General features: G+C 32.4%; 5 protein-coding genes across 9 annotated transcripts; 3 read left to right on the top strand and 2 right to left on the bottom strand.

Annotated features, from left to right (window-relative positions):
* Positions 1–13483: 13483 nt before the first annotated feature.
* Positions 13484–18797, bottom strand: LOC134708138 (uncharacterized). The gene is made up of 3 exons (XM_063568449.1): positions 18406–18797; positions 16817–17004; positions 13484–15651 (listed from the first exon to the last, which is right to left on the bottom strand). The coding sequence occupies exons 1-3, from the start codon at positions 18687–18689 to the stop codon at positions 14495–14497; spliced, it is 1629 nt and encodes a 542-aa protein (XP_063424519.1). The 5' UTR covers positions 18690–18797; the 3' UTR covers positions 13484–14494.
* Positions 18798–19280: 483 nt separating this feature from the next.
* Positions 19281–62530, top strand: LOC134708137 (rab-like protein 6). 4 transcript variants are annotated; one of them, XM_063568448.1, is made up of 16 exons: positions 19281–19412; positions 20869–21023; positions 21560–21666; positions 21883–22008; positions 27287–27381; positions 27921–28061; positions 29210–29315; positions 31132–31235; positions 33584–33702; positions 51410–51556; positions 51590–51685; positions 52718–52856; positions 54433–54991; positions 55622–55664; positions 57083–57147; positions 60326–62530. In XM_063568448.1, exons 2-16 carry the CDS (start codon positions 20900–20902, stop codon positions 60476–60478), a joined length of 2124 nt encoding a protein of 707 aa, XP_063424518.1. In that variant the 5' UTR covers positions 19281–19412; positions 20869–20899; the 3' UTR covers positions 60479–62530. The 4 variants fall into 4 exon arrangements, with proteins under 4 accessions (XP_063424518.1, XP_063424516.1, XP_063424517.1 ...); XM_063568446.1 differs by adding an exon at positions 29155–29178 and having other exon boundaries at positions 29234–29315; positions 51410–51685; XM_063568447.1 differs by adding an exon at positions 29100–29123 and having other exon boundaries at positions 29234–29315; positions 51410–51685.
* Positions 62531–72957: 10427 nt separating this feature from the next.
* LOC134708136 (uncharacterized) lies at positions 72958–76448 on the top strand. The gene has a single exon (XM_063568444.1). It carries the CDS (start codon positions 73099–73101, stop codon positions 75475–75477), a length of 2379 nt encoding a protein of 792 aa, XP_063424514.1. The 5' UTR covers positions 72958–73098; the 3' UTR covers positions 75478–76448.
* Positions 76449–82029: 5581 nt separating this feature from the next.
* Positions 82030–118122, bottom strand: LOC134708134 (E3 ubiquitin-protein ligase CCNB1IP1-like). The gene is made up of 12 exons (XM_063568443.1): positions 117661–118122; positions 100254–100327; positions 98930–98945; positions 98404–98463; positions 97706–97776; positions 97050–97124; positions 94645–94759; positions 87785–87805; positions 86827–86918; positions 85972–86083; positions 83313–83369; positions 82030–82324 (listed from the first exon to the last, which is right to left on the bottom strand). Exons 2-12 carry the CDS (start codon positions 100314–100316, stop codon positions 82239–82241), a joined length of 768 nt encoding a protein of 255 aa, XP_063424513.1. The 5' UTR covers positions 100317–100327; positions 117661–118122; the 3' UTR covers positions 82030–82238.
* Positions 90117–109969, top strand: LOC134708133 (uncharacterized). 2 transcript variants are annotated; one of them, XM_063568441.1, is made up of 7 exons: positions 90117–90250; positions 93585–94198; positions 97295–97381; positions 104871–105141; positions 105814–105915; positions 106445–106585; positions 108115–109969. In XM_063568441.1, the coding sequence occupies exons 2-7, from the start codon at positions 93592–93594 to the stop codon at positions 108857–108859; spliced, it is 1953 nt and encodes a 650-aa protein (XP_063424511.1). In that variant the 5' UTR covers positions 90117–90250; positions 93585–93591; the 3' UTR covers positions 108860–109969. The 2 variants fall into 2 exon arrangements, with proteins under 2 accessions (XP_063424511.1, XP_063424512.1); XM_063568442.1 differs by lacking the exon at positions 90117–90250 and adding an exon at positions 90341–90474.
* Positions 118123–118770: the final 648 nt, after the last annotated feature.

Here is a 118770-nt window from a genome sequence, read left to right as displayed (position 1 = left end):
GTCAATATCCTGTTAATTTAATCCCTATTACTGTAAATTCAGAAATTATTGCATGCATTTTTTATTGCAAATTTGTTATTTTAGACTTAAATGCAATTTTAAAAATAACTTTCAACAACAACAAAATATGATATGCATGTTTACACTTAATAGATAAGTACATAAGCAAAAATGAAAGACAAGATTGACAGCTCATGATGATATTTTCACATCTGTGGTCTGGTGATATTGTGATTAACTTGAGGGCTAGAGGTGGTTGGAATTTCCTGTCAGGTCAAACTAGGCTGGAAAATTTGAACTTTCTTTGATATGCATGCAGCTGTGTTTAGTTACAAAAAGTATACCATTAAAAGTAAAATAATAGAAAGATGAGAGATCTTGTTGTGCAAAGGAAAATTTAAATTCATAGGGCAAAACCAAACTGAAAATGTCACTGCTAATATAGACATGCAAACAACAGTACACTAAGCACAACATAGAAAGACTGAGGGTCAGGAACCCCACCAAACACTAGGGACACTAAACACAACATAGAAAGAGTGAGCGTCAGGAACCCCACCAAACAATAGTACAAACAATAGTACACTAAACACAACATAGAAAGACTGAGCGTCAGGAACCCCAGAAAAATGGCCGTGACTAGTACACTAAACACAACATAGAAAGACTGAGCGTCAGGAACCCCACCAAACACTAGGGAGCTATTGAATGGTAGGTAGATCCTGCTTCACAAAATGCCACCTGTTTTGTTGATCATGTTAGTTCAGACCTGGCAATAAGACTTCATTTGATAGGTTACATAATATAATGGTCAACCGCTTTGTGATGGCATCCGTAAAATTTACTAGCGTCAGGAACCCCACCAAACACTAGGGAGCTATTGAATGGTAGGTAGATCCTGCTTCACAAAATGCCACCTGTTTTGTTGATCATGTTAGTTCAGACCTGGCAATAAGACTTCATTTGATAGGTTACATAATATAATGGTCAACCGCTTTGTGATGGCATCCGTAAAATTTAAGCAGAGATGATTTCAACTTCACCACTTGGAACTAGTTTCCAAACAAAACAAATGCAACATATTTATTAAAAAAGCTAATGATATATCCCATTTTCAAATAGGGGGGATGGTGCTTCTTTAAAATGTATGGTCAGATGCCTTCTGGTTGTTTTGTGGCTGAAAAGATAGTCCACATTCTTTTCTAAGGCTTTTGTCTCCCTTACAAGAATGTAGGCATGTACAGTATGTAAAAGTTATGCTAAGAAAAAGACCGCTATAGTACTTAACCAAATATACCCACACAGTAGCCTTTTTCCCGCATCGTATACTAATGAATTCAGATAAGACTCACGGTGATATATGTGCCGCTGGACATGATAAAGCTTAACCTTTAATATATTTGAATAACAAGAAGAATAGATGAACTTTAAAGCAGAACTGCATGTTTTCAAATTTAATTAGCTATTTTAGCTGAAATCTTACGGTATTGAGAAGATATTTAAGATTTTTAAGGATAGGGCAACATAGAAGGGGCCTGTATTAAAGATTGGTGTGTCCATCATATTGCAAATATGTGGCAACCTCTTGTTTATGTCTTAAAACATATTAAACTTTTTTTTTATCTTGTATATATTTATTCAACTTCATCTCATCATCTCATTTTTACAATATTTACATATATAATAGAAAACATCAAGTCCCTATACTCTTTGGCTTCCTCATTCTTACTCTATCATTCATTTTTAATTCTTTTTTTTTAATTTAACTTTTTTTTTTATCATCTCACACACGGTTAAAATATTATCTCAAAGTATTGTCAGACAATTAAATAGTTATTAAACATGTTAAATCTAATATCTAAAGTCAATATTTTCCATAATAGTAAAAGTGTTATTTATCAAAAGTCAAAGATTCACATAACGCATATACGGCTGGTTGAATCCATTCCAGTAACGCAAAACAATGAACTCGATGTTATTTTGTAAATATGACACAATCTGTGGAGTCTATCAAAAATCAATTAAATCAATTGGAACATAACAATAAAAAACACTTTCATACAAGGTTCACTCATCTCTATCTCACACTAGACTTATCATATCATATAAAAATATTACATTATAAATTATGTTTTTTCACATAGTTTATCATTTTTTCAATTCCATAATTGGCCGTATCGTTCCAAAAAATTGTTTCAGTCACATCCTCAAATTCTTTTACAACCAACTGTTCGTAATGTTCATAGTTATAATCATCATCATTCAATGTTCTAATCTGCATTCTATCTGTTTCATATACAACCAACAATTCCCTGTTTTGTACCTTTCCAATCAATAAAACATATTAAACTGTTTAAAGTTATTTAAGTTCCATTAAAAACTTAACGTCGACACCTTATAATGTAGAATATCTATTTTAAATAGAAAAGGGTGTTTTCTATGTCAAAAGATTGCAAAATTTCTGAGAATGAATAGAGCAGTCCCTACTCGTATGCAGCATTCTCTAACTTAGTAGACATGTCTTTGACAAGCACTTAAACGATGTCACGCATGCGCACAAATGGCAAAAATTCAAAACAGAGTATTGTCCCTGCTAAACTGAACAGTGTAGATTTCAGCTCGAGAGATCACAGTGAAGACATATTTTTTTCAGTTAAAAAATTTGCGATATACAATCTACAAAATGAAACAAGAGTTGAAAATCTGATGCTCGTCTTGGTGTATACTCAATCCTCAAATTAAGCTCTCCCGAATCTAATCAAAATTAAAACCTTGCTTTCTAACAGATCTATTCATGTACCGGACCGGCAACTTTCTTTATTTGATAAGAAGATCTACAGTGACGTTATATGCATGTTGTCCGCCCGAATAAAGAAATAAACGTCTTAGCTTATTTTGGGTGTAATAGCTAAGACGTTTATTTCTTTACCACAGATAGGGAGAGGCATATGTTTATTGTCCTCACTGTTTGTCCAGTTACATTCGCACCTTCAATAAACGGATTTTTTTGCCACTTTTGAAAATCCTCACTTTTTATGAGTAATAGGATCCGATAGATATATTTCATTTTGGTTAATAGGATCCTTGAAAGGTCTACACGTCTGTAACACACGGTCACTACCTCCACCGCATTTCGGAAATCAGTGATAAAGGTTGAAGTATGAATAGGATAACTATATTTGGTGTGACGGTTCCTTGTAAGATCTTGTAACGTCTCAGATATGTCTCTAAGACAGGACCTCATGTCATGAATCAGTGATCAAGGTTGAAGTTATGTAATTATGTCCGTTTCACAAATAATTTATATATGATATATAGTTATAAATATCTGGTGTTTTTTTTCGTTTTGTGTGTTATACTGCCTTCCTAGCACATGCACTTGTCTCAGAATTTTGTGTCCCTATACACCTTAATGTTACATTAAGGTATATAGGAGAGAGAAAATCTAAGAAAAATGCCTATGTTTCTTAGTTCGTCTTTGGTTGAGTCGCCGTGATATTACAATCGACAATAATTTTATTGTCACTGACTGAGACTACTATAACATATATAGTAGCCTCAGTCAGTGACAATAGAATTATTGTTTTGTAATGTATAAGAAGTAAACAACTTCATTTTCACTGAACTAGTATATATTTGTTTAGGGGCCAGCTGAAGGGCCCCTCCGGGTGTGGGAATTTCTCGTTACATTGAAGACCTGTTGGTGACCTTCTGCTGTTGGTTTTTTTCTCTGGTCGGGTTGTTGTCTCTTTGACACATTCCCCATTTCCATTCTCAATTTAACTTGCTATTTCTTGTGTGTAGTATGATTTTAAGATGCACTTGTCAGACTAGCAGATTTAATTTTCATGATTCATTGCCGGTTAAAAAGGTTTTTTTTGTGGTTTTGCATGTTTCTCACATACCAAAGGCAACATCGCAACTAAATTTTTGTTAGTACCAGTTCGTATTAACGGTTCGTTTTACAGGCGCTTGGGTGAAAGCACCTCCCTCCCCTAGTTCTATATGTTTTTTGTGTATTAATTTATGGCATATTCAGTTTTCTCTAACGTTAAATTATTTTCACTTATTTAATATTTTCTTGATTTTATTCATACGACATTACAATAGCAAACGTGTACTCAAGATGGTTAACGACACACTGCTCAGTTGACTCTCTGAATACAAGCGGATCCCCGTTTAAGGTGTACCCCCCCCCCCCCCCCCCCCCCCCCGTTTTTTTCACCGGCCCTCAACGTTTCTGTTCTAATGATGACGATCCGTGAAGTAGGGATATTTTTGGGCCATATACATACACGAGGGTCTGGAGAGGGGTAATCAATATTTATCTATTCTTTTGATTTTAAGAGTGGTTTTTTTTTTATCTTTAACAATAAATCTTCAGTATCATCTCGGTTAAATAAGTCGAAGAGAATGTCATATTGATTTTTCTGAGTTTAATTTCTATATTTTGTACATGGGTCATATCTGTATTTCGTATTGTACCACCAATTTTATTTTCCATAAAGCTAAGTTTTGATATCCTTGCATGAATCATTCCCTACTGTTTAATTTTTTGTTCATTTTCTAAATTATTTCTCTCAGCTGATTTGTTATTTTCAATGTTTATGCCATGCATTCAGTATTCTATTTCCGTTTCTTGTAAACCCTTGTACAATGTATATATATATATATAAATATACACCTTATCGCTATTTGTCCGCCATTACTGAATATCACACAGGTTCCCGTAAAAGTATGACGTCATAAAACAAAAAAGCTGACGCCACAATGAAAAAGTGATACGCAAGTTCCGAGATAGTAACTCTCCTGTGATGAAGACGCAGAACGTCGCGTAACTAACCGGAAGGTGGGACACGTATCCACAACAAACAACAAAGTTAACGATGGCGGCGGAATTAAACAGAATGCTAAAACCAGCTTTACGCACATTTTTAATGGAAAGAGGAATGACTGTATCAGATTATAGTGTTCAACAGCTGAGAGAACTTGCCTTTAAAGCTGTTGAACTGGATTTACCGGTAATTTCAACACCAGATGACACAGACTCGTTTCTTCAATTTAGGAGTACTGTTGTATTAAATGGAGAAAAAGTAACTTTTCCGACTGTCTTTCAGTGTGAGCAGAAGGGGTGGACAGATGATTTAAAGAGTGTCCCAGTATTTTCTATGGCAGACGTTTTTGCCTATCTTGTTTCGTTTGCTAAATGGACACCATCACGATTGAAAACCTACAAGAATGAGAGAGGCTTCCGACTTTCAAAGTCAAATCATATTTCTTCTGCTGAAATCTTCAAGTTACCACATGAACACTTTTACATAAAAGCGAGTTGCATCAGAGAAACATCACAGAAAGCTGATCCCTACATGACTTGGTGTTTGGTTAATTCTGAAGGTGTGTGCATATCAGCAGGATGTCATTGCACAGCGTAAGTAGTAAAGAAGCAATCATGATCAATCATGGCACAGTGGCGGATCCACAACTTTTTATATAATTCCATTAATGGGGCCCACTGACTGACATAACAGGGGTCTCCTTCATTCATGCTTCAGTGATTCCCTTTTTAAAAATCAATAAAAATTTTCTCATGAATTAAATAGTGATTTTAAATATCTGGGAGGGGGAGTATTTTATCTCCGATGCATGAAATATATTCTGTCACAGCCCCAAAAAATATATTTTATTTTCTACAAAATTATGAAGAAAAAAACCCTGATTTCTTAAGGTCCCTTTAGGTGTCCAAAATTATATATGTTTTTTTAATTTAAGAGGGAAAAGCATACTTGTTTTAATATTTTTCTGTATATGAGACATGTTCATGCAGTTGGGTTCATATATATGTTAAAATGCAAAAAAACTACTATAGTTGGATGTTATATATTAACAAATTCATAGTTAATTCAGAGTCCTTGTTAAATCTCTTATCTTCAGTTCAGTTAAATAAGAAATTAATTGAGAGTTTACTAATCTCAGTAATTTAATCAATAACTTATTCAAATATTGCTTTTCCTCATTTGATACTGAAACATTTTTGTAGGTCAATAAACAGTTCATACTTTAATTAGTAGATGTACAAATGTATAATGTAATACCTTAAATAATAAACTAATTATTTAAATGAAATTCTTTTTTGTCCTCAAATTCACAATGTGTTACATATTCTTTTTATTTAAATCAAAAAGGTCTTTAAAGTTATAATTATTTATTTATTAAAAGTCTGATGTCCATATGCATTCTTCTATTTAGACAAAACTAATGTAAGCATACTTCTTTGATATTCTATCCTTAAATTTTCTTGACAAGTGTGTAAAAAAAGGTTTTTCCATCTATAATTTTCTAGTACACTTATTTATATCTTCTACGTTTACCAGTCATTCCAATTTGTGTAATAATCATATTTACTAATAAAGAAAACAATTTATTTAACAATGCCTATGCAATTTTGTGGTATAAGATGTAGGATATCCAGGTTTTTTTCATTTTGTATGAACTTACAGACTCATTATTTGTTAAAACATTATATGTACAATGTATATAATTTTATGTACATTGTATTTATTAATGGTATATGGATAAAAGGTATACATCAGTGAAACAGCAACTGAACAACAAAAAAAATGAAAAATGAAAATGGATTTATATTGGTTGTAATAACTTGTTCACAACCATGTATATATGAGTCACTTAAGCTTTGAACTTTGAACTTTGAAAAAATGAGAAGGTATCCATATTTTGAGAATTACATGATATTTAAGGAGGATAATAAATTCAAGAGCCAATTTACAGTATACTTTCAATAAATCTTAGTTGTACATTTTTTTTTGTGAAACCTACTCCAGTGATAAAGTGAAGTAAAAATAAGAACTTATCTTAAATTGTCATCTGGCCATAATAATCTAAACATATAATTGTTCTTTACATACATGTATATGTGGGCATAGTAATCTTAACATATATAAACTGTTCTTTACATTCATGTACAAATGTATATATATCTTTTATACACCTGAATTTTTTTCTCTATTTTTTCAGGGATGATGGAGGATGTAAGCATGTTGTGGCACTGCTATTTTGCCTAGCAAACTGGTCTGACAGACACATTGATAGAAACACAGAGACATGTACAGATACCAAATGTGGTTGGGATATTCCAAGAAAGGTATCTGTTCCTATGAAACTAGATAGTATAGAACATTCAGTAAATCCCAGGGTACAGCCATTTGAACATGTGTATGACCCAATAAACCATGATGACAACATGGCTGATGTAGAATTTGAAGCAGGTCTCCACAACTTAATTCAAGGTCATGACACCCAGATTATTGAAGTGCTTGATAAATCTGAAGACAGTTTAACCATGCCTAAATCTATCATTGAATCAGCAGAAGACTTCTTGGAAAATTCTTCTTTTTTGGAATACCTCAAATCAAAAGTGAACCAGGATGACTGTGATCAAATTTATTCTTTGACAGAAGGTCAGTCTGATAATCAGAATTGGTATGAGTACAGGCTAGGTAGGATTACTTCATCAATCATTCCTCTTGTGTATCACTATCAGGGTAATGATAAAAACAATTACATTGTCAGACAGATATTGGACAAAAACAACAATTTTTCAACTCCTGCAATGATTTATGGGAAAGAAAGGGAGCATCTTGCAAGAGACTTATACAGCAAGGAATATACTTCTCAACATGAAAAGGCTGTAGTTGAACTATCAGGACTGATAATAAACAAAGATATTCCACATCTAGGAGCTTCTCCAGATGCTATTGTTAACTGTAAATGTTGTGGGAAAGGCATTGTAGAAATTAAGTGTCCATACACATTCAAAAATCTAACATTAGATGAAATCAGTGAAAAAAAATATCATCTTACCAAAACGTCTGATGGTGTCATTGAATTAAAGAAAACTTCAAATTGGTATATACAGATTCAATCTCAAATGGCAATTTCTAATTTACAATGGTGTGACTTTGTACTTTATCTTGAAGGAAGTATTAAAACAGAAAAGCACAAATTACATGTTGAGAGAATAACATTTGATCCCCAGTTGTGGACTAGTGTATTGGACAAAGTTAACTTGTTTTACAGTAAATATGTTGTCCCTAAATTAATCCAGGATTAATAATTACAGATCTTAGCATGCTGAGCATATAATATACTGATAATAAATTATTTTATTAATGTTCAGTGAACTGTGTTATTAGTTCAATTACAGAAACAGTCAATGTGCATGTAAAATTTGTAATGGGGACTACTCTAATAATATTTGGGTCTTTTAAAATTAATATTTTTATATTACTGTTTTATTGATGTTGAAAATCATAAAAAAAAGTGATATTAAATTGCAGTTAACGAGTACTGTTTTCAAATTCATATCGTTTGTTTTAACATATATTTAAATTAGATGTATAAATACATGAACATGTACTGCTACAGGTATCTTATACTGGAGTACATGTATGTTTCTTTCGAAGGAAGATTAAGTTCATGTATTATTGCTGTTGAAACAGCTATCCAGCAGAGATCAAAGGACAATAAAACAACAACTTTTTGTCACCTCATGACCTTATACTAGATGATAGATAGGAATACACTAACATTTGACCACATCCCCTCAAAAACAATGCAAAAGGAAATCAAAATCAATCAAATTGAAAGATAAATTTCTAAGTCTACTGTGTCATATTTATTTTCACTAGGAAAGCTTTAAACTGAGGACTGACCAAAAGTTTTACTACAAGTTCTTATATATTTACAAATGTAAAACACCCTTTTTTATACTTCTGGTTCTGTTTTGCAACATTTTTTTTATGGCGGCAGAGTCTAACACTTATTATTTGCTGGTTCTTAAATAAGGATGTGTTGTATAAAGAAGTATCTGGAGTCAGAATAATTTGTCCTGGTAGGGTGACACATCATCATTATATGCTTTTTCCTTGTAAACCATGTTAGAAATCTAGCTGTTGGTGTCGTTCAAGTACATGTATAAATAAGAATCAATCTTTCAATTATTCCTATCTCAATAACATTTTCTCCACCTGAATATGGATTTTTATTATCCTTGTTTAGATTTAGTTTAACTTTTGATAGGCATCATGCACTGAAGAGACATACATTGTAAAAATGCACATCTGGTGTAATAATTTGGTACAATTTGAATTATAAACTTGCCACTGGACATAGAGAAACCATGAATAAATCATTTGAATAAATGACTGTTTCAATATCGTGAAAGTAACACATTATGAATAACAGATGTGGGATATACAATGATGGAGGCAACAACCCAACAACAAAAAATTGATATCTTAAGAACAAATATAGGCCCGTCACAAGAAATGCTTTCTGAAAAAATCATTATCTGACAAAGACAAATGAGGGGTTACTGATTTAGGAAAGGCACATCATGATTTTCAATGCTGAGAAAAACCGCACACATGCTACATGTATATAAATGTACCAATGGATAATATGCCAAAAAATGACTCAAGGGTGTACAATGATTGTGGTCTTTTTACTTGTTTACTGGCGGTTGGAATTCTGTAATGTTGAAAATTCACAGGTTTCTCTCTTAATTCATTAACTTTAGTCTGACTGTTTTAATTTATATGTAATTACTCTAAATAACAGCATAACAATGTCAGATCTGCATTTTTCCTCCCTCACAAGGATTTTAATTCATGCTACTGTGATATCATGATAACACTGCCAACACTGTAACTAGCAGCATAGACCATTCGACCACCTACATTGTACATGTAAACTGATTGTCTAATGTAAAGTTTGAAATAATGGTAAAACATATAAAGCTACACCATAATCTCTGTCATTACTTCCTAATTTTGATTGCAGGATAACCAGGTTACTGCATAATCATATAAATAAGATATTAGTGACAATGACACAACTAGTTCTCTCCATCCAAGTTGCAATGTATTTAAAGTTAAGAATTATAGGTCAAAGAACAGCCTAGAACACAGAGGAAGCATATTTTACTTAAATGGTCATATTTTTTATGTCCCACTTTAAGGCTTTTTTACGCATGTACGTTCTATGGACATGATGGACACATTCTTGTTTTCTTCACATTTCGATTTACACTGTTCTGATGAAGGTTACTACTAGGCATGAACAAAACACATTGAAATTGTTCTATAAAAAAGAAGATGTGGTATGATTGCCAATGAGACAACTATCCACAACAGACCAATATGACACAAACCTAAAAAACTATAGGTCTTCAACAATGAGCAAAGCCCATACCACATAGTCAGCTATAAAAGGCCCCGATAAGACACTGTAAAACAATTCAAACGAGGAAAACTAACGGCCTTATTTATGTAAAAAAATGAACAAAAAACAAATATGAAAAACAAATGACAACCACTGAATTAAAGGCTCCTGAATTGGGACAGGCACATACATAAATAATATGGCGGGTTGAACATGTTAGTGGGATCCCAACCCTCCACCTAACCTGGGACAGTGGTATACATTGTAACATACATACTTTAAAAATTACTTTAAATGGCAATATGAAGTCATTCATTTCTGTCAGCTTATTTATTGGAAAACAATTCATAAAATGTTCTACAGTGGTAACAATATAAATATTCAACAATATAAATATTCAATAATATAAATATTCAACAATGATCAACAATATAAATATTCAACAATGATCAACAATATAAATATTCAACAATGATCAACAATATAAATATTCAACAATGATCAACAATATAAATATTCAACAATGATCAACAATATCCCTTACAGAAAAATAAGGCTTCTTGCAAATATTTGCGGCAATGTTGCTGCAAATAGTTGCGGCAATATTGCTGCAAATATTCATTTTTCGTATGCAAATTAGTTTTCTTGCAAACAGTTGCTGCAACATTGCCGCAACAAATTGCGGCAATATTGCGGCAAATGTTTGCGGGAAAATCAGTAGCTGTGATTGTTGCAGCAATATTGCCGCAAGTTCATTAGCTGCAATGTTGCAGCAATATTGCAGGAAAATTAATTTCTTGCAATATTGCGGCAACATTGCAGCAAATCTTTCAACAATTCAGGTGTAAAATTTGGAATTAAAAACTAAACATTTAATAATTTATGATTTAATAATAAAAAAAAAAATGTCTCTGTCCTCTATAGGTTGAGAATGGTCTCTGTCCTCTAAAGGTTGTCGTGTTACATCTGTGTAGCTTTCAGTTCTGTTCTCTGTAAGTCTCACTGTCCTTAAAGTTGAATTTTCTGATTTCAAAAATACTGCAAAATAAAAGTTGAAAATTTTTAATTAGTAGACATAAAAAAAATAACTAAAATTATAAAGATACACAGATATAAGTTACTACTATATGGTTTAATTTTGGAATTAACGTGTCTTCTGATTGGCTGACGTTATTTTGTTATCAGCCCATATACTTAATTTAGTCTTGTGACCATGATGTCATCAACGTTTTTTCATAGCTTTTTACGATTTAAAATGGAATTTAATATTAAATTATAAGAAATGACTGTAATATTTTTTCTGTCTATTCAAAATAACATAACAAATTTGGTGCTCACTGTTAAATGACTTGCAATGAATGAATTTGTTTCACTTAAAGGGTCAATGTCTAAAAGTGATTAAGTCCTTCTAGAAATTGCATATAACTATAGAATACATTTAACCTCATGCCAGTACTAGGTTGTTATTGTTTTTTTTGAATATTTGTTTTTCATTGAACTATAACATAATTGGTCTTGTCTATTCTTTAAAATGTTAATTTTTGTGATAAGTTGTGTATATATGAAAGCTATACATTGTTGCCATTTGTTGACAAACCTCTTATTGGCACAGTTAAATCACAGATCTCTAATTTAATACCAAATTAAACTGCTTTTATTAGAAGATTTCTTGTTTCAATATAAGTAATGTTATTTCTAAAACATACAGTAATTAAAAGATTTTAAAAAATATCTCCTGTCTTACACAATTTTGATAATATTCATGTGCATAAATCTATTGTCTAATACTTTTGCCAACTCTATTAAATTAAGAAGACTCTTTATTTATCACTATTTGAACTGTTAAAGAGCATGCACTTATTCAAAATGGTGGACATTCAACTCCATTTTACTTACCAAAAGATGTTGTCCAAATTGTGTGTAAACACCAATCTTCCTGAATCCAAGAGTCATGTCAACTGAAGGCTATCATCTGCATTACCCAGTGTCAATAGAATCAATTGGATCTTTTGGATCTAACATGTCTAAATCCATTGTAAAATTCATATTACTTTGTTCCTGATAGAAGACATCTTTGTTTGTTGTATGCATGTTCCTGTCCAGTTCAAATTTTGAATATATGTTGATCAAGGTTGCTTAGGGTATTGTTTCAATGTGATCCCTTTGAAATTTGCCCATAATTATAAATATCCATTGCCTAAATCTTGAATATTTGTTATTTATTATAATAAATAAATAATTATAAATACATTTTTTTTATCTTTGGTGTTATAAGTTATAATGGAAATATATATAAACAAGAAATGCTCTGCCCTTAATTTGGCCTCAAACTCTGTGTACATTAATTTATGGTACTTCCTGTCTTTACCACTCCACAGATAAAGAAAACCAGATGTGCATGGCACATTACATTTCTATCACCAGCTCATATTACTAATTGAGATGAGAAAGATAATTTGTGTATAAATAATTTTAAAATAATGATACTAGAAATTAAACTGCAGGTGAGGCTAAATTCATTTGATGGAAAATATTAGAATTAAAAATATTGTTTATAGAAAAATGTCACAAAAAAGTGACAAAAAGGCATAGTAATACATATAGAACAAAAAGTATTATGACTCAATTATTTAGATTAAATTTGTTGAAATGAATATCAAAGTATTCTTTCCTTACAAAATATCTAAAATTGTGATAAACGTGCAGTTTAGGAATTCTTTATAAGCATTAATTGTTATTTGAAGATTATTTCAAATAAATTATTCAAATATCCAGATTTATCTGAGTAAAATAAAGTATGACCATAACAAATTTAGATAATTTGAAGTAATTCCACAACCGAATGTTCAGAGAAACCATACGTTGTGTATTATTTGAACCTTAAATCTTTAAAAATGTAATATTTTAAAATGCTTCAAATATTGGTGCATTACTACATGTCTGATATTATTAAAGAAACTTTTCTTGCAAAGTTGTTGCAAATAGTCATTCCTTAAATAATAAAAGAAAAGGTTCCTGCAACTTTCTGGCAAACAAATTCTTTCTTGCAACATTGCAGCAAACTTGCTGCAATTTTCTTGCAAACAAATTTTGTTGCAGTAACATTGCGGGAATATTGCAGGTAGCTGCAACAACCTGCAACTTTCTTGCAAACACTTCTTGCAAACAAATTTGTTTGCCGCAATATTGCCGCTATATTGTTGCAATATTGCAGCAAACTTTTCATTTCTGTAAGGGATAAATATTCTACAGTCATGACAGTGCTAAACAATTGCACTTATCATCCCAGGCATTGACATGAAGTTACTGCATAAAAAACAATATATATTAAAACAGAATAACATATATAATTTCATTTAAGTGATCTGTAATTTGTTACAAATTAGCCCTAGCTTCCCCATGTTTTCTCCAGTTCCCCACCAAAATGCAAATAAGACTAAAATTTAAAATATGTTTGTTTCCGCTATCCCCCATGTAATCATGCTGTGACCTCCAGTTAAAAATAAATTAACCTGCCCTCCTGGTGTGTTCACAAAGGATAGTCTCAGGGAGGGGAAACAGATATTCTTCTAGGTGCTGCCTAAATCCACAATTTCATATTAATCTACATGTACATGTATGTCTTTTAATATCTACTGATCGTCTAGCAGTGCAATTAAGGTAGGGGACCCTCATCTGGAGTTTTTTTAAACAATCCTTTTGTATTGCTAAGATGCTAAAATTTATCATGACCCCATCTTACAATCTATTCTAAGAAGAAAATTAGATACCCCCCCCCCCCCCCTTTGAAATCAGCAGTAAATACAATAGCCTGATATCATTACCTATAATTGTAATGATCATACATGTATATTGAAAAGATATCATATATATTTTTTGTAACAAAATCAGAGGTTATAAAGGTCAAAGATTCAGTATTTCCGCAATAAACACAAAATTGATACATTGAGTAAACACCAAAAGCAAGACATTACGTTGGTGCAAATTTTAAAAGTTTAATTTTTCAGTTAAACATACTGTTTTCAACCTATTGAAAAAGTTATGTGGTATGATTGTCAAATGAGACAACTCTTTGTCCAAGACTAAAATTCATTGATAAAAATGTATACAAGACAATTTAAGAATTCAACAGTAAACAGGCCTGCATTCATGGCATTTTTTTTTAAAGTACAAGTTTTAAAACTAGATTAATGTGTATATTTACTTTTTAAGGTAATATCTGTAACTGTGCCACTTCTATATCTCTATGGACATTTTACCGCCTAACTAATTTTGGCATTAAATTGCATAAAAATGCTGAAACTTTGACCATTTGATTAGTCAATGGTTTCAGAGACCATGCTATAGTATTTCCTATAAGTTTAAATAGCTTTAGTCTTTGAATGGCTCTTTCAACATGAATTCTCAACTTAGCTATAGAGCGAGTTTGTTTAATTTCATTCACATTAAGTCTTTTCTTTTTTCCCCAAACACACTTGCGAGTAAATGGTGGCATATTTAATGTTGCTTTTTTTTCTGTTAACAAATCTCTTATGGTGAAGCCTCTATCTGCCATTATGTCATCTCCCTCTTCAATATAATCCATGAAACCAGACTTTTCAGTAATAAAACGATCTGATACATTGCCGCCATAAACGTCTGAAACAAAAGTGAAGGTTCCAGAAGGTGAGATCCCTAAAAGACATTTCCCAGTATTTTTTGATTTATAAGTGCTATATGTTGAGGCCTGTGCTGTAGGAGATCTTGGATGTTGAAAAAAAAATTCTGTGCAGTCAATTATAGATCTTGTTTTTGGGTATAACATTTTGAATGAATGCGGCATATGTTTTCTGACTTGTTGCTTTGATGGCCATTTTATTAGTTTTCCAAATAAACCTGACATAAATGTTATCCATGTTGTAAATATCTGTGAAACACGGGTCTTTGAGATTCCAAAAATATCAGCTAAGTGATAATCTATTAGACCAAGACGAAGACGTACTAATGTGAGTATAAATTCCTGAAAATCTGTCAATTTCCTTTGTGGTCCAGGCTTTAATCTATTTCCAGTTTGGTAGTTTTTGTCATTAACACTTCCCTTGCCAGACCAGTACTTTAACTTGGAACATTTGGTCATAAGAAGCTGGAAAATACCCATTAAAATAGCGAAATTTTGAACACCAGTGTAAAACTTTACATGTTTGTCATCTTTGGTAACATGTTTAACAAAAATTTCTCTGGACAAGCTGTCTTTATCTTCCAGGGTATGCTTGAGTCTGTTATTTTCCTGTTCCAGTAGCCTGATATCATTAGCTGTAACTTCTGTTTGAGTAGACGAATCTACAATCACTTTATCATCTCTGTGATAACTATAGTCATGCTCTTTAGTTGGCTTACATGTGGGATGGTTTAATTTTGATACATATCTTTGACCTAAAAATAAAATTAAGAGTAAATAAACAGCAGCACCAAGTGTTTTGAGCATTTTTAAATTTAATAAAAATTTATAACTTAAATTTGAGTTATTGTATGACATTTGAGATAAATTGTGAATGTACATGTGTCCATGTGACATGTATGCCCCAGTTTGTATAACATGATATGTAGATGCATGCATGTGTTGTGAAAATAAGCATGGAAAAAAATTCTTCAAACAATTTATATTTAAATTTCAACCTTTTCTCTCAGAAAAAATTGATTATATTTAATTACCATCCCCATTCATAGAAGCCAAGAATTTTTTAATGAAAGATTAATACACATTGAGTTCTTTAGAATGATAAAAGAGACAAGCAGTTACTAGACCTGCTTTCACCATTGGTGACACTGGTAAAAAAAAGTCATGGTATTATAAACCAAACAATAAATGAATATACACCTTAAAATCATCCAATACACTGAATATAGTTGCCTAACAATAACCACTGAACCATAAACATGAGATCAAGGTCAGATGAACCATACCAGGCAGACATGAACAGCTTACAATATAATCCATACAACAAATATTGTTGTCCTATATTGCTTATAGTTTAAGAAACCAAAAACAGACCAGAACACAAAAACTTAACACTGAGTAATGAACCGTAAAAATGAGGTCAAGTTCAAACCTGTGAGAATGACATGTACATCATAAATATTTCCATATGACAAAAACAGTTGAATTTTTGCATACAGTACAAAACAATGTATACATGTATGAAAAAAAGATCAATACTAAAAAAAATAACTAAAACCACTGAACCATGACAATGAGGTCAAGGTCAGATGACACCTGCCAGTTGGACATGCACACCTTACAATACACCATATATACTGGACCCATTGCTTATAGTATCTGAGATATGGACTTGACCAACAAAACTTAACCTTCTTTATGATACATGTTAGATAAGATAAGATAATTTATTTTAAGTGGGTAGAGCTTTTTGCCGGCATTGATCCATGAAATGAGATAGCAGTTGACTGAAAAACAGTCTGACAGGCATGGGGACCTTGCAAGGTACAAATGTACACAAATACCAAATATATTTATCCTTTTACTCATAATAAGACAGAAATTAACATTACAAAGCTTTTTAACCTTTTTTGTTCTTACCTGGCAAATAATCAGTTGTAACAAACTTTTCTGTGCTAATGACCTCGACTTCTCCACAAACATAAGGTATAGCTGAAAAGATAACTTGGCTCTCAGGGATGGATCCATGATGATGATCAGAATTACATGCATGCATTGGAGATTCAAGGTTATTGTCTGTTCCAACTTGTGTTGAATTGCTGGTTTTTCTGTAATATTAAAGTAAATATATCATTACATAATAAAAAGAAAAACATACATTTTGTAAATACAAATGATATACAAAGTATTTATTGTATCGACAGTTAACACCTTACTTAAATGCTCATGATAAAACAAGGATACATGTCGATGATGTGCATGCACTGTACATATTAAAAATATATAAATAAAACATTTGTTCTCAATTAAAAACAATCATTAATATACTTTCAGGTGATTTTGATAATGACTGGCAAACTGCTATTTAAATTTGTGGTCATATGCATATGCCTTAGTGTTATACATGTAGCTGAATGAAATTTAATAAAATTGAAATAAAAATTAGGTATAATATTTTGTATATATAAGTATCCCTCAATGATGTAAAGCATGGATAGATTGAGAAGAAATGGTATTCATCCTCAATTTCTTGTCTATTACTGTATTTAATACAGGATAAGTTAATGTTTTGATTGTATAATGCTAGGGAATGGGCACTGAGATTAAATTTTCTAAAGACTGATATAAATAAAAATAATCAGTAACAACACCAAAATCTCTCATATAATGCTTTAATACATAATGACTTAGTCATACATTGTATTAAAGTATATGGGGAAAACTACTTCTTACTACTCTCAAATCCAAGCTTTAATTTTTAAACATGTAGCTGTTTACCAGTCTTTCATCTTAAAAGGTAATAGATTATTTTACAAAATTAAATGCCATTTTTTGCATTCTGACATATCTTGGAGTTTTTGCATAATAATGATAAACAACATATATTTATAAATAGGATTTTTTATGCAAAATCAAAGTATGATTTTAAAAAGGCACCCTCTCACCAAAAAATAATGCTGAAAATGGCCAAGTCCAGACTTGCAAACAATTTGGACAGCACTTCTCCTAGTAAATATACTTGTTACACACCATCCCCTATTCCCCAGACAATACAGAAGGAAATCAAGAAAGATACATTGCATCAAGAGGTGCTGGGCAGGTTTATTTATATGACATCAAACCATACACCATCTCAAGTTTAACTATAGTATAGAAATTAAAGAAAATCTACAAACCTTGCAACATTGCTAGTCAGCAATCTTTGAAAAAAATCATTTTTTGTGGTTACTCAACACTGTAGTTTATTTTTTTAAGAATGTTTTTGCATTACCCCTTTTCTTTCCTGTTCAACTGTTGTAACTTGTAAGGCTAAGCAGAGGCACATGCTTCGATTATAATAGAGAGTCGACCTTCCCATTGATAGAAACCTGTTCCTTTGATTCATCATCATACTCATATAGACCTGTAGGCTGTACAAGTAAGATCGAAACTTTGCTTTTGGGGGGGGGGGGGGGGGGGGTGAAAATGACACAAGAACCGTGAAATCTGTTTCTCAATCCGTTAATTACCTTTCACTCAACGGCTTCTTGAAATTGTTGTAAGGAAACAATGTTGGTAGAGTGTTGTTGTTGTTTTCATCAAAGTGCAGTGAACAAATACGTGTGTATTTCGTTGGAGTCCAATCATTCGGCCGCCTAATCAATCTCAACCAGTCTCGCCTTTCCTTTGCGTTCCTTATCTTATTTGGCAGAGAAATAAATGTCACACCTTGCATCCAAGGATACTTATGCAGTTTGTTAAACTTTCTAGTTGATGCGGTGCAGTTTGGAACACAACAATGATAAACCACCATTTTCCCGCAGGCGTCCTTAGTAGTCCCACCTTCCGGTACAGAAATACACGGAACGCAACCTCAGACCGGAGATTTCATCCAGTAACGATAACTCCGACAGGAACCCGAAACTTGCGTGTTGTATGCGTCAAAAGTTCAAGCGGCAGGGTCAGCCGGGAATAGCGACAAGGTGTAATTGTTAAAACTTGTGACACAGAAGAAGCTAGGCCATTTGTTGAGCCGAAATATTTGTCAACACGATTTAATAACAACATTTTCGTTAAATAACACCTTATATCAGTACCGTTGTGCAAATCTTTAGACTGGTATATTTTTTTCCTTATCTGCATAGTATCGCCTATTCTAGACGATCCGGTACATAGTAAATTTGCTGGTTGGTCTTTTTTATAGACTTTTATATATATAAATATATTATATATGTCTCTTCGATGACATAACATCATGGTTACTTTATTATGTGCTGGTGTTTATTAGATACACGAGTTTTACTTTATTTTAGTTTGATTATTTGGTGTTTGATTGTGCTTTGCTAAATCGGAAAAAGTACGAAACTTTGCCCGGTTTAGTGTTACATATTATCTATCAAATAGAACTTCCGGGGATGATTTTCTGGTCCAATTTTAATTAATTTTGTTATCATTGCCTTATTAATGTATTGTCCCTTAGTTCAATTTAAGAGACTAAACATATGAGTCCAGGCTTATGTAAAGACTGTGAATTTCTGTAAGAAATATATTTATTGTTTGCAATTTTGAAACGTCAAACGCAAGGCCAAGAGTTGTGAAATCAATGACTTTTCAGTTTGAAAACAAATAATGAACATATGTGGAGAGAGGAAAAAGTCAGTTAGAAACCACATTTTCACTGCATTGAAGAAAGGAAAATTAAATGGAAATGTTGGGGACAACACCCTGAAAGTCATTAAAAAACTACATTTTCCTTAATTCTAAAGATTTATATAAATTTATTTGTAAAATAAAAGCTATAAATGAAACTCAAACAAAAGCCTGTTGCAGGTGGGGATCAATGATATTGAAATAGGGATCCTCATATAAAGCCACAGTTTAGTGATACTTACATAAAGTGGGTCTCATTGGAGTCTAAGCATGATGCGAGATTGCTGATTTTTTGTAAGCGTGAAATCATGCACTGTCACTCCGACATGTGAACATGGTGAAAGTCAAATTATTGTGTTATGAAAATGGGAAATGAGGTCTTGCTGGACCCGGGAAATGACAAAATATGAGAATTGCTTGAGCACATAGTGTAAGGAATCTAACAAAACAGTAAGGGGGATGCGGGATCGGAACCCCCCAATGAGACCCCCTATAAAGTGCATATATCACATATGAAACTCTGTAAGGGGGACTGTCCCCCTAATCTGCCACTGTGATGGGGCCTTTGTTTGAGATATTATACACATTTAAATTCATTTCGGTTTAAAGATTATCTTGTACATTTCATGGAAATTCATGCTTACATGTATATATAGAAAAATCAAGCTTTCAGTGGCCAGGTGTTACCTTTCCTCATCAGTTTTAATCTAGTGTCGTAACACAGTACGTGAATGTAAAAATGTATATAAGGCATACATTTATGTATGCCTTCATTATCCATGTTATCACTGTCAGAACTACTATTTATTTGGTTTTAGGGCCAACTGAAGGACGCCTCCAGGTGGGGGATTTCTTGCTGCATTAAAGACCTGTTGGTGACCTTCTGCTGTTGTCTGTTCTATGGCCGGGTGGTTGTCTCTTTGACACATTCCCCATTTCAATTCTCAATTTTAAATGGGAAATAAGAATTTTTGGAAAATTTACGTTCCTGCGTTTTATTTATAACATCACAAATAGTACTTATTTTAATTTTTCACACTAAAGTCAATGAAAAAGGGTAAATTTCCATCGATTTTATGCATATATACAATGCACACTTAGCACCATGGATCAATATAAGGGTTTAACTTTGGAGAAACAGTGTGCTATCTAAAACCTTTTTAAAATAGAATATATACAACATGAATGTAGTCCTATGATTTTGGAAAACGGTTACATTTTAAATCCCATGGTTTTCTTTGAAAATATTTGTGAAAACACTGGATCAGATCTACAAATTAAAGGAAGGCCAGTTCATTTTTGTTTATTCACTGCTATGATCTATCTGACTGTGCATTTTGCAGGGTATGACTACAATGAAATGACTGGTGGAGTATGTCCTTGTTTAGAAAGTTACTTGGGAATCAGGATGGGGGTGGACAGAAGGCACCCCCATCTGGTTTACAGACGATGGGAGTACAGCTACAGAGGAGGTTTGCTAGAGGAGTTCAGTATAACAGTAGGTTGCAGGAATTTCTTGAAGTATTTTAACATGAGTGCAAGGACTCAGCATTTTTAAATATAAGACTTCAGCTCTTTGTGTCTTTTTTTATCATTCAAATATTTTTGTTGTGAATATAAAGTACTGTTCCTCAAAATATCAATTGAAATATGAAAATAAAGAAGTAATGACACGATTGCCAATGAGACAACTCACCAAAAGAGACCAAATGACGTAGAAATTAATAACTCTAGGTCACCATATATACTGCCCTCTACAATGAGCAAAGTCCATACCGAGGAGTCAGCTTCAAAAGGCCCTGAAATGGCAAATGTCAATCAATTCAAACAAGAAAACCAAAGGCCTAATTTATGTAAATAAAATTAACTTGTATAAATGCAGAGTTTGCTCAACCACAAAAATTAAATAAATATTACGAAATGCTTTTTCTCAATCAGCTAAAACTGATTATCATGAAAGTAAATGAATAATTGCATCTCTATTTCATAGTGAAAGCATATGTATGTTCTAATAAAAGTTTCTTACTCTTTTAGTGAAAATAGTGATTCGTGGAGACAGAAATGTTGGGAAATCATGTTTATTTCATAGGTTACAAGGTCACAAGTTTAAAGAAGAATACATTCCAACAGAAGAAATTCAGGTAATTATAAAAAATGAGTTTAATTTAAATGAAATTAGTCTTTACAATATATACAATCTGAATTATTCTTAAAGGTCAATTTATTAGCAAACTGAAATTTAGATAACCTTCTTGACAGATCGACTTTTTTTTGTTTGATTATACAAAAACTTAAATTTAGATGTATTTATCTAAGCATATTTCAGACTTATTTTCTTTGTCAATCTCTTTAATTAGGTTTGCAATATACAATGGAACTATAAAACCACAGATGATGTTGTGAAGGTCGAAATTTGGGACGTGGTAGATAAAGGCAAAAAGAAAAAGAAACCTGAAGGACTTAAAATGGACAACTCAGTAAAGGTGAAAAACATATTCTACTGTTTAACTTTAATTTTAAACAACTACATTTATTCATATTGTAAGATAGTGTGCATCTTTGATATTAAATCTTATTGTCAAAGAAATTCAGTAGATCAAGTTGAACGTTACTCAACATCCAACAATCTCTGCAAAGTTGTTTTTGTGAAAAATGTGGTGCACTAGAAAGAAACAGGAACTAAAATTTATAATGTACCTTAAATGATTTAATTTGCAGTAAGTTATAATTATTACAAATGTTGGTAATCAAGTCATTTTCAAACTGTTTTTTTTGCATTTTTTTATGAAAAAAAATCATCAGTATATTATTATAATTAACACTGACAAGCTGTTGTTTATAAATCTAATGGCTTGTGAAATCTTTTAATCATAAATACAATTCCTTTGACAATTTTTAATAGTTGTTTGTTTTTCATTAAAAATTTCCAGGAAGAATGGGAAATAAAGTGGATCAAAAGGTCACTAAACCCATTTAAATATTATTCTAGGCAAGGGCAATCCTTCACAAAAGTTGTCCAAGTGACAGCATGAAATTCTCAACTTATCAGCTCCATAATAAAATATATACCAATCCAATTAAGGAGGCTCAAGATATAAGATTTTCAGAAAAAAAATAAACATTTATTTTTCAATACAAATTTAATTTACGTTAACTTCTCCTCTGAAACTACTGGGCCAAATGAAACCGAACTTGGCCACAATCATCATTGATGTATCTTGTTTAAAAAATGTGTCCGTTGAACTGGCCAACCAACCAAGATGGCAGCCATGGCTAAAAATAGAATAGAGTCTCTTTCAATAAATCAAACTTTCATGCCAAATAATTAGCAAATTTAAGGTGTTTTTTTTTCAGTAATGTTTAAACAGCATTAAACAAACAATCCTGTAAAAGACTCAACTGGTTAAATAATGCATAAAAATATCCAATATCTCATGTATTAGTCCAAATAATAATGACGTCTGACAAGGCTATTTTATTTTTTTCTGGGACGCCTTCCTAAGACGTTCGTAGGAAGGCTTCCTAAGAAGGCGTCCCAGAAAAAAATTAACATAGCCTTGTGGTCATAGGAAGGTGTCCCAGAATAAAATTTAAAAAGCCTTGCCAGACGTAATAATTATTTGGACTACTCATATATATCATTAAAAATACACCAAAAAATTCATGTAGTTGAGAAAAATAAATACATACAAAATGTACATGAACATCCAAAAAAGTGAAAGTTAGTATTAACTCTTTTTGCTTTAAAAATTTACAACTGCATTTAAGTATTGAATGCTTTTTTTTTGTAAATTCATTGAGGTGTAAAAGCGTTGACCGAAGTACTTTTTGTATGAAGCGCGTAAGCGTAAGCGCTTCATTCTAAAAATGTGCACACGGTCAACGCTTTTGCAACCCTATGAGGTTACAAAAAGAAACATTAAATACTTATAATTACTTTTTTTAGCTAGGATCAAGAAAACACGAATTTTATAACTTTTTTATTCAATTCATCTGTGCACTTTATTGTGGGACCACGTGTATTCATGAATGAAAAGTTTTATTGAGTGATGCAATTGCTTGAGGAATAACATGTGATGTGCAGTTAGCCAATCAGAAAAAGTATTATAATGAAACATATATCAAATGTAATTATAACAAAATACATTACGATGTAAGAGTTATCTCCCCAAACACTGTTTTTCTTGTGGCCACCTCTCCTTCGTAACCGTAAAAGATTTTATTTTACCAAATTGCTAGTTACATATTTAGGATAAGAATATTCGTTTGAACCATAGCCATATGAGAGTTATTCCCCCTTTTTCATTTGATTCAAGCGATATGCATTTTCAACTGGTAAACCATAACTGATAGAGACCTAGGGTCTTCATGAGGTCATTGGTACTAAAAATGAAAATGTGGTCAATGTCAAAGGTCAAGGTCATATTATAAATTTTGATTTTGGCTTATTTTCACTTCTTTTCAAATACTGTATGACATTTTGACAAATAATTTTTCATAAATTATTAGTTGCGACATGTTGGTTGAAAGGCTGCGCATACAATAAAAGGGAGTTTTTGTCCATCTTACATTTAAAATTACGCGTCAAGTGGTAGTACTCATTAACCAAACATATTAAAGACCTAGGATATTTTGATTCAAGGTCCATGGTTTGTGACCTTGAAATTGAGGTCAAGGTCATAGGTTAATAGGACGTCATAAAGCCATAGGAACTAACATTTTAAACTGATTTTTCATATTTCAATATAAAAATAGATCTTTTCTAGTGGAAAGACTTCAATTGTTCTCTGAACAATTTGTTTTTAATTTACTTCATATTTTGTGGGAGAAGGGGGTTCAGACTATGTGGTATCAGGTCTGTTTGCGCCCAATACACTTTCGCACCTCACACGTTCGCACCCAAGGTCCGTTCGCACTCTACTCATTCGCGCCCAATTTTAATTCAAATTCAAGTTGAATAATTGGAAAATCATGATTGTTGTTTTAAATTGCTTTGGTGTAAATACTGAATGTATTTATAGCTTGTTGGTATGAGTAAAACATTGAAGATTTTAAAGGAAAAACACAAAAGATAATTGTTTTTAAGCCCTTTGATCTGAAACAACGAAACAATAAAATATAGGAACCAAAATATAGCAATCCACTATTATAACCAAAACATGATAAAATTTATTCGACACACAGAAAAAAAATTAGTCAGAATCTCACTTCATTATGAAAGAGGTCAATGAAACAAAGTATAGCAATACACTAACCAAAACATGATTAAGAGTTATTCAACGCTAAATAAAACGTTGACAAAATACCACTTTATTTAGAAAGGATTATTATTATCTTTAACAATACGCTATCCAAAACATGATTAAGATTTATTCAACACAAAAAAAAAAATGCTGTCTCACTTTATTTTGAGACAATGACAACAATTATACTTATAAGAAAACACTTGCTAACAGAGTTACATGTATTAAACACAAAACCAATTAAGATTAATTGCGAACATGTAGGGTGTGAAAGTGAAAGGGGGCGAACATGAGTTGGCACAAACGTGAATGGGCGCGAACGGACCCGGATTCAGCCTATGTACCAGTGAGAAATATAGAAGCCTTTCTACAGTATTTATTTGTACAATTCAGGTAGTCTTGACCTATTCATTTGTCTTAAAAAAAAAACAGCCAGTTGGCACCTTCACTTCACACACACACATATAAGAATATCAATTATATGCTTACGAGACATGTTGCATTGTTAAACTAATTACGGTATGTGCTTGCATAAAAACTATCCCAATATTAGAAACAGTGGCGTCATTTTTCTTCAGAGCTTTCAGCTCTTTGATTGGTGTATGCAGTTCAAAAAATGTGTGGCGTGACCCCGCCACTCAACCAAGATGGCCGCCATGGCTAAAAATAGAACATAGGGGTAAAATGCAGTTTTTGGCTTATAACTCAAAAACCAAAGCGTTTAGAGACATGGGGTTAATTGTAAATCAGGTTAAAATCTATCTGCCCGGAAATTTTCAGAAAAATCAGACAATCCGTTGCTGGGTTGCCATTGTTTCACAAAGAATCGTACGACAATCTTAGTTCATACGTTGGTCGTAAGTCAAATCGTAAGTTTTTGACCGTTTCATAAACAATCGTAAGTATAATTTTATCGCAAGTTTGATCGTAAACTTACGAGTATTAACAGGCAGTCGTAAGTCAACCCGAAGTGATTTAACCTGTCGACAATTTGTTAAAATCACCCACATTACATTGTCTTAAAGAAAAATAAGTTTCATTGGACGATTAGAATACAAGAAGTTATGTTATTTTGTCCCAATCATTAGCAACTGAAACTTTAAATTCCTAAAATAATCGTGTTTCTAACATTTGACTTTATTTTCCTGTATATATATACATGTAACTTCAGCATCTTGCTTCCAAAAGTCCAAATATGTAACCATAAAAACATAGAAGTGATTGAGCTAACACATCACTATATAGATCTATATAGGGAGGACTCTGTGAGGGAGGGGGGGGGGTCAGTACGTCGTTAGAAGATAAACTGAAAACAGCAATAATGTTCAGCAAAGTAAGATCTACAAATAAGTCAACATGACGAAAATGGTCAGTTGACCCCTTTAGTAGTTATTGCCCTGTATAGTAAATTTTTAACCATTTTTCATAAATCTTAGTAATCTGTTACAAAAATCTTCTCCTCTGAAACAACTGGGCCAAATTAATCCAAACTTTGCAACAATCATCTTTGGGGTATCTAGTTTAAAAAATGTGTCCGGTGACCCTGCCAACCTACCAAGATGGCTGCCATGGCTAAAAATAGAATATAGGGGTAAAATGCAGTTTTTGGCTTATAACTCAAAAACTAAAGCATTTAGAGAGAATCTGACTGGGTAAAATTGTTTATCAGGTCACAATCTATCTGCTCTACAATTTTCAGTTAAATCAGATAACCCGTTGCTGGGTTGCTGCCCCTGAATTGGTAATTTTAAGGAAATTTTGCTGTTTTTGGTTATTATCTTGAATATTATTATAGATAGAGATAAATTGTTAACAGCAATAATGTTCAGCAAAGTAAGATTTACAAATAAGTCAACATGACCGAAATGGTCAATTGACCCCCTAAGGAGTTATTGTCCTTTATAGTCAATTTTTAACAATTTTCATAAAATTTGTAAATTTTTACTAACATTTTCCACTGAAACTACTGAGCCAAGTTCATTATAGATAGAGATAATTGTGAATTGCAAGAATGTTCAGTGAAGGAAGATGTACAAACACATCACCATCATCAAAACACATTTTTATCATGAATTTAATCCATTTGCTTCCTTTCTTAAATACTCACATATACTTAGGTGAGCGACACCGGCTCTTTAGAGCCTCTAGTTAAGTTCATTTATAGAAAAATGTAGCGAAATCCTATATAACTGTAAATTCAGAAATAATTGCGTGCATTTATTATTGCGATTTTATCATTTTACACCTGAATGCGATTTTAATTTTTACGATTTTGAAAAAAGACATGCTTAATTCAGTTAAAATATTACAAAATGCGAGTTTTAATTATTGCGTTTACAACTCAGTCGCATTATTCGCTTTATAAAAACCTCGCAATAATTTCTGAAATTACAGTAAATAAAAAAAAAATGATTTATACCTGCGAGCCCCCTTAAGTGTTTATAGTTCACTTCTTTATAAAAAGCCTCAATTATTTTTTGTTCGAAGCAGTTGATTAAAATATTTCCTATTATTTTAGGATGCTCCTGATGAGCCTTGTTTGGATGCAGAGTTTATGGATGTGTATAAAGGAAGTCATGGTGTTATATTGATGTATGACATAACAAAACAATGGTAAGTACACAACTGTTTAGTCTATTTTACAATTAGTATATTTCCGAATAAAGTTTATAGACTAAAATGGAGTTATTCCACACAGTCTGATGTGAGAAGTTTTGGATCATAAGAAATAAGTTTTTTAAGCATTTTTGGTAAACAAAAAAATTGCACAAGTCCAAAATAATGTATTGTCTATAAAATGCAATATTTGACTACAAACTCTTGATTTAAGTTTTTTCAATGTGTTTTTGTCCTTCTTAAAAAATTGTTTAATTACTTAATGTTAGCTTTAAGAAGATTTTTTATGCCCTGTATGCAATAGTAGAAGAGCAATAAGTTATTAATTATGTGCTTCTGTTGCCTGTACGTCCTTCCAATTGGTATCAGGTTAATGATTTGTTTAGAGTGGTCATATCAACTTGAAAGTTAGTATACATGATCATTTTACTGTGAACTGTTTGATTTATAAGCCAAACTTATGTTTTTTTTTTCTTATATCACATCTAAGAAATTATCATATTGTTGTCAAGAATGCTTTATTTATTTGTTTACAGGACGTTTACTTATGTAGAGAGAGAGATGGAGAAGGTACCAGCACATATCCCAGTATTAGTTCTAGGTAACCATAGAGACATGGGACATCATCGTACAGTCACGGAAGATAAAGCACGCTATTACTGCCAGCATTATGACAGGTTAATATTCTTAAACTAGTTATCAAGATTATACCACAAATATTTTACAAACTTGTGTCTTGTTCAGTTTGTGTGGGGATAATTTTCACACAGGAGTCTTTGATTTGTCCATTATTTCTGTAGAGTACATATCATTTGTGTACGGTTAATAAACACTGTAACTATGTAGAAGAATTTTCCAATTGAATGCATAAACGTTTTTGTTGTAAAGTTATAATGAATAAATGCATTTTTACAACAGTTAATATATATATAGCCCTAATGTTTCTGTGTATTTTATACATCCCTTGCTTTCAAATGTTAGTTTGGGAGCATTGCAGATGAAGGTAAATGAAAAAAAGAGTTTTGGACACACAAAATTTACTGCAGTGTCATTTTCATTTCACATCCAAGAATCTACTTGATATTTAAATGTAGGTGATAATTGAATTTGTCACTTAAAACCAAGAAAACTAGATTTCAACTTAATGTATTTGTGACAAGAAACAACATTACCATAATGTAGCATACCATGTAAACATGTATATGTTCCAGACCATATGAGTATTTGGACCGTACGTGTACAGTCCGGACTGTATGCATATACTTGTACAGTCAGACCATATGGATATGAGTATACGTTTATGGTCCAGTATGAGCTGACCATACATGCTATTGGATCATATAGGTTGATTATAAACAAAAATTTATCACAATCTTTATTTTTAGTTTTACAAATTGTTCCTACATGTATTACAATTAAATGGATACAATAAACAAAAGAAAAATTGAAATTAAATATTTGTTTATTTGTATATCTGAAACCTATTCTGGTACTCTCGCCCAAGGTGACACTTGCTACCACAAGAAACATATTATTTTTTACATTTACATTTTTTCAGATAACTGTTATAAGTTCTCTTTTAATATTTAATGATGTTTGTTTTCAGACCAGAAGGGTCGGGTGAGGTGAGGTATATACTACTTAATGATGTTTGTTTTCAGACCAGAGGGTTCGGGTGAAGTGAGGTATTTACTATTTCTGATGTTTGTTTTCAGACCAGAGGGTTCAGGTGAAGTGAGGTATTTACTATTTCCTGATGTTTGTTTTCAGACCAGAGGGTTCGGGTGAAGTGAGGTATTTACTATTTAATGATGTTTATTTTCAGACCAGAGGGTTCTGGTGAAGTGAGGTATGCTGAATCATCTATGTGTAATGGCTTTGGTTTGAGATATATGCACAAGTTCTTCAACCTGCCTTACTTACAGCTCCAGGTACAGTTTTCCTTTGAAGACTTTCAGAAATTCTCTTACTGAATGGTCAAGCTTATAAACTTTCTTAAATCCATGTCATGTGGACTATGTTGGGCTAGTTGTCTGATTGGCAATTACACCACATCTCCTTATTTTATAAATTGATGAATTGTCCTTGTTTATATAGTTCAAATCTGTAAAAAATTTAAAAGAGTTAACAATTGAAATACCCCCATAGTAATTTCTAGAGTCTTAAGTCCAAACCATTGTCAATGACTGGGGAAAAAATAGAAAAACAATAGCTTTAAACTGATGGGTTTAAATGGCAATTACTGTCATACCGTATAGCGATTATTTTCGCGGGTGTAAAATTTCGTGATTTTCATTGAACAAGGTATACGAAATATTTTGGCTGTTATTATTTTGGCGGATTAAAAACTGTTATTAATACCTTTGTATGTACACTTTTAATTTGGCGGAATTTATTTTGGCGATTAAGTTCTGTCCGCGAAAATAAGCGAAAATTTGCACCCCGCGAAAATAACCCGCTATACGGTATTTCATGGGTATTTTGTTTTAATGTAAAAGGCTGTTGACCTAACCAATCACTGTGGCACCAAACCTTCAACTTGTATCACAGTCTTTAAAGTTTAAAATGGTTCAACAAAGCAGCATTCATTCAGTAACATAGATCTTACTTTTTCAGAAAGTATGAATATATTAAATGGAACAACATGCCAATTTTTGGTCATATATTGGTATTACGAAGACAGATGGTTTCCGGATAATAACTTTAGTATTAGTTAATAGAAATCAAAAAAATAACACAATGTTTATAACCACAAAAAAAAGGTTGGCATTGATTTTGGGGGTTATGGTCCCAACGGTTTAGGAATAAGGGGCCCAAATAAGCATTTTTGTAGTGTCCACTCAATAACTTGTGTGTAGTGTATAAATCTCTCTGAAATTACATGTATATCACAAGTTTCCATACTACAAAGGGATGATTATGGGGGGTTATGGCTGAAATCATTTAGCAATTAGGGGCAAAAAGGGCGGAAACATTGGTTTTCTGGTTAAAGGACAATTTAGACAATTTAAAAGCAGTGTAAGGGAGGTGATCCAATTCAAATTTAAAGAATATTGTTATATATATGTTTGATTACCTCCCTTAACTTTACACTGCTTGAAAATAATGTATTAAGAAATGATGATTGTCTAGAGATGATTCGCTGTAAATTTTTTTTTTTTAGAAGTTGCTATTATTAATATTAATTATTTATCAAGCTTGAATGTTGTGTCAATACTTACCCCAACTGCTCAGGTTTTCGACCTCTGCAGTCGTATAAAGCTGCTCCTGCAGGGCATCTGATAAATATGTTTGTTCACATGGTAATAATCAGCCTACACATTATTCTGACCTTGTGTTGATGAGTGTTTGTACTTACTCCTAAATAAAGCATACTTGACAACTGTACAGTATATACCAATTTAAGGGGTTGCAGAACACCTAAAGAGTTAACTCTTTAAAATCAGCTGAACGTTTTAATTGCATTCTATAAGTAAAGAGAAATCAAGCTTTTCAACGATCAAAATTAGTGTTTGTCAGACTGCGGTATATCCAACCAGAGTATTCCTGTAAATTGTGTGGTACAAATTTTCACATTTTTGTATACAGGTCAAAGTAAACATTTTGTAAAAACTTTATGAAAATTAAATGAGCCAAATCATATTGGTCAAAGTTTTGGGTACCCCCTTAGTGAGCATGCTCCTTAAAGATGTTAAAGATAGATTATTTACGTAATATTATATCATAAGAAAAAATATTATATTGTAGAGAGAATCCTTATTGAAACAGCTAGAGGTTAATTCAGAAGACTTTAGGTCAACTGTTGAAGAATTGGATATTCATGAAGAATCTGAAGAACAAAATTATGATGTGTAAGTTGCGAGTGCTGCCTTGTAGCGGCATTAGCCTACTCTTAATAATTATTTATAATGTGTGGTGCAACATATGGATACAGAGATACTGGGCTATGTATTTTTAAGCAGTTAAGCTGCTTTATGCGAGCACCCTAGATTTATGTCCTACCCAATAAATGCTGAAATATGTGCCACTTTTATTATGTGGCTGGCTATCATGTTATTTATAACTAATTGGAGACTATTTTCATACTTTTTATTCTAGAATATAAAAAATATTACCATAAAAACGTTAACTGGTCGTCGATTTTCCCAAAAGTTTTGAAGTTGCACATAGGAAGTAGTGCTCGATAGAAATCCTTCTATAGTTTATTATCACCTGTGCTGTTGGCTAAGATGTCAAAGATCAATTGTATGAAATATTTGATCGCCGAAAATCTATAAAGATGAAACGTTTACATTTCATATATGGCAAAAGTCGTAGGAATATTGTTGGTCATCGATACGTATTACATATGTCAGTAGTCTGTTAATCAGCTGATATAAGTTGGCGGCAATTTCAAACTACATAGAAGACGAAATTTACATACCTTTTAAATTAAAATTGGGAGAATTCTGATGATACATACATACATGTGAACATCCCGACAGGAGTACAAAACTCCCGTTTACAGGGGTCCCCTCCCGTCCTCCCGTCAAAGAGGAAAAACTCCTGTGCAGAAAAATTTCATGAATGAAAATTTTCAGTCGCCATTTTTACTATTTTGTTTACAATATTTTTCTTTGAGATCGTAAAAACCAGAGGTTTATCGAACGTATCCGGTGTAACCTGATTACGCAACATGTGGAGATTTTAATCCTTGCTTAAGGCTAAGTTAGAAGTGATAATAGTTTGATTGAACAATCAAAATGTGTTGGATTATCAATTACTCTATGTGGCTTCTGTTTATGGCACACACCAAGGATTATTAAATACCGATAAATACCGGCATTGATAGAAAATGGAATGTTGTTGTCTAAACATTTATCAGCTGTTTATCGGAAGTGTTTTGATGCCGAGAAAAACATTTATTGTAAATGAAAATACTGGAAAAAAGAATGGTTTCAGCTCAATGTGAGCTGTTTGCTACACAAGCTGAATGAAAAATTATATAAACAAAATGATTATTTTGTACACCAGTATGTGTTCAAAATGCCAAAACGACAAATATCTCCGTCTTTAAAGACACCAGGTTCAAAACATAAGAATTATTTGACAAAGTTCAACAATGCCTGGAAAGCTGACTTCAAATGGTGCCTGCCCAGTTCCAAGGGCAAAGACCAGGCATACTGCACCACTTGCAAAGTAGACTGCATACCCATTGTTATTGATTGCCGAAATGTGTCATAGAGACAATAACCAGATCTTAGAGCAGACAACAGTCGAAGGTTACCAATATATATATCTTTAATGCAGGGAAAAAATCCTACACCCAAAGGATTGCTTTTGCTGGCCCTTTAACATAATAACAAAAATGTAAACTATTTCAACTAGTCACTTGTTCCAGTGGAACTTTTAAACCAGAGGAAGAACAAAGTAACTACAATGTAGTTAATAAGTACTGGAGAACTTTTTCGGCTAGTTAGTTCTTTCCGCCTGGAACTTTCCAATGTTGCAACAAAACAGCATTTACAATAACTCAAACATCATACTTAAATCAAAAGTATACCGGTACACAAGAAATTAATCAAATTTAAAAAAATGTACAAAACAATTATGAAAAACTTATATGATATACAGCTACAATCACCACATTAGTGGGTCCTCACTATGGACAGGTACATACATAATGTGGCGGCTTAAACATCTTAACTGGCACAAAACTCTCCCCTAAAATAGGACAGTGTGTGTGTATAATCTCAGACATTGAATCTTTATAAATATAAATTGGAAATAACTTTTGAAAGTTGAAGGATTGCATAACATGAACATTACTGTACAAACATTATTTGGTACTTTAGAAATAGCTGTGAACAATGCCCGAGATAAATATTTTGATTAATTCTCTACACTATTCATCTGAACGCGGCCAAGTTTGCCTTTGGTTTACTTTGATTTACTGCCTATAGCACCCTTTGGTGCTTTGATTTAAAGTTTTCATGCTTATTGTAAACCATAATTACCCTGTAAGTTGTTATGAAATATGTATACCCTCTAGCGGTGAATCATTATGCTTTTATGAACAGAAACATCTATTGACTTTAAATTATAAATAAAACTTGAAGGATATAAAGAGTATGGTCATCTGTACATCAATAAATGCACTACTATTAGATTTAGCTTATCAAACAAATAAATGTTATATTACATGTACATTTTTATTCAGGTTCATTGATAATTTAAGCAATAAAAGAAGACAGCAACAAGACAAATTTTCAGGGTCAGCTACATCAGAGTCAGATCTCAAACAAGAGGTTGTCATAGAGAACGCTTCAGCCACTGGAGGTAAGAAAGTTGTACTGGGTGAGCTATTTACACAGTTTGCCCTAAAACAAGAAGAGGATGATAGAGAACTCTTCAGTCAGTGGAGATATGAAAATTGAACAAGCATGGATTTGATGCTATGTAGATGTTATAGTGTAATACCATCTAATCTACCTGTGCAATTTTCTGTCAAGTATTGTGTGATTTAACTAAACCAATTTTTCTAGATTTGGCGAATTTTCATATTGAATATGATCTGTCTTGTCTTCATGAGAATGAAAGTATTATTTTCTGTAAGGTAGCCATAGTTGCAAATTTCATATTATCTTTGTATGTATAAAAGGAGATGTAGGGTATACAGCAATGAGTTAGAACACAGGAAGACATTACAATAGAGTCTTAAACTATCAGCAAGTGATTCATAAATATGTTTACTTTTAAATCTTCCCCAGTTCTAAAAGTGCATATTTTTCAGTAAATAATCAAACATATTTGACACAATATGTTTTCAAAATAATAGATTTTGAAAAAAAAATTCTCGAGAATTGAATGTAATTTACAATATTTAAGAAGAATGATGATCATGATTATTAAGTAGCTGTCTGCCTAAGAATCATGCAAAATCAAAAATTAGTGGCAGACCCATTATTACATATTTCACTGAAATTGGCTGTAATATCAAGAAAAAGATGTAATAATATCATTAAACTTGATAATTCCTACTGATATGGGTCGATTTGGTTTTTATCAGATCATTCAGTTCATGGATTTTGAAGAAATGCACTGTTGTTTCCTTTATAAATTTTGCATTTTTAAATTGAAATAAAATCTTTTATCGGTTACATTCATTAAAAATCTTTATAAAATCTGAAAGATAATTGTTTTACTATCCAATTTTGAAAAGAAAATGATTTGGAAATAAATAAATTAATTTGCTAAAATTTAAAGAAATTTGTATTGTAAACAGTGTATTCGTTGCTAATGGAAGCTTCAAATTATCTCCCCTTTCGTGACTCTCCAGTGTAGAAATACAATTACCCTACAGTTGTATAGTAACAATATGGCTGAGGAAGTAGACATCTCATTCTCAGAGCAGACTACACATTTATGCAGCCTTTTTCACTTTTCTAAGACTCCATGTTCACATGTTTCAACCTCAGAAAATGCTTCAAAGTTAATTTATTTGAAAGAATGTAAGAAGTCAGTATCAATTCACTTACGTTCATTAAACATTTCATACGATGAGAACATTTTGACAGAGGGTCTTCTTATATGCTTACGTGTTGGTATATTTCGTTTAATGCCACATTTCACTGTTTGCCCTTATTATCGGTCATCTTTGGGGTTGAATTGGAAGAGGAAAACATCATGTGTATTTCCTGGCCATACTGGAAAGAGTAAAGGGGATAGACCGATATCATACAGGACCAGCTACGCTCTGATTTCCCAGGGAGGAACATTCTTACCAATAGGATCAGGTAGGTTATTTCAGAGTTTTGAAATAATTATATTCTCATAAATGGTTGTATCTTTTTAGCTCACCTGGCCCGAAGGGCCAAGTGAGCTTTTCCCATCACTTTGCGTCCGGCGTCCGTCGTCGTCCGTCGTCTGTCGTCCGTCGTCCGTCGTCGTTGTTAACTTTTACAAAAATCTTCTCCTCTGAAACTACTGGGCCAAATTGAACCAAACTTCACCACAATCATCATTGGGGTATCTAGTTTAAAAAATGTGTGGCATGACCTGGTCAACCAACCAAGATGGCCGCCACGGCTAAAAATAGAACATAGGGGTAAAATGCAGTTTTTGGCTTATAACTCAAAAACCAAAGCATTAAGAGGAAATCTGACACGGGGTAAAATTGTTGATCAGGTCAAGATCTATCTGCCCTGAAATTTTCAGATAAATCAGTCAACCCGTTGTTGGTTTGCTGCCCCTGAATTGGTAATTTTGTGGAAATTTTGCTGTTTTTGGTTTTTATCTTGAATATTATTATAGATAGAGATAAACTGTAAACAGCAATAATGTTAAGCAAAGTAGGATTTACAAATAAGTCAACATGACCGAAATGGTCAGTTGACCCCTTTAGGAGTTATTGCCCTTTTTAGTCAATTTTTAACCATTTTTCGTAAATCTTAGTTATCTTTTACAAAAATCTTCTCCTCTGAAACTACTAAGCCAAATTGAACCAAACTTGGCCACAATCATCATTGGGGTATCTAGTTTAAAAAATGTGTGGCCTGACCCGTTCAACCAACCAAGATGGCCGCCACGGCTAAAAATAGAACATAGGGGTAAAATGCAGTTTTTGGCTTATAACTCAAAAACCAAAGCATTTAGAGGAAATCTGACAAGGGGTAAAAATGTTTATCAGGTCAAGATCTATCTGCCCTGAAATTTTCAGATGAATCAATCAACCCGTTGTTGGGTTGCTGCCCCTGAATTGATAATTTTGTGGAAATTTTGCTGTTTTTGGTTATTATCTTGAATATTATTATAGATAGAGATAAACTGTAAACAGCAATAATGTTAAGCAAAATAGGATTTACAAATAAGTCAACATGACCGAAATGGTCAGTTGACCCCTTTAGGAGTTATTGCCCTTTATAGTCAATTTTTAACCATTTTTCGTAAATCTTAGTTATCTTTTACAAAAATCTTCTCCTCTGAAACTACTAAGCCAAATTAATCTAAACTTGACAACAATCATCTTTGGGGTATCTTGTTTTAAAAATGTGTCCGGTGACCCGACCATCAAATCAAGATGGCCCCCACAGCTAAAATAGAACATAGGAGTAAAAGGCAGTTTTTGGCTTATACCTCAAAAACCAAAGCATTTAGAGCAAATCTGACAGGTAGTAAAACTGTTTATCAGATCAAGATCTATCTGCCCTTTTAATTTTAGATGAATCTGACAACCCATTGTTGGATTGCTGCCCCTGAATTGGTAATTTTAGGGAAATTTTGCTGTTTTTGGTTATTATCTTGAATATTATTATAGATACAGATAAACTGTTAACAGCAATTATGTTCAGCAAAGTAAGATTTACAAATAAGTCAACATGACCGAAATGGTCAATTGACCCCCTAAGGAGTTATTGTCCTTTATAGTCAATTTTTTACAATTTTCATAAAATTTGTAAATTTTTATTAACATTTTCCACTGAAACTACTGGACCAAGTTCATTATAGATAGAGATAAATGTAAGCAGCAAGACTGTTTAGTAAAGTAAGATTTACAAACACATCACAATCACCAAAACACAATTTTGTCATGAATCCATCTGCTTCCTTTGATATTCACATAGACCAAGGTGAGCGACACAGGCTCTTTGGAGCCTCTAGTTTGTCATTGATGCCCAAATAATGGAGTTACCATTTGATTTGTAAAAAAAGGGGGGGGGGGGGTAGGATGAAATTAAAAATAAGCAGGACTAGAGTTTTGGTAAAGAAAACAGGATTAGCAACTGGGTCACAAAAACCAGGATATGAAGAATATCACACTTGGAGAAAATAAAGAAAATTAATTCCTGCAAAAAAAAAATCAGTTTGTAAGCCAATTTTATTGACAGTGTATCCCAAGATCTTATAATTTCCACAATTATGTTCTAATTGCTGGAAATTCAATTGCCATATTCAAAGTAAATGGAAGAAAAGATATAACACAATATAGAAACCATATATAGTACTTTGTGCATTTACATGTAAACTCAGAACATTTACATTAAAAAATGTCCTACTATTTACTTGCTCACTTGTTGGTACATGTATAGTCTATGAATGGGTAGCTTACTCAAAATGATCTACATTTTGTAGCTACAATGTTTAGCAGGTTATTCAACCGTTATATCTAATCTAGTTTGATCTTTTAACAAAAAAATATGCCATGAATGTTATGAATGTTATTAGCTTTTCAGCATGTTTAGTATACATAATACATAATACAAAGGTAGTAAAAGTGAACCGAAAAACTATCGGCCAATAACATTACTATCAAGTTTAGGTAAAATATTTACTTCCATTTTAAGCAGTAGACTTTGTAATTATTTAGATGAATTTTTAATTTTAGAAGAAAACCAAGCAGGGTTTAGACCAGGATACAACACAAACGATCATATTTTTGCTATTTATGCCTTTTTCGAACTATTGAAATTAAAGAAGAAAAAGTTATTTTGTGCATTCATTGATTTTCAGAGAGCTTTTGATTCTATTCAAAGAAATCTCCTTTTATTTAAACTGTTGAATAATAATATTAACGGAAAATTTTTCCGAGTTATCCAAAATATGTATAACGATATAAAATCCCGTGTTGTTTTCAATAATGAGAAATCTGACTTCTTCCCTTGCGAAATTGGTGTACGACAAGGGGAAAATTTATCGCCTGCTCTGTTTTCTGTGTATCTGAACGATCTACAAGCATTTTTAGAAGAGTTAGATACAAAAGGTTTACAGTCAATAAGTGCAGACCTAGAAAATGAACTAGATGTGTATCTTAAGATTTTCTTACTGTTATATGCTGATGACACTGTTTTATTAGCGGATAGTAACACTGAATTACAAAATATGTTAAACAATTTTGCCATATATTGTAACAAATGGCAACTTAAGGTAAATGTTGATAAAACAAAAATTCTTGTTTTTACGAATGGCAGACTTCCACAAAATTTGAATTTTTATATCAATGACAATGAAATTGAGATTGTTAAAAATTATAAATATTTAGGAATATTTTTTTCTAAAAGTGGTTCTTTTTTACAAACTAGAAAATACTTACGAGATCAAGGAATAAAGGCTATGTATTCTATCTTGAAGAAGAGTAGAATTAATAACTTATCTATTGAATGTCAACTTGATCTCTTTGATAAGGCTGTTGTACCTATTTTGTTGTATGGGTCAGAAATTTGGGGATTTGAAAACTTTGACTTATTAGAGCGGGTGCACCTAAAATTTTGTAAACTCATTTTACATTTGAAGCAATCAACCCCAGACTGTATAGTTTATGCAGAACTACGCAGATTCCCATTATTTCTTTATGCAAAAGTTCGTATGATAAATTTCTGGGGCAGAATTATAAACGGTAAAGAGTGTAAAATTTCTCATGTTCTTTATAAATTATTACTTGTAAATTTGAATAACTATGGTTTTGAAAGTAAATGGTTGATCTATATTAAAAATATTTTTAATAATTGTGGAATGATTAATATTTGGAATATGCATTTTGCTGACAAATGGGTATCAAAAAGTGTGGAGCAAAAGCTTAAAGATCAGTTCACACAATTATGTTTGTCACAGATAGAAACCTTACCTAAATGCCTATGTTACAGAATTTTTAAAAATAATTTGAAATTTGAGAATTATCTCAACAAATTGTCTAATAGTTTATTATTTGTATACTGCAAATTTAGATGTGTTAGTCATCGTTTACCAATTGAGACCGGCAGATGGCGAGGCTTGTCACGAAACGACAGACTTTGTCATCTATGCAACGCAAACGAAATTGGTGACGAATATCATTATATAATGACTTGTAAATCTTTAGATTTAGAGAGAAAGAAATTTTTACCTGAATATTGCTGTAAAAATCCAAGTTCATACAAATTTAATAGTTTATTTAATTCAGACAATACTATTATTTTAGAAAAAATATGTAAGTTTATAAAAACAATACAGGTGAAAGTCAGTCCTCCAAGTTAAGTTACGTTATTTATTCACACATGTGCATGCTTATATATACATATATGTAATTGTAAATATATATTTTCTCTGTAACTATGACATGTAGTTTTGTGAGAATAAAGTTCATTCATTCATTCATTTGAAAATAAGAAGATGTGGAATGATTGCCAAATAACTAATGATGGGACAATTAACTCTCAATAAAAAAAATTAATGTTTGCAAGTATAGGTAATTAACTTATATGGCATTCAACAAAGAACATTTGCTTACTTCACATGGAAAGCTTTAATTGTTTAAAGGGTCAATGCAAGATTTGTGTAAAACAATCCAAACAAAAACAAAACATGCTGATTTTGTCATTCTTTTACTGTAGCAAAAATCAGGACCCTGTAATTCAGCTGGTGTCTTTGGTTGCTGTTGATTTTCATTTTTTTAATGGCCATTCATTTAGTTGTCTCTTTTCCTATAGTTTCTTACTCATTTTGGTTAAAAAGGTTGGACAAACTATTCATTGATATGCTTGTGGGTGTTTCATACAATGTATATTCCTAAAAGTTAATAAGGATTCAATTGAAAATAAATGTGTTATATTTTTATTTATATTGTTATATTTTATTTCAGCTATCTGTAAAGTCTGCAAAACAAAAACATGTAACATCCTAGAATCATTTCCTGATATGGTAAGAATAAACTTACTTCAAGTAATTTTTTATCACATGTCACTCAACTGTATACAAAATAACATGTATGATTAAAGGCTTCCTTTATAATAAATGTAATACAGGATAGTTTTAACATTATTTATATATAGGCAAAAAGTCAGTGTCTCCTTACAAACTTATGGAATGTGGATACTGACAATGTATGACTTAGGAGGAACATAAAAAAAAAGTCAATATTTATAATATGTATAATTATGCATTAAGCATACCAATCCAAACCTCACAGATAAATATTTCATGCTACATTCATTTCCTAAATTGATAATTCAGAACTATCTATTTTTTGTTGTTGTAATATAGTTTTTTTTTCAATTGTTAGATATATGCATAATGATAATCCTTACATGTTTTATATAAACAAAAACAGATGTGGTATAATTGTCAATGAGACAACTCTCCATACAAGACCTAAATTAGTAAATATAAGCAATTATAGGTTACAGTACAGCCTTCAATATGGAGCCTTGATTCACATCACAGGTATATTTTTAAAAGTAAACACACTACCAGTTTGTTATTTATTATTTTCCTAAATGATTTTTGAGTACAACATGTACATGTATATATTTATCTTTATTTTAGATGGACATTATTCCTGGTGATGAGAATTCAGAAGAAATAAAAATAAATGATCAGGTATGGATATTTATTTAGTTTATAAAAAAGTATTTCTATTGCAATTATTGTACATGTGTATCAATGATTTTGATTGGATGACAGGTTAACTCAATTTGTGTCAGTAAAACTACAGATTGACGTCCGCAAAGTTTCAAATATAATACAGTTATCTCTTAAATGTGGTATGGGTGCCAATAAGACATGGCTCTATCCAAGACGCAATGTATATTAAGAAAGAAAAAATAATATAGCATTTTTTAAAGCATAATTTAACCTTTCTCAGTAAACAGCAACAATTTAACATGATCTATGCAAAAGAAATTGACCACCAAGACAGCACATTTTTTGGAGATGTCTAGTCACACTGAAATACAAATTACACAACTGAAAAATGGTGTGAACAAAATTTCACTGGAGACTCAATCATCTTCTTTTTGTAAAACATCCCCCAATTTATATTTTGAGAGGTAAAAATCCCATTTTGGTGGTCAAGCAATCACTTTTAAAACTACTTGTATTCTGTATACCAAACTAAACTTTAGTTTCAATTTTAGGATACATATATATATTTTATTCATTTATCTTTTAGATGGACATTTATCATTGTGACATGGATTCTGATGGTCATTATTTAGAGCATAAGGTATGGATTTTTGTGTGATGTTTTTGCTATATATTTGTAATGTGCCATTACTATTATTGATGATTTAACAGGAAAACACCTCTTAAAAAATATCATAATCACTTCCATTCAATTATAAATAAAATGTGTTATGATTGCCATTGAGACAGCTCTCAAGCTCAGACATAAATTTACATTACTACAGAGTCTTCAACATGGAATAAAAGCACAAATCCCATAGCCAGTGAACAAAGATCTTCACAGGACGACTGTCAGTTAAAAGATTTACATAGTTTTTTACATACAGAATTCATACCAATTATGATTTAAATTTAAAAAATGGGTATAAACATGGTTTTTATAATAGGATGTACTGGATGAAAAAAAAAATACACAAATGTATTTGCAAAAAGATAAATAATATGATGAAATGGTGATCCAATTCATATTATCTTTTCTATTCATCATCTCAGTAATTCTGTTTTTAATTACTCTGCATTTTACTGTTCAAACTTCTTTGTTTTTATTAGTTTTCAGTAGTTGATCAAAACCAGACAAGATATAAGTGCATGCAGTCAGAAGATACGACAGCTAAGGAAGAAAATGACATGGTATGAACATTAACACATAAATAAGAAAAAAATAACTGCTTTTTAAAAATAAATCAACTATAAAAGTTCAATGTCATAGAATTTAACTACCGGTTATATTGCTTTTATAATACCACTCCATTTATACTGGTTAAATTCTTATAAATAATAAAACATAAATAAATTTGTGTCAATAAATGAAATTGTGATTTTATACGTCCATCAATTTTGACAGGAGGAATTATGGTATTCAAGTGTCAGCCGTCCGTCCTTCCGTCTGTCCATTGTAAACATTTCGCACTGTAACTAGAGAACAATTTACCCAAATTTCTTCAAATTGAGCATAGTTGAGTTTTATGATAGTCAAACGATCTGTATACCTGAAAATGAGACCGTCAGTCTGTCCCATGAAATTTTGTCACATTTTTTTCAGATCCTGTTTTTTTCAAATTTGGAATCCATGTTCATATATATATTAGAGCTATCTATACCAGGTGCTATGTTTTCAGATTCATCACTAAACAAATTCCTGTTTACCCTGTTCCTTTTTTGGAATGAGGATGAGCAAGATATAATTAAAACATATCTTGTATTCTTCTTGCATGTATTGCACACATGTATGTTTGTAATTAGAACCTGAAATAAATTCCTCTTTTCAGATAAGTGAAGATGAAGCATCTATATGGATTTCACAGTCTGATTCAGAAAATTATACGGTATTTTTTTTAAAGAATTACACAATAGAAAAAAAGGATATATATATAGATTCATTATACAAAATCAGTGCATACACAGAAAAAAAAATTAAAACAGCCACATATAAGTTATAACATATATTGATATATCCTCATAAACATTTCCTTGTATGAAGTATTTTAAGCCTTTTTATACCTTGATAGTTCAGCTTTACTAACTCAATTTCAGTAAGTTGTTTAGACCCCCCATCTTTAAAAAAAAAGAAGGAAAATATATATGCCCTACCAAGAATCTAGATAAAAAAATGTAGTAGACACACAGTCAATATGGACCCACAATCAAAGTTTTGGGGGTATATAGGAATCACCCTGTCAGTCTATATAAAAAAGAAGATGTGGTATGATTGCCAATGAGACAACTCTCCATAAGAGACCAACATGACACAGAAATTAACAACTATAGGTCACCCTAGGGACTTCAACAATGAGCTAAGCCCATACCGCATAGTCAGCTATAACAGACTCCTAAATGACAATTTAAAACAATTCAAACGAGGACACTAACGTCCTTATTTATATAAAAAAAATAACAAATTAATAACAAATATTTAACACATAAACAAACGACAACCACTGAATTACAGGCTTCTGACTTGGGACAGGCTCATACATATATCTTGTAAGTGCAACTCCTCCCAAACAAATTGACAGATACTAATGAATTTTTACACAGTTGCAGTACACAACCTGAGGATATACATGAAGAAGAAAAAAACCTGGTTCAAAATATTTAAAGGGAGATAATTGAACTTACTTAGTTTGATATTGCAATATGTGGTAACAGGTTTTGTAAGCGCAACTTCTTCTTAAAGCCTTGATGGATATTGATGAAACTTGACACACTTGCAGTACATAATCTGAGAATGTGCATGAAAGACAAAAATCCTGGTCCAAAATATTTTAAGGGAGATAATTTAACTAATTTAGTTTATTGAAGTTTATTGGAAGTGGGGGTATCCTTTAGTGAGTTAACTCACAGTTCTATGTAACTCTTGGAATGTCAGATACAATCCACTCTCGTTTCATTTTATTTATATCCCTCAAACAGAAAATGAGTTATGACGACCCCAACAATCTATAATTTCACATTAAAATTTTAACCACCCCAACAGAAAAAAAATCTTTGGCGTTCCATGCCATTGCCAATGATTCAAGACAGATGATTTAAAAAAAAGCAATCTGAGTTAAATGTATTTAAAAAAATGAAATATATTGCAATTCCTAATTTTTAAAGGTTTCTCTGCCATCATCTCAGATATCATCATGGAGTGCAGAAAATGACATACAAAGAAACACATTAGAGGAAATAAACAGTGCACTGAACATTATTGGTGGGGGAAAAATCAGTCCAATTACATACCAAATAAGGAAGGATGTTAACGAACTCAAACCAAGAACAGTGCGCAGCCTGAAGAGAAAAGCATCTGCTACTGTTCATGAAGCTCTTGACTGTCTTGCACCATTTCAAGCAAAAAAAGTTTGGCAACTCATAGATATGGACATGGTAAATATACTGCCCTTGAAACAAACTATTTTTGAGATTAATGTAATATATTTTATACTTGGCCTATGTAAAAAGTATTTGCAATTTGAGTAAACAGTCACAAGTCATAGAATATAGAATCTAACCCCCTAACATTATTTGTCAATGATGAAATAAATTAGTCTTAGCAAACAATTTTGATTTAAATGTCTTCCCAAAGGTCATTATGAAACAACTGCTCTGAAACCATTTGAAACTTCTGGCAATTATTTGCTAGCACATGTGTTTGATTTGACAACTGTTTTAGGAGTTACAGAATTTTCACATTTCTACTGGGTATTTCAAAATGCTGCATGCTTGGCAGAGAAGCAGCAAATACCAATTTCAAGTATTTGGTTTTACCAGGCTGAGAGTCGAACTCACAACCTACCGCACTCAAGCCGATTACGCTAACCATTACATCACTGAGGCAGATACCCTTATTTGAGATTATAATTTAAAAATATAACTTAAATGTTAATTTTTTAAATGTTATTTCAGTGTTCAACACCATCACCTAAAGTAGATGAGCTGGTTGTTCAACTCTTCAAAGAATCAACTGACAAGTGTACCAAAAAGCAGTTTCTGTCAATGATCTCATTAAATTACACAAAGCAGCAGCTGAGAGACATATTTCCTGGCATTAGCATATATGAGATTGACCAAGCCAGAATACATGCAAAGACTTGTGGAAAAGGTATTACACTCTTCATAATCAGTTCTGTATGTATCTATTAGGATATTACACCCACTCTTTGAAATACCAAAGTTACAAAAATGACAAATTGAGGATTTTTTTGTAAATACTGAAACCATTTATTTATAATATTTTAAAAGTACATGTATCAATGTCATTTGCAGTGATTATGAAAGGACACTGTAAGTCTTTGCATCAAAACTAGAGGCTCTAAAGAGCCTGTGTCGCTCACCTTGGTCTATGTGAATATTAAACAAAGGAAGCAGATTGAAAATTGACTACAAAGGTCAATAACTCCTACAGGGGTCAATTGACCATTTCGTTCATGTTGACTTATTTGTAGATCTTACTTTGCTGAACATTATTGCTATTTACAGTTTACCTATATCTATGATAATATTCAATATAAAACAGCAAAATTTCCTTAAAATTACCAATTCAGGGGCCGCAACCCAAAAACAGGTTGTCCAATTCATCTGAAAATTTCAGGGCAGATAGATCTTGACCTGATTAACAATTTTACTTCATGTCAGAGTTATAAGCCAAAAACTGCATTTTACCGTGATGTTCTATTTTTAGCCGTGGCGGCCATCTTGGTTTGATGGCCAGGTCACCGGACACATTTTTTAAACAAAAAACCCCAAAGATGATTGTGGCCAAGTTTGGATCAATTTGGCACATCAGTTTCAGAGAAGAAGATTTTAGTAAAAGATAAATAAAATTTACGAAAAATGGTTAAAAATTGACTTTAAAGGGCAATAACTCCTAAAGAGGTCAACTGACCATTTTGGTCATGTTGACTTATTTGTAAATCTGACCTTGCTGAACATTATTGCTGTTTACAGTTTACCTATATCTATAATAATATTCAATATAATAACCAAAAACAGCAAAATTTCCTTAAAATTACCAATTCAGGGGCCGCAACCCAAAAACAGGTTGTCCAATTCATCTGAAAATTTCAGGGCAGATAGATCTTGACCTGATTAACAATTTTACCCAATGTCAGATTTGCTCTAAATGCTTTGGTTTTTGAGTTATAAGCCAAAAACTGCATTTTACCCCTATGTTCTATTTATAGCCATGGCGGTCATCTTGGTTAGTTGGCGGGTCACCGGACACAATTTTTAAACTAGATACCCCAATGATGATTGTGGCCAAGTTTCAAATAATTTGGCCCAGCAGTTTCAGAGGAGAAGATTTTTCTAAAAGATTACTAAACACAAAAAAAAAATTTTTTTTTTAAATAAATGAAATAAAAGTAAATAAAAACTACTGTGATCAGAGCTCACACAATTATACCCCTGATCCTTGCAAATTTCATGTTTTGGTATTGGGAACCCCAAAAATCAATTTGATCAAGTACAAAATAGGAGGTGCACACTGGCATAATATGATTGAGATTCTCAAAAAGTTTCATTACAAAGAAGGGGTAATGCAAATTGTACACAATTTGGTTTAAGATATGTATCTATAAAATAGGTCAAACACTGTACTCAATGCTTCTGTCAAAAGATATCTGGATGCAAAAGATAAAAAAAATCATAGGTCAATGAGATATTTACCAAAGATATTTGGCAGGAAAAACGTTATTTCTCGATTTTTTTACCAGTTTCATTTCTAAATAACTATTGAAAAGATTTTGTAAGGTTATAAAAATGGCTTATAATTGAACAAGTAAAAGATTTATGATAAATTAGGGGTAAGCATTCAAAAATATTTATGACAGTCAAATGGATAAAACCTGAGGATTCCTAGAGTCTGACAAAAATTACAAAACATGACTATAGCAAACATCTTTTAAAAATGTCTTTTCTATTTCAGCACAGAACTTTTGCACATTGTGTAGAAGCAACCAAACAGGACTGGTATACTGTGTCTGCACTTTTGGAGCATACTTTGCAGACCATCAAGAGCCAGTTGCCAAATATCAAAACTGTCTTCTTACGCAGTGACAATGCTGGCTGTTACCATTGTGATAACCTTTGGTTCTCCATTCCTTTTTTTAGTGAAAGGACAGGTATGTTGTATGTAGGTTAAGAATTTACCATTGATAAGTATGTATCAAATGTTACCTGATTTTCTTATCTAAAAATACTTTATTGCACACAAACAATTTATGGATGGATAGGAGTAGAACATGATAATAAAAACTAAATATTAAGGACTAGAGCATGATGATCAGATTGGAACATTGACCGTTACTTCGTACTGGTCTGACATACAGAGCTTGATTTTTATATGCATAAGGTAACCGTCTGATAGCAGATTGTTAAGAAACAATTGAAGTAATCTTTTGATGTATAGTTTTCAAAACAGTTTTTTTTTGTAGGAGTTTATATAAAAAGATATGACTTCAGCGAAGCCCAAAGCGGAAAGTCATACTGTGATGCCAAAATTGCACACATGCGAGGGAAAATCAGACAGTGCGTTTCAAATGGAAAAAATGTAGTTTGTGCTTCAGATATGAAGTCTGCAATAGATGACTATGGGGGAGTTTCTGGATGCCAAGCAGCTCATGTGGAAATCACAAATACTTTGGATGATCATAGAGCAACTGGTCTTATTAAAGGAATCTCCAAAATATCCAATATAGAGTTTCAGGAAAATATGCAAATAACTATGTGGAAAGCATATGGTATTGGCCAAGGGAGAAATATATCTGTTCAGGGACAAATGAATAGTCAAGATGAAAGGTTGGTACAATTTACTAAACATAATAACATTTTGCATGGTATATGTTGTTTCAGCTGCCTAGCAAATATGCCTATCCTGACATTGATTTGGATAATAGATTATTTGTCTATGGTGTTTTATAGCATGAAAACAATGGGTCCCCATTTTAAGTGAATTAGTAATTCAAAAGAATGGATTTGGGTATTAAAATTCATGACACAAAATCAATTCATGAATCACTATCCACAATCTACCAAATGATGATAATGGTGTTGATGTAAGCAGTTACATGTCAGAGTACAACCTTAAACTATTGACAAAAATCATTCTGTTTAGATAGTTTGACATTATATATATGTGAAGTTTCATATAATAACAACTGTTAAAACAAAAATCAATATGATAAATAGCAATTAATGACTTGAGACCATATTGGTCATGTTTCTGTTCACACAATCATGTTTTATTAATATACATACATGTATAATCATGATTTATTTTTGTAAAAAGATGAATTTGAATTTTATAAACTTTTTTCAGGTCATTGAAAGTGATAGCTGATTTTCAACCTCCAATGAAGGTGGAAGGATCCATAAAGCAGAGTTCTGCAGGTGATGGTTTCAGTTGTCAAGAAGGTTGTGTTCAGACCTTTACCTCATTTATGGATATGCATATGCATTGTTTGATTGGTGATCACAACTATGATCTACAACAAATGTCAACTTATGACAAGATTAAGCTCAGATGGTATGATGCTTGTATAAACTTGTCTGAAATATTGAATTTTAATCGAACTGATGCTTCTCAACCAAATATCTCACAAGATATAGCCAAAGAACAACAAGGTTGGGCCTTAAAAAAAGAAAGGAAGCATGTGAGATTTTCAGACAAAGTTAAATTATATCTAAAGTCAATATTTGAAGATGGTGAAAAGAGTGGGAACAAGATGAATGCTGGCACTGTAGCAAGAAATATGAGAGTTGCACTAGAGAATGGTACCAAAAAGTTTTGCAACAGTGAATACTTAAATGCTAGTCAAATCACATCTTACTTTTCACGGTTAACTGCAGAGAAAAAAATGCCATCAAAGTCTTCAGAGGATATTGACAGTGCGGTAGCTCTTATCGAAAGGTTTGAAGCCATAGAAGAAATAACAGCTTTAATCTAACAATGATTTTTTTAATAGTACTGTGTAATTTGTGTTAGTTGTGTCATTTATACTGAACACACTTCTTTCTTTAAGTTAACCATTGTTTTTAACACATTGTTTTTATAAGAACATAATTATAAAATGATATAGCTAAATTCATTTTTGAATACAATAAGTTGACAACAAATTTTGTCATTGTAAAACATATATTTATTTATACTGCAAGCCTTTTATTTGAGCAGTCAAAATGCATTGGCAGTATATTTTTGTGTGATATACTGTCACTGAAGGTATATCACCTTCTTTGTGACGCTGACAATGTGTTTCCATAGAGTTTTATTGATGAAGTCATTAAGTAATACAGGTTCACAGAATCTTGACCTCATCCGCTTCAAATTCAAAATATTGGTTTTTACCCAAAATATTTCTTTTGTAAGAAATTTAAGAGTTGCAGTATATAGAGAATAACCATACATTGTCTTACGATATAAATTGTATTTTTACTCAGCTCGAAACAGGATAGAAATGCTCAGGAAAGCCTTGATTTCTTCCTGTTTCTAATCCTTGTACCAATAAATTTTATATTTTTAGACAAGGTATGGTTATTCTATATATATATATATATATATATAGGGTTAGTAATATTATTCTCATTTACAATCCTTTATTATGCACATGCAGAAAAACCGGAAAACTAATATTAAATTAATTTAGACATATAAGGATAAAATGTGCAAAATTACAGTAAAGATAGTGACAACAAGTGTGGTCAGAGCTAGTAATTACTTTTTACAGTCTATACAATGTCCTTGTAAATTCAGTTCTTGTTTATAGAGAATTAAAGTTATTGTGACTGCATGTTACTTGTATGTATAAGTAAATAAAGTGCTGAAAATATTTTTGTCATTGATATTTTTATGTACAGATGGCAAAATTTGCAAAGTTAAAACTGAAATTTGTTTTGGCTCCAAGTAAATAAAAAAAAATGACTTCAAATAGATTTAATTATACATATAATTAGTATGCATTTTTCTAGGCTTTGTAGAAAGTTACTACTGCCCATGATTTGATTCTAACTTTAAGAGACTACAAGTATATTATGAAAGAATATCAAAATCTAAACAAATCAAAATTATTGGCAAAATAACCCCCCTTTTTTTAAAGAGAATTCTTGCTAATATTGCCTTATAAATGAAAAGTCAATGTCTTTGTCATATAACTATTGAGTTTCAGTCTGGACACTTTTTATATTCTATTTTAAAAAAAATGAATAAAGAATAGGGGTTTCAGAGAGGAAAAGTTAAACACAAAAAATTAAAATGTTGATAAATTGTGGAAATTGTTCCAAATTAATAGGGGTCATCTGATATTGCAAACAATGTTTAATACAATGCAGATGAAAAACAGATTGTTAAAAGACTTGATAAGTAAAATCATGTGCCAAAAAATATTAAAATTGTTGTTTTTGGGGCTAGAAAAATGATGAAAAAAAATCCCATTTTTTTGTTATGTTGCTATGGAAAATTTGGTTACTATGGTGACTGAGGAAATTTTAAATAGTTCATTTCCTCTTTAAACATTACATAGTGAATATGGAAATGTGAATTGATAAGATATTAAGACATATTTTAAATTTAAGTATGTAATAAATGTATGTTTTGTACGGTTCTGTTTCCAATAACTTGAAAAATGGACCATTTTATTGTTGCCTAGCAACGGCAACCCTGTATGTTTCCGACTCATTTGAATTTTGTTTTATGAAGTCAAAGTACCAATAGTTGTTGACATATGCATGATATTAAATGATCTTTCAGATAACTTGAGAAAAACACCAATGAATATGTTGTAAAATTTCAAAATTGTCAATAAATTCTAAGAGTCAAAACTATGTAATGCTTGGCTAGCAGTCAAATTTTTTTTTGAGAATATCTGTCTATGATATATGCCTAATGTATTATGCTTATATGTATCTTTCATGTAATAAATGACATTTTTACCTAAAGCATGAATTTTTTTTTCTAATCTAACTTAAAAATTGGTGATTTTTCTGATTTTGCCCAAAATTTCAAACCAAGTTGCTATGGAAACTAAATGGCTTCATTTTGCCTAGCAACGAAAGACTGACGAAAGTTTTATTTTGAATGCTAACTTAGACCATCAATATGAAGTGTTATGCAAATTTTTATCAAAATCTGAGATCATCAGTATGCCACTGTTTGCATGATTCTTAGGCAGACAGCTACTTAAATAATTTTACAGATAACTTTAAAAAAAAAAAGAAGAGAATCCAAATTAATGATCAATTAAAGAACATTTTGACATTTTATATTGTTATTTTGTCACATAGAATGGAATCATGTTTTTACCATTAAAATGTTTAATCCCGCTGCAATTGTTTGCATCTGTGAGGAGTCAAGAATCTGATGTTCAGATGTCGTTGTTTGATTTTGTTGTTCTTAAGTGTTTCTCTTTTCTCGTTTTTTTATATAGATTAGACCGTTGTTTGAATGGTTTTACACTAGTAATTTTGGGGCCCTTTATAGCTTGCTGATCAGTGTAACCCTAGGCTCTGTGTTGCAGACCTATAATGGTTTATTTTATAAATTGTGACTTGGATGGAGAGTTGTCTAATTGGCACTCATACCACATCTTCCTATATCATTTTACATTTTATATTATCATATAACTAATGTTTATTTCAGTGCCAAAATCATTATCTATGCCTGCTTTACAACAGACAACTATTTCTAATAAATCTGAATCAAAAACACCAACAAACCAGGAACCAGTTCCTCCTATTAGTTCTCCAGATGAAAAACCGGCAAAACAAGTCAAATCACCAGATCAACCTCCAGCAAAACAAGTCAAATCACCAGATCAACCTCCAGCTAAACCAGCAGAACCAGAGCAAAAAACTGGTTTCTTCTCTAGACTGTTTAAAAGTAAAGAAACTCATGTGGAGAAAAAAGATGTAAAAGGTAATGCCAAACTGTACAAATATTGTCAAATGTTATACAGCTTGAATACTCCTTACCAACTAGCATGATTTAATATTAGAATACAAGTCAAATTACCTTACTGTGAAGAAAATGTGATATCATTTATTTCAGAGTTAATGGTTCTCAATGCTCTTCAACTTCATACTTTATTTGACTTTTCAAAATATATTTAATTCCATCATCACTGATGAGTGTTTTATAGACTAAAAGCACATCTAGTGTACACAATTTTAATACTGATATCTACGTAAGAGTTTAAATACGTATTATGTTATTATGATTGCTGTCAGAGTGTACCTTTTCTTTGGAAAAACAACCCCAAGGGTGACTGGGGTATAGAAATATGGTCACTTGGTCTTCTCCCGACCGGCAGTAAAACGCTTGCCGAAGTGGGGCGTCCGTTTGGCTGAGCGGGATGTATCAAGTTCGCAGTCACGTCCTGTCAGAAGGGGGACGTCAAATCCGATGCCTCGTGTAAAGAGAATGCCACGCTCTTTGCACGTTAAGAACCCTTGCAACAACTCTTTGAGGGGTCCGTAGGTGGCCTGTTGCAAGGCAAAATTTCTGTCCCTATCCAATATACCCTCTTTTTCCGGTGGCAGTCCAAATTTCTCCGACCATCATCCCAGATGGCCTCTATTGTATCAACCTACCTATTGTATTTATTGTAAACTTGTTCTCGTCCTGAATATGCATGAAATATTTGCCACTGGACGTTAAGCAACCAACAATCAATCAATCAATCAATCTTTGGAATAACTAAATAGTTTAAAGTTTTTTTTATTGTTATGAGGCTGTTATATATACTAATTCCAGATACTAAAACTGTCCGCAAAAATATCCCATCTAAGAAAATCTACCAAGTATGTGTATAGTATTTAGTTTACATTTGTTGTTTCATTTAGGTAATTTCCGTTTATCCAGTGATGAACTTACAGAGATACAGTCCAATGAATTGTTTAACAGCAATGGAAATATTTTTAAATGAAAAAAATACATTTGTTGTTTCAGAAACAATAAAGGAAGATGATCCAGTTACAGATGTGGATGAGTTCATTCCAGATGGAGGGGCTATTGATGCAAGCTTCTTGGATGATTCCAAAGACACTAAGGAGAGTGGAAAGAGTAAGAATGTGGAAGAGAGTGATAGGTATGGTGTTAAAATTTATTATGTTTTTCAGTTACTTCCATCAATTTTCTTTTATTCAAAATGTTTTAGAAAATTTAGTGATAAGATTCTTTTTCTCTTGTTTGATTGAATTTTTATTAAACTGCTTGCATCATTTCAAGTATGCATATAGTTGTTATCTCTTTGACACATTCCCCATTTCCATTCTCAATTTTTAACACTCACTGCTTTGTCTTTCTATCCCTCTGAAATGATTTTTTTGCAGATTTTAGAATTCCCTTTTGAGTGTGAACATTAATCGTTTACCTAGCATGAAATTCAGGTCAAATTTGATAATCACTGATGCAAAAATAGCCTTTTTGACAGTGAAAACACTTAAATTGACCTCAACTGGTTTCTGCATGATAACATAAGTTAGTTAAGAGCTAAGATCTGAACTTTTGTAATATTACAACAATCAAATGCATTTTAATATGTCTTTTACTGTAACTACATGTAGTTCTAGAGTTATGTCTCTTGAAGTAAAGTGATGGGTTGTCTTTTACTGTAACTACATGTAGTGCTAGAGTTATGTCTCTTGAAATAAAGTGATGGGTTGTCCCTCGTAAGGACTTACTGGAACTGTCATACATCATTTCCTGTTTTCCCACACTCAGAATTTCTAATATGTTGAATAAAATGATATTTATCTTCCCACTTATCTCAAGTACTGCTGATCAGGATGACCTCATATTGATCAGCTGATTGACAAATATAGACAGATACCTACTTATTGTTAACTGATATTTTCAATTTTCCAAGAAATAGAATTTTTGTCATACTTTCTTAAAGTACGACAACATTTTTAATTTATTAAGAAATTTAATTTTCGTCCAACTTTCTGTAAAAGGGCACTAGCTGTCAAATCCATGTTCATAGATTTGACTCAAATTCTTATATTTGATTTATAACAATGTAAAACATTTATCCAAATTATAAAAAGTCTAAAATAATAAATTTACAGGGCATATGCACAATAATATGATTTTATCTAATTAACCATCAAGGTGACCTCTGATTACCTTCAATGGCCATATAAGCAATTTAAACATAAATATAGATATAAATAGAAAGTAGAAAATAGATTTTTCTAGGTCTGTTTAATTTGTATATTAGATTCAAAATATATGTTAATCATCATATTTAACTGTATAAGTATGATTTTTTGTGGATCGAATCAGTCAATTAAATGATTTACGTTTGTTTCACTTTCAATGTTGACATTCTTTTCCATTAAATAACTCATCATGCATGATGCATGCCTTATCCATCTCTAGCTAGGGGGTTAAATTGAAGCTCACATGAATACTAAATCAATGAGGACAAATTATTCACTTGCAAGTGAATAATTCATCATCAATGTTTCTTAGCTTATTTTGACAAAATTGAACAATAATGGCTGCTAAAAGTGAATGTTTTTTTTCACTAATATTACACTTTCATTAATCATTGAACAAAAAAATAAATATTTTATATTGTTTATATATCTTGTAGCTAGTGCCCCTTTAAGTAGTACAACAGTTGTAGCCCTTATTTGATAATGTTTTTCTTTCCATAGTGAGGATGAAGGTAATCCAATGGTTGCAGGATTCCAAGATGATTTAGACTCTGATGATGATTTTATTCCTACACAACTTGCAAGTGATGATAGTGACTCTGACCATGATAATACGCAGACTCATTCAAAATCAAACATTCGAAGGAAACAAAGCAATGAGTCAGATGTAAATCATTTTGATAACACTGAATCAAACGCCAAAGTGATTGAGAGTGATGACTCTGATCATAACATTCCTGTAACTAAGGATGAATCAGACATTGATGATAATACCATCACTCAGGTAACAGTCGCTGCAGACGATTCAGACATAGAAGAAAATGTAAACAGTCATGTGTTAGTTACTGATGATGTGTCGGACATTGAAGATAATGTGGATAGTCATGTGACTGTTGCCATTGATCAGGATATTAGTGACGATGACACTGTAACTAAAGACAAGGAAATTAATAATGGGACCGAAAATTTAAATACTACAGCTGACCAACGACTTAGAAGTGATTCTGACCTTGGACAGCAACCTGACTTTGGTGATTGGCTAGATACTTTAGAAAGTAAAGTAAGTATGAGAAGTAGAGGAAACACATTTTTGCTCAGACAAAAGAAACTACTAAATCCTGAAAATATAAATTGGTGACTTTTCAACATAGTTAGTTTTCAGCTGCATAACTTGATTGACACTGACTGTGCAGAATCTCTGTACATCTTTTTATCAATATATTATTATGTGTCAATGACAATATACACAGTACATGCTCCAAAACATGCAAGAGAATTGGCAGGCAGAGTCTTTGAAAAATGAGAAAGTACCCTGATAAGCAGACTAAACTTGGATAAAAATCTGAAGTGTAGAACATACATATATCCAACTCATTGCTTCTACTGTATCAAGTGTAGAATAATTCCCATGAAGTATACATGTATAGAAAAAGTTTTAACAGACAGACACAATGACTCCTAACTAGTTTTAAAAAAACTGTTTGCAAGGCGTACTTTGAACTAAAAATGCTGATACACATGTGTAAAATTGATTTTGATACCAAATTTCAATAAAAAAAAGGTTAAATTTAAAGTATTTATCAAAAACAAACATGCACCATTACTTACTAGAGCTGCAGAATTAATGATAAATAGTTGAGGATGGAAAGATTACTTTATTTAAAATAGAAACATATTTTTTTCATTACAGAATAAAAAGGATGCAAAAACAACTCATGTTTCAAAAGACAAAAGTAAGTATGATAAAATTAACTGGTGTAAAAAACACTATGTGGACATAAAAAATAATATTATGATTTTAAAATATTTGACATATTCCAAGCTCCAATTACAGCATGTATTACGTTATCTGTGTTGATTATGTAGTTGTCCCTCGCATGACATGTTGCAGAGGACGTAGAAATATCTGTAAAGTTTATATGTTTATATCAGCTATGTCTAGGATGAGTTTGAAAAATATCAGTCCAAAACAATTATTTTTAAAAGAGTTAAGGATGTATTCTTCTGACTTTTCAGTCTCATTCAGTCTCGTTGAAATCTCGTTCTTGAATTATTTCCAAAACATGCGATACAAGTGGAAAATATCAATGAATTTTAAAAAAATTATAATCAAACATAACTCTGTGAAAAAATTGTGTATTTACAATGAACGGTTTTTGAGTAATCCAGTTTTCAAATTTTACGACCAAATAAGTCAGTACATTTAGCAAAATTTTTAAGAAAATGGGTGTGGGATACAAAAAATGATTTTACAAGAATCATGTACGTCCCATATCATTTTGGTCTTTTCAAAGTTCTTAGATATGTATTTTTTCAATCATTTATAACAAAAAAGTTGAAATAACATGCATTTTGTTCTTAAAACTGAGAAAAATCACAAAAATACAAATTTGACAGCATGGTATATTTTACACCAAAAAACGTCAAAATATGATAAAACTTTCTTATATTAACACCTACCTATGATTTTTTTAAGTAAAATTTATTCAGATTGGTCCCCTTCATCTTTCTAGAAAGTATGAAAAAAAGTTTAATTGTGGAACTAATATTTTTTTCACAATAATAGCCCAAAAATAGGTGAAAATCGATGAAAAATGGGAAAATCATCAAAATTGGGCATTTTCAAAGGGCCGTAGCAAAAAAAGAAGTGCACCACCATATGATTTTTTCTTCACCAATTATTTCGTTACAGTCTTTTAAACCAAAAAACCAGGTTAAGAACAAAAGTTTAATTCTAGAAATTTTTGGCTCCTCAGAGGTGTACATCCTTAAGCCTCCTTTAAAAAATTCAATGTATGGAAAATAGCATTGGAAGCTCTCTCACATGTACAATTTTGGCCTGATTTTTATCAATTTAATATCAAAGATTTATATAGATAATGTCTTAAGACGCTTTGGAAATCAGTGCCAACAAAAGAGATCTGAACAAGTTAGCCTTTTGAAATATTAATTATATTAGAAATTGCATTGTATTTTCCCTCAAACTTTCATTTCTCTCAGATATTTATAATAAGTTGATTTAAGTTTAAAAGAACAAAAAAAAACGTTTCTTAGTAATTGCCCTTGGATAAATAACATATGTGCAATGCAGGGTACATTGGAATAAGTGATCTTTTTATTTCAAATTTAATCCATCAATGATTTGTTTTAGTTGATGTACCTGCTCCTGATGCAATAAAGAAAAAGAAAAAAAAGAAAAGAGACAAAGAAGAAACGGTAAAGTAAAAATTATTGTTTTTGTGTTTATAAACCCTTTCCTTGCTGGTCCTGTCTTTCTAAAATTGTTGTTGTTGTCGCCATCATCGTCTTTATTTGGTTCAAGTAATGACATTTTATAGGCTACTGTAGCAAGTGCTGTATACTTTCAGTGACTTATCTCTGCCAAGGACTTAAAAGAACACCTTTAATCATTTGCTCAGAGGTCAATAGATATAGAAGTTTGATGGACATATGACAACAAACCGCTTGACCATAAACTCAAATTAATATTTTGTTCCATCTAATTGGTCAAAGTCCCATAACTTTTCTCATGACAACTCATGATGACAAACAATCCTACCAACTGTAAAAGGTTTCAAACAAGATGTCTAAGAGGAATATTGGTGGGACTAAAGATTCAAACAAGATGTCTAAGAGGAATATTGGTGGGACTAAAGATTCAAACAAGATGTCTTAGAGGAATATTGGTGGGACAAAAGATTCAAACAAGATGTCTGAGAGGAATATTGGTGGGACTAAAGATTCAAACCAGATGTCTAAGAGGAATATTGGTGGGACAAAAGATTCAAACAAGATGTCTAAGAGGAATATTGGTGGGACAAAAGATTCAAACAAGATGTCTAAGAGGAATATTGGTGGGACAAAAGATTCAAACCAGATGTCTAAGAGGAATATTGGTGGGACAAAAGATTCAAACAAGATGTCTAAGAGGAATATTGGTGGGACAAAAGATTCAAACAAGATGTCTAAGAGGAATATTGGTGGGACAAAAGATTCAAACCAGATGTCTAAGAGGAATATTGGTGGGACAAAAGATTCAAACCAGATGTCTAAGAGGAATATTGGTGGGACAAAAGATTCAAACAAGATGTCTAAGAGGAATATTGGTGGGACAAAAGATTCAAACAAGATGTCTAAGAGGAATATTGGTGGGACAAAAGATTCAAACAAGATGTCTAAGAGGAATATTGGTGGGACAAAAGATTCAAACAAGATGTCTAAGAGGAATATTGGTGGGACAAAAGATTCAAACCAGATGTCTAAGAGGAATATTGGTGGGACAAAAGATTCAAACAAGATGTCTAAGAGGAATATTGGTGGGACAAAAGATTCAAACCAGATGTCTGAGAGGAATATTGGTGGGACAAAAGATTCAAACCAGATGTCTAAGAGGAATATTGGTGGGACAAAAGATTCAAACCAGATGTCTAAGAGGAATATTGGTGGGACAAAAGATTCAAACAAGATGTCTTAGAGGAATATTGGTGGGACAAAAGATTCAAACCAGATGTCTGAGAGGAATATTGGTGGGACAAAAGATTCAAACAAGATGTCTAAGAGGAATATTGGTGGGACAAAAGATTCAAACAAGATGTCTAAGAGGAATATTGGTGGGACAAAAGATTCAAACAAGATGTCTAAGAGGAATATTGGTGGGAGAAGACAAACAATCCTACCAACTGGAAAAGTTTTCAATTCAAACAAGATGTCTAAGAGGAATATTGGTGGGACAAAAGATTCAAACAAGATGTCTTAGAGGAATATTGGTGGGACAAGACAAACAATCCTACCAACTGTAAAAGATATAAATTCAGGGCTGTAACTAGCCTCTTGAAATAGTGAGGCAAAAACATTTTGGCGAGGGGTCTGGGGGCCGCTCAAGGCCCCCAGAAGCTCTGAGAAAAATAACGCAAAATCGTGCATTCTGAGCGTTTACCGGACTCTTTCTGATATTTTTAATTTTTAGCTATTTTTTCGACAATATTCTGGTCTCAAAGCAAAACCATAGACTCATTGTAATTTAAGACTTAAAGCAAAAATCGTAATTCTCATAATCATTAATGCCGGATCTGTATGCCTGTTCTTGTCTTGTGTTGTGCTTAGACATTGTTGATTCGTTTATGACTAGATTTAAATATAGTGACAGCGCAGTATTATCCTTTAAGTACTAGTACTGCTAAAGTCGACACTAGGGATCATCTTGATCCTGTTTTACGGTATTGATGATTCTTTTATTGTTGAAGACCCTCCAGCAACTTTGACCATTGATCATTAGTATTTTTCTATGCATTGACTTTGTGTGCGATTAGGTTTCATGCACATTTACTCCCTATTTCTTTATTTTCTGTTATTAAATGTTGTTTGCATGACTTAATGCAAGGTTGACCCTTCAATGGAAAAGGTCATATGGCAATACATTATTGTTTTTTTCTACAAAGTATTTGATACCAGGAAATTGGTGACCTTACTTTAATTTAATCTATGTTAGATATCTAGTTTTATCTACCAAAAAAAATCAGTTTTTTATTCTTTGATATTTAGTTCAATTCTCCAGAAATGACAATTTTTTTCTGTGTCTTGTAGCATCGTATATTCTTAAAATATTTTCTCGCACAATATCTGAGCATCGGTGGGCATGCAAAACTGCAAAACCACACGTTTACAAATGAAAATCAACACTTAGGCTATAGTCACAAAGTACATGTAGGACAATAAATGAACAAAAGACAAACCCGGGACACAGAAATACAAACACTAGACCATCAACGCTGAAAAAGAAAGTAAATTAGAAACATGGATCACGAAAAACATGCAGGGGCGACATCAGAGAGTGAAGAGAACTTGCTTCTTGCTAGACACTTCCGTGAAACCAATTTGGTATTTTAAGACAATCTTTTTGTTTCAATTTTTTTTTTTTTTGGAAATTTCTGACATGAGGCATTTGCCTCATTTGCCTCAATGTAGTTACGGCCCTGAAATTCAAACAATATGTCTAAGAGGAATATTGGTGGGACAAAAGAAGGCAATTATGTCCTCTGCTATTTTCAAATATTATCATTAAAAATGGATATAACCTTGAAATGTACTGTGGATTCCTTTAATTTTGAGTACCAATTTTCAGGGATTAAGGAGACCTTACATGTTTGTGGATATTTAATTTTGAGTACCAACTTTCAGGGATTAAGGAGACCCTACATGTTTGTGGATATTTAATGTCATGGTTTTGCCTAAGCTTATAGAAAATTTGTTAATCCTTGTTAAACAGTTAATTTCATGGTTCACCTGTACCCACGAAATCCACGAAAAATTGGTATCTAACAAAAAATAATGAATCCACAGAAATATGATAAAATCCATGCAAACCTATGTTTATCAAGTTTTCTCTCATTTTCAGGTTGATGATGACAAGAAAAAAAGTAAAAAGAAAGACAAAAGTAAAACAAAAAAAGAAAAGAAGAAGAAAAAGAAAGATTCAGATGAAGAAGATTTAGAAAGTTTTTTAAATGATGTTCCTTCACAACCAAGTGGTGATTATGACGAATTGTGATGAATGGTTAAATGGATTTTAAAATTTAGGGACATAAGAAATAGTTAGATTAATTATGTAAATTAAATGAATGACGCTGTTATATATATGCTCAAAAGAGAGAATGCTACTACTGAATTTGAAATATTTTGTAGATTATGCTATACTATTAATAATTAATCAATATGGCGGCTACATAAAATTAAACATCACATCTCAAATTAGATCTCAATTTTTGAATTCCTTCATTTAAACTACTGTTAATTCAAAAATAATTGCAAGGATTTTATTTATGCAATTAATGCGACTGATAGAGTTTTGCAGTATTAAGAACCTTTGTTCTGATATTTGATACATGTATCCTCATGCAGATTTTCCTGAAATCTCAATCGTTAAATGGCATTTGTCATAAATGGTGTAAAATTATACATCAAATGAGATCTCATATACTTTGAATTCTTCATTTCAACTTTTAGATTCTTAGGTAACCACATACTTGCCTATGCTTATGGCTTGTCTTATGATAAATCATGCTTGCCTACTTATTTTAAGATTATTTTTTTTTTTTCCTGAGTCTGGTTGTTGTTTGAAAATGTTATAATAAGACTGCCATTATATATATTATATTTGTACTAGTTAAAATAGTAATAAAAATTGCAATTATAATTGGCTGGGTTAAACCACTACACTGCAATGGCTATTTTTTAACTATTTTATTATTTTGCTTCTGAATGTTTACAAGAGTGTTTGAGTTATTTGAAAAACAGAAAACATGAATGTTTGTTTTATCATAGGTCAATCTGTAACTTTATCATTGTCAGTAGACTGGATCAAGACTTATACCCTTACCATGTTGTTGTTATACTATATTTAATTATATTACAGTGGGTGGGTTTCATCTGTTTTTGTCAATATACATGTAAATATTTATCATAAAATTAATATGTGTATATTTCTAAAACAGTATCTTTTTCCCCATACAATATTAAATAAAAAAATATGTTGTACTTTTGTTAGTAGGAAAACATCCAAGTGATGGAAACCGTTCCAATTTAAAATTACCATATTTACAAGAAAAATTGAATTAAAGTGCTTTTTATGAAGTCAACCATTAGGTAATTTTCTTAACACATTTAACTTCATCTGAACAAAATTATAATTTAAATATAATCTTTCCTGACCATGTGACTTCTGTACAGTTTAAATATATACTTTTCTGACCATGTGACTTCTGTACAGTTTAAATATATACTTTTCTGACCATGTGACTTATGCAGTTTAAATATATACTTTCCTGACCATGTGACTTATGCACAGTTTAAATATATACTTTCCTGACCATGTGACTTATGCACAGTTTAAATATATACTTTCCTGACCATGTGACTTATGCACAGTTTAAATATATACTTTCCTGACCATGTGACTTATGCACAGTTTAAATATATACTTTCCTGACCATGTGACTTATGCACAGTTTAAATATATACTTTCCTGACCATGTGACTTATGCAAAGTTTAAATATATATTTTCCTGACCATGTGACTTATGCACAGTTTAAATATATACTTTCCTGACCATGTGACTTATGCATCAAAATGGTTGTTAGGTGTTTGACTGACTAATCAACATCATATTGGTTTACTTAATTCCTATGCACTTAGTGATATTTAGTATGGAATAATTTGGAATGTTATATTACATGATTATGAAGTCTTATTCTGCGTACAGAAATGTACATAATGTAAAATCTTACAATCATGAATCAAATTAACATTTCAGTTCAGATGAGTGTGTAGCCACATGTGCACCAGAATTGTTTGTCATTACGGGGTACTGTTAACAAACTTACCATTTAGATTGTAATGGCATTTTTTTGGGCCCAATATGGTCAAATCCAAACTGTGACCTTGGAATGCTTGGCAAAATCTTGCTACCTGATATCTCATTTAAAGTGACTCTTGAATATGCTTAAAATTTACCTGGTGACCTGAGCTAATTTTGAATGAGACCTTGTGAACTATGAGAGGTACCCTACTGGAGCACCATATTTGTAAATGCATTAAGTAGTATTACCTGACAAGGCCGTAGCGCATGTTTCTTTAAAGTGAGGCAAATCGCCGAGCGGAGCGAGGCGAAAAAATTTTGAGCCTTTTTTTAGGGGGGTTCGGGTGCCTGAAACGGGAGAAGTTAACTCATTTCAGCATTACTATTTATAATAAAAAAAAATATATATATATAACTGAAATGCTTTATTTTTATTAGCTAGCCTATAAGTTAATATAAAAAACTAATCTTTGTTGGTCAACCAAAACGTTCCGATTCTCCTGTGACCTATACTATCGAAAAGCTTCAACACACGTTCTTATGTACATCCATGTATATATTTATGTCCAGTAGCAAGTTATAAGCTTCTAGAAGACGAGAACATGTTATAAGCATTCTCTGTAAACAATCCGCTGGAAGACATGTCAACCTACCTGGACACATTATTCTACCAATTTTCAAGTCCTTGGTTGACCTACAAGGGTTCAAACCCACGACCTACCGCACTAGAATCAACGGCACACGCTAGCATACAACCAGACAACGCTGACCATAATCAGAAAAAGAAACACGAAAGAAATATTTTCAAACGATACCAAAAATATATTTCATACTTTTATTAAAGATTGAAATAAAAATCATGAATTGACTTATACATCAAAGACTTCCATAGAAAAGACGCTTCATGATTTTGTCTAAATTAATTATGAATAATTATTAGTTTTGGTCAAAGAATTATTTTATCAATTATAATTTGTTGTTCAGTGAGTTGACAGTGTACACATTGGAAGCTATAGCGTTATCGATTCAAAAATAAAGCAAGGAAAGTAATAAGCCAGAATAGGGGTGTTATAGACTTGCTACAATTCCCTTTCTATTATTTTCACTTACTAATTTATATGTTTACTGATAAGTGCCAGCCTACGGATTGCCCTTGGAGAACCTTCCTCCTGCAGATGTCAGTATAATTGTAATCTCCATTAGTTAAAGCAGTAAAATTATTAAAGGGGCAAAATTGAAAAAAAAAAGAAAAAACATAATTAGGAAGGGACATGTAGCAAGTATAGGGGTGTAAATACTCATGTCTTGAACCAGTTTTGTAACGACATTCAGATTTGTTTCAATTTTTTTTATTTTGATTTGTATTCGGAACACTTACGATTTTACCGTCACCACTATGATAAAAGCTGCAATTGCTGCTGCAGAGTGGACACACTGTATGTAGTGTGCCGGTAGATAATTTGAAACTCGAAAATCGCATATTGATAAATTGATGTAAAACACATAAGTAAAAAAAGACACTTCGAAAGTTTGGTCGTCGTTTCAAAAGTGAGGCATTTGCCTCATTTGCCTCCATTACGCTACGGCCCTGCCTGATTGTCTTCTGATCATTGATTTCAATGAAAAATGCATGTTCTTGCTACATTGAAGACCCATTGGTGGCCTTCGGCTGTTGTCTGCTCTATGGTCGGGTTGTTGTCGCTTTGACACATTCACCATTTCCTTTCTCAATTGTAATAAAAGCTGATTTAATAATTTTTATGGCATTCAAATATATACCGGTATATATTAAAGAAAAAGCTTTTGATTTAACCAATCTTAATTATACAAAAATGATTATTGTTGAAAGCTAGGGAGTGTCAGTTTGTATAAAAAGTTTTGCTTCTGAAAGTTATGCATGTTTCAAATATATTATATTAATATATATAGTGGTTAAAAATATAATAGTTTGGCAGTTGCTGTAAGAAAAGGTTGAAATTGATTGATATTCAATAACTTGAAAATACGGTAGAACTTTTCATTAGCTTCAGATGTCCCTATACTTCAGGGTTAGGGTAGGTTTTAAGCCAGGGTAAGGTTTTAGGGCTAGTGTAAGGTATTGGTAAACTTTTAGGGCTAGTGTAAGGTATTGGTAAACTTTTAGGATAAGGATAAATTCAGTATACCCCTATATCATGGGTTGAATCCCCTAAATTATACTGACGGCATTTGAAGAAACATTATCTATTTTTACAAAGCAAAAGTTCCATGTTCTGCCCACTGTAGGTTCTGTTCCATTGTACTGATGAAATATCTCTTTTAATTCTCAAAAGTTAAACAGGGTGGTAACAGTACAGTATATAACCAAACCAACCAACTATCCACCAAAAATAACACAATCATTCACTTTACACCAACGACAATTAAATTACACTGTTTGAATTACCATTTGTATACAGTAAATTAGTATTATGCAATGTATAGTGAAAGAGACAAAGACTTTGTTCTAGTCAGTCATAATATGTTTAGAATTGGTGTTCAAGGTAACAATATGTTATGTTTTTAGAACGATAGGAATTTTTATTTTCATGCTTTAAAATTGAATGTGTGTTATATAAGTTACTGAACAAGTTTTAGTATTGACTATATGTGTTAGATCTTAAGAAATTGATTTTGTTTGTTACCGGTAAATAGTTTTAAATGTTTTAATTTAATGTGATATTGAAACTGTTTGGTATGGTTGTATTTGTTAAGTTTGTTAAAAATGAGTTCAACTTTGCAACTCATCATTGTAAAAACAAAAATGCATATTATTTTAATTTCCTTTGATCATGCCAAAAAATATATTCTCTTATGATTTATGTTTAAACTTATTTGAAAAAGTATAAAACTTCCATATCATAGCAAATTTGGAATAAATTTGAAAGATCATGTTTTGTTACATTGGCTTCATATTCATTGCAGATGGCATGTCCTATCACTTTGTATAAAGTGAGTCCTACCTACCTCCGCGAGGTCTCTTGATATCCATTAACGGTGGTATTGTATCAGACAGGATTCTACTTAGTCAAAATTATCTCCCCATTATGCCAGTTTATTTTCACAATCGTAGAAATGGAAACCATTGTAGGGATGACGCGCTGCCAATTTTTCTACTAGCTAATGAGCATCAGTTAATGATCTTGTCTACATTGAATTAACTTAGAATTATTGTCTAATCAGTTGTCAGATGGAATTTTTGAAAATTCACACATATTTAAAAAAAATTCTAATCAAATTTTTCGTGGAGGGGCAGACTAGATTTTTTTGAGTGGTTAAAGACTTAGTTATCACACACAAAAAATATTAATTTTCGAAGATATGCATTTTCATCATCCAACTTGAAAGACTGTCGTCAACTTTTAGTAAAAAAATAGCTATTCGAACACACCTACTCTGTTTTTATGATAGGTATTTCACTTGCCCCATATATTTTATCTTTTAGTACCGTGATTTTTTAGGTTATAAAGTCAACCTGTAGTTATGATATATAAAACTGATAGAATCTGAAGCGAGATGATGTATCAAATATTCTTGCTTTGTACTTTACAAGACGAAATATTCAACTCAAACACGCCCTTACATAAAAAGGTGCGCTTGATTTTCTCTTTTCGATACAATTGTTATCCATTTTTGAAATTTTTTCTTGAGTCACATAATGGAATGGCAGACTGAACTTATAGATTGATATGTTTCTACGTCCGTGGTATTTTTTTCCAAAAAATTCGGAGGCTATGCATTTTCTACATCCAACTTGATAGATACCCATGTCGTCGACTTGATATCTAATTGTTCTGCTTAACTATGTAATAGATAAATTGAAACCTTACGCAAATGGCGTTTTTGAAATAGAACACTTCGTAATTGAGAAGAGAATTGTCATTTTATTTGTTTCTATTAACTTTTAATTTTTTTGTTACTACAGTAAACATTACAGTAAGCATTTATTGCCCTCTTTAATAAAGAGCTGCGATTTTTTTTGTTCTATTTCAACCGGATTTCCGTCTGTGTTTTCACTGCATTGTTGATGGTTCTCTTCCAAGCAAACAGCATTCTAGAGTTGTAAGAGTAAGGAGTAATCTACTTGGATTCGGAAAAATATATCTGAGTAAATTAATGTCTTTTTTGTGGTTTGGCATGTCAAAAAATATGACCCATGCTAAGGGTATATTGATAACTTATTTACATAATATAGATAGAGTGGCAAGCAGTACGTTATAACAGGTGACTACAGAACAAAAGAAGATGGTTGACTAACAAACATGCTTACCAAATTATAACTCCAAGAATTACAACATACACACAAGTCAAAAACTTAAATTTGTGTAAAAGGTGGTTGCGAGGCTGGTTCCTGCTATTGATCCAAAGACTTCATAAAATCAGGAAGACCAAGACAAACTACCACAGCAAAAGGGTGACCGTGACAATTGTAAAATTACAAACATAATAAAAAAACAAGTGAGAAACAATACTAGGTGTTTTGAAATTCCAATCAACAAAACACTTCAACATTCTAACTCAGCCTTTGTGTCCACAATAATTAAATGGAACCCAATAATGTATTTATAATATATTACAGAATTTCGTGTGTATTTCTGTCTACCTCATCTAATTAACTATTGAGATGACCTCAGAGTACTGCTGACGATCATATAACCCCATATAAACATAATCATATATATAAATAGTTTGCAACTACGTGCAACTTGACTTTTATAGGTCTGTTTGATTTCATGTTATAGGTTAAACAGATAAATTAATTAACGTTTTGCCTATATAATAATGATTTTTTGAGGATCGAATCAGTCCAGGAAAAGTTCACCTTTGTTTCACTTTCAAATATGGTTGACATTCTTTTCCTTTTAATGGTTGAAGTTAGAACACGAATTATGAATGCGTAACCAATCTCTAGCTAATGGGTTAAATTGACGGTCACATGAATACGAATTTAATGAGGTCGAATTATGCACTTGCAAGTGAATAATCTTCAGCGATATTTCTTTGCTCATTTTGACAAAATTGAACCAAATTGTCTGCTGAAAACATTTTTTTTTATTTTCACTTTTATTAATAATTGTACCAAACGAAATCATATTCTATTTTAAAAAGTGTAAACCGGTCTAGATGAGGTTTACAAGCCCAAAATGTGTATATATTAAAAAGAGCGAAATAAAATAGAGAGAAGAGAAAAATAAGCAAAATGTATGGAGAAAAAAATGATAATGGGATGCTAAAATACAAAGAAAAAAGAATAATTGGCAATATAAAGAAAATTAAGAATGAAGAAATAAAGGAATCCCATCCAGACCATATGGGGTCGGGGACAGGATCATGATATGACTTACTACGGGTATTTACAAATGGCATTGCCATTTAATATTTCGTCCTCTTGACATCATATCACTTTGCTTTGCGCTGTTCAGACGTCATGGTCATATTGTTATGTCTACTTTTGAGTTTAAAAGATGTCTTTCCCTTTGTCTATCATGTCGTCTGATAGATAATAAACTCTGTAAGCACTCTCCTACCAATTTGTAAATGTTTACTGTTAGGGTGTGCAATGTGAAGATTTACAAAAGATAATTACTTACGATGAACAAATTAGAGTCGATTTAAATTGTCAATCATACAAGTTTGCCAAGGCTCCGTGTTGAAGGCCGTACTTTGACCTATAATGGTTTACGTTGACTTGGATGAAGAGTTGTCTCATTTGCACTCATACCACATCTTCTTATATCTATTTGTAAAATAAACGTTTGATAACCGATTATTTAGCGCATGGCGCATGTTTCAGTTCTCCAGCGGACGACATATGTTTTCATTTTCCTACTTCTAAGAGGAGGATAGGTACGTCATTTTATCGTGATTTACTATACGCTGTACATATTGTTCAATCTATCGGGTCTGGATCACACACTTGTGGGGCACTAACACGTCTTGTTGTCAGGTTTTGCACCAAAGTACAAGTAAAACCTGATAGAAAAAAATGAACTATAAAATTATTATTCAAAGATAATATCTTTTTGAAATAGATGTACCGTACTTAATAAAAAGTTACTGCATGGTAAAACGTACTATGCATGTTTAATGTTAATAATTTCAAAGTTTACTCTTTTTGTCGAGCCTTCGACTTTTGTCGAAAAAGCGCGACATATTTTTAGCGCCGCAAATCCTACATGCCGTCGTCAACGTCCACAAATATTCACTCTGTGGTTAAAATTTTTAAAATTTTAATAACTTTCTTAACTTCCTGCATTGTGTACCAAACTTGCACAGAAGCTTTTTTTTATGCCCCACCTACAATAGTAGAGGGGCATTATGTTTTCTGGTCTGTGCCTCCGTTCGTTCGCCCGTTCGTTCGTCCCGCTTCAGGTTAAAGTTTTTGGTCGAGGTAGTTTTTGATGAAGTTGAAGTCCAATCAATTTGAAACTTAGTAAACATTAGTCCGAGATTACTCTGACGTCCGACGGCTGTTTAGCCAGACAAGCTGGGGGCCCAGCTTGTCTGGCTAAACAGCCGTCGGACGTCAGAGTAATCTCGGACTAGTAAACATGTTCCCTATGATATGATCTTTCTAATTTTAATGTCAAATTAAAGTATTGACCCCAATTTTATGGTCCACTAAACAAAGAAAAAGATAGTGTGAAGCTCAGGTTAAAGTTTTTGGTCAAGGTAGTTTTTGATGAAGTTGAAGTCCAATCAACTTGAAACTTAGTACACATGTTCCCTATGATATGATCTGTATAATTTTAATGTCAAATTAAAGTATTGAACCCACTTTCATGGTCTACTGAACAAAGAAAAAGATAGTGTGAAGCTCAGGTTAAAGTTTTTGGTCAAGGTAGTTTTTGATGAAGTTGAAGTCCAATCAACTTGAAACTTAGTACACATTTAAAACTATGATATGATCTTTCTAATTTCAAAGCCAAATTAAAGTATTGACCCCAATTTCACGGTCCAGTGAACATATATAAATTTTATATAAAATGATAGTGCGAGTGGGATCCGTGTACTGTGGACACATTCTTGTTTCTATATATAAAAAGCTAGTATCTTAAGGATGTTTGCTCCTCTATTCTTTTAATTTTTGCCAGATGTTCGGAATCCTCTGGTTTTATCCATGTATTGCCATAAACAATTTTTGCCCACTAACCCCTACTTTTCATTTTATAATTTCATAACATAAAGTGTAAAAAGACATATTTTAAAGTCTTATAAAATCCTTGTATTTTTTTCATTGATTTTTGAAACAAAAAAAGGTGCCAAGGTTAAATATATGAAAAATCTAGAGATAATTATTCCCGCCAAATTTTCAATGGCTTATATCTCGAAAACAAGCACACGGACCCTCCATTTTTCTGCTTTTCTTCATTTTTATCGCACCGACGGGTAAATTATCACGTTGTGATTGGTATAACGCCGTCACGTGGTGACCCCCTATGAGACCGTAGGGGGTTAGTAAGTTTCATAGGGGGTTCGTGACGCGGTAATGGTGACGTCATCTATTATTGTTGTTGTGTTTTGTCGTTTATTTTACAACAAAACGCAGCAGAAAAAGTCTAGCGTGCGATAAATTCGTTATACGGTTACCTACTGACCCCCTACGGATCCATAGAGGGTGAATAAAATCCATAGGGGACTCGGCCTCCGGCCTCACCCCCTATGGATTTTACTAACCCTCTATGGATCCGTAGGGGGTCAGTAGCGAACCATATAACTTATAATATACTATCTATTCAGCCATTTAAAAAGCTTGTTATTTTAAACAGAGTAGCGAACTATCCTGGATTTTTATCTAACTTGGACAGAAGCTTCTTATATAATCAAAAGATAGTATCAAAAGGAATATTTTTATTGTATTTTTCCCTCATTTTTGTTGAGCCTGCGATTAACAACAAAAGTAGGCGAGACACTGAGTTCCGCGGAACCCTTACAAATTTTTAAATATATATATATTCAATGTATGAAAACATCTTCTTGTTTTTCTTCTTAAACATACCAGATTTTTAAAAGTCTTTGGATATATGCTGTTAGATTTTAGTCTGGACGATCATGTTTGACTTTCATTAAGCAGTGGCTATTTTTCTGGTTCTCATTAAAATATCTTAATTCAAGCCGGCAAAATAGCCTATTCCTATATAGAAATAACTATTTGACAGACACCAGCATTATATAGTGAATTTGTTGCTAGTGCTGGAAAATAGAAAATATGTTATTTTGCTAGTATAAGGTAAAAAAAAACGTTTATTGATTATCAAATGAGTGGTGATTAGAACTTAAGCACAGAGGTTGGGGAGTGACGAAGGTTACTATAGTTTAAAGTATAAAACATGGAAAAGTGATCTTGTTCATACATCTGTGTGGAGGATTTTTAAATGACAGTTAAAAGAAAACATTCGAATCTTCTTATAATTAATAATATATAATTTACCGGGAATCGCTCTAAATAAGAATATTTCTTGTTAAAACTTAAGAAAGCAACAACATTCTAGGAAATCGATTAGTCGATTATCATTTTGTTAATCGATACTTGGTATTACCGATTGCTACTCGAGTACTCTTTCACATCCTTACTTTAACATATACATTCTAAATAGTTATTTATTCTTTGACTGATTTAACTGTTTTAAACAATTTTACATGGTATATACAGTCATTGGACAAAAGTGAGTTCCCAGTCAAAAAAGTCCTATCAGTTAACTAAAATCAATATTTTTCAAAAAAATTATTACGAAGTAACAGTATGAGTGATTTCATAATATAGATACCAAAAGATGTAGAAATGTCTGAAGTTTTATTGTTTATTTAGTTATAATATGATTCATGCTCATTTTAATTTTCTGACGAGATGAACACAGAGAAAAATATTTCTTGAAAAGTTTGCTATTATTCTAACCAAATTAAAATCGTAAAAATGTGCATTTGTGTTTAACTCATCAGATAATGAAAACAAAGCTCAAGAAAAGTATGACTAAATAAACAATAAAATTTCAGACATTTTTACATCTTTAGGTATCTATTTTTTTTTAAATCCCTCATACAGTTACTTCGTAATATTTTTTTTAAAAATATCAATTTGCTTTACTTAATTAACTGCTGGGACATCAGTAATTGTATAGTTCTTTTATATTGACAGTGCACATTTTCATAGTACTTTTCAGACCTTTTCATAAGAAAATATTTTTAATTACACTCCTTACAGAGAACCTACAAATAAACAAATTCACTTTATTGCTGGTGCCGGCAAAATAGCCATTTCTATGGAAATAGGCTAATTTTTCCTGTTTGAATAAGGATATTTTAAATCAGAGCCGCAAAATAGACACTGCCTTTCATTTAATAGTTTTAAATTTGCTTTGAACTAGCTTTAAGTAATTGCAAGTATACTCGTGTAAATTGTGTGTTTTTTGTCTATTGTTTTTTTTATTTTTGTGTTTGTTGTGCTTCGTATGAATCTATTGAGATAAGCCATTTGCAACTCCGTGCTGGAAATAACAAACATCTTCCAGAATGCACCCTTTAAAATGTATCTGTGAAACCAATCGAATTTCTCATAAATTTAAGCTTTGCAAAGAACAAGTCATAGGCGATAAATTGTTTAAAATGTCAGCTTCATGTCCCATTCACGAGTTTGGAAAGACGACTTTAGTTGACTGATTGATTGCTTAAACCGTCCCGTGTCAAATATATCATAAAATCATGAAAATTGAGAATGGAAATGGGGACCGTGTAAAAGCGACAACCACATGCATGTTAATGCGGGCTTTTTTAAACATTATTAAACTCTAAGCTTAACATTAGAAATGATTTGTTAAATTTTTTTTGAGGATATTTTGAAGAAAAAAATTCAAGCGACGACGATTTAAAACTCCATTTCTTAAAAGAGATTTTTGTTTTCGGCAATTAACCTAAATAGAAAAACAAAACGAAACGAAACCAAAAACAATAGGAATTATATTGAAATAAACCTTGTTAGTTCATAACTGTCATTTTTTATTTTTCGGTTGTTTTCTTTAAATAGTTCAAGTCGAAGTTGTGTTGTTCAATTGCTTGAACTGTTTCATATTTTTTTCATGCCAAGGCCTTTTATTGCTATATATAATCCGTCTATACAGCATTGTTTTTTGCATGGTTGAAGGTGGAACGGAGGCATAATTTTTGTTAATAAAAAAGCATAATAAACTACGAACCCGAAGAGCACGGAGGATCCTACATTACGAGTTCAATAATGCAATATGAAAATGAAAATGACTACGGAATGGAACACTGATTGCAATAGTGATTCAGAGTTTAACGGTTTGTTGCTTAGTCTTTAGTTTGCTATGTTGTGTCTTTTGTACTATATTTGTCTGTTTGTCTTTATTTTAGCCATGGCGTTGTCAATTTAATTTCTATCTATGAGTTTGACTCTCCCTTTGGTCACAGTGTCTTTCGTTCCTCTTTTGTATTGATAATACAACATGAAAATGTTTTTACCTAAAATAAGCTGTAACGGCTAACTTGGTTTTAAACTATTTTAAATGATGTGTTCATCAATTGTTTGGCAAATTGCTTTATCTTCGATAGTATAACTTTTAAATTATATCACATACTATATTTAGCTGCATCCTACTTTCCGAAATCATATCACCAGTGACGATTTGTATTTTATGTTTGTTTTGTTTACTTCCTTGTTGGTTTTCCCCACAAGTCAATTAGTGTTTCTTCAAGTAATAAGACAACTTATGTCATCGGAAATAGTAGGTTACTAAGTTGTCCGCTATGTTGTGTGATTTCATAGATTAATTAACGTAAAATGAATCTCTACCTACAGCATGGTAAGAAATTATCTATAATATCTGGCATTCATCTGAAGGATTTCAACACACCAGCAGTCGAGCGAATAGAAATTGACCACACTGTTGAACCAGCCATTTGGTTTAAAACTTTGATAATTAACTCAGTTTTAATTGAGTGTGATGTAAGAAACGTATATTGGAGAGAAAAATGTAAGCATGGTGAACCCGAAACGACATTTGACACTGAATCTACTCGAGTTGTTCCCCGTATGACACGGGCAGTTTATGATGAGGGGGATTGTGAGGACTTTGAACTTTTTGACTCAGTTGTTAAACTTTTGAATAAGATAGAAAGTAAATCGCTGAGTGAAGGACAACGAGCACAAGAAATCTTGAGAATTTTACACCTATACGTTTTGCCAGAAATTGTATTGAAACTCCAAGATGTTACTCTTTTACAAGATGCTTTAGAAAATGTTGAACATAGCATAGGAATTATTTCTGAAGATATACAAAGAAAAGACCGCGGAATTTGTTTAACGGAAAATTCGCTTCGAACACAACGGGATAAGTTATTTAGTTTAGATAATTTCGAAAGTGAAAAATATTTAATTACTTGCAATGATAACTTCCTGCGTGAAGTTCTAGTTGATGTTGAAAAAGATATCGAATCAATGAATTATGAACTGGAGTCTCGACAGGCTGAAGTCGAAAGAATTCGGGATGCTGTTACAGATGAAGGAAAAGAAAACCTTAAAAAAATTCGGAATGTAAGGGATGACATTTTCAATTCTATACAGAAATATCAAAGTGTTAGAGAGACAATAAAAAACGTGACAGTGCGAGAAAATCGGTCAAAAAGACGTAGTAAGGTTAAACCGAATGTCTTTCATGAAATATACTTGGAACTCAAAGGTAGACTTCTGAAAGAAAAAAAGATTGTTAAAAACTGTTGCGATCAGAAGTTGAAGATTGCGTCAGTCCGAGAGGCAATAGCGCAGGTCCGTGACGAACTGTTACAGAGAGGTGAAAGCTATGGTTTTGAAACATCGCGAGACGGTCCAGGAACTTCAACTGATGTCCTTGAAACTAGCGACGAAAAGCCATCAAAATGGCAAACTGTGGAAGACAAAGTAAAAGGCATTCTTTTTGATGGGTCTTCTGGTCCTGCATTGGCATTCAAAGCTTTCTGTGATTCTGTTACAACTAAAATAACAGCTTTTAGGAAGGAAAACGAATTATTTCTTAATTCTCGCGATCCCGATGAGACTAGCATTAAGGGTAATGGCGAAGACAATGACGAATTTGTAAACATTTCATATTTGGACAGTATTGCCATTCAACATAGTCAGACTTTAGACAACAGAATCTCGAGCGGATACCGACCATTCACAAATGCTATCAAAGAAGATATACTGAAACATATCGAGGAACAGAGTCAATGGTTGATGACATCAATAGACATAGACTCATACATGGAGAAAGGGAAAATACTCAATGTAGAACTTCCGCATAAAGTTTGGATTTGTTATGAAGTGCAACTTTACGGTCAAATAATGAACCCTTTGGCACAGCTTTATTATGACTCTTACAGTGATGTCGCAAATAAACTTTATGAATTCCTGTTGAAAAAGAGTTTACTAGAACTGGGTATAGATGAGTCGTGGTTAAACGAGGAGTGTATTGGAAGCCAAACGGGACAATTTGAATCAATAAGTGAAACATGCAGCAGCGCAGTTGCAAAAAAGTGTGCTTCACTCAAGTCTGGATTAAGCATAACACTTGGGCGTATGACTCTTGATGAGTTGTATCAGTCCGCGAAAAATGACTGTCAGGACATTCCTTCGTTTATAGATTGTCCCCTTGATGATGAAAGCAATAGTGATGTGTTTTATGACCAAGAAGAGAGTAAAAGCAACCGATCAAGTTTATCTGAAAATGGACTAGAAAAAAGCTCGGACATTAACGAGAACAATAGGGCAAGTTTGTACGCGAAAGTTTCCGGTGAAGAACCAACTATCAACGAGGTGCTACAGCCAGCTGGTAAAGAGCTTGACCACTGCGTCGAGACAGCCGCTGTCGTGGAAAAACTAAAATGCATGACCAGAGCGTATAGACTGGTCAACAGAAAAGTTACTAAATTAAAGTCTAGAAATCGTCGTTCTTCTATAGAAGGTATGGTTTGTTGTGACGAGATCCTATCTGCTTCCATAGTTTTACTCACAATATTGAAAAAGGAGAACTTTGTCCAGCTCTATTCACACTTAAATCTTATGATAGACTTAATGCCATCTTTCTTGACCGGAAGTGTTCATGACTGTTCCTTAACAAACTTTTACAGTTCTTTCCAATACTTATCCGATAAGATGGTGTCTATAAATCGGGTCAGTAGATAAGTGATATATAAGTGACCGGTATTTAATACGGGAAATGACATACATTCAATGATTTTAAAGCGTTTTGTTTGATTTTAAGACATACATTGTCATGATTGTGTAGTTATCCGCACGTGTACAATAGAAATCACATTTTATGGTTGTAACTATCTTTTCAGTTTTATAGTAAAATAAGATATCGGTGCAATCATTAGTTTGAACTTGTTGAACGAATTGTACTTGTACATTTTAATTTGTGTCTTAAGTTTTATTCCTACAACTGTATGTTAATTTTAGTATTGCTTGCTTTTAAGAGATTTTTAACCTTTTAATCGGCTGTATGAAGGATTGTCTGAATTATTAAGTCTTTCATTTTATTCCTATGTTAATTTTAGTATTGCTTGCTTAAAAAGAGATTTTGAACCTTTCAATCTGTGGAAGGGTTGTCTGAATTTTGAGTCTCCCGTTTTATTCCTATGTTAATTTTAGTATTGCTTGCTTAAAAAGAGATTTTGAACCTTTCAATCTGTGGAAGGGTTGTCTGAATTACTGAGTCTCCCGTTTTATTCCTATGTTAATTTTAGTATTGCTTGCTTAAAAAGGGATTTTTAACCTTTCAATTTGCTGAGTGGAAGGATTATTTGAATTATTGAGTCTCCCGTTTTATTCCTATGTTAATTTTAGTATTGCTTGCTTAAAAAGGGATTTTTAACCTTTCAATTTGCTGAGTGGAAGGATTTTTTGAATTATTGAGTCTCCCGTTGTATTCCTATGTTAATTTTAGTATTGCTTGCTTAAAAAGAGATTATTAACCTTTCAATCTGCTGTATGAAGGATTGTCTGAATTATTGAGTCTTTCATTTTATTGATATGTTAATTTTCAGAATTGCTTGCTTTATACTATTTCTTTTAACATTCCAATCTGCTAATTGAAGTATTGTCTGAATTACAATTGTTTTAAATATGTAGAAAATATATTTATTTTTATAGTATTATTCTTATTTATTCGGTCACTGTAATCGTACACGACACAATTGAACAAAAAGCACACAAAGGGTACAATGCGAGTGGGATAAGTATCCCCCTTCCGGCTTGCCGCTGAACTGTTTAAACTTCTTGATGGACACAAAATATACGAAAGTTGTATTTGTCGTCGATTTCGACCGGAGATTGTCTCATTGGTAATTTTATCAGCATATATCCTCATCCTTTTATTAAAAGTTTCAATGTTTCTGCCATCAATTTGTGTGTAGTTAAACAATATAAGGATGCAAACGTACAGTTTTAAAAATAGTCCAATTTTAAAATAAAGTGGCCCAATACAAAGACGACAAGATTTAGATTATAATGAAGATCTTGAAACTTGAGCTTGCATGATCTACAGGTGTTCATAAAAACCCATGCCGATACCAAGGAATTTTATATTGAATTCCTTGCCGATACATACAATTTTAAAAATACGATAACATAAATTACATATCTTCCCAGAGGCGGATCCAGGATTTCAAATTAGGGGGGGGGGGGGGGGCGCAATTTTTACATTTGCCGAGTGGAGCGAGGCGAAAAATGTTTTGAGGTTATTTTTGTTTAAATATTCTTCTAAAGGGGTGCATTGTAGGTATTTCGAACTATTTAGTTTAAACATATTTATTTATAGTGGATTGGGAAACAAGTTTTGCAACTTATATTAATCCCTTTCCACTTTGCGGGTGCAAGTTCTGCCTTGTAGCGGCATTAGCCTACTCTTTTTCGAAATCTACAAGGGTGTCTTTTACGTGCAAGAGATATGGCTCTCTCTTAACACGGGTCAGCCATTTATCGTCCCCTTCCGACGGACTATCATCGTTTCCTCAAGACCATACTCGCAAATGGTGTCGAGGGAGAGCCGAAAATTGAACTATTGTGAGGTACAGTCAGCAAGAAATTAAAGTTTCAAGTAGAAACCGCCTAAATCCAACCTGACAACAATCTACAATCATTATAGTGACTGACTGAGAGATCATGGACAGACAGATGTAAAACAATATGTTCCTGTTCCGCGAAAAACCTATGAGTTATGACGACAAGGTCTCCTACAAACTTGAAAAATCTTCAATAATCTCCTAACACCAATAACTTACGCACTACATGTAAGAGTCTGAGATTCATATTGCATATCTATAATCGAGTTTATAAAGCTACAGTTATAAAGCTGCAGCCCAAAACAGAAGCTGAAGATCATGCGAACATTTTATTTTGATTCTGTGTTCCTATGCAAACCAATCTACAAGACAGATCACATCTGCTCACATGACCAATACTAGATACTTTTAGATTTTGCAAACGAAAATTTCTACTTTTCGACGTGATTTTCAATTGTCCTTTCATAATATCTGTTTTTACTTTTTGGATTTTCGGAGGTTTTGCCAGACATATATACTGTGTTCGCCACAAACCACTAAAATCAGAATGAGATGCATTTGGGCGTTTTTCAATAAAAACGTATTTTCTTGTCCCAGCCACTTAAAAAAATGTGTTTGATCTTTGCAAGTATTTTTTTGTGCAGTCAGTACATTGAATTAGATTCAACATTTTTATGCAAAGAAACAGTTTATTTTTAGAGGGATTGAAAAGATATTGACTCCTGAATGGTCCAAAACAACCAAAAAGGCATGTCCCTAGACCGCCTGTTCAACATTCATACTCTAAAGTATCGTAAAAAAAAGAAGAAATAAATGTTTTTTTTACCTTACATAAGTTCTTTAAATATTCAAAAGTATGTTCAGAGCCAACATATTTTAATAAACAGCTTTCATTATAGGTTTTTTTAATTTCAGAAGGTGTGTCCTTCACAAAATGTCCACTACGAAACGAAGTCATTAAAATTTGCCAATAAACAGTTCTATAAAATCAATGTAATTTTTGTTTGCAAGAGATATAAACATTAGGGTCTTACAAAAGAAGTGATGCTTTTAAAACGGCAATTGAATTGTTGGTAAGAAAAACTGAGCACATCAAATGGACCAGAGTGATACCGTATTTTTGATAATGTCCACTACGAAACGGGTCAAATCTCCTTCAGTATCTGGTTTTAAAATTATGCAAAAAATATCAGTGTACAGCTTGATAAATGCTTTGATGAATACAATCAGTCTTGTTACTATTGCAATATAGGGATTGTGGGGAAAAAATAAAACATGCGAATACGTCCCTTACGAAACGGTCCCCTACGAAACAAGTATGGAAGAAAAACGTTTCGTAGTGGACACTACCACTACCATGCAGTCTTTTTTTAAATCTTTTTTCAATTATATTCGTGCAAAACAAATAACAAGGGTTAGTTTCATGTAATTTTTATTATGTTTTTATTAACATATGATAGGGTTGATGTCAACTACGAAACTTTTTGTCCACTACGAAACGGTTTTGTCCATTACGAAACGCATCAAAATGTCCACTACGTAACATGAGTTGAACCTTCATATGTGAAGTACTGTCTAATCTTTATCGATAAAAATGGTTTTCCAATTCAGAAAAAAATGAGATTTTTCTAGTATTTAAAGTAAATAAACTGGAATGTCTATAGGAAACATTTAAAATTACAAAAAATATGTGTGTTTAGAAGACGTTAGTCCCCTACGAAACAGTACACAAATTATGAAAATAATATCATTTTAAAGAATATTTAAGATTGCACTTTTTGTTTACAAACAGGTCTATTATAGAGGTATTCAAAATAACTCTTGGAATTAAATTTTAGACAAGTTGATTTTCCATTTTTTTTTAGGTCTGAAAATAACGCTTTTATTGAAAAACGCCCATTTACGAATTTATTTTATTTTGTGGTGATCCTGGCCATGCATGTAATACGGTATACATAATTCGGCACTTCGATTGTCAAAGAAATTGATTATAAAAACGGCAAATACAATATTACATTTTTTTGTACTTTTACTGTTAAAAACATTTTTTTTTATTTTTCAGACACCTTCCTTTGAAGTATACAATATTTATAGTTGATTATAGTAAACATGTTGATTCTTTTTCTAAGTTACTTAGTATAGAAAGTCCCTGGTGTAATGGTCTCTTCTGATACTGAAACAAGTTGAAGACAACCCATGCTTTGCAAATTTTAGGGGGGGCGCACGCCCGCCACGCCCCCGCCTAAATCCGCCCCTGCTTCCTACATATAGATGTAATCTATATTCTTAACTTCCTCGACATTTATGATACGAATATAAGGTCGTTGGTATATTCTTATTAATAACTCTGATCGCATGTCTGGACCCAGGCCCTGTGGTGCGTGCATTGGTCTGCTATACAATGTAGTATTTATATTGATACGACGAACCTTATGGGTATATTTCTCGGTAATTTTCTCAGGCAGAAAGTAAACATAATATACCCAAACATGCAGTCACTTCTAATAATACATTGAATATTTAGTTTAGTCAGAAACGAAAGAGCTTGAAATAGTCGTTTTGAAAGGAGAAGGGTTAAATTTGACATAAAATGTACATACATCGGATGAAAGATCAAGTTTCGACAATTTTTAAGTGTCTACTTTAAATCGATTCAAAATATTTGAACTGATTTAACTATTAAAGACGCTCGATATTAGATATAAGAAATCTATAAAATATGACATAAAACGTCATTTTTTGGATGTTGTCTATAATGGAAGTGGCAACATATGAGTTCCATCTCAAACTTACAATTATATATGTTATGCATTATCATCAAAAACAACTTTTATAAACATAAACCATCTAAAAATTAGCACAACTGATAAAATTGTGAATATTTTCAATAGTTTTGCATAGTACTTGATGTACATACATGTACGTGCATTGTATTGTAAAAAAAACCTGCCCATATTTATCATTTATGCAAGAAAAGAATTCTACTTTCCAGTAAATAGCTTAAAGTTCACATGTTCACAAGTTGTAATGAAAGGGGTCTCATCTCCTTTGATCCTTCGTTTTGCTTTGCACCTTCTTTTTATGCACCTGTACTTTATAAGTGGCAAAACAAAAAACAATGATTATGTCGTAATAATGTTATTATAAACACTTGCGTGGGAGCTGTGGTAAAGAGAGCAATGTTTTGGGGCCGTTTTTAAATTGAAAATAAAAATGAAAATGAGAGAAGACACGTTTACTCCGACACCACAAATGCTTCTTTTTTCTGCTTTTCACTTTCGGAGGTTTGCTGCCTCCTCAAACTCGTTTCTTATTCAACTCCTACGCAACTGGTTTAAAAAAACAAACCACAAATATTAATCCAGTCAAATTAAGTTTTAATCTCAAACTAATTGCAACAGAAGATGATTTAGTTCTAATCTATAGCATAATGCCCAACTATTTTTTACTTAAAACTTATGTAAAGTATGATACTTTGATGTGGTTATAAGTTGTATTTGACTATATTATATAATCTTCTGCTCATGAAATTAGTCCTATAATATAAGACGCTGCATGTTCATATCATTTACATTCAACGTTTAATAAAGGCAACAGTAGTGACCTCAGTAGTATACCGCTGTTCAAAACTCATAAATCCATGGACAAAAAACAAAATCGGGGTAACAAACTAAAACTGAGGGAAACGTATTAAATACAAGAGGAGAACAACGACACAACATTAAAATGCAACACACACAGAAACGGACTAAGCATTTTAACTTTTTACCGGATATTTGTTTTTTTACTATCAATGTTGAACCGCAGTCTTATATTATAGGACTACTCATGAAATGTACAAAACTGAAGTGTTATGGGTAATTTTTTATTGGTGCATTTTTCAATAAAGAAATTGCAAATTTGTGGCTTCGTGACCAAAAATAATGTGAAAATGTGATAATGTTTATATCTGTATATTATATTTGTTCAGCATCTACCTTGTTTAAAGAAACTTTAAACCACAAAAAGAAGAATACATGCATGCTTAATTATTTTTTTTAATTAAATTTGAGATTCTTTACCTTGACGTGTTGAAAAATTCAATAAATGGTCAACTAATGAATTAAGAAAACTAGATTGGAGCTTGATAAAAGATATGAGAGACATTAAGAGTTGTTTGTTATACTCTAAAGATGACTAAAATATCAAGAATCAATACATTCTGTTGTATAGAAGCGGTAATATTATCATTTTGTATGATTTGTAATACTAAAAATTGGGCATCTAGTACCTCAAAATATTGATAACGATCGTCTATAGTCGCCCTGCAGTCCAGCTATTTAACTGTTAGTCCCTCTTTTTCCCGAAGAGGATAAAGAATATAATATTGAATTAAAAGTTTAACTTATAAGGTGGAACACTTGCAAAAACAGGAATGTGTCCCAATTACACGGATACCCCAGCCACACTATCATTAGTAGACCAGTAACTTTAGCGGGACAGACGGACGAACAAACGAACAGACGAACGCACAGGTCAAAAAACAAAATGCCTATAAATGGGACACGAAACACCCAAGATGTTAACGTGAGTATACAATTAGTTCAATTTGTGTGCATTTTACACCATGATCGAGGAGAACAAACTGAATAGCAAGAAATACAACCAGTATAAATAATGAAATTAAACAAGCGATCATTTATAGTTTTACTTTTAGTGTACTTAAATAAACAATTAATATTCAAAACTCGATCACATGTCTGGTCACACTTAAGTCGTCTATATGTAACGTTGAACATCATGGCAACATAAACTAGCTCTTCTCTTATTTCAAATAAATGTGCGTATCATGTTCTCCTCGCGTGATATTCTTCAGCTTCATAATGCTGCTTCACACAAGAGTTATTTGGTGGGCGTGCCAAGTGGCAGAGTAAATTTATTTTGTATTGCATGGTCTGGTGTTGCTCTTGGGAACATTACAAATTTTCCTGCAAGAAAAGAACAGATAAACAGTTACATGTAATACAATGCATACAAATCTTTTTTGTCTTTTGGTTCTTTGTGTCATTGGTTTTCGGGTCTTATTGACTTATATATGACAATTACATTTATTCTTCCTATTCTATACTAAGTGGAGTAAAGGGCAGTCCTCAGTATAGACATGAACTAAAATTTATAACACTTTTTTTTATATAAAAGAGGCGAAGGATACCAGAGGGACATTCAAACTCACGAGTAGAAAATAAACTAACAACGCCAATGGTTTAAAAAAGAGAGAAAAAAACAGACAAACAATAGTACACAAAACACAACATATACAAGCGTAAGACTATATAAATATCATGCATGCGTCCACATCCTTTGTTTATCGGTTTACCTTGTATGCGTTTTTCTGAATTTATCTTAATCAGGGACGCACAATGTACCAATATCAATCAAATACTATGATTTGTTGGAGCAAATGTTTGTCTTTCCCTCAGTGGCATATACATGTGTCGCCATTAGACGACAGCCCAGCTGCAGATCTATAATATGATTTATCGAAAAGGGCGGACAAAGCTAGGTAAAGCAAGTCGTAGGGTCCATTTAATAACCATAATACAGGAGATCCGGACATCCTGTCCCTCTTATCCGCATCTGACGCCTGCGCTGTTCCAAATGCTTTAGACAAATCGGCCAACTGGAGTATATTGAAATTTAGCTTTTGTTGGCCAAGTGAATGATGCTTTTCGTTCTCTGTCTCATCCTGGGTTGTTACAAGGCTACACGTAGATAGAACACCTTAATGTCGCAAAGAATGAAAATTATCTCTACTATGCATTTTATTTGTGTTGTGTGTGCTTTACTTGAATGTCTTCTGAAGCATGGTCACGAAGGGGACCCAACACAACAAATCTAATACTAAGACTCATGCAGTGACAATAACAAAGGATCAATGATAAATACATTACAAAAATCTAAATTGAAAGAACTCACGTTGAACTGGCGAGGATGATCTACTGCTACTTCTGCTATGCTCTTTTTGTAGGAAGCCTAAATCAACAAAATAAACAGGTTAAAAATGGTATATTATAGTATTGCATGATCATCGAACAAGTTCCAATAGATCTAGATATTTATCAGAATAGGTTGTGTTGAACACTTTAATATCTGGCAGAACTTGTACAATTTGGTACAACAAAAGGTGTACAAAACTAGAGGCTCTCAAGAGCCTGTATCGCTCACCTGAAACAACCTGGGTTTTTGCATTCATATAAAAAAACATAAAATTTGGCTACAAAGGAACAACACTTGGCCACAATCTCATTATGAAAGGAATATTTATGCTATGTTTGGTTTCATTCAATTCAGTGGTTCTCTAAAAGAAGAAATTTGTATGTATTTCCCATAGGGTCCTATATTAAACTAAGTACCCACACTAGTGACCATCTAGGAAGTTGGATTGGCGACAAAGTAACAACACTTGGTCAGCATCTCATAAGGAACATTCATACTATGTTTGGTTTCAATCCATTCAGTGGTTCTCTAAAAGAAAACATTTGTATGTATTTCCCTTAGGGCCCTATGTAAAACTAAGTCCCCCGCTGGCAGCCATCTTGGATGATGGATCGGCTACAAAGTAAAAAAATACTTGCTCAGCACCTAATAAGGCACATTCATACTATGTTTGGTTTCATTCGATTCAGTGGTTCTCTAGAAGAAGACATTTGTATGCATTTCCCATAGGGTCCTATGTTAAACTAAATCCCCCACTGGCAGTAATCTTGGATACTGGATCGGCTACAGAGTAACATCACTTGGTCAGCACCTCATAAGGAACATTCATGCCATGTTTGGTTACATTCCATTCAGTAGTTCTCTAGAAGAAGTCATTTGTATGCATTTTCCATAGGGTCCTATGTTAAACTAAGTCCCCCGCTGGCGGCCATCTTGGATGATGGATTGGCTACAAAGAAACAACACTTGGTCAGCACCCCATAAGAAACAGTCATGCTATGTTTGGTTTAATTACATTCAGTGGTTCTCTAGAAGAAGTCATGTGTATGCATTTCCCATAGGGTCCCATGTTAAACTAAGTCCCCCGCTGGCGGCCATCTTGGATGATGGATCGGCTACAAAGTAACAACACTTGGTCAGCACCTCATAAGGAATATTCATGGTATGTTTGGTTTCATTCCATTCAGTGGTTCTCTAGAAGAAGTCATTTGTATGCATTTCCCATGGGGTTCCAAGTTAAACTAAGTCCCCCGCTGGCGGCCATCTTGGATGATGGATCGGCTACAAAGTAACAACACTTGGTCAGCACCACATAAGGAACATTCATGCTATGTTTGCTTCCATTCTATTCAGTGTTTCTCTAGAAAAAGTCATTTGTATGCATTTCCCGTAGGGTCCTATGTTAAACTAAGTCCCCCGCTGGCGGCCATCTTGGATGATGGATCAGCTACAAAGTAACAACACTTGGTCTGCACCACATAAGGAATATTCATGCTATGTTTTGTTTTATTCCATTCAGTGGTTCTCTAGAAGAAGTCATTTGTATGCATTTCCCATATGGTCCTATGTTAAACTAAATCCCCCGTTGGCGGCCATCTTGGATGATGGATCGGCTACAAAGTAACAACACTTGGTCAGCACCTCATAAGGAACATTCATGCTATATTTGGTTTCATTCCATTCAGTGGTTCTCTAGAAGAAGTCATTTGTTTGCATTTCCCATAGGGTCCTATGTTAAACCAAGTCCCCCCTGGCGGCCATCTTGGATGCTGGATCGGCTACAAAGTAACAACACTTGGTCAACACCCCATAAGGAACATTCATGCTATGTTTGGTTTCATTCCATTCAGTGGTTCTCTAGAAGAAGTTCATAATGTAAAATGTTAACGACGACGACGGACGACGGACGCCAGGTGTTGAGAAAAGCTAACTTCGCCCTTCGGGCCAGGTGAGCCAATAAAAATGGGATAAAACAAGAATGTGTCCATAATACACAGACGTCCAACTCGCACTATCATTTTCTATATGATCAGTGGATCGTGAAATTGGGTTAAAAACTCTGATTTTGCATTTAAATGAGAAAGATCATATCATAGGGAACATGTGTACTTAATTTCAAGTTGATTGGACTTCAACTTCATCTTCAAGTTGATTGGACTTCAACTTCAACTTCATTTTACTTTTTTCATCAAAATCTACTTTGACCATACATTTTAACCTGAAGCGGAACAGAACTTCCGGATAACGAACTGACGCACACAACAAAAATATAATGCCCCTCTACTGTCGTAGGTGGGGCATACAATTACGATGTTATATCTTTATTCCCTGCATTTTTGCATCAAATTATACATATGGTTCTCCTATTGGGACCATCTTGAGATTGTAGACGTGCATAACTATAACTATAAGAAAAGGCAACAATTATCTCGTTTGGTATTGATGTAGCATTGACGCATCAATCTTACTAGCATTCAAAATTGAACAATGGATAAAACTTTTTCGGCCCTGTGCCATAGTATAAACATATTTCAGTATCGCGTGCCCTTTCTCCCACGTATTTTGTCTCAGCTCCTGAAATCAATATGTAAATGAACAGTTAAATGAAAAATGTTCACGCAGCGTGTTGGTGACTTACCATCTCCCGATGACAGTGGTATTGTAAAGTTCTTTGGTACGTCTTTACCACTATCCCCAGCCTCAAATACTGACGCCGAGACACTTCGTCTTCTCAGGGATTCATAGTTACTCTAAAAAAAATCAATATAACTTGTTTCCACAACTTGTAAAATGAAAAAAAACATATTAATTTTTATCTGATTTTTTTTTCAAGTTTTATTAGATCAGATAAGATATATTATTGGTTTAAAATCAAAAATTGTAGGGTTCTTACCAAAGAGATATAGGAAGAAGTGGTGTGAGTGCCAATGAGACAACTCTCCATCCAAATAACAATTTAAAAAAGTAAACCATGATAGGTCAATGTACGGCTTTCAACACGTAGCCTTGGCTCACACCGAACAAGCTATAAAGGGCCCCAAAATTACTAATGTAAAACCATTCAAACGGAAAAGCAAACAGTCTAATCAACATAAAAAGACGAGAAACGAGAAACACGTATAAATTACATAAAACAAACGACAACTACTGTACATCAGATTCCTAACATAGGACAGGGACAAACATTTCAGTGCAGCGGGATTAAACGTTTTAATGGTACCAAACCTTTTCCCTTTTTCTGAAACAATAGTATAACATCACAACATAAAACACACATGAAAATATCAATTGGAAGGCTTAACTCATTAAAAAACGTAAATTAACACAATATGAACGAATAAATAAATTTGATACCAAAGACGTACAATTACATTGGTCTTATATCAATGATACAAACCGAATTCATAAAAACGTCACGTATATATTTAGCAAGACAAAGAACTGATGCTGACGTTATTTATTAGGTAATCATCCAAGCTATAACAGTACCAACCTGTAACTTCTGGTATTGTCTGCTTTTCTGTATGAGCTTCTCGGATACTTCATGGAATTTCTTGCTTATAGAATCTAAATTTTTCTTTGAATCTAAACAAATTGTTATAATTAGTTATAGCCTTTTTTTTTAATTCAAGTATCTGTCTCCGGATTTATGCCAGGTTTTCTTGCATAAGCTTGAAACTTCTGTAATAATAATCAATTTTTGAGAATCATACACAATGATGTCGTGGTGGAATATAACAGAAACTGGCTATTCTTACTTAGTTATGTTGTGTTGTGTAGATATGGGTCCCTATACGTGCATTGTACAAAAGCACTTAAAACACCTGCATATAAATGTAGCTCAAAGTCATGTCGATTTTACAGTCGATTGCATTGAGTGTGTACAGTTACAGGTGGTATCTTTGGTTAGCTTGCTTGCTAGCTGAACTGTGAAGTCATTATTAGGTAAGGTATACTACCCAGGCCCTCCTTTCGAAAAAGCCTAGTTCTACAGATCGATGTATTGGTTATCTTGCGGACTAATCTACTCCTAAAGGAGGATAGTTTACCTAACCTGATAATGACTTCACGGCTCAGCTAGCAAGCAAGCCAACTAAAGATATTAAATTTATCTACACACCCAATGAAATCAGCTGTAACAACAGTGTTCCTATGGCACCTCTAAAGCAGGGCAGCAGGAACATTGTTTTAAAGACATACTGACTATCACGCCGATAAATCTAAATGTAAATTGAATAATCCTGATTTCTAACAATTCTTTGGTTATTGACGCGACCTTGCAGGATTAAAATAAAAACCACAGTATTTATACTCTAATTTCTATTTTTCTTCATTTCAAACATCTGCTCTGCATTTTAAAAATCAAATTGTAATTCTATGAACTGCTGCTTCCTGTATATATATATATATATACACATATTTATCTCTACACATATACTTGAAATGCTTACCAGAATATAGCTTCTTTAAAGCTAAATATTTGTTAAAGAAAATGAAAAAGTTCAATTTAAGATGTAATTTTTCAACCAACAAATCTTTATAAACATATGCGACATATACGGGACAGACGGGCGTATAAACAGACCGTGAAACCATATAACTTCTATTTATTGTAGGCGGGGTATAAAAATGTTACACTGACGGTATGCATACTTGTATTAGAAAGACATTTGAATGATGAGTACATGAAGTACAGCAAATGTTTTCAGGCTGAGCCTTTAACTAAATATTACCACATACAACAATTGCCCATCATGATATCCCCAAACCCCACTTAAAACAATTATACTTGTTGCATATATAATTGTTTAATTTTCACGATTTTAGCAGATATTATTTGTTGACCCAATTTTAAATGCGATATATATAAACTTTTCGTTCATTTTTTTACATAAATAAGGCCGTTAGTTTTCTCATTTGAATTGGGCTTTGCTCCGATTGTTGAAGGCCGTACGGTGACCTATAGTTGTTAATGTTTGTGTCATTTTGGTCTTTTGTGGATAGTTGTCTCATTGGCAATCATACCACATCTTCTTTTTTATATTGAGAGAAAAATAATACAATGATCAGACAGAGAGCATTCTTATTTGATGGATTAGTGAAAAGTAATAAAAAATATCGCACTAAAACAAAAAAGACGGACATTGACGACAACACCTATAATTATTATTATAAAAATAAGACGCGGTATGTGGTTTCCAACAAGACAACTCTCCACTACGTAAAGACCAAATGAGATGTACAACTATAAAAGTCATCGTACGGCCCTCAACAATGAGCAAAACCCATACCGCATAGTGAGCTATAAAAAGGGATCTCAGGTATAAACAGTTAAAACATATACAACAAATCTTTGCATGACCCCCTTTACATGGGTTACTCGTCAGATAACTGTCTTCTCGTCAAACCGTGTAAAGTAAGCCAGTCAGTGAGAAATTCATGACCGAACAACATTGACAGGTAGACCGCTGAACGAATTAAAACAGACTTTCAAGTGCACTCGATAAGCTCTCGACCATAGACCGGCGTTTGCAAGTTCAAATTTTATGTTCTTTCTGCTTCACTCAGACAACGCAATACGGCCCGCTTTAATGGCATCGTGTGCACATGGTTCTAGCATTGCTAAAATAATTTCTCGCACATTTTTTTTCAACTTTTTCATTTAACTAAATGTGACCACAATAAATGTCGACCTCCAAACTTTTCTTCGATTGATGTCGTTCTAAAATACATCATAACCTCAAACTTACGGTTTACGTTCTCAACATTAAGTTACTATCGAAATCGAGTTGCATTTTAGGTGTTGTGGTATATTAGGAACAGTTCCGTTACTGCAGGAACATATATATTACTGTTCCCAGGTTACTGTTATTGCGAATATAATATGAAAATAATGGGAAATCATTTCAAGAATCCAAAAATTTTGTTTGGATCAGCAGGATTTTACTTGTTGTTGTTCGGATGTCGGGTTTTAAGCAAACAAACAACCTGTTGGTTGCATACAATAGGTACATTTTGACATATGCATAAAAGGGAGGGCAATATATAGGGGGTTCGTTATGTTAACACCACCTCGATTTTGGCAAAAACAGTTAACAAAAAATGCAAAAATGCTGATAACAGTTAACAAACGGAGTTGAAAACAGTTAATTTAAACAGCTAAAAATTGATCTCGTTGACAGCACATTAAAAAGGGTCATATATAACAAAATCGTATTGCCCTCCCCCTTCTATAAAGGTTTAAAAAAAAAAGTAGAGACAAGTGCCTGTGTAACCAGAGACGTTTAATACAATACATGAATATAAAAATAATAATTAAATATATTATTATATTGATGTCTCTTGTTTTACTAGTGCAATCCATGATTCACTTTTTGAAGGTACAATAACGAATCATATATCATATATACAATACACTGCATTCTATTTCAAGTCGCTAGTAGGTTTTATTTTCCACAGTTGATGTAAATCAATACATACTTGTCGTTTTAAACAACATTTCGTGTGGTTTTGGTTAACATTAGGCTTAGTGTGTTAAACATTATGTGACAGATCTATTTTTAACATCTGCCAACTTATCACATATCTCTGACAAGACCATGTGACTCAGTAAGGCTCAGAAGGGGGAAACTACAAAACATTATCCATGGTTATTTACATAATGAATCTACTCAATGAAGCTATCGATTTAAAATCAATGATCTTAAGTGAAATTATCTTATTTTGCACAGAAACGTGAATTTTTACAACGACAATATACTATTCAATCTAATTATTTTAGTTTTTTTCTATAAACATCACCCCTTCAATACACTTCTTCTTTGTAGCACATAATATCAATTCACTTGTCAACATTGGAAATATGTTTAATTTTTATTAATTCTTTGTGTATATCGACGAAAAGGAATACTGATAAGGTAAGTAAAAGTTGTTTCAAATAAATTTAAACTGACTAAAATCTGTTGTCATACCAAACAGAAGTGAACAGTAGTGATTGTTTATCACTTAGGCACGGTGCCAGGTGAAATCAACAAAATACAAATGATGGCTGCTAGTTATGATACAGAAATAGTGTACACTGAATCAGACTGAACAAGTTAACATATTACGATATATGGGAAAACTATAAAATTACCAAACTGTAGAGTAGACGTTTGTTTATATATTTATTTAATATTTTGTGCACTACGTATCAAAATTGAATGACTCATTAGATTAGTGTGACATAATAATTATCACAGCTGTGCCGACTTCAAAACAGCCAAATAACAATATTAACTACAGAAACATTGAAAGCAGACATCTATCATGATAGTTTTACATTTGTTATCTTTATCCACTGATTAGGCAGCAACCAGCAAACCATTTGATTTTCGGGGGGGGGGGGGGGGGGGGGCTATTGATTTTTTAGGAGAAAAAATAGTTTGTTTTAAGTTTTTGGAGAAAAAAATAATTTGTTTTTGATTCTGAGAAAAAAAAGTTGTTTGTTTCAGTGGCGGATCTTGAAATTTTCATATAAGTGGGGGGCCCACTGACTGACCCAAGAGGGGGCCCGCTTCAGTCACACTTCAGTGATTCCCTACATAAGCAACCAATTTTTTCCAAAAAGGGGGGGGGGGGGGGGGGGGGGCTGGGCTACCTCTGTGTTTCACCATCAGGTGCCACTATATGTAATGCTCGAATTGAAAAAAAAAACCAATTGTTTTCGACTTGTCGTCAAAATAATAGATTGTTCAGAAAAATATCCATAGCCCCCCTCCCCCGAAAATCAAATGGTTGCTGCTTTAGCTTATTTTATTTCATATTGATTAACTCCCATTTAAAGAGTTATCTCCTATGTCAACAGTTTTTGAAGATATTACATGTCTCTGGTTTTTATTATTTATTTTTAAAAAATGAACAAAATTTATTAACTTTTTTTAGAAATGAAATCTTCTCTCACCAGGACAAATTGCATGAAAGAGAAATATTTCGATTATTGTGGTATATAAAAAACACAAATGAAATATGGAGCTTCTATTTCATTTGCTAGGATGGCATATGAAAAGGAGTCAGGAAAGAAGTTTTGAGTCAATTAGACAGTCAGGGGATTGACTTATACAAGTGATTTTCTCAATCACTAATTCAAGTAGCATTATTTTCATAAAGTTGGAAGTAAGAGTTGTCTTTCTTTAATAATCACCTATTTAAGTAGTACAAATTAATCACTAGAAGAAGTGATTTAATATTAGTGTAGCTTTAAATATAGAATACTAATGATCCAGGGACTAATTATGTTTCTAAACTTATCAGAACCAACATCTGTGTTGTCTAGGATGACCAGGTCATTTCAGGTGATGACCTTGTACTGAATCTAGGATAATGACATAAAAATCACTTGTTTAAGTATCAGACCTCAATTTCCTTCCCAAAAATCACTTCTTTAAGTATAATTCTTTTATTAACCCCTACTAATTTCAACATGGCTGAACAGTGAAATTTTTATCATGAACAGTAGAATTTTATTACATAATCTGAAAGATGAAACCTTGAACTTCACAGGAAAAATACTCCCACTGCTGTGAAAAATCTTTTAAGAAAGTATCAGTTCATTATGTAAAGCCATTATAATAGCATTTTTTCAACTAAAATAGAATTTTCAGTTAAATGATAGAATCAAAGGCATAAACCTTGCTACTTAAAAGAAGCAAAAAGTTCATATTTTTTAATTTTACTAATTAAAAGATGTTATTTAAACTTATGTGTTTAAAATTTAGAAAAAACTACAAAATCCCAAATTGTGATAAAACCTCGAATTTGCTACTCAAATAAGTGATTCACTTATTTCAGTAAGTCCCCTGACTGTTAGAAGGCAGGATGAGACACTTTTTCAAAAATACAGGGGAAAAAAAGCCAAAAAACAACACATCTGAAAGCAAATTTGTTTTTCTCAAATAAAATGCTTGTGAGTCCCAGAACCCACCCGCTGGATCTGCCACTGGATGTTAGTAAGAATGGTAAATCAAACTGGACCTCAAATATTCATACCTTTGATGTTAGATCTTGGTTATAGTTTTTTTATGTTTAAGCGAAATGTATTGCCAATGATAATGAGTCATCGCATTTCTTGTAAAGTTCATTAAATCCATGTATTATATACAACATAATCCAATGAAAAGCAAATATCAAGTGCTACTTCTATGATATATTGGTCGTATCCTCCTATTTCATTATGTTCATATATAAGCAATCTAGATCACATTTATCCAGTATCCTTACATGTAAGCAACCAAATCTATTTTGATTGATTTTTTTTATAAATAGGTTGTTTGCCCAATTTCCGTTACAATGATAAGTTCAAACATTTGTTTGAATTGTTGATTGATTTTGTAAATAAGATTGGCAAAATTGACAATTATTTAAAAACTGTTCAGGTTCTCATGTTACCATAGTAACGATGTACATACTATTTTTATCATAAATTTTGACTTGTATGTGCATTTCAATTCTGGTTAACTTGGTTGGGGAAGCTTGGTAATTTTGTAAAAAAACTAGAATTTTGCATTTTGTTTTGATCAATTTCACTTAAATGCTGAATTTAATTGCATGAATATATCATTATGAGGTGAAAATATATGTAGTAAAATAAAGGCAAATTTTGGTCAGAAATATGAACTCTTTAGTATAGTAAGATACATTAGGTGACAAGTGGACAATTATTTCAAGGATTCATAGAATTAATCATTTATCATTTTCTCAAAACACTACCTTATCATTCCTGGTCCTTCTTAGCACAAACTAACCTTAAGAGCAATAACAATCTTCAACTGATTAGGCTGTGCAGAAATAAATTTCTAAATAGAGTTATCTCCTGTAGATGTACATGTACACTATACACTATATATAGTAATACAGGGCAATTCATTGAATTTCCACAGTCATGACAGTGTATATGTATACTGATGATTTCAAGTGACTTCCTTTATCTGTGACTGTGTTTAAAACTCTAAAACATAAAATTGAGAATGGAAATGGGGAATGTATCAAAGAGACAACAACCCGACCATAGAAAAAACAACAGCAGAAGGCCACCAACAGGTCATCAATGCAACCTTCAGCTGGCCCCTAAACAAATATATGCATATATTTCTGTTAGTTATGGCCTATTAAACAAATTCAAATAACAGGACAGAAGACTGCTAATATTTTAAGTTCTGAGTTTGTTGACCTAGTAACAAGTTAAAGTAACAACTTGTCTATTACTTTTTGTAGTAAGAAGATGAATAAAAATCCAAACTTCACAATAAAACAAGAAGGGAAAGGGTTGTATTCCAACTGTCATGAGAAAGATGAAAACTATGGCTCAATGTCTCAAGAAGAAATGTACATGACCAACACTGGACAGATGTTTTCACCATCGGCAGCATTCTCTATTGGAATGTATCCACATAAGGATGCAATGGAGGACACAGTTATTAGAAGAACTAGATCACTGATACCTCATTCTGTTAAATGTCAAATTATACAACTAGCCCAGGACAATCCAAGAATCACACAAGGAGAGATTGCTCAAATGTTTGGTATAGACCGAACAACAGTATCCAAAATACTAAAAAGAAGACATGAATTTTTGGAAGAATCAAAAACTACCACAGACACATGTTCACCGCCGAAAATAAGCAAATCTGATCATGTGGTAAATGACACTTTGTGTAAATTTGTAAATTTATGGTATATAGAAGCTAAAAAGAAAAATGAACGAATAACACAGTCTATGGTAAAAGATATGGCACAAAGTATAGCAAAGAGTTATGGAGTTTCTCATCTGTCAGCTGATAGCAGATGGTTTGAGGAATTCTTTACCAAGCATAATATCAAAGAATCTGGTGAGTTTTCAATACTTTGTTAGAAAGTTATAAAAGAAAGTCAATAGATAACATAACATTGGCTTATGAATAAACTCATCATAGATATTAGGTCTAAATTTTGTATATACGTCAGACGCAGGTTTCGTCTACAAAAGATTCATCAGTGACGCTCTAATCCCAAACAGTGAAAAAAGGCCAAATAAAGAACGAAGTTGAAGAGCATTAAGGACCAAAATTCCTAAAAGTTTTGCCAAAATACAGCTAAGGTAATCTATTCCTGAGGAAGAAAAGCCTTAGTATTTCAAATATTCTTTTAAATTTTGTAAACAGTTAATTTATAAATATAATCATATCAAACACACTGACATTTGTCAATACAACTATGTCATGAATGTTCCATATGTGTTTTTTCACATTGATATTTTTTGTTTAGTAATGTTTTTCTAATATTTATTGAAGGATACATGCTATTTCTGCTTGGGTTTGTGAGACAATCTGTTCGTAATACTGCTCTAGCTGTGCACATTTATCTTTCACTTTTTCTGTCACATGTTCTTGGTACGTCATCTCTTGATGAGCCTAAAAAAATCAAAATTAATTTTCATGTTTGAAAAAACTTATTGTTTAAGAAGCCCATCACTACTAGATTCATTATCTAAGACTCAACAAAATTTGCATTATTATGATTTTATATTGGAAGGACTTTTTAAAGTTTTTATACGACCGCAAATTTTGAAAAAATTTTCGTCGTATATTGCTATCACGTTGGCGTCGTCGTCGTCGTCGTCAGTCGTCGTCGTCGTCGTCGTCCGAATACTTTTAGTTTTCGCACTCTAACTTTAGTAAAAGTGAATAGAAATCTATGAAATTTTAACACAAGGTTTATGACCATAAAAGGAAGGCTGGTATTGATTTTGGGAGTTTTGGTCCCAACATTTTAGGAATTAGGGGCCAAAAAGGGCCCAAATAAGCATTTTCTTGGTTTTCGCACTATAACTTTAGTTTAAGTTAATAGAAATCTATGAAATTTTGACACAAGGTTTATGACCACAAAAGAAAGGTTGGGATTGATTTTGGGAGTTTTGGTTTCAACAGTTTAGGAATTAGGGGCCAAAAAAGGGCCCAAATAAGCATTATTCTTGGTTTTCGCACAATAACTTTAGTTAAAGTAAATAGAAATCAATGAAATTTAAACACAATGTTCATGACCACAAAAGGAAGGTTGGTATTGATTTTGGGAGTTTCGGTCCCAACAGTTTAGGAATTAGGGGCCAAAAAGGGACCCAAATAAGCATTTTTCTTGGTTTTCCCACCATAGCGTTAGTATAAGTAAATAGAAATCTATGAAATTTAAACACAAGGTTTATGACTATAAAAGAAAGGTTGGTATTGATTTTGGGAGTTTTGGTCCCAACAGTTAAGGAAAAAGGGGCCCAAAGGGTCCAAAATTAAACTTTGTTTGATTTCATCAAAATTGAATAATTGGGGTTCTTTAATATGCCGAATCTAACTGTGTATGTAGATTCTTAATTTTTGGTCCCGTTTTCAAATTGGTCTACATTAAGGTCCAAAGGGTCCAAAATTAAATTTAGTTTGATTTTAACAAAAATTGAAACCTTGGGGTTCTTTGATATGCCGAATCTAAAAATGTACTTAGATTTTTGATTATTGGCCCAGTTTTCAAGTTGGCCCAAATCGAGGTCCAAAATTAAACATTGTTTGATTTCATCAAAAATTGAATAATTGGGGTTCTTTGATATGCCAATTTTAACTGTGTATGTAGATTCTTAATTTTTGGTCCAGTTTTAAAATTGGTCTAAATTAAAGTGCAAAGGGTCCAAAATTAAACTAAGTTTGATTTTAACAAAAATTAAATTCTTGGGCCTCTTTGATATGCTGAATCTAGACATGTAATTAGATTTTTGATTATGCGCCCAGTTTTCAAGTTGGTCCAAATCAGGATCTAAAATTATTATATTAAGTATTGTGCAATAGCAAGTCTTTTCAATTGCACAGTATTGTGCAATGGCAAGAAATATCTAATTTCACAATATTGTGAAATAGCAAAATTTTTTTTAATTAAGAGTTATCTTTCTTTGTCCAGTATAGTAAGCAAGAAATATCTGCAAGAATTTTTTTTAATTGGAGTTATCTTTCTTTGACCAGAATCAACTTAAATCTTTGTTATATACAATATACAATGTATATTCACTTTTTACTACCAAGTGATAAATTTAAATAATCTTTACCATTCAGTGATAACAAGCAGTTTTTTTACATCTTAATATTTTATGATGTATTTAAATGAGTAGTAATTGTTGCAAACTCCATTAGAATATTTTAATTGAAATTAGTTTTGGAATAAGGGAAAGGGGGATGTGATTAAAAAATTGGGTTCAATTTTTTCTCATTTGAAATTTCATAAATAAAAAGAAAATTTCTTCAAACATTTTTTTGAGAGGATTAATATTCAACAGCATAGTGAATTGCTCTAAGAGAAAACAAAAATTTTAAGTTCATTTGAATACATTCATTCTGTGTCAGAAACCTATGCTGTGTCAACTATTTAATCACAATCCAAATTTAGAACGGAATCCAGCTTGAATGTTGTGTCCATACTTGCCCCAACCGTTCAGGGTTCAATCTCTGCGGTCGTATAAAGCTACGCCCTGCGGAGCATCTGGTTGATATATATGTGCATAATTAATAATGGACAATTTCCCATTAAAATTGAAATCTAACAAGTGCAGTAAATCTAAGCAGTAAATGAAAAAGTTAATTAATACATTTGAAATCTTTTCACATTCTGGTACACATGTGTAGCAAGTGCTGAGTAAACAAATTGATGAAATAAAAACAGCTGATATACCTGGTAGGTCCAGAAGGATAGAGCTCGGGTACAAATCTCCATAATGACCTCTGGCTTCTGTCCAGCAAGTACCATCTAAAAGTACAAATTAACAAGTACCATCTAAAAATAAAAATAATTTACAAGCACCATCTAAAAATACAAATAAACAGAACAATTTGACTTTGTTTGATCTGTAAACATGGTAAAGTCATTTAATAATTGGAGTAATATGTTTATAAAGTTTTTTTATTACTTTGGTGTAGACATAGAAGATCTGGTAATAAAGAAAGAAGATCCCAGCTCCAGTGATGAACTTATTCTAATAGAGCCACCATATCAGTCTGTCATTGGTAGGTACTCTCTCCAGAATTGGACAACCATAAAATTTAGTCAGGAACTTGGGTGCTACTTTGATTTATCACAACTTATGGCAACTTGTGACAGATGGATAAAATACTTGGCTCCTTTAGAATTTTCATTAATGATGAAGAGAGAGATGATATTAAAAGATCTCTAAATGTCTTTTGTTTTATAAATTGTATTATAAAAGTAAGTCAGTTTAAACCATGCTCAATGTTGCCCCTAGTCTAGAAATGTTAAATTATTTCTTAAAAAAGATTTTACAGAACGGACAAAGGCATTGTCATTCTAAATTAATTCTTAGGAATACATACAGATTTGTACTGCTCTGATGGCTGCAAGTCAATTCTTATAATATCAAGGTTTGTAGCTAATCTAGTTTCACCTTAAATAGAACACAAAAACAATACTGAACATTTTTTTAATGTAACATTTAATGTTTTCTTGTATACTCTTATAATGTTTTATGGTGTTTGTAACGAAAATTTATCCATATTTATATGTTTCAACTCAAAAGTGTTTGACACTAGTTTTTACGACTGACCACACCGACTTCTAGCAATCAACTCCTTTTAAACTCCAAACTTATTCCTGTATTCCTCATATAAAAAAAAAATGTTCATTTTAATCATGCTTTGAAAATAAAGTTGTTATAAATGTCTGTCATTTTGGTCTCCTTGTGGACAGTTGTCTCATTGGCAATCATACCACATCTTCTTTTTTATATTACGTACCAGGTATATACATTTTTATATAAAAAATCTAAGGATTGCATATTTCAGTCAAAAAGACTGCAACTCATAAAGTCAGAAAATGAGTTGTGAAATATAAAAAGACCCATAATTGTAGATCCAAATCAGGTGTCACATGAACAAATTAAACAGGTTTGGTAATTTAACTAGTCAGCTTTCTCAACAGCAGGTTGTGACATATACATGTAAAGACAATAGTTACATGTATATATATACAATGTATAACCTTTTTTCATGTCAAATCAGAGTATAAAACTTACATGCTGGACATTTGTAGCATTTATTGAATTCTTTTGTTCCATCCTCATCACAAAAAATATCTGTATCACTATTAAAGAATTTTAATGAGTGGGTGTTTGTTTAAAAGAATTTAGTCAAAGAAAGAAAATATAAATTATATTAACGATTTTCACAACATTGTACTGCTGAATACAGCAAATAAAGAGGATTAAAAAATATCCTTTGTTCTAAACTTGCATTTATACAAGGATTTGGATCTCACTATACAAATCCTTGATTTATATAAATATTAAAGAATTTTAATAAAATAAAATATAGTTCATAAAAATTTGGCAAGTTATAATTTATTTGTCCTTCATAAATTTGACTTTTTTTAAGTCTTTTTTTCTTCTTCATAAAGCACATGGTGTGTTTAGAGTATTTACCATTCTATGTTTAAAAAATTTTGCGGTTTGAGGGTTCCTGAAGATACATGAAGCTTATTGAAAAGTGTTATTTTTATTTAACAGGGCATAACTCAGTGATAAAAATATTGTAAAAGGATACGTGAACAGGAAGTCACCTAAAAAGAAAATATATCTAAAACAAAACCATATTTATATGGCAACATACTACACTGATTTTGTTCATGTCAATCACAATTCATTAGAGAAGTTTCATTTTGAATGTTTGCAGCATTTAGAATAGAATATTTATAATGTGCAGGTTATAGGACCAATGTCATGTCAGCCATTTAATGTGCATATGCTTGGTGTTCATGTGCATGCTGGTGAATTGGTTGGTGCATGCAAGAGGTAGATAAAGACTAAAAAAAAGAGAGAAAACATATTTCAGGTTAAAAAAAAATCTTTGGTCAAGGTTTATATGAGTCAGCACCCCATTCAAAGGTTATAATAAACAAGCTCTACATGTTAATCCCACATTGTCAAATCAATCTGTAGAAGTTTGTACTTAGTAGTGTTAAACTTATTTGCTGCATAGTTCTAGGTAAATTATTATAAGTTACGTAGTGTGCTAGTTGTCAACTATATGTGTTCCTCCTAACAGAAGTTCCATTTGAAACATTTTTATAAACATTGTCATAATATCTATTCCTGTTAAAACAAATATTCTTTACCATTTATTGTAATATTTATATTTGTGGAAATAATATTCCAGAATATTTTTTCCTTTTGGAACTTATATTATTAAAGAACTTCTATTCTGTGACAAAATGACTTAACATGATATATATATGGGGTCAGTAAATTTCTTATGGGGATTTGAGCAAAAAGAGTCTAAGATGTTGATGTACAGCAGACGTAAGGGCCTGTGAAAACTAATATAACAAATAGGGTTCATATTTCAACCCAGTATTAAAGATTTGCCTAATGTGTCAGTTTCTTAGTTTGCTTAAAATAGGATTTATGAAATTTTTAAAACATACTTTTATAGATAAGTGGGAGTTAATTGATTTTGATTCTGTATCAAACATTTTTCTTAATTGTAGAGTGTATTTTAGTCAAATAATTATGACTAGACAACAGTCTACAATTAAGTCTTGAAATTCTATTTTATTTTTTTCTGTGACATTTTATAATCATACTGTCCCAAGTCAGGAGCCTCTGGCCTTTGTTAGCCTTGTATTATTTTAATTTTAGTTTCTTGTGTACAATTTGGAAATTAGTATGGCGTTCATTATCACTGAACTAATATATATTTGTTTAGGGGCCAGCTGAAGGACGCCTCCGGGTGCGGGAATTTCTCGCTACATTGAAGACCTGTTGGTGACCTTCTGCTGTTGTTTTTTTATTTGGTCGGGTTGTTGTCTCTTTGACACATTCCCAATTTCCATTCTCAATTTTATGTTACATATTTGGACTAGACTTACCCAGGCAAATGTATTCAATCTTTTTCTGCATTTCTTAAAATTGCATATTAAATCAGTATCCATAATATCTCAATCTAAAAATTACAAATAATATCATTAAATTAGTAATAAAGTTGAATATCTGACGACCTCAACAAATTTTCCATCATTAAAAAATATTTGTATATTTTTTCTTTTATGCCTTCATAAGGACATCAGCCGAGCAATTAGTCTGAAAATGTATTCTTTGCATATTTATGTTCATGAAAAAAGAGTATATGTCATTTTATCACTTAAGGTGGCTCGCAGGTATAAGATTTTTAGAAAAAAATTAAACTTTTATTTTTCATTTCAAATTTTATTAATTACATTTAGTAGTTGTTACTTTATCTTAGGGTACAAAAATCATTCCAAAAAATCTTTTCGTGTTGGCCACAGATGACTTTTAAAATGTAGATATCATTGGAAAAGCTCCAAATTATCTCCCTTTGGAGCAAAAATGCCATTTTTTGGCATTAAAATTGAAATATCTTTTTTAAATCATCGGTGACCTATATTTTTTTATTGTTGTTTTCGAATAAGCTGTATATAAACTTAATAATTTTAAAATTTGAGCGATTTCTGTAATTAGGTTCTTTTTTATTTCGATATTATCGATTTTTCTCCTATTAGTTCAACAGAAAAAAAGAACATTAACAAAAATGTATGCTTCTTTCGAATGCAGATTGTGAGCGTAAATGAACGGGGATCCCATTTTTTTATTTCATTTTTCTATTGAGTATCATTTATAGAAAAATACGGCGAAATCCTATATTAAATAAAAAATTTGATTTAGACACGTGAGCCCACTTAATCTGTTACATCTTTATTCCATGTTATATTGACTGCAGATGAGTTTTATGTCTGGAAACAATATTTTTTATATCATGATAGATGATTGGGATTCAATTTTGTATCCAGAAAACATTTTAACCTGCTAATTTGCAACATTTATATTTTGATAATGTCAACCTTGGATTCTAAATGCAATTTCAGCTTTAAAGCTCAAGACAATACAGCAATCACTCTCATGGGCATTATAAAAGAGGGACGAAAGATACCAAAGGGACAGTCAAACTCATAAATCTACAACAAACTGACTACGCCATGGCTAAAAATGAAAAAGACAAACAGAAAAACAATAGTACACATGACACAACATAGAAAACTAAAGAATAAACAACATGAACACTTAAAAAATCTAGGGGTGATCTCAGGTGCTCCGGAAGGGTCAGCAGATCCTGCTCCAAATGTGGCACCCATCCTGTTGGTTATGTGATTACAAATCAGGTAAATAGTCTAATTCGGTAGGTCACATTCATGACAGGGAAGGGGATTGTAGTTACGACGTAAGGAACATATCCGATATCATTTGGGAAACGGTTATTCCATTACGGTCAACCAATTTGTGATGGCGTCCGTAAAATTTATGAACGGATGATTTCAACTTCACCATTTGGAACTCTTGGTTTAATAGCTTCCTTGTAAGCAGCAAACCTCTATCAAGAAAATCATGATAGGAAATGCAAGCGCAGGAATATCGTATCAATTGGGAGATATATATATATCCCATATGCAGGTGCTGCTGGAATGTTGCTACTTAGAAATGGAAAGTTCACAATTGGAAAGCTGAAATCATCTCTTTTGTTGTAAAGTTTTTTTTCAAGCAACCCTCATTGTCAATTTCTAGATGTAAGTCAAGATATGAAGCCGAGTCTTTAATCTTTAGTATCTTGACACTATAATCTCTCTGTAATTTCAACCACTCTGGTAATTTTATGTCGCTATTGTATAAAACTCATTAGTACATTTGTATTTATGATGTGGCGTTGCAGAAAAAATTAAAATATAAATAAATAAATAATTAAATAATTGACAAAAAAAACCCAAAAAAATTAAAATTGAATAAACCTTTGCCTTTGGCCTTATAAAACCTTAACTATCTTCTTCTTCTTCCATATAAGAGTTGGGTTCCTTTAATGAAACGTTTAAACTCTGAAAAAATATCTATTTTGTGAACCTTCCAGTATCTTTAATAAAGATGCCTAACAAATGTTGAATATCTTCTATGTGATGTTTGTAATTATTATTTTCTGTTGTTATAAGACTTATAATAATATTTCAGTTTCAAGTGACAGTTACTTTATAACTATCATATCTGTAGTATAAAAATCGTCTGCTTATTACTAGATCTGTGTATGTGAAGGTTTTGTAAGAAATAAATATTTAACCCAGCTTTAAAGCGTTTGTATGATTTCGGGAAACAAAATTTTAAAAGGTCAAGGTTAGCAAATATGTCAGGTTGGGCTGGCTTCACGGATGAAGATTTGAAACGTGTCAGAAAGTTGAAAGTTGAAAAAAGTGATGAAAACAATTCAAACAAAAGTAGGTCATCAACATTCCTATCAAATTTTGCCACACACCCAACAGTAAACGAATATATGTTCACTTCTATGCTTGCAGTTGCACTCCTCGTCCTAACATGCATGAAATATTTGCCACTGGACATTAATCTACCAACGACAAATCAATCAATGTCATCCTGACTAATTTGTCTTCATCACAGAGCAAAATATGAACAAATTGATATAATAAATGTAGGTTGAAAACATACAACCACCACTGTTACATGATACATGTGTCAGATAGTAATCAGTTCTCCATAGTGGGTCTCATTGGGGTCTAACCATGACACGGGATTGCCGATTTTTGGTAAGCGTGACATGTGAAAGTCAAATTATTGTGGCGTGAAAACAGGAAATGAGGTCTTGCTGGACCCGGGAAAAGACAAAATAATGAGAATTGCTTACCTACATAGTGTAAGCGGGATACGGGAATCTGACATAACAGTAAGCGGGATCCAGGATTGGAACCCCCCAATGAGAACCCCTTGATAGCAATGCATGTGGAGAAAATAATAGTAGTTTGAGAAATCGCACACGTTTTCTATTTGTCGTTATTTCAAGGACAGATTAAAAACTCGCTTAAAGCAAGCTTTAATTTCAACATTTCAAGTTTTCAAACATTTTACAACAGTAAAGATAATATTTAAATATATATAATACATAAAATAAAAAAGATAATATATTCCCATTTTAACTTCTTTTCCTTATTCCAAAAACATTGTTTAAACAACCCCAACTCGGTTCATTAAAAGCATGTTTTCAAATGACATTATGTAAACAAAACTTAGCTCTAAAAGAAGGTCAAGTCCACATATGTAATACACAATTGTAAAATGTAGGTCACATCACTATGGAAAAAAATCTATGGAATGCAGTTTGGACAATATCTTATGAACTTTGAAATTTAATTCAAATCAATTATCGGAAAAGTGATGTTACTGTGAAAGTGAAATATTAATAACAGCTTTGACAACATCTTATGTCATTTTAGAATTGGTTCAATAATTTAAAATCATTTATATATATATATAAAAGATTAATATTCAATGCACTTTTTTGTCCTTGAGTGATAATTCCTAGGTTACAGATGCCTTAATTGATCAATAAGGCAAAAATTCATTAAAAAAATATGCTTTAAGAGACAAATGATAGTTTATCAATACTTTTCTTCAATTTGGGTAATTTTAAACCTTTTATTATTATTAAACATGCTTACCATACCATACTTTACACAACTATCGAGAACTGATGAGGTATTGCACACAATGTCAAAATTGAGCACAACAACAGATTTTTTGATTTTTCTTGCTTCACGCAAGAGAAAATTGTAAGGATTATAGGAAATGAATAAAAGTATCTAATGAATTAACACAATCAGCTTTGACCTATTTTTATTTGAATAACTGAGCAAACATTTGTTACACTATCAACAACCCATTACACAAGGATACTATAGTCAGCTCAACACTTTCAACTTTTTATATTCTAAGAATGTATTATCATGATTATGAGATAACAATCCTCAATCCTCAATCTTAAGGCCTGTTGGCAGGAATTGTTCCAATGTGCAGTTTTCCTCTCTGATGCGTTTTTATCGACATATTTTCTTCTAGAGCTGTGCTTTAAGTTGGTATGCGCTGGTTAAGATTGGGATTGAGGAACAGCAGTATTAAATCTGCCTGTTCTGTCAATGTAATGTGACACTGTTTGTAGTTTGGCTTTTGTCTCTCTTTTGTGTTCTCGACGTCCAGTCTTGTATAAAGCATAGTAGCTAAATTCAGGTTTCTGACCCTGACCTCTTTGGATATTTGGTTTAACATATCTTCTCCTTCGTTCTCATAGCAGGGACATTCCAGATGTAAATGGTGAGGCGTATTCAACACATACTTAGTACAAATTCTATATGACTACAAAAAATATTATCTGACCACACACACACATCAGGAACTCTTCTGATTTTGAGTTCAGGGTCGTTTTTCACCTAAATGAAACTCAAAATTAATTAACATTGATAGGAATTTTTGGTTATATGCAGTCATTAGTTAATGCTGGTTCAAGGATATCTTTTGTGTCAAATTTCTTTCACTAGTTCACAGTTTACAGATTAAAGCCATTCAAAACATGTTTTGAGTCAGTCATGTCGACGTCTTTTTTTAAAACACTAATTAAACAGTAATATTTTTTTTATCAACAGATTTCCGAGAATCACCAACAAGAGTGGCTAGTTTTGGTAAGAGACCAGGAAACCGAGCTTCTCACACTGCCACATCACATTCACATCATGGACAAAACAGACAGGCTCTCTCGACAAGTCCTTCATCTACTGTTACCAGTTCAGGCTCACGACTGGGAACAGGAAATAAAATACCCAGGGTTCAAACAGAGACGGCAGATACTACTAGAGATGATTTATTATTAGATACCAGGAAGGAAATAGAGGAACTGGAAACAAATGAAGCTTTAAAGTAAATTTATCATTGTTAATTTGTCTTAACTCAATGTGAGCTTGCAAGTTCAAATCCAGCTAGGCATATAGGTGTCGTAAATTAATTAGCAGGGTTCATGTAATTGTTCATATATTTTTATATTGTAATTCTATGTTCTTGTCCTGAATATGCATATAAAGTGCAACTGGATGATAAATAACTGTCAATCATCATCCTAATTATTATTTTGCACATATTATGATTCAGATATTAAGAACCAAGTTTGCAATGTATGGTATTGTTAAGAATTGCACATGAGGTGTTCCCGCTACTGCTCTCTATGTACACCACGTCACCGTTGTTGTGACGTTATCTATTCAGAGTTTCAATACAAGTATCATTGCAAGTAGACGTTTTTATTTCTAAGCCTTAATTTGTGTCCGATACAACCACTCTACGATAGGTATAACCAAGTGCAGTGGGGCCCACTGACTACCAAAGACATGTAAGAATGGATCCTGCACCTGTTTTGTTTCAATGATTTCCTAAATAATCAACCAAACTTTTCCCACAAAAAGGGTGAGGGGGACAGTTTGGAAGTTTAATGCTGCAGATTTCTGTTTATAGAGATTCTACTGTAAAAGCGATTATTTACATTTAAGAATTTGTTATATTTTATAATTTTGAATTTAATGTTATTTTATTTTGCAGAAGAGAAATGGGAAATCTAGATAAATTCAGAGAACAACAGAAGGTGATGGAGGAAGTCAACAAGCAAAGAAAGGCACTGTTATCTAAAACTTTGTCTGAAAGGTAAATCATTTGTTCAGGTATCTTATTAATAAATTTCATCTGATAAGAGGCATGCTATTGATAGTACAAACAAATATAATGGGAATACACAAGTAAACAGCTATAATTCTGAATTTATTTTTGAGTTATCTCCCATACACCATGAAGCAGAATTTTATACATCAGTGTTACCCATTCCTAGAACATAAAGTAGTCTTCACTATTTTTATTATTCCTGTAGATTTTTATTTGAGTTTTTCATTAGGATTTAAATATCAAGTTTATATTTTATGCATTTCATAGACATTCAGCTCTTTCACTAAGGAAATTGTAGATCAGAAGATTCATTTGTTTGGACTTCAGTATGCCTGTAGTTATTTAAATGAGTGTTGCATCATAAATATATGGACTACATTCTGTGCAACATATTTTTCATAGAATAATGTAACAACTCAGGTAGATGCATATCATATTTTGCATGTTAGGCCTTTGAAAAAACAAAAGTATATTTTTGAAGTTAAAATTATTTTTTGTGTTACTATATATATAGGCAGAAAAAAGCACAAGAGGAAGCTAGAAAGCTGGCACATATACAGCGAGAATTGATGATCTTAGATAACCTTTTAACAGCAGATGTTAATGTGATACGAAGTCGTATTGAAATTGCTAGCAGAGAGTTTTTAGATGCACAGTAAGTAATACAAAATATAAAAATATAAAATGAATATACCAGCCTTATGCTGTGTGAAGCTAAATATAGTTTCATATAGAAACGAAAATTGCACTAAAACAATTGCCAGTCTTATCTGCTATCCCTTGATATAACAATAAGGATTTTTTTGATGTGGTACAATTGCAATGAAACAACTATCCACTAGAGAAGAAAAGTTAAAAAAAGGGGGGGGGGAACTAAACAACACATAGCAACCCTACATATCATGACAGACACATAAGGTGAATCAGACTCAAACAGTGTTCATGACAACTATCAGGTAGACAAAAGACACATAATACCCATCTCACAGTGCACATGACAACTATCAGGTAGACAAAAGACACATAATACCCATCTCACAGTGCACATGACAACTATCAGGTAGACAAAAGACACATAGTACCCATCTCACAGTGCACATGACAACTATCAGGTAGACAAAAGACACATAATACCCATCTCACAGTGCACATGACAACTATCAGGTAGACAAAAGACACATAGTACCCATCTCACAGTGCACATGACAACTATCAGGTAGACAAAAGACACATAATACCCATCTCACAGTGCACATGACAACTATCAGGTAGACAAAAGACACATAATACCCATCTCACAGTGCACATGACAACTATCAGGTAGACAAAAGACACATAATACCCATCTCACAGTGCACATGACAACTATCAGGTAGACAAAAGACACATAATACCCATCTCACAGTGCACATGACAACTATCAGGTAGACAAAAGACACATAGTACCCATCTCACAGTGCACATGACAACTATCAGGTAGACAAAAGACACATAGTACCCATCTCACAGTGCTTGCTGTTTCTGAAAGTTAGTTAAAATGTTAATATGAACTAATGAATAAAATAAATCATGTTTTCTTAGAATGAAATATTAGTAATAACACCTATCTGAGATATTTATTTTGATTTTATGGTTTATGCATACATATTTGTATTACATGTATATATGAGTATTATGGAGGTGAGTTTTAATTCCATATGTAAAGTAATTTTGTTAGGGCTGTTCCGAAAATTCATTTAATGGGTGGTCAGCGTGTTTTAATGGAAGGTGTCTCCCATGGCCAATGCAGTAAAAACCATAGCATTAGTTTGATAAACCGGGTATTCACTTTATTATTTATCTTTACATGAATATAATGATTAAGGTGGTACCTAACACTACAGGGAGATAACTCTTTAAAATCAGCTAAACGTTTTAATTACGTTGTGTTGTTAATGTAATATTAAGCTTCTCAATGATCAAAATAAGTGTTTGTCAAACTGCTATATAACCAGTGTATTTTTTCTTATTAAACAGTTGGTTCAAATTTTTTGAAATTTTTATATTTTTGTCGAAGAATCCAAGTAAATACTTCGTCAAAATTTTATCAAAATTAAACGAGCCAAATTGATATTAGTTAAAGTGTTAGGTACCACCTTAATTTTCAGACAAAATGTCAGTATTGAAATGTTTTTTATTTTACAGAAAAAGATATGAAAGAGCAGAAAAAGAGTTTGTGGATTCTAAAGTTGATCTTCAGAAGAAATCAGAACAGAAGGAATCATTGACAGAACATCTTTACACAATTATACATCAAAATGAACTTAGAAAGTCTAATAAATTATCAGAACTGATGAAAGAACTAGAAATGGAACAAAATAATGAATCTCAGGCTCTCCCCACTTTACCCCCTCTATCATCATTTAATACAATGTCATCTGGAGATACTATACACTCCCCAAAGTCACCGTCACAGTCAACAACAAACCAACCATTGGAAAATGTGAATCCAGACCCAGTAGGTACAACTAATCCTTCTCAACAAAATGTGAATCTGTCTACAGCAACTGAAAATGTGAATACATTAAAAGATGTGAAGGAAGGGGAAAATGTAGAGTCTAGTCAGAGTGACAAAAATACTGTTGATGTTTTAATAAACAATGAAAATGTGAATAAAGGAAATACTACACAGGGCTTACCTACAAATGATCTGTTGGGAAAAGAACATGACAAAGACAAAAGTGCAATATTGACAACCAATGAAAAAATTCAGAGTAGTGACACAACAATAAACCTTACAGATTCTTCTACAGAATCAGATAAACATACTAACCAGAATCTCATATCTATATCACCTATAAATATTGGTGGTGTAACTGACAGTCAGAACAGAGAAGACTTACCTGGTACCTGGTCATTAGATGTGGTACAAAATGACAATGGGCATTGAAACCTGGTACCAGGTCATTAGATGGGCATTGAAACACATCTTTATTTAGGTTGTTACATGTTTTGTTATTTGTAAAACAAATAGAGGGTTTGATAACTTTTGAGTATATTCTTGCTTTTTATAGAGTGGGTACTTCAGAACATTTGTACAAATTAATTCTTATATAAATGTATTGGTGATAATGAAAACTCTTTTTCCCAGATCATGCAGATGAAATATTTATTTTCTATGCATGTAATTCAATCTTTTTCTCATCACTCAGACACTTGGCATCTGTTGTTCCTCGTTGTGGTAATTATCTTTTACAAAAATCTTCTCCTGAAACTACTGGGCCAATTCTAATCAATCTTGACCACAATCATTATTGTGGTATTTAGTTTCAGAAATATGTGGGGTGACCTGGCAAACCAACCAAGATGGCAGCCATTGCTAAAAATAGAACATAGGGGTAAAATGTAGAATTTTGCTTATAACTCTGAAACCAAAGCATTTAGAGCAAATCCGACATGGGGTTGAATAAGTTAATAAAGTCAAGATCTATCCACCCAGAAATTTTCAGATGAAGCGGACATCCGTTTGTTTGGTTGCTGCCCCTGAATTGGTAATTAAGGAAATTTTGCTACTTTTGGTTATGATCTTGAATATTATAATAGATAGAGATAAACTGTAAACAGCAATAATGTTCAGCTAAGTAAGATCTACAAATAGGTCAACATGACCAAATTGTCAGTTGACCCTTTAAGGAGTTATTGCCCTTTATTTCGTCATTTTCTGTAAATTTTTACAAAATATTTTCCTCTGTTACTAACAGGCCAAGTTCAGTATAGATAGAGATAATTGTAAGTAAAGTAAGAACAACAAACACCGGACCATCACCAAAACACAATTTTGTCATGAATCCATCTGTGTCCTTTGTTTAATATGCTCAAAGACCAAGGTGAGCAACACAGGCTCATTCATGTTTGTCATTGGAGCTTCTAGTTTTCAATACCCAACTGGTAAAGGTAGTCCTCTGATTTAAGCCAATTACCTTCATTAATAATAACTCTACTTTACATAAACATGAACTAGACAAGTGCACTCCCAATTCAAAATAAAAAAGAGAATTTCTTGGATGTTTTATTTCAGTATACATTGAACATTGTTGAACCTAAAGGTACAAGTGTATATTGGGTGAATGTGCAGAGTTAAGTGTGGTCACTACATTTATATATTATGTAATCCTTCACAAGGTGTTGTAGCTTGTTTTATAATAGTCTTTGCATTTCTTTGGGCATTGAATATTTTAAATTATGATCTTGCTTGAACATAAAGTATTTTAGAACTTCTTAAGAGTTTATCTAATAAATGAAAAATAACTGTTCACCATATTGGCATGTAGACAAAATTTGCAAATATTTAGATATTAGTGCTGAACAGGACATAGCGCAAAATAAAGTATTGGGAAAATTAGTAGGTTTAATATAGTATTTCTCAAAAAATTATCATCTTTCATGATGATATATACCTGGAAGGATAGTATTTGATTCAAGTGTCACTGATGAGTCTTTTGTAGACGAAACGTGTGTCTGGTGCCAATACAAAATTTAATCCTTGTATCTATGATGAGTTTTTATACATATAATTTTAGGAATCACAACATGATCATGTAGTTTCAAGCAGATGGCCAATAACTTGCAAATGGATAAACCTTGTGCTCAGGTTATTTTACATGCTCATAAAAGTAAAATTTAAATGCTGTTATTCACATGAACTGACACTTATTTTTGAGGTCTTGAATTTTATATAAAACGGTCTTAAATTTTATATAAAACAACATGTTTGCAATATCCTTGAAATGCTGGGACATATTTTTTTTTTCTGTCTGTCAAATATGTGTATGACTATTCATATTGATATAAAAATGAAAAACAACATCATGGCCATATTCAAATTTTATAGTGCTATGTCTAAGAGGGTCACTGATACATTTATATTAAACTTTATGTATTATGTATTATATGATTGTTTTGAGTTATTTATTCTATATTTGACTTTAGTCATATATCTACATTACTAGTATATAATTAACTTTACTGTATGAGGTAAAATAAAAAAAAAAAATTTATTTTTAAAATGATTAAAAACTAATCGGTACATTATTTATTAGTTCCAACTCATTATTATAGTATTCATGTAGAAAAGACAAAGAGAAACTTCAGAAGTCATGAATATTAAACATTTATATAGGAGTTATTGCCGATTTTGTTGTAAGCGTGACACATGAAAGTCAAATTATTGTGTCGTAAAAACGGGAAATGGGGTCTAGCGGGATCTGGGAAGTGACAAAAAAAATGAGAATTGCTTACGTTCATAGTGTAAGCAGGATACAGGAATCTTGACAAAACAGTAAGCAGGATCTTGGATCAGAACCCCCCAAGGAGACCCCCTTGAAAGATGTTGTTTACCCATTTTTGCAGAAACCATTAATAGATCTAGAGAAAGTGTGAGTATCAAAAATGTTCATCAAAATAAGATCTACAAATAAGTGGTATTGCTAAAATCCTCAAACAATCACTAATAAGAGTTATTGCTCTTGAAAGATGGTTTTTACAATATTTGTATTTTAGCTAAAATCATCATAGAGTTAAAGAAATTATAAATAGGCAAATATTCCCAATTTCTATTCTCAATTTTAAAGAATGCTGTACATGTAAGAAATAAGGCAACATGACAAAAATTGCACTTATTAGAGATATTGCCCATAATATACCTTTTTGTACAAACACAAAAAGGTCGTATATTGGTATGAGGTAGTCATATTTGTCGTCAGAAGACATTTGGTTTTCCCACAATTACTTTAGTATAAGTAAATAGAAATCTATGAAATTTATAACACAAGATTAATCACCACAAAAGGAAGGTTTGGATTGATTATGGGGGTTATGGTCCTAACAGTTTAGGAATTAGGGGCCATAAAAGGGCATTTTTTCCCCCTAGTATCCAACAATAACTTGTGGAATGTATGCCATTTTTATACGACCATAAAACAATTTGGTGTTTGTATATTGGTATGATGTTGGCGTCATCGTCGTCATAGTCGTCGTCCAAATACACATTGGTTTTCGCACTATAACTTAAGTTCAAGTAAATAGAAATCTATGAAATTTAAACACAAAGTATATGAACACATAAGGAAGGTTGGGATTGATTTTGGTCCCAACAGTTTGGGAATTAGGGGCCAAAAAGGGGCCCAAATAAGCATTTTTCTTGGTTTTCACGCCATAACTTTAGTATAAGAAAATAGAAATCTATGTAATTTAAACACCTGGTTTATGACCATAAAAGGAAGCTTTGGATTGATTTGGAGAGTTTTGATCCCATTAGTTTAGGAATTAGGGGCCCAAAGGGTCCAAAATTAATCTTTGTTTGATTTCATCAAAAATTGCCTTGAATAATTGAGGTTCTTTGATATGCTGAATCTAACCATGTATTTAGATTGGATATTGGACCATAATTAATAGGTAAATGTCCAATTTAAAAAAAGATCAAGTTTTAAGTTTAAGTTCTTAGACCACATTGATTCTATCTATGTCAGAAACCTATGTTGTGTCAACTGTTTAATCACAATTCAAATTCAGAGCTGTATCAAGCTTGAATATTGTGTCCATACTTGCCCCAACTGTTCAAGGGTTTGAACTCTGCGGTCGTATAAAGCTGTGCCCTGCGGAGCATCTGGTTCCTATTGTGAGAAGAGTTAAAGTCAGGATAGCTAACTGTTATGAGAAAAAGTTGTGACTTCAGATTTTGTGTTAACACTAAATACTACTGGAATATTTTCTCGTGATCAGATAAACCTTGGCTAAGATCATATAATGCCCTAGTTCAAAAGTGAAGGTATTCTCTTAAGGTTAGCGAAAACGGTCATTGGATTTGTATTATTGTTAACATCCTGAAAGATAATTTATTAACTCCAACGGTTAGGAATTCAAGTAGACTGTCAGGACTGATAACATATGTTTATGGTTATGTCTTCCACAATACGCATACTTTTGTGTCGGAAATAAAACATGATATGTCCTCCAATATGATCAAGCACAGATTCATCTACGATTTGATTAAACAAACATGAAATGACATCCACTGAAGTTAAGTAAAGACACTAAGATACCTAGCTGTCATTATAATCAAATGCAGTACCGTGAAAATTATATATTCATCAACCATACTACCAACTACGTAACGCAAACAACAATCACCAATACAAAGAGTAAGGATAGTGGTACGCGTCAGTAATCCATTGTCATAGAAAGGTGTTGCAGGCCATCCATTCAGTTTCTGACTGCCCTATCCGTTGTCATAAAATTGGCCTTTTGAATGTTGATCAACCGCTTGACTCGATTACCATAGCCGTATTTGGCACAACTTTTTGGTATTTTGGATCATTAACGCTCTTTAACTTTTTACTTGTTTTGCTTAATACATATTTTGATATGAGCGTCACTGACGAGTCTTATTGGCGTATAGACCGGCGTGTACCAAACGTACAGAAAAAAATGACAAAGTCGGTATACGTTAGATGCACGCCAGAGGAACACTTTAAGCAATCGTTCAACGTGCGTTGCATAAGTTTGAAGTACGTCGAAATACAAAAAGGTATACGCTTGGTAAACGCTACAACTCTATGAAATTTTTATGCAGCATAAACATTTTCATCCAGCTCAAGTGTGTGTCTAACGTATACCTGTTCGCCTCACGCACGTTATACATACGCTACAAGCGCGTTTCACGCGCTACAAATACGTTCGAGAAACGTTTAGGGCACCGTGCGTTGTTTACGCTTCGAGATCGTTCGACTTTAACTATAAACGTATGCGGGTGTGTTAACGTCCAAGATACACCTGGGACGCGTCTCAAATACGTCCGAGAAACTTTTTCCTTCGTAGTCACTAGCGTATTGGCAGCGTACATGATTTTTTAATACGCCCGGCGAACGTCGGAGCTATACGCTGATGTGTAACGCCGGTAACATAGACGAAACGCGCGTCTGGCGTACTAAATTATAATCCTATAGTACCTTTGATAACTATTTAGAGCTAGAATAAAGGGTAAAAGTAAACACACAAAATCGTAAAGAAATAACTAAAGCTGCTCCTTAACTGAAACGAATAAATGTTGAATTCCAAGATAAGAACTTCTTTAAAAAATATGAATGATACCACACAAAATAATTGCGGGACCAACCATGCCACGTGTTCTTTGGGAACTATGGGGATAGTTATAGTATTAATATATGCAAAATTGTGAAGTCATTCCGGACAATTGTTTCCATCAAAAAATCTACCAACATATCGGAAGTGGTATTTGCTTTAAATTAAGTTCAATTAAAACTTGAGATTCTGACGAATTCAAATTCTATATGCCGTTTTGTGCTTCTTTGTTGTATATTTGAATGGTTTCTTTAGAGATTAGGAATGTGACACAATGTTGACTGCTGTATTTTTGACTATTTTACCTATTATGTCTGTTTGTTTCGTTCACGCATCGTTGTCAATATAATAGAATCAATTTAATGCAACTGTAATACAAATGAGAGATTTAGCTAGCTATGAAACCAGGTTTAATCCAACATTTTCTTCTGCCTGTAACAAGTCAGGAATATGACAGTTGTTATCCATTCGTCTGATGAGTTTTTGAGCTTTTGATTTTGCCATTTGATTTTGGACTTTCCGTTTTGAATTTTTCCTCTGAGTTCATTTTTTGTGATTTTCCTTTATTTTTATGTCGCTACTTTAATTAGAAAACGTTCGCAACTTTTAATTAGAAAATGTGTGTCATCTTCAATTTCATACAGAGAGATTTTTCCATAATTCTTCTTTGAAGTAACTATTGTACATGTTGTTGCATATTAATCTGTTACATTTAACTTAAAGTAAATAAAATTCCCAAATTCGAAATTACTCATCAGAAATAAATATTACGTAGAAAGTTTATAGCCGTCAACATTTGCATAGGTAATCGCCGATCTACCGACAAGACCCTCAACTAGGATGAAGCTATTTGATGTAACTGTTAAACATACCTATAAATACTGATTATAGGTGTTGTACACAAACTAATGATAAAAGTGAAATACTTGTGTAAATGTAAACAAAAATTGAAATTCACAGTATAGAGCATCATAAATAAATAACGAACAATAGACAATTTTCATCGTTACACTAAAGCAATAATTGTACAAGTGGCTGTAGTTTTTTGTTACCATGGTAACGGAATTTTACTAGTATCATCAACATTCTGTGCTCAATTATGGAGGATATATTTACACATCATTTTGTACTCGGATGCGGATTATATTTTTCAAGGCTCTTCGATGGGTAAGGATTTCGAGTTATATTATATTTGGGATAGTATATTGTTTTATGTAGATAAACCTAATTTTAATGATGTAATGCTGTTGAGATTTTTGAATCAGCATGATCCATTACTTTGATGTGTGAAGTTTATCAAGCTGATGATAGCGTGTACATTATCTTCACATTTTAATATAACTTGGCACATAAGATTGTGGAAATATATTGGGCATGTTGTACGTCCTTGTCTATCTGGCTGTTTACTTAAGAAATATTCTTATTGTTTTCATGATTTTACATAGCCTAAAATATTCCTATTGTTTTCATGATTTTGCATGTTCTTTTCAACATTGATGAAGAATGTCACCATGGGGGACTCCACCTTTAAAAATATAAGAACTAGGTTGAAAAAAGGAAATATAGGTAGAACATCAAATAGGCAGCAATCCAAGACTACTTCAGGAGATTTCAAGTGACACAGGCACTTGTCTCAGAAAAAGATATTCCTATATACCTTAATTTTAAATTAAGGTATATTAGGGGGTATCTTATAGACAATTGCCTGTGATAAGTACCACTTGAATTGACCATCGTTACCAAAATAAATCATATTCTATGGAACCAAAAATTCAACCAAGGGATTTCAGATATTGTCACTGTTCCTTAAAAGAACCTTTAGGTGTTTGTGTATATAATGCAGAAATACGAAAACATCATAGAGTTCCATGTTTATTTTGATATGTTTCAATTTCTTATCACGGTTTGGCACTTCATACTATTTCTACAATATGTTTTGCACACACAGTTTAATATCTGCGTTTATTATTCTGGCTACATTTTTTATTGTCAATAACTCTTGTAAATGACTATGGTAGATATTTATAAAGGATAAATTAATGAAAATACTGTATTTCTGTTTAGGGTCAATCCAACAGTAAAATTTCTAGATCCCAGCTGTTTGTTTTGATAGAGGGTTTCTTGGTGTGTCGAAAAGATACATCTTATTTTTCCGAACTGTAGAATTGTGTTCTGTTAAGTGCACCATCAAATCCAAGTAAATCCCAGAGGCGGATTTAAGGGGAAGGTGGTACCCACCCCACCCTCTTTTTGCCGAAAAAAAATGGGTGGATTATAAAGGGAATTAGTGACTGAAGCGGGTCCCAACTTATAAAATTTCATGATCCGTCTCTGAAACCTGTCGTAAATTTTTTTTCTTTATCCCATTCGTGTATTTTCATTTTTACACCCCCCCCCCCCCTTTTTTCTGCATGAATGGCAAAATCGGCAAAGTAATGGTTACCATATGTCTGATTTTGAAATTGGTTTACCAGTTATGACAGTGATTAGCTGTATGTTAATCAGCTGACCCAGGACGATGTGTTGACTGTTTATCTTCGGTAATATTAATCAAGCAGACAAATGTAAACATTATGTTCGGATTATGCAATTAATATAAACAAAGTTGATGATGCTAAATTCATTCTTAAGTGGGTCATAATTAATACGAAGAGCCTGGGGAGAGATAGGAATGATATTTACACAGCATAGACATTCCATATACAATCAAAACACGCTTCATTTTACATCCAACTAAATATGTTTGTGTGCTTCGAATCAATCCATAAATAGCAAATACTATTGAATCTAAGAGAATTATCAAATATTTATTGGTGTACGCAAAATCCTTACACAACTCTTTCGGGATTGGTGCCAGGTCTCCATATGCCTATTTCTTAGACCACCCTTAGATTGTATTGACTGTTCCTATACATATATCCAAAAAGATAAACAATGTAATAATATGTGTTATAACTTTACAGATCTCTCAGTTGAAGCAAACTTTGTTTAAGTTATTTACTAATGAAAATGTGTCTGTCCTAAAGTATTGAAGAAATTATTTTTATGTTAGACAAAATGTGGATTAAAACTCTCAATGACGATGTTTATTGTAATAAGTTTGAGATTCTGGTCCTGCTTAGGGTAAACTGAGCATGGTTCATATATACCACGAAGAAATATATGTAGGTTTATAACTATATATGAATTATTTTTTTAAATAATTCATTTAAATGTTTTGGTTTTTTTCACAAAATCATAGTGTATTGTTATGTGTATAAATGCCATGCTGCCCCTCAAGAACCTTTTATTGGAACAATAAAAATGCTTATTCTTATTCTATGTGACATGCTACCAGATATCAGATAGTATTCAAATCTCTTCAATGTTTTGCGTTATTGAAAAACAACTAAATGAGATATTTTCTTTTATTTCAGACTACAGAAAGAATGTTTGAGGGTCACCTGTACTTTTACTTTGAACTAAGTATGTATGATAAAAACATGTATACATGTATTCATATACCGATCACGAGGTCAAGGTCCCTTCATTTAACCTTCGGTTTAAGTTGGTTAAAAAGTATAGATGCCATGCATTTGTCGTAAATTCCATTACTTATTTAGAAATTCAGACCGTGATTGTTTCTGCATCCCCCTTTTCCTCCAGCTAAAGCCCTTCCAAACGCAAATTCCGCTCCCTATGGTAAAGTATCCTTTCCATTGTTGAATTTGAAAAACTGATCAGGATGATGGCGATTTTTTTTTAAATCCAGCATATCGCATATTTCTGATTAAAGTTAAAACACTTCTATTTGTATGTACGAAATTTTCACGAAATTGATGACATTTTCTACGCAATCAATGTACCAGTTACTTTGGTCATTAGATCACAGCTTAAATTAACATTTATTTTCCATTTTAATTAAGTATTAATAAGATTTAGTTCTGGTTCGTGGCTATACATTCCAATGACACATTTAGTCTTAATTTTGTAGCCGGATTTTCGTATTATAAAATGATTGAACAAAATGAAACAAGACCTCATCAACTGAATAATCTAATCTTCTTTTCAAACTAAATACATTTTTGATATCCATTTATCTATTGAAAAGTAAATAAACCTGTTTACTTATATTATCTAGTGGTGCATATTAACAATACACAAGTAAACAAGTTTATCTGTGTCCGTGTATCCAACTTTGTGTGAGGCTATAAGATTTAATCTAGTGTCAAATTCAAATGACATTTTGAATGTTATACTACATATCTGAAGGGTAAATAATACAGCCTTTGGCTGGAGTTAAACTAGAAAAAAATGTCCTTGCAAATGTAAATCTCCCGCCGTTTACAAAAGTTGTATTAGTTTTGTCAAATAAACGTTAGTTTTAAGGTTCCGTTATTTAATTTTTCTTACGTTTGCCAGAAAAAATAGTGATATTGTTATTGTCTCATCTATCCATCGTTACTGGTGCACATATAATATACGGAGTGTCTATTCGTCCGGCTAGCCGGACGAATAGTTAAAAATCTCTATTCGTCCGGCCATCCGTCTGCGGATGCGCAAATATTCAATATCAACAAAAGTGTCATGTGACGCGGAAAGTGTCCGGATGAGGTGTCGGATAACACACGCGGTGTCGGATAACACGCGCGTATGCAATGGACGTTTTGAGAATTGGAGATCGTTACTTATATTTAAAGATGTCATAGAGAAAACCCGAGAGAATGTGATTGCTTTAAACAA

Source organism: Mytilus trossulus, chromosome 2 (assembly GCF_036588685.1).
Source record: "Mytilus trossulus isolate FHL-02 chromosome 2, PNRI_Mtr1.1.1.hap1, whole genome shotgun sequence".
NCBI classification, from domain to species: Eukaryota; Metazoa; Mollusca; class Bivalvia; order Mytilida; family Mytilidae; genus Mytilus; species Mytilus trossulus.
Note: the sequence above shows the minus strand (reverse complement) of the source record. Positions and strands in the feature narration are given on the sequence as shown.

Coding starts and splice junctions, on each gene's coding strand:
- LOC134708137 (XM_063568445.1), top strand. CDS start 20,900: ATGTCCTTGTTTAGAAAGTTACTTGGGAATCAGGATGGGGGTGGACAG. Junction 33,703..51,409: donor GAACGCTTCAGCCACTGGAG/GTAAGAAAGTTG, acceptor TGTTTATTTCAG/TGCCAAAATCATTATCTATG. Junction 52,857..54,432: donor AATGTGGAAGAGAGTGATAG/GTATGGTGTTAA, acceptor TTCTTTCCATAG/TGAGGATGAAGGTAATCCAA.
- LOC134708136 (XM_063568444.1), top strand. CDS start 73,099: ATGAATCTCTACCTACAGCATGGTAAGAAATTATCTATAATATCTGGC.
- LOC134708138 (XM_063568449.1), bottom strand. CDS start 18,689: ATGGTGGTTTATCATTGTTGTGTTCCAAACTGCACCGCATCAACTAGA. Junction 17,005..18,405: donor AAGAAGCCGTTGAGTGAAAG/GTAATTAACGGA, acceptor TTAATATTACAG/AAAAACCAGCAATTCAACAC. Junction 15,652..16,816: donor TACAACTGATTATTTGCCAG/GTAAGAACAAAA, acceptor TTTTATTTTTAG/GTCAAAGATATGTATCAAAA.
- LOC134708133 (XM_063568441.1), top strand. CDS start 93,592: ATGAATAAAAATCCAAACTTCACAATAAAACAAGAAGGGAAAGGGTTG. Junction 97,382..104,870: donor ACCATATCAGTCTGTCATTG/GTAGGTACTCTC, acceptor TTTTATCAACAG/ATTTCCGAGAATCACCAACA. Junction 105,916..106,444: donor TCTAAAACTTTGTCTGAAAG/GTAAATCATTTG, acceptor CTATATATATAG/GCAGAAAAAAGCACAAGAGG.
- LOC134708134 (XM_063568443.1), bottom strand. CDS start 100,316: ATGGATACTGATTTAATATGCAATTTTAAGAAATGCAGAAAAAGATTG. Junction 97,777..98,403: donor ATGCTACAAATGTCCAGCAT/GTAAGTTTTATA, acceptor GTTCTATTTAAG/GTGAAACTAGATTAGCTACA. Junction 94,760..97,049: donor TATCCTTCTGGACCTACCAG/GTATATCAGCTG, acceptor TGATTTTTTTAG/GCTCATCAAGAGATGACGTA.